This window comes from Mastigoproctus giganteus, chromosome 4, assembly GCF_048544385.1.
Source record: "Mastigoproctus giganteus isolate SK-2022 chromosome 4, ASM4854438v1, whole genome shotgun sequence".
Classification (NCBI taxonomy): Eukaryota; Metazoa; Arthropoda; class Arachnida; order Uropygi; family Thelyphonidae; genus Mastigoproctus; species Mastigoproctus giganteus.
Window position 1 is genome coordinate 26,254,504 of NC_143578.1, and position 144,179 is coordinate 26,398,682.

The 144,179-nt window shown below is 37.3% G+C and overlaps 2 protein-coding genes across 5 annotated transcripts in view; both read left to right on the forward strand.

Annotated features, from left to right (window-relative positions):
• Window positions 1-6,441: 6,441 nt before the first annotated feature.
• Window positions 6,442-79,806, forward strand: LOC150086485 (uncharacterized). Of its 2 annotated transcripts, XR_016546854.1 has the most exons (6): window positions 6,442-6,544; window positions 17,040-17,147; window positions 34,532-34,669; window positions 34,805-34,919; window positions 55,935-56,113; window positions 79,640-79,806. XR_016546854.1 is itself a non-coding variant. In XM_090371428.1 (5 exons), exons 1-5 carry the CDS (start codon window positions 6,508-6,510, stop codon window positions 79,665-79,667), a joined length of 426 nt encoding a protein of 141 aa, XP_090227554.1. In that variant the 5' UTR covers window positions 6,442-6,507; the 3' UTR covers window positions 79,668-79,806. The 2 variants fall into 2 exon arrangements, 1 of the variants encoding a protein (XP_090227554.1); XM_090371428.1 differs by lacking the exon at window positions 55,935-56,113.
• Window positions 79,807-103,410: 23,604 nt separating this feature from the next.
• Window positions 103,411-144,179, forward strand: part of Atg18a (Autophagy-related 18a) — a 541,369-nt gene continuing 500,600 nt past the window's right edge. For all 3 annotated transcript variants that reach the window (XM_090372601.1, XM_090372603.1, XM_090372602.1), the window contains exons 1-2: window positions 103,411-103,590; window positions 139,372-139,454. In XM_090372601.1, the coding sequence (XP_090228727.1) occupies window positions 103,520-103,590; window positions 139,372-139,454 (154 nt within the window). In that variant the 5' untranslated portion in view covers window positions 103,411-103,519. The remainder of the gene's footprint in view (window positions 103,591-139,371; window positions 139,455-144,179) is intronic.

The window sequence follows — 144,179 nt, forward strand, 5'->3', positions numbered from 1 at the left end:
AGTTTGGTTGATGAAACAAAATAGAATATGATTTTTAAATTAAAAACACATTTATAACACTCAGAAATGCAGCAATTTTAATGTGATATAAGAGTTTATCACACTGTTTAATTTATTCTTTGAGAAAATACAAATTAAAAACACTATTCTGTTATCATGACAATTTGCTATGCTGTAGAAGTGACTGGAGGCATCTGACAGTTCAAGATTACTGCAATTTTATTTAGTGAATTGAATGTGCCTTCGTATATGAAACCTTTTTCCATTCTTGTTATCAGTGAACTGTTTAATTTTGCAAATATACTTGGAGTCCCATGTTTAATTATCAATCCCTTTCACACAACAGAATAGAGTTTACTTAAAAATGCTGGATTGCTCTGAAAATAAATTCCTATTTCAGAATTAGCTAATTGTGTGAAACTCTTTTCTGCATGAAACATGAAAAGCAAGAATCAGTCATATCGGTGCCCATCTTAACGATGCCATCAAGTCAGTTTGTTCTAATTATGCACCTAGTTTATAATCTTGTTGATAATGTTCAGTGTCTAATTGTGTGGGTTCAAAATGAAATTAAGTGCTTTAAGTTTTTAAATCCTTCAAACTTTTTCCTTGCCAGTACTACTAAAATGTACTGCTATTGAAAATCAAACTTCTTAAAAAATCTGCTTAAAAGCAATAAATCATTTCAATTTATTATATAGGAAAATCTTTTTAATAAATAACCTAATCATTTGAAGTTCATTTAATGATTTTTGCTTTGAAAATTACATATATTTTTAAGCATTGATTACAGGATGATAAAAATGACTGATATATATATATATATATATACATATATACAGTAAGTGCCATTTATAGTGATCACTGGTTATTAGAATCAACCACCTTATAGAATCAAATTTCAAAGATCTGATTCAAATCAGTAAAATTCACTACACTTTCATCGTTTATTAGAATCACATCTTCGGTTATAAGAATCAATTTTGAAAACACCTCTGTGATATTTTTGTAAAGCACATTTCTAGAGGTCACAACCATAAAACAATAAAAACAATTTGCAGTTTTTGGTGTACAGTCTGTTATAAACGAGAAGTAACTCAACCTGATTACATTTACGATAATAACGATCGCTGAAATTCTGTGTTTTTTTTTTTTACATTATTATGGTGAAATGTTTCCCCTTCACTGAAATCTTCAATCATATAAAAAACATAAATAAATTTTCAGAATCTGCTCTTCGTGTTAGGTGGGTTGGAAAACTGCTAACTTGGGGGGGGGGTACAAGGACTAATAGATTAACAGTAGCCGCTGGTAGAGGTGAAAGTGATTCTTGCACTGCTTCAATTGGAATGAGCAGCAGCCTGGAAAACAAGATGCAGGGTATTTCAGAGACTGCTGGGAGTCATTGTGGTACAAGTAAACACATGGGTTGTGTTAGGGTAGCTAAGAATAGGAACAAGTGCATGTATACTTGCATATGCACCAATGCTAGGAGTTTGGTAAATAAATTTGATGAATTTGAGGTGTTGGTCAAAACATCAAATGCAGATATTGTTGGGATATCAGAGGCATGGTGTCACACAGATATAAGGAATGCAGAACTGGAATTTGGGGAGTACAATGTGTACAGGAATGATAGACAGGATAGGAAGGGAGGAGAGGTTATGCTATTAGCATTAGTTAAGAAACATAAAATCCAAGGAAGTGCAGCCAGTCGACATTGCTGGACAGTGCAGTGTCGAGTCAGTTCGATGTGACATAAGCATTGGGAGATCACAATTGAGAGTAGGAGTGTGTTATAGGCCTAATGACTCGGATGAGTATAACAAGAAACTGTACAGGGAAATAGAGTGGGCCAATAAATCAGAGAGCCTTATAATGGGGGATTTTAATTTCCCGGATATTGACTGGAATTTGTGGGTCGGTCACTCACACACTAGCAAGGCTTTTATGGATTTATTGGATGATTGTTTTCTACATCAGCATGTTCAGGAGGCAACTAGAGGGAGTAATACTCTTGATCTGATTATCAGTAGTGAGTCTTCATGCATTAAGAATCTGCAGATAAAGGAACCACTAGGTGGTAGTGATCACAGTGTGCTGAAGTGGGATTTACTCAAAGAGGAAACTACCATCAGGAGTAAAGGGAAGGGTTTTTGCTTTCATAAAGGCAACTACGGTGGTCTGAGACAGTATTTAAATTCTGTATGGTGGGACCAACTGATGTTACCAACAGCAAATTCAAAATGGGAGGCATTCAAAGAATTAATCTTGGAAGCTACTAGGCTTTACATACCAACTAAGAAATATTGTTCAAGGTTTAGGCCTAAATGGATGTCAGATGAACTAATGAGACGTGTGGCAGAGAAGAAAAATGCATGGGATACATATAAATTAATGGGTGACATGGAAGCCTGTGATAGATATAAGCTGATCTGTAACTAAATCACAAAGGAGATTAGGCAGACAAAGGCAGATTATGATATATCTTTGGCAAAGGATGTAAAGAAAAACAGCAAAAAGTTCATTACCTATTAAACTCTAGAAGGAAAGGGATGAATCAGATTGGTCCACTTGATATCGATTGTTCAACTGTTGATGATCCTGCTCAGGTAGCTAACAAACTAAATGAATATTTTGCATCGACATTCACACGTGAGGAGTTATTCGGGGAGAGGAATGCCAGAGGTGAGTTAAACTCTGTCAGTAAGCTAGATAATCTTGTAATAACTGAGAGTAAAGTGGAGGAGAAATTGTTGAAGATAAACACAAGAAAGGCACCTGGGGTGGATGGAAACTCTCCAGTTATATTAAAGGAGGCGGCAAAGGAAGTAAGCAAACCCTTAGCCATAATTACGAGAGCTTCCCTGGTCTCAGGGGAGGTACACATAGACTGGAGATGTGCAAATGTGACCTCAATCCACAAAGAAGGATCAAAAGGTAATGCAAGTAATTATAGACCTGTTAAGTTTAACTTCTATTCCAGGGAAATTAATGGAGGCACTGGTTAAAGAAGCATTTCAGGATCATCTAGACAAGACTTCAGTTATAGCTTGGACACAACATGGATTTGTTAAGGGGAAGTGTTGTCTGACTAATTTGATTGGATACTATGATGTAGTCACAAAGGGAATGCAAAGAATAACTTTGATATCATATATTTGGATCTTAGAAAGGCGTTTGATACTGTTGCACATGGAAGACTGCTGCACAAATTGGAGTAGTGTGGCATTGGTGGCAAATTGCTGCTATGGATAAAGGGATGGTTGGGTGGGAGAAGACAGAGAGTGGTAATCAACGGACACTGCTCTTCGTGGACTAATGTTATTAGTGGAGTCCCTAAGGGTTCAGTGTTGGGTCCATTGTTGTTTTCTGTATTTATAAATGATATTGATGGTAATATATCAGGCTTAATGTCCAAGTTTGCAGACGATATGAAGGTTGGCAGGGTTGTTAAGGGCACTAAAGACAGTATGCTGCTGCAACTGGATCTAGAAAAGTTGAGCAGATGGGATGAGAGGTGGCAAATGAAGTTTAACATTGACAAATGTAAAGTACTACTTATGGGAAACAGTAACCCCAGAGTAATATATCAACTCTGTGGTACTACACTGACAGTGGTAGAGAATGAAAAGGACCTGGGTGTAATTGTGCAGGCAGATATGAAGTTTTCTGACAGTGCAGATGGTCTGCAAGTGCAGCTTGTGGTGTCTTTTCAGTGATATACAGGTATTTTTCTAGCATGAATAAGGAGGTGATTATCCCCTTGTATAAGGCAATGGTCAGGCCACACCTTAAGTACTGTATACAGGTCTGGAGGCCTCATTTTAAGAAGGATGTAGAGCTGTTGAAACGAGTACAGAAAAGGGCAACAAGATTAGTGAATGGAACGAAAGGTTGCTCTTACAAAGAAAGGCTTAAGTTTTGCAGATTAGTGTCTGGAGACTAGGCACCTTCGAGGTGACCTGATTGAGGTGTATAAATCCTTGAATGGTTTGCACATGCTTAATGCTGATGGGATTCTTCCTCTTTCTCAGAATAATCACCTGAGAGGGCATAAATTCAAATTGAGGAAAGACAGTTGTAGGATAGATGTGCGGAAGTTTTCCTTTAGCCAGCAGGTAGTTGATTGGTGGAACAGACTTCCATCTTTTGTTGTGGAAATTGATAGCCTAAATAAATTTAAGGCTGAACTGGACAGGTATTTGGAACAAACGGAGGGGTAAAATGGGAGTGTGTTTTTTTTTTTTTTTGTGATGCTGCATAAGCTTGCTTTCTTGCATCATATGCCTCTACTAATGCTAATATCTTAACTTTGTAAACTTTTTACTCCGTATTCCACTTTCTCATGTCGTATTAGTTCCAATTTGTGTGTGTGCTATGAGCTTTGTTATTGATTGACACTTATCTTTTTTACTGTGTTTTAAATTTTACTACTCCCAAAAAAAAGTCAGTGAACAGAAAGAGAGGGAATTTGAGTGTAAAAGATAAGTTACAAATTATAGAAACATGTGACAACTAAGTCACGATACTGATCACGTAGAAAAGCCAGAAGATGTGGGTAAACAGCAGTTTAATGGTTGGGTTGACCTAGTCTGTTACTGATAATTTCATCAAGGAGGAAGAAAATGAAGATGAATCCCAACAAATTTCAGTTACAAAACAACAAACTCTTGGTGCTATAGCTGTCCTGAGGTTTAGGCCTTAAATGGATGTCATTGGAAGAAACTGGTGCAAGTGAATATAGATTGTTATACAATATTGAAAAATCTGTAAATAGACTTTGTAGAACTAATTTAAAGAAATCTAAAATAAGTGACTAGTTTAAATTATAATCATATTACAAAGTGTTATGTGTAATTAATATGTATATTAATTAAGCTATGTATGTAAGTATAAATTTATTTTTATTTTGGTAACCTGTAGGTAATATTCTTCCAATTTTCACATATCATTTAATTGGTAATGAACTTTTGGTAATAAAGTCTGAATTTGTGCTTTATATCTTTATATTTATAGATATAAACCTGTGGATAATATTTGTCGATTTTCGCTTATTAGAATCACTGTTTATTATAATCAAAATTCAATTTGCTATTGTATATATATATATATATATATATGTACACAGTACAGTAAGCACTGGTTACAGTGATCACGTTTGCAAATTAAATTTTGATTATAATAAATGGTGATCTCACACATACACGCACTGACATATAAAACTAAAATTATGTGAATGGTAATGAAAATGTAAACAAATGAAGGAAGAAAATACAAAAGGACAGTAAAGCAAAAAACACTGTTTTTTTTTTTTTATTATTTTCATTTTCTTATTTAACTTTGCTCTCTGCTGGCAGTTCGACATTGCCTTGTCAGTGCTCTTAGCTGTATATTTTAATTTCTTACTGCATATATGCAAATCTGTTTCATTGATTAGTTTATCATCCAGGTTGCTGATGCATTGATTTGTTTAATGTTTTAAATGCAGCTGATTCCCCAGCCATTGTTGCTGTTGGAGCCTTATGATGAGGCGTGAGGCTCAGCGGTCTGTCTATTTTAGTTTATTTTTTATTGGTATGGTCACATTGTTTTGGTAGATTTTTTTTATCCCTCTGTATAATATTTTACATAATTTGGTACCATCAAGGGGGCACTCCTTATATAGCATTGGCATTTTTCTAAATTATGTTGTTGTTATTTGGTTTTTAGGAGCATTAGCAACTAAGGCCATATTGCTCCGGGAATATGCAGTGGTCATTCCCTGACCTTTCCGCATCCTCCGTATTTGGTGGTGACGGGCTCGAACCCCGGTCTAATCAAGAAGCGTGTGCTACGCACTGCTGCTCCTTCCCACCTGGCTACGGAGGCGCCCTTTCTAAATTATATTAGGAACATACTTTTACAACACCCTTACCTTTGATTACTCCCCCCCATTGCTATAGTTGTGCTACTGGTTTTCTTTGTACTTGCTTCTTAATTGGCTTATTCTGCTATACTTATTCTTAATTTATATATTTCAATTTGTGTATTTTGCTTATCTTTCGTTTTCTCTCTCTCTCTCTCTCTCTCTCTCTCTCTCACTCACTCTCAGTGGTATCCTTTTTTATCTTCTTAAAAATATACTTAGGGAACCAAGCACTAGCCACAAAAGCTGTACAGAACTGTAATAGAGAATCATTGCACTTATTTATATGGTTTTTAGTTCAGAATTATTAAAAAATAAATAAGAATAAAGACTAGTTTTTGAGAATGAGATATGATATTCTTAAATACATAGTCATTATATTGTACATCTACTATTATTTTGTTCATCTACATTATCTGTAGATGAACAAAAAATTAAAAATATTTAAACTAATATATTAATAAGCCATTTTTACTCTGCTTTCAAAACTTTGTTTAGATTAGATTTACATAATTTTATTCTCTTAGCCATCTGTCAGAAAAACACACTGTAATGGAAGAAAGCATAAAGACAATGTCAAATTTTATTATCAGAAGTGGATGGAAGAACAAGCTCAGAAACTCATCGATGCTACAAGTAAGAACCTTTATTATCATTATATAATTTTTTTTTACGATAAAGAATGAGATCTGCAGTTGAGTGCAAGGAGTTTTGCAGTATACTTTGCATTGTTCACTAATTGAATTTAAGCTTTTGTGAATAAATGTAAATGCTGAGAAGTTCATCTAAATTCTGTATATAAACTAATTTTGAATATACTGTTTATACCCCACCCCCCACAAAAAAAGAAACAAAATTTTTTCATTAAGATATAAATCTGTCCAGCTGCCGTGAAAGTTGATAGCTTAAATAAATTCAAGGAAGAACTGGGCAAACTTTTGGATCGAATGGATGGATGAAATGGGAAGTTATTTGTTATTTTTTTGGCTGATGGTGTGTAAGTTCACTTTGTTGCATTATATGCCTAATTAATCACTAATTCAAAAATCCAGGCAGAGAATTTCCTACTATAAAATTTCAGTTTCTGTCTTTGTTTCCTGTATGCTAGGCATTTTTCTTCCTTTCTTTCATTATGTTTTCAATCTAGTAATTCACATTTTGTTTACTGAATCTTTTGTTTCCTGCTCCACTATCCTTACTTTTGTGAAAACAAAAAAAAAAAAAAAATGTTTCTTTTAATGTCATGTTTGTACATTGTCATCAATACCAGTATACAAATTTTGATTTGTCTATAAAAAAAATTCAACTATGTAGTAATGATGCAAATGCACTAACTAATGTCTTAGTTTGAATTTTACATAGTTTGAGGCTTTCTGCCCTAAAATATTATTAGTCTAAGAAGCTTACCTTTTAGCATCCCTCATATTTTGTAAATAAGTCACAACTGGGTTGTGTCACCCCCTTATATACCTGCCCACTCACTGTTGAGAAGTCAGTTGAGTAGTACTCAACTGAAAATAAGTAACAGTAGTCTTCCCTAATGGGGAAGTATTACTTTTTGAAGTATGAGGAGGGCAGTTCATTGGGAAGGATTTCACAATACAAGATGTAACAATAATGATGCCAATGTACAAACTTCAATTTGTCTATAAAACAATTTGCCTATGCTATGTAGTAATGATGCAAATTCACTAACTGATTTATAGGTCGAATTTTGCATAGTCTGAGGCATTCTGAAAATCCCAGCATATATGAAAACATTATACATATTATAATTTCTTGCTTGCACCAACCAAGAGAAAAGAACTTTAAATAAAGTGAGATTCAAGATCTGCTGTTGGTTAGAATCGGCACACATCACCGCCACTGAAACTACACTCAACAGAGACTGCAGCACTTGCATACATCCCATCTTTAAGCTTCTCATACTCCGTGAGGTTAGCCATCGCTGGCCACTTACCTCAACCCTCTCCCTCCCCCCCTCTCTAGAACGCTCTCTGCCACTTCCTCGTCACCCTTCTGCACATCCCCCCTCCTCTGTGACCTCATGTGCTTACGCCCTTGAAGGTCATCCACCCACATAAAACCACTGCAGTCCAGTGCTCAGTCAGTCGATAAAGGCTACATACAGTAGCCGAAAGCAACTACTTCTGTGTTCTATGTTTCTGTTAAATTAAATGTGTTATATCTCAAATGTTTGTGCCTGTGTCAGTTTACATGCTTTGTTTAACTGTTTGTACTCTCTCACTTTATTTAAAGTTCTTTTCTCTTGGTCGGTGCATGCAAGAAATTATAATATGTATCCAACCTCTGACCTCATAGGGTTCTTCAGCTGCCATGAAAACATGGTTATAAGACATGATAAATGAATCCAAGAGCAGAAATAAGAATGCAAAAAAAAAAAAAACTGAATGAAAAATGGCTGTGAAAATCTCATCCTTTAGGACTAAAGTTCACAGGTTCTAAGTTGGTCTGGAAAGCACAGCATCTACATTCAAAAGGTAATTGGGCCTTTGGATTTGTGTTTCTGTAGTGCGAACAATTTCCTACAGGGGTGATCCAGTTCACAAGTGTGCTCAGTCAACTACATAAACTATAAATCTGAGTGCAACTATAGTTACTAATCTTGTTCCAAATCAATTCAAAAAATGGAAAACGTGCTGACCACTTGATTGAAAATCATAACCAGCAAAATATGCCTTTGTCTGTGGCAGATACAGAAGGCAGTAACATATGTAAATTTGATTAAATATGCAAAGAAACTGATGCCTTTTTCTGCAAATTGGAATGGCTTAACTGTCACACATTCCATAATATTTCAGAATGGCAAGTGAACTAGCAATCACAGATCATATTACAGTTAAGGAATTTCTTAGTGTTTTCAAACAAATTGTTATTGAAGAAGGTATTAGTTTAGATGAAACAGACCTGTGTGTGGAAGTGTATGCACAGCCACATACACATTTCCATTGAAGAAAAGATACTGCCTGGCTTTAAAGATACTAAGGACTGCTGCACTCTTCTGGCGATTACAAATTTAAGGCATCTTATGGTGTATCATCTGAAAATCCAATACAAAATTGCTCAATTTTTACTAAATATTATTTGAGGGGCTGCAAGAGAAATCAAAGACATGTTGGGAAAAAGAGAAGATTCCATTCAAAATTGTTATTGTTCTGGACAGTACTTCTGATCATCCACTGAATATTTAGGTGTTGTTCTTTCCTCTGAACACTAAATCACTAATTCAACACATGGGTCAAGGGATAATAGCAGTTTTTAAAGCCTGCCACCTGCATCAAATCTCTATCATTGTAAAACAATCCAGTGCAGATGAAATTGACATCATGAATTTTGGCATGAAGCCACCTTCGCAGAGTATGAATGGCATAAATAATGAGTGTGCAGTTTTTTCTACACTAAAGTTTTTGCTCTGTTACCTTTTTAAGTTGATTAAATGAAACTTTTAATCTAATGAATGCAGAATTTGTTTTTACTCTTTTTCTCTAACAGGTTTCTCTAACATTTGAAAAGCAGAGCATAATAATACTATAGCAAATCTGGAAAGTTTGTATTATTATTACATGTTATATGCATTCTCTTTTTTATGTGATTTCCAGGAACATAATTCCCCCCCCCCCATGTAATGAGAGTCAACCATATGTCATTGGTGGTACTTCTCTAGGTGCTGTCCTATCAGCCTTATTAGTGTTTGAAAAACTTCAGTTTTGGATTGTATTCCAACTAACAGATTTGTTTTCATCTTCCTCTTTGTCAAGTGTGACTCACTCAACACTGTTGAAGATAAACTGTACAAGGGCTCTAGTGCAGAGCCCCAAAGGATCCGCTCATATTACTACACCATTTGGAGAATTTTTGCCCATTTATATAATCACTTTTTATTTTGTACTAATTAACATTCCTCTATCCACTGTAGCAAATGACTAGTTGGTCATTTGCTACAGTGGATAGAGTCCTATGGCCACACTTCGCCATCTTATACAACAGTTCACATAGGACTGTGTCAAAATTCCTAATCGTGATTGTAAACTAGTTGGTACCTTCACAGGTTAATTCCATTAAGATATAACTACAATTAAAAAACACTGTTACCGATATTTATCTGTATGATGAGCATCACACTCCAGGACCTATACCAATTCATTGATCATATGCAAACTCCTCTCAGTGGTCAGGATTGTCTAGGCAAGTAACAAAAGGGAGAAGACATCACAAGAGAGTAATTTACCCCAGATTGGTCAAAGAGAGAGAGACCTATCCTTTAAAGATCAGTTCCCTTATATTAATGTACTTGGGTTTTATAGCCTCAGTTAAAAAAAAAAAAAGATGAAAAACAAATACAAAACAAAAACAACAAATGAAATAAAAAATTAATAAGGCCAAAAAAAAAAATATTTTTTACATTAAAAATTTATATTATATTGTCAAAAAGTTACATCCATAATGTATCAGTATTCCTTCCACATAGATATGTTTATTGTTGTCTTTAAATTTTCTTATGTACATAGTTTCTTAAATATTTCTTTTAATAAAAAAATTCTCCCCCCCTATTATTTCAAAATTGTTTACATTAAAAGCATAAGGAACCACCAACATATTCAGCCTTTTCCATGGTACAATTAAGGATCTATTTATAGCATGGACTTTGGTACTTTTCATAGCTCTATAACTTTCCTATGCTTTTTTTAATTTTTTTATTTTTGGCTGTATTAGACTTACCAGCGTGGTATTCATTCATCTTGGCATCTTCCTCGTACTATATATTCTTAATAGTATATAAGCATTCGTGACATCTATGACTATTGCTTTTAAGGTATTTCATAAGTCTGTTGTATTCACCTTCCCTCTGTAATCTGCCCAACTGATAGATGCCATGTAGCATTTTAAACTCGTAGACCCTTTCTTGAAATTAAAACCCATGCCTTTACCTTTAACAACTACAACAACATCTTCCAACTACCTGCCAGAGCAGATCATGGAGTCTTGTCAATGATACATAGGAATTTTGCTAGTAGGAATAAGGAGGTGATTATCCCATTGTATAAGGCAATGGTCAGGCCACACCTTGAGTACTGCATACAGGTCTAGAGGCCTCATTTTAGCAAGGATGTAGAGTTGCTAGAACGAGTACAGAGAAGGGCAACAAGATTGGCGAGAGGAATAAAGGGGTGCTGTTACAAAGAAAGGCTTAAGTTCTGCAAATTGCATCATTTGGAGACTAGGCACGGAGCTGATTGAATGGTTTGAGCAGGCTCAATGCTGATGGGATTCTTCTGCTTGCTCAGATTAAGAACCTGAGGAAGCATAGATTCAAATTGAGGAAAGACAGTTGTAGAATAAATAAATAAATAAATTTTCTGTTTATACTCCGGGACGACCAAACGGTCAGAGGAGTTCACAAGATAGACAGAATACAAGAAACAGCACCGTATTCAGTAGTCACGGGCTTGAACCCCGGTCACTCAAGGCACGTGTACTTATGCACCCGCGCGCCTGACCACTAGGCTACGGCGGCCCCATAGAGAGGAATAAAGGGGTGCAGTATAGTGTTGCACTCGTTATTCCTGCTAGCAAAGTCATGCACCCGCGCGCCTGACCACTAGGCTATGGCGGCCCCGTAGAGAGGAATAGATGTGTGAAAGTTTGCATTTAGCTAGCGGGTAGTTGATTGCTGGAACAGACTTCCATCTGTTGTTATGGAAGTTGAAAGCTTAAATAAATTTAAGGTTGAACTAGACAAACATTTGGAGTGACCAGATAGGTGAAATGGGAAGGTGTGTTTTTTTTTTTTGGCTGATGCTGTATAAGCTTGCTTTCTTGCATCATATGCCTCAACTAATAGTAGTAGTAGTAGTAGTGGCATGTGATGTAAGAAAGCAAGTGTATGAGCTTATGCAGCATCAGCCAAAAAAAAAAATCACACCATTCCCTCCAAATGCCTGTCCAGCTCCTCCTTAAATTTATTCAACCTATCAACTTCCACAATGACAGATGGAAGTTTGTTCCAGCAATTAACCACCCGCTGGCTAAAGGCAAATTTCCGCACATCTATTCTACATCTGTCTTTTCTTAATTTGAATTTATGCCCCCTTAGGCATAAATTCAAATTAAGAAAAGACAGATGTAGACTAGATGTGTAGACTAATGCTAACTAATGATTGCATGATCATTTCATCAAGAAGTAATCATCTATTTTATTTAAAAATTTTGATCCTTATGGTGAGTTTCCCTCTTACCTACTCTATTCAGTTAGAGGCAAATTGAAGTCACCCATAATAAGATGCCTAAACATGCTCAGCCATTTCATCTGTATGTAGAGACTCTCATCATACTCTACACAGTCTTCTAGTGTGTAACTTACTCCTACTCTCATTATACCTTTGCTTCTAACTAACTTGTGCAACAGCTTCTTTGCTAGCATGCATAACTTCTGAATTTGCAAAGCTCTTTTTGTACTCGGGGTGCTTTTGATAAGAAGCATGACCTCACCACCACTTCTGTCTTCCATAACTTTCCTAAATACATTGTACACACCATACTTAAACTCATCATCTCCTATTGTCAGCATTTATTATTGCCCTAACCAGAGTTCGAATTCACTCATTTTATTGACAACACTCATGATATTACTGTAGACACAGTTAAGACTAAGCACTCTTAGTACTTGGGGTGGCCAGTTGCAGAAGGTAATGGCAGACTTTGTAATGAAAATGAGGCAGAGCGCTATCCTGCTGGAAAATGTAATCATCTGAGTCTTCCTCTAACTGAGAGAAAAGCCAGTTTATCAGCATATCTTGATAGATAATCCTGGTGGCCGTGTTTTTCATGAAAAAAAAAAAATGGACATAGATCATCCATTTGAAAATGGCACAAAAGATGTTCACTTTTGGCAAATTGTTTATACTCTACAATGTCTTCTTCAAATTGCTACATCAATGGTAAATATATTTTTGGTTGGTGGATCTATTTCAAAACATGTACAGAACATCTGTTGCACACACTGTCACACAGTTCATCTTCACAGAGCATTTTTTTTGTGGAGTCAGAATTTTTGTAACAAGATCATCCCTGGTGGCAAAAGAGGGAAACATCTGCATCAATTTTACTCAAACTTGGAGGTTTTTCTAATGATTTGCACATATTACATGATTATAGGCTCACTGGTTATTTCACAATAAACAAACAAAAGTATATCACTCTTGTCGAATTTGCCCTATACATTTCAGTCACTTTTAAATGTACAACCATTACTGACATTATTTCTCCATTTTGGACACAATGCTAATATGGACGTATTGTTTGGATTGGAATATACCATATCATATGATAATTATTTATAATATTCTCTTTCTTCTTGACTGTTGTATAGATACACAGTTTGACTGTGGTAGCCTTTATGTTAACTCGGGAGGTATTTCTGGATGATGATGTTGATATCATCCAGTATTTCTGGATGATGTCAACATCATTATCCAGAAATACTCACTGTTATCACTAGACATAAGGCCCTATCAAAATGTTTGAAACCATGCAAGCTCATAGATTAGGGTTTGTAAAAAATGGTTTAACTCTAATGGAATTGTCTAATAAATTTAAAGAGAGAAGACACAAAACTGCAGATTAACGTCTGTAGTCTAGAACCACTTTCCTGTAAAAATTATGGAGGGGGAAAAAATTTCTTTGGTAACATAACACTTACACAATAACAAACCTTGTAAAAGTTGAACCAGTTCAGTTTCATAGTGCGTCAGTCTCAAGAATAACAGTCATCTTTATATATTTAAGTATTAAAAGCAGGAGAAATAAGCCAGCCAAGTTGTAATATAAATATGACACTTTGCTGAAAAAAAATTTTTGGCCAAAAAACTTTTAAGAAGAAAACATGAAATAACAGTTATCTTTATATTCACTCTCATTTTAAACATTTTTCCAAAACAAATGTTATTGTTTTAAGATAATAAAATAAATGTAATTATTAATAAACAGCAATTCTCTTTACTCATGAACTTCAGAAAAATGTTTTTTTAAAGCGGTTGTCAAACCAGCAAACATTCTTCAATTTTTCTTCCATTTAAGGAGTTTTTTCTCTCTATTTTGTTGCAGAAATTCTAACACACTTCTGCATTTTAAATAAGCCATTGCACAGCTTTTGTGGTGATTTGCACTCATATGCTCAATCCTACCCAGCCATAATGTTCTGGAAGAACGGTGAATTAATTTGAAAAATTACAGTGAAGTTTTTGAAGCCTCAATTAATTATAGTGAAATGAAATGCATGCATTTATCAGCATTGAAAAAATACTGACATAGCACAAACAGTGTCAAACTGCTGTAGTCAGCAGTGACATAAGCACTGATTATAGCCACTTATTTTACCAGTGGTGTGAATATTGAAGTTTACTATTAAATTTCATTTCTGTATGTAATTCCTAAATAATATCTGTATAACTTCAGTGTAGTATTAGTGAGGAATGATGCAAGGAAGTAAACTTTTTCTGCACAGCCAAAAATAAATAAATAAAACAATAAAAATTTAATTAAAACAGAATATTCATATTATCCCCATTCTCGAAAGTCAGAATCCTTTCACCATGTTGGGCAACTTATTCCAATGTTCAACAATCCACTCCCCATAGCTAAACTTCTTGAAATTCAATCTTCTGTTTTTCCCTGAGCTTTTATGTGTCACCTGGTTCATGTCTCACCTATGAAGGAGAACAGCCCTTCCTCTATCATTTTACTCAATCCCTTCAGTGCCTTATATACTTCACTTAGATCCCCCCCCCACAAGATGGCTTGTTTTTAAACTTTACAGTCCACATCGTCTAAGCTATTCTTTATATGCGCATCATTTTTCACTCATTATCAAATTCAGAAAAAATTCAGAGGATTCTCTGAATCCTCTCCAGAAGTTCTGTGTCTTTTTTTTTTTTAGGTGTGATCTTCAGATCCTAATGCAATATTTCAAATGTGTTCTAATCACCTTGTAAAGAAGGATAATGACATTCTTATTCTTCCTACTAGCAAAGTCCCTATAAATCATAGACAGGACACCATGTGCCTTCCTGTTTACATTATATGGAAAATTTCATGTTAGACCAAATCATAACACCTAAATCTTTTTTATCTTGAACCACTTTGAGCTCCTCTCCCCTAGCTTATAAGTGACTCCAGCATTTCCATTCCCCAAATCTTACATTTAGAAGAATCAAACTTTAGTTGCCATTTTTCTGAACAATGCAACTAATTCAATTCTTTTTGAAGCAACATGACGTAGCTTGAATTGTTAACCACCCATCGCACTTTTAAATCATCAGCAAGTTTGATAATTTACCTTGGATACCCTCATCAGTGTCTTCAGATATAATGAATAGTGAGAACAGCTATGAACAGAATTTGAAGATTGCTTCTTCCACTTCTACTGATCTGCATTGTGTTGTACAAATACTACAGCAGCATATTTCATTTCCTTGTGCAGCTATTTCTTGTTTTCATATACCATTAATGCATTTTTAAATGCAAGAATTAATTGCCATATCTGCTAAAGTAACATGTAAACATCAAACAGGTTTTCTGGAATTTGGGACAGAATCGTTTGAACAAAAATTTGGGACAGAATAGTTGACAAATGATTATTATTGGGATTACCAATAGCTTGTCAAATGCACATGGTGACTGTAGCTCTGAATGTGGCAGAACTGACATTTCAACTAAGATGACCAGCATTCTAAGTGACTCAGTTTCTTAGTCAAGATTATGCAGCCGTCCTCTTTACTTTTGTCTTTATTTCTTATCCCATAATTTCCTGTGTCTTTCCTCCCAACGGTATTTGACTTAAGCCATTCAGTCTCAGCATTGTTTAGTCAGCCAGTTATTAGTTTCAGCTACATGATGTGAATTTGCATGTTGGCAGGTACAACTATGTAGTTACAGTGCAATAAACAATGACATCCACATTGATAAACTGTTCAGATAGAACCTGGTGGTTGCCAATTCTGTGAAAAATTAAGTGAATAAGATATTATTTACTGCCCCTCCACATCAAAGAATATCTCCTTTGATATTCTTGTCATCTGACACCTGAATTACATTTGCTTAAGACGCCACAAAGCTTTAAGTTCAATTTTGAGCAGCTTCATGTGTGCATCAGATTTTAGTTTCTTGTCATAAAGAACTTCTGTGGCCAATTTTTTTTTTTTTTTACTTTGAAAATTTTACTTTGCAGGAATGATAGCAAAATAGATTTATTTTATTAAATATTGCATACAGATTTAGTTGCTGTATCTTACCATTCATGATTCATAAGTCAAATTATTTCTGACATTAGTTAATGCATTTGCATCGTTACTACATAATTGAATTTTTAGACAAACTGAAGTGTGTACATTGGCATCATTATTGTAACATCTCATAATGTGAAATCCTTCACAAGTTGCTCTCCTTATATTTCAAATAAGTAACGCTTCTCCATTAGACAAGATTACTATTACTTATTTTCATTTCAGTACCACCATTCATGACAGTACTGTTTTGAAACTATCTGGCTTCTCGTGAGTAGGGACTACCCGCTCACTGATGAGAAGCCAGATAGCTTCAAAACGGTGCTACTCAACTAAATAATAGTGGTACTCAACTGAAAATAAGTAGCAGTACACTTCTCTAATGGGGAAGTGTTACTTATTTGAAATATAAAGAGAGCAACTTGTTGTGAAGGATTTCACATTATGAGATGTTACAATAATGATGCCAATGTACACACTTCAGAGTGTCTAAAAATTCAACTATGTAGTCATGATGTAAATGCATTAACTAAAGTCATAGTTTGAAATTTACATAGTTTCAGGCTTTCTGCCCTAAAATATTATTAGTCATATGATTTATTTGCTTACTGTAAACCATTTATTTTCCAAAGTAAAATATATTCTCATTATGCAACATGTTTGGCATTATATGGACGTAGTTATCTAATATGTTCTGTTTTTTGGATTTAATGACATGACATGACATATTAAACCTCAGGATAGGCCAGATGTCAACTGCAGATATTTTTAAATAGCCAGTTGAAATTATTTATTTATTTATTAATTATTTATTTTGTTTTTAATTTTAGCTGCTGCCTTTCAGGCTGGTAAAATTCAAGGTGGCCAATTTGGACAACCTCCTGTAATGCCACCAGCTTCTACTGGGGCAATGATACCACCTCCACCAAGTTTGCAAGGTAAACAAAGAAAGAGGAAAAAAGTGTGTGTGCATGCTTGTGCATTTTTTTAATGTTGATTTGAATCTGTGTAAAAGCATCACTCTCCTCTCCTCTCTGTGTTTAATATTTATAAGAGTTATGTTAAAAAAAAAAAAAGTATCTAGACACTATGATATAGGGACACTATGCATACTTTACAGGGTAAATGACTTAATTGCCATAAAATATTGTCCTTCTGAGGTAGCCCAATGATAATCAAGGGTTCCTGGGCTTGAGAAATTTTGTGTTTGGCCAAAGAACTTTATGCAAGTAGTGGCAATTACAACAGTGCATTACTGGGTTAAGCAACTAGTCTTTAGAGTTTCACTTTTGTGGGCTTTTTCTTCAAACCACATCACCAAAGTATCTTAGAACTTCAACACAGAACTTGATCATTTAGTACCAAAGTTCACACTTGAGACAATTTCATTATTTGTTGAAGTTGGGAATGAACAGATTGCCAATCACTTTTGACAGACTCCTTATCCTCTTTGAAACAATGGTGCTGGTCAGAAACTTGTATACAGCCCATTTTAGAGTCCAATTTTAAATCAGATGTTTCACTTGCAGTTTTTCGAGTTTTAAAACAAAATTTAACACATAATCAGCATACTCTGATATTTCAAAATATGACAAGATATGAAAACATACACTGTGCTGCCACTTTATTTATTAGGTACACCTACCTAGTAGCATGTTGAGCCTCCTTTAGCCTTCAAAACACCCTGAATTCGTCTAGGCATGAATTGAACAAGATGCTGAAAACGTTGTGCAGGAATGGAGTACCATGCAGACATGAGTGTGTCACGCAGTTCCTTGAGATTCGACGGAGGTGTAGGCCTACAGCGAACAGCCCTTTCCAGCTCATCCCAAAGATGTTTAATAGGATTGAGATCCTGGGACTGAGCGGGCCACTGCAGCAAAGAAAAGTCATTGTCATGTTCTTGGAACCATTCCATAGTGATTCAGGCTTTGTGCACCGATGCATTATCCTGCTGGAAGTAACCATCTGACTGAGGATAAACTGTCAACACGAACGGATGCACTTGGTCAGCAATGTTTAGGTACAATGTGGCATTCAGACATGAATCTATGGGTATCAATGGACCCAATGTGTGCCAAGAAAACATTCCCCACACCATAACATTGCCCCCACAACCGTTCACAGTAGTCATCAGACATGAAGGGTCCATGGATTCATGTTGTTTTTGCCAAATTCTGAGCCTTCCATCAACATGATGCACCAGGAACTTTGACTCGTCAGACCAAGCAACTGTTTTCTAATCCTTGATAGTCCAGTGCTGGTGTTGCTGTACCCACAGGAGGCATGCTCTCTTGTTCTTCATTGATAACAAAGGATGCAATGTGGCCGTCGGCTGTTGTAGCCCATTTATGACAAAGTGCAATTAGTGGTCTGTTGCAATATTTTGTTCTGAGCACCAAGGTTGTATTCTGACGTGATGTGTGACATTGTGGCCCGTCTGTTTGCTTGAACAATTCTAGCCATCCTCCTCTGACCTCTCTCATCAACAAGTGATTTTCTTCCCCAGGAGTACCATTGAGAGGATGTTTTCTGTTCATTGCACCATTCTTGATATGCCCTTAAAACTGTGGTGCATGAAAAGTTCAGAACTGCCATTTCAGAGATGCTTTGTCCAGCACATCTTGCACCTACTACCATGCCATGTTTGAAGTCCATTAGATCACTCCTTTTCCCCATTCTTGCTACGGTTTATATGCTTAACTGATACTAGAAAGGTTGTTCTGCTGCATTTATATCTACAACTGTGGTCATGTGACTTGCAACGTTGTAGGACAAACCATTTGTCTGCACAGCAGGGGTGCACCGAATAAAGTGGCAGCACAGTGTATCTTTATTATCAGCTGATAATAACAGACTTCCCGCCGACCGGGCTAGCCGAGTGGGTAAAGTACCTGCCTGGCAACCCAAAGGTCGCGGGTTCGATTCCCGCCTCGGGCTTGGATCAAAGTAGCTGCAAAAACTTTGGGAGGTGCAATATGGCCACAGAAGCCGATGCGCCAACAACTACCAAATCAAAAAAAAAAAAAAAAAAAACAGACTTCCCTAAGCAAGTGAACAGCTTACATGGAGGTAAGGATAAGATATTTTTTTTTAAGATAGATATTTTTTAGGATAAGATAGCTTTTTTAAACAGGCCTATGTTCTGATTTCTGTCTATGTTAAGCTTATTGTTACAAGGGTTTGTTCAGAAAGTTTGACGAATGATCTTATAATTCTTGAATGCACTGAGGTAGCTAAATTCTTGAATTGTGCTTACATTGCATCTTTTGAGTATGCATATATCATGTTTTATTAATTTTTATTAATAATTTATTAAAACATGTTTTTACATGCCAGTCTACCAGAAAGCTGTTTTGAGTGAACACATGTTTTTCTCATTTGTTGCATGTACTGAAAATGATGATATTTGAACATACAATTTTTGACTGACAAAAAAAATTCCTGTCATTCCCCACCCACCTAATTTTCTGATTTGGTTCCATGAGACTTTTGGCTATTCCCAAAATTAAAATAGGACATGAAAGGAAAATTATTTGAATTAATTCAAGGAATCCATTAAAATTACTGTAACTAATTGAACATGTTAGTGTATAGCATCATGTTAGTTCTTAGTAAATCATCGAAGTAGGTGAAATGGTATCATTTTTGTTATATCTCATATTGTGAATGCTTTCACAATGGGGTGCCTCCGTAGCCAGGTGGGCAGGAGCAGCAGTGCATAGCACACGCTTCTTGATTAGACCAGGGTTCGAGCTCGTGACCACCAAATACGGAGGATGCGGAAAGGTGAGGGAATGACCACCGCATATCCCCGGAGCAATATGGCCTCAGTTGCTAAGGCTCATAAAAAAAAAAAAAAAAAAAACCAAATAACCAAAACCTTCACAACGAGTTGCCCTGATATTGCACTGCCTCGAATAAGCAACACTTCACCAGTGGAGAAGACTAATGTTACTTATTCTTGGTGGATACCACCACCCAGACAACACCATTTCAAGGCTTTTTGGCCTCTCATTGGTGGGCAGGCAGGTACCCTGGTGCCACAATCCAGTTATGAAGTATAACTCCTCGATATGAGAAATGCCAGATGGCATGCAAGATCTTCAGGCAATTCTCCAGTGGGGCGAAGATAACTTAGTTGATTTCAACCCTTCTAAAACTCAGTCTTTCTTATATCTCGCAAAAAGGATTCTTCTGCTCCTATGCTTATCTTCAGTGACACTCCGATTTCTAGGCAAAATGATATATCTCTTTTGGGGATTACCATGACTTTTAATCTCTCTTGGCACAAGCACATTACAAATATTGCTTCTTCTGCATCTAAAAAACTTTGTTTTCTCTTTCGCTCTAGGCGTTACTTTTCTTCAAAGCAGCTGCTCACTCTGTATAAATCGCAAATCCGCCCTGCCATGGAATATTGTTCCCACATCTGAGGTGGTGCCCCCAAAACCTCTCTCAGGCTGCTTGATTCCATTCAGAAGAGGGCAGTTAGGTTAATTAATGATTCATCTCTAACAGAGTCTCTCCACTCGCTGTCTCATAGACGTACTGTTTCTGCTGCATGCCTCTTCTACAGATACTTCCACGGGCACTGTTCTTCTGAATTGGCTTCTATAATTCCCGCTCTCTTCAAAACAGTCCGAACACGTGTCGCCACCAGCCAACATCCATTTACTGTCCAACTTCAAACTCACAGAACCAACTTTTCATCTTCCTCGTTTATTCCTTCAACTGCCGTTTTCTGGAACAACCTTCCTTCATACGTATTTCCTGAAAATTACAGTCTACAGAAGTTCAAGTCCAATGTCAACAAATATCTTCTTTCGTCTTCTCAACTTCCAACCCAAGCACGGTACTAAGTACTATAGGTTCTAATACCTCTCGTGTTTGGGGTTTACATAAAAAAACAAAGAAAAAAAAAGGTTTTAGGGCTAAAAGCCTCAGACTACAGAAAATTCACTAATTGAACAAGTTAGTGCATAGCATTGTTAGTTCATAGTAAATCACCGAAGTAGATGAAATGCCATTGAGGCTTTTAGCCCTAAAACCTTTTTAGCCTATACCATTGCACACCATCTGGTAGCTCTCATATTGTGGCACCATGGTACCCACCCACTAATTAGAGGCCAAAAGACCTTGAAACAGTGCTGTCTGGGTGGTGGTATCTGCCGAGAATAAGTAACGTTAGCCTTCTCCACTGGTGAAGCATTGCTTATTCAAGGTAGTGTAATATTGGGGCAACTCATTGCGAAGGAATTTATAATATGAGATATAACAAAAACGATGCCATTTCACCTACTTTAGTGATTTGCTACGAGCTAACATGATGCTATGCACTAACTTGTTTGATTAATAAATTTTCCATAGTCTGAAGCTTTTAGCCCTAAAACCTTTTTATATTACTGCAACAAGAACACCAAGGAAGTCCCAATAGCTAAGCAAAATTAAAACATCAAACTTCTTAATGAAAATAAATAAGAAACAACCAAGGGTCTACACTCGTCCAAGGAATGAACAATAGCCGAATATCTTGCATATGGTATGGTGCAATAGCAACCGCTGCCTGAAGACCTGCAAAGATCTCGCCCGCTGCATTATAGCAAAACTAATACAGAAATCCACTAAAGAAAAAGACACACAAAAAAGAAAGTTTCTAGGGGAACCACAATGACTACATTGTTAAGGAGGCATTGGTCCTGTGAATCTTGTTTCTTCAATTTAAATACTGTCTCGAACCACCGTAGTCACCTTTACAAAAGCAAAAAACCCTTCCCTTTACCCTTGATGATAGTTACCTCTTTGAGTAAATCCCACTTCAGCACACTGTGATCACTGCCACCTAGTGGTTCCTTTATCTGCAGATTCTTGATGCATGAAGAATCACTACTGGTAATCTGATCAAGAGTATTACGCTCTCTAGTTGCCTGCCGAACATGCTGCTGTAGAAAACAATCATCCAATAAATCCACAAAAGCCTTGCTAGTGTGTGAGTGACCAACCCACAAATTCCAGTCAATATCCAAGAAATTAAAATCCCCCATTATAAGACACTCTAATTTACTGGCCCACTCTATTTCTCTGCACGATTGCTCATTATACTCATCAGATTCATTAGGCCTATAACACACACCTACTCTCATTTTTCCTTTCCCAGTGCTTATATCACACCAAACAGACTCAACATTGCTTTACCCACCCACATCAACTGGATGCACTTCCTTAGATTTTGTGTGTTTCTTAACTATGTTTCTTATTTATCTTAGATTTTATGTGTTTCTTAACTGTGTTTCTTATTTATTTTCATTATCAACCTTGATTTTTGTTGTTCCTTTCCTTGTTGCTGTTTGCAGCAATCATACCATGGTACAGTATCATCTTAGTTATGTTAAATCATTAATTGATTATGCGTGCTTAAATTTTCATATCTTATATTGTAATGTATTCCAATAGGGCAGCATGCAGTCCTTTTACATGTTTTATCTTCATTTGCCCTTCCCCTTCCTAATATACTCTTTGTTCTTTGATATGATTGCTTACCCCTACTATATGCAAATCCAAGAGAGTTGACTTCATTTGTTTATTCAGGTGGAACTTACTAAATGACCTGATTTGAGACTTAAATCTTTCTAAAGGTCAACCTGAACTCTTGGGTTCCAGATTCAGGGATGGAACTTGCTTGCAAACTAATTATATCTTGATATCACAGCCAAAAATGATTCAAAAAGGATTTAATATAATCGTTCCTCTCTGACCAAAAGATCTCACTTGATGACTTAATGGATGTTCTAGGTCACAAGAATAACCCAGAACACTGTAGACTTTTATATAGATTCAGAAAAACATAGTTTAAAGGCCATGCTGTTGGATAATGGAAATACATGTCTATCCATTCATACCAATTGGACATGCTGTCCTATTGAAGGGAACCTACAAAAATATGGGGTCCTCCTAAAAAAAATTAATTAAACAAGATTATCTGGAAAATTTTTATGGTACAAAAGTTATTGCTTTTACTAGATTTGCAAATTGGTTTCACAAAATTTTGTTGTTTCTTGTGTGGATGGAAGTAGCATTCTTATTATATTGTCAAGAATTGAACATCTCAAACAGTGAATATTCCTAGAAAGAACTCCCCAACCACTAGTTGATAGGAAAAATATTTTATTGCCTCTTGTCATAACACATTAGACTTAATAAAACACTTGTAAAAGTTGGATAAAGAAGGATGTAGTTTCTGATACTTGAAATAAATATTTCATGGACTTAGCAGTGTGAAGATAAAAAGAAAGGATATCCATTGGAAAGATAGCAAGAAAACAACATGGAATACTTTCTGCCCATTTCGCCAAAATATTTTTTGGAAATTAAAGATCACCAAACTGTGATGAGCTTATTGACCATCTATGGATGTACAAAGAGCAGATTGTAATAAGAGCTTAAGAATTCATTTTATACATTTTGCATCTTAATATCCTCCATGCTAAACTTTGGTGATGCCAGTAATGGATATAGGGAAAAATTTTACAAAGACATTTCCTTGCATAGAAAAACAGTATGAAGGCAAGTGCAGTATTAAACATGCTTGTCATTTAGTTAAATGACTAAATGACAAGGAAGCCCAAGGCTTTTGCTGCACTAGCCAAAAATGCAAAAAAAATAAATAATAATAATAAAAAAATGAAATAAAATAAACTACCTATTTGATTTCCTCCCTCCTGAAGTAGGGAGGAATCCAGCACCTCAATCACCCAAGGAGGCAACTTATTCCAGTAATTAACAACTAAAAGGAAAGAAAAGGCTAAAGGAAAACTTCCTGCAATCTGGTTTAAATCTTTCCCCCATAATTTGAATTTGTGGGTCCTAGTTCAGGAATCATTTATAACAGTGAAAATTTTGCCCATTCTCATTCTCTACAGCCATCCTGAAATCCATATAAGGATTTTCCTTGCAGTTCCACACATTTCAGGTTATACAGTAACTGTTCATGTAGCACTGAGTCAAATGCATTGTTGAAGTCCAAATAAAAAATGTCCAAATTATATACTACATTTGGATTTGGTTCCTGAGTGACTCTCAAAATAGCTAACCTGGTTGGTTAACCATGATTTTACCTTTACATAAACATACTGTGGTTCCTTCAAAATTCCATTTCTATCTAAACAAACCTATTGCCCACTTGCTAATTTCCTCCATGGTATACCTTACCATTGAATTCAGACTGGCTGGTCAGTAATTACCCACATCACTCTTACAACTGCCTTTATGTATTGGCAGTATATTGATACTTCTCCAATCCAGGAAGGGAAATCTGTCCTAACTCCATGGATGCCCTCATAATGAACTTTAATGGTTCAAAATACTCTCTTGTTGCCACCATCATATATATAGTACATTTTAAGCTTATAAAAATTCACATTTTTTTACAGCTTGTTAAATGAGTTGTTAATAAACTAGTAAAACAAATATAAATTTTCTTTAAAATTTTATCTGGTATGATAGCGATATTTTAAGGTCATATTGTATTCAGCACTTCAAAATGCATATGGATAACATTTTTTTTTTTTTTTTTTATGTGAACCCCAAACACGAGAGGTATTAGAACCTATAATACTTAGTACCGTGCTTGGGTTGGAGGTTGAGAAGATGAAAGAAGATATTTGTTGACATTGGACTTGAACTTCTGTAGATTGTAATTTTCAGGAAATACGTATGAAGGAAGGTTGTTCCAGAAAACGGCAGTTGAATGAATAAATGAGGAAGATGAAAAGTTAGTTCTGTGGGTTTGAAGTTGGACAGTAAATAGATGTTGGCTGGTGGCGGCATGTGTTTGGACTGTTTTGAAAGAGAGAGCGGGAATTATAGAAGCCAATTCAGAAGAACAGTGCCCATGGAAGTATCTGTAGAAGAGGCATGCAGCAGAAACAGTACGGCTATGAGAAAGCGAGTGGAGAAACTCTGTTAGAGATGAATCATTAATTAACCTAACTGCCCTCTTCTGAATGGAATCAAGAAGCCTCAGAGAGGTTTTGGGGACACCACCCCAGATGTGGGAACAATATTCCATGGCAAGTCGGATTTGCGATTTATACAGAGTGAGCAGCTGTTTGGAAGAAAAGTAACGCCGAGAGTGAAAGAGAAAACCAAGTTTTTTAGATGCAGAGGAAGCAATATTTGTAATGTGCTTGTGCCAAGAGAGATTAGAAGTCAGGGTAATCATTTTGCCTAGAAATTGGAGTGTCACTGAAGATAAGCATAGGAGCAGAAGAATCCTTTTTGCGAGATATAAGACAAGACTGAGTTTTAGAAGGATTGAAATCAACTAAGTTGTCCTTGCCCCACTGGAGAAATACCTGAAGATCGGCATTTAAGGAATTGGTAGCAGATTTCGAGAAGTTGAAGCTGATTGAGCAGGACAAGGTTTCTCAAAATGGAAAGTGGGATGCAATGTGCTATCATTGGCAAAACTATGGATAGGATTTCCAGTCAATGGAAGAAGGTCATTAATATACAAGAGGAAAAGAGTGGGGGAAAGAACTGAACCTTGCGGTACACCAGCAGTAGTGGAGAAGTTAGAAGACAGAGAGCCATCTACCATCACCCTCAGTGAGCGATCAGAGAGAAAACTGGATAACCAATTACTAAAAACAGTTGGCAAACCATAAGATGGAAGCTTGCTTAGAAGATCTTTACCAAACACGATCGAAAGCCTTTGAGATGTCTAGAGCAACTACTTGTGTTTCACCGAACCTTTCCGTTGAATTAGTCCATAAATGGGTAACATAAGCCAGAATATCACCAGTGGATCGACACTGACGGCATCCATACTGGCGATCGTTGATACAACGGCAGGTTTCTAGGTAGTTTAAGAGTCGGCGGTTAATTGATTTCTCAATTACTTTAGAAAGAGTAGAAGTAATTGCAATGGGACGATAATTGGATGCGAGGGATTTGTCACCCTTTTTAGGAACTGGCTGGATATGAGCAAATTTCCAAGCAGAAGGAAAAACACCTTTCCTTTTCTGGAATCATTTATAACAGTGAAAATTTTGCCCATTCTCATTCTCTACAGCCATCCTGAAATCCCTATAAGGATTTTCCTTGCAGTTCCACACATTTCAGGTTATATAGTAACTGTTCATGTAGCACTGAGTCAAATGCATTGTTGAAGTCCAAATAAACAATGTCCAAATTATATACTACATTTGGTTCCTGAGTGACTCTCAAAATAGCTAACCTGGTTGGTTAACCATGATTTTACCTTTACATAAACATACTGTGGTTCCTTCAAAATTCCATTTCTATCTAAACAAACCTATTGCCCACTTGATAATTTCCTCCATGGTATACCTTACCATTGAATTCAGACTGGCTGGTCAGTAATTACCCACATCACTCTTACAACTGCCTTTATGTATTGACAGTATATTGGTACTTCTCCAATCCAGGAAGGGAAATCTGTCCTAACTCCATGGATGCTCTCATAATGAACTTTAATGGTTCAAAACACTCTCTTGTTGCCACCATCATATATATAGTACATTTTAAGCTTATAAAAATTCACATTTTTTTTACAGCTTGTTAAATGAGTTGTTAATAAACTAGTAAAACAAACATAAATTTTCTCTAAAATTTTATCTGGTGTGATAGCGATATTTTAAGGTCATATTGTATTCAGCACTTCAAAATGCATATGGATAACATATTTTATTATGAGAAAAAACAAAAAAGTAAATTTGTTTTCCAGTGTTTTTTATTAACAATTGCAATTTAGTGATTTGGAACAAAAGAACTGAATAACTACAATAATTATCATAAAAAATAATTACTATATTTCAGTATTACTGGGGGCTCTGAAATAGTGTTACCTAATACAGCTGCACTTTTAAAATTTGATTGAATTAAAATGTTTGTTGCATTGTTCCCAACAATAGCAATTAATGCTGCAGCATTTGTAAGGGGCCTGGCATGTTTCTCTCTTAAAAATAACTGTTGTACATTAATTGTAGTTTAATGCCAAATGGCTAACGTTCAGTACCTTCCTAAATATAGTCAAACTTATTTGAGGTGTTTTGCAAGTGAACAATTATTATTTACTTTTAATTATATATGAAAAGGAACTTTCAGGTACTGTGTGACTATTTACTATATTTTCTTTCCACTTCAATGTGCTAATTTTGGTTTCAGTGTCACGTAAACAATATAATGCTGAAACTGAAGAATGCATAGGTTTGAATTTTTGTGCTCTCAGTGGTGTTCTTTGTACTGAACTGGAAACTGGAAGTGACTATTTGTTTTATGCTTATATTTTATAACTGTATCACAAGTATTACAAACCATTAGTAAAAGATCAATCCTTGATGTTCTTCAAACCAACTTTATATAATAAAATACAAAATTAGGTCCCTCTCAAGTGCTGCCATCTTTGTTATGGTCAGAGCACTGCTGGATTAACAGAGGACGTTTTTCAGTAACTCCATAACCTTATTAATTATTATCCAGTTTCTTGATAAGGATTAAGCTAATATCTGTTTTATTTATTTATTTTAATGTATTTTAGCCATTAAAATATCGTTAGGCAGAGCTTCCCTTTATAAATATTATCAGCCAATATAAAATTACATAATTAATTCAGGGCAGAAGCCTCAAGCTCTGAAAAATATAAAAAAATTATTGTCCATGTCTTTCTGTACATAGTTTTGAGGTTTCTAGTAGGTGCACTTGATCTCATATTGTGGAGGCACTTCATCTCAAATTAGTAGTAGTGGAAAATGGTGAAAGAAAGCAAACTTATACAGCATAGCCAAAAAAAAAAAAAAAAAGAATGAGGAGAAAAGAAACACATCCCATGTCACCAGTCCCCACCCTCTAATAATTTTTCTAGTTTTTCTTTAATTTATTGAAACTACTCACTTACACAGCACCAGATGGAAATTTGTTTCAGCAATCAACTACCAGCTGGCTGAAAGCAGATTTCTGCACATCTATTTTAAATCAGTTTAAATTCATCTTCAATTTAAATTTATGTTCCCTCATGTATTGTCTGAGCAAGAGGAAGGATGCCATCAACATTTAGCTTACTCAATCCATTCAAAACCTTAGATACCTCAGTAAGATCTCCTTGCAGGTGCTTAGTTTCCAGACCCTGCAATTTCCAGAACTCATCTTTTGTGGTAAAGGTACACTTTTCTTCCTCACTAATCTTATTGCTTTTTTTCTGGACCTGTTCCAGTAGATCCACATCCTTCAAAATGATCTTCCGAGTCCCGTGTGCAGTACTTGAGATGTTACCTAACCATTACCTTATGCAATGGGATAATCACCTCCTTATCCCTACTGGTATAAGGAGAACCTGTTTGGTATATTATTTTGGGTTTATTGCTGCTTATATGCAATATCTTGCATTTATTGATGTTAAACTTCAATTTCCACTTTTCAGCTCATTTGTCCAATTTTTCTTCTGGGTCTTATTACAGTATGCCCCGATTTCTGTCATTAGCCTGACCTTAGTATCATCTGCAAAATTAGACAATAAGCTTGCTAATTCTTCATCACTATCATTAGCTTTGTTGCTTTGGTATTGCACTACTCTAAATAAATAGCACCACTCCAGTGGTAGCTTTTATTTTAAAGTAGCATAATCTTTAAATAAAAAGAAAAATACTTCTGTTTGCAGCAGTGCTTTTTATGTAAAGTACTGCAGTACCACAGAAAGTTATGGTAATATGCCTCCAGAATATGAGAATAATGCACAAAGTATTAAACTTATCTTGCTCAATGCAGCGTACAGAAAGAGGCTGTGCCCAACATGTACAATGACTTATTATAAAATTTACAATAAGTATATGTTAATGTTGCATCATTGTACACTTACTCACATTACTGATCATGGACTTTCATTAAGCCAAGAGGTAAATTTATTAAGATGTGCTTGTATGTTTTTCAAATAAATTCGCTCATATAAAAAAGATATATATATATATATATGGACATTCAATGATAATTTATACAGTTTACAAAATGGCTTTAATCAGTGGGGGAAAGTGTACTGTGACTCTTAATTTAATTTAAAGAACTACAGAAAAGGCATTTATAACTAAATTTGTGCAAAATTTACCAATCAGTGCCACCTTCTACAAACACAGACCCAGCTATCTTAGTAAGCTATGATTTTTTAATTTTCTAGTGTGATTGTGGCAAGCAAATAATGAATCTTTAGAAAAACAAGGTAGAGTGTATTGTATTTTCTACAGAAGTATTTTTTACATATTTACCATGCATGAGTATGATACAAAAAGCCAGTTCTATCTAAAATTAAAATACTTACCTAAAATCTTTTGATGGCTACCTGTTTAAAACTTATTTTGTAGAAATGCTAGAAGTATAGTCAATAAATTTCATGAATTTGAAATTTATTAACTACACACCTATATTAGTAACAGCCCTCAAATCTTTCAAGGTCAGGTCTGATGGCATGATTCAGTAGGAGATTCAGAAACGTCACCAGTTATTCGGCAGTTCCATTGTGTATGAGTTTAACTGGCATATTGCAATACTTTACACAGTAAAATTCACGTAATGATAACAATTTGTATGGTTTAATTAGTGCTATTCACATTTCAAATTAATTCTTTGAAAATTTCAGGTCATTCGCTCCTTTATCGTACATCCAAATCACTAGCAAAGATGTTCTAGTTACATTTTCAAATGAGCACTGGTGAGTTTAAAATTACCTGCCATAGTTATATAATTTGCAGCAAGGGCTTGGAATACTGTTGATTATTCATCAATTACTAGCAAAAGTGGAGGTAAAGGACTAACTACATCAAATTAAATAACATGTCCTGAGGAAGAAGTGCACCACTTCCCCTCCCCCATCTATCAGGCACCTCCGTAGCCAGGTGGGCAGGAGCGGCAGTGCGTAGCACACGCTTCTTGATTAGACAGGGGTTCGAGCCCATGACCACCAAATACGGAGGATGCGGAAAGGTCAGGGAATGACCACTGCATATCCCTGGAGCAATATGGCTTTAGTTGCTAATGCTCCTAAAAACCAAATAACAACAACAACCCCCATCCATCCTAGACAACAACCAGGAGAAAAAGCAGTGCACTTCTTCCTCAGGGCATGTTCTTATTCCATTTAATGCAGTTAGTCCTTTACCTCCACTTTTGCTTTTATGAATTTTAAACCTTAAACACAGAATTTAGAGGTAAGTACTGCAATAATAAGCTTTTGCTAGTAATTAATGATTCACCTACCATATTACTGCAAATCAATAAGGTTAGCTGATCTTTATCAGCTTCAAATCCAGCCAGGCATAAAAGTTCTTTTGGACATTTTTCCAAAAGATTTCTATTTTGTCAACATTAAATGTTTGTTAAGAACTAAGAGTTCCATCCTTCACAATTTCAGCAAATGTCTTGGCAAATTCTGCTGTTGCTTTTTTCATTGGCTGCTTTGTTCATTTTTTGTTATACAAGCCCTGGTTTAAAGCCACATTAACCACCCACAACTTGCTTTCAAAGCTAATACATCCTGTCTGAATTCATTTGCTTTTAACCTGGTGATGGTGCCCCCTCTTTGTTTCAGACACAGTGGCAGGACACCTGACAGGTGCCAACTTACTTTATGATGTTTGGAAAACCTTTTTGTGTTTTATAAATTTTGCTTGGACATTATCAGTATTTCATCTTTTGTTAATGGATTGCAGTACTTATTGCATAACATTCTATTTTCTAATAAAAAAATAATATTTAAAAAAATGTTGTGTTGCTTTGTTTTTTACACTTTTTATTTTCCAAATAATTAAAAACATTTTAGACAAAATATAAACAGATGTATTAGTCTCTTCCTTTTTTCAGTTTAAAAGACCTTTATAAGCCTGAAATTTCAAACATGTGCATATGCATATATATTTGCATATTATGTATATAAATATTTTTTAAAAATATTAAAAAAAAACATATATATTTGATACTGACTGTTAGTTACTTCCATTTTCAGATTTATTTCACATTTTATTTTAATTTGGAATGTTTCACAGTATGCAAAACTTGAAATTATGTACATTGCTACCAGTAGAGTAGCATCCATATTGAGATAATTTGAGTTTTGGGTTCTTATCTTTATTATGCAAAAACAGTAACAAACCTTACATAAACAACTGTGAGACCAGGATGCTTATAGAACTAGTGGGAGAGAAAATAAAGTAACTTTGAGTTATAAACAAATCTGTAATGTGAAACTGTGGCAGTGTTGGTGTTTCGTGTCGACTGCTACCATTATGCAAATAATTGCAAAGTTGGTGGCAGGGAATTTGACAGGCTCTCACTCACAGTTACTCTGGAAAAACTATAAAAAAATCACTTCAGGAACTACTGCAATAAAAAGCTGATGACTATTTAGGAAGCTAGAACACATTTCAGGTTTTTAACCATTGATTAACTGTTAATGTGGGGTTGTTATTTCGGAAAGGCACCTGTCATTGCCTCTGGGTTAAATGTTTATATTGGCTATTGGCTCATAGTTTTCTCTTGAATGAAACTTAGGTTTAGAAGAATGTATCCAAATTCTGATCCTTGATCCACATTACCAACAGTTTCCATTTTTTCAACAGCAGCACGTTTTGTAATTATTGTGTACTGTATTGGTGTGGATGCTTTTATATGTTCCACTATTTTCTCTTTGTCTTTAATAATGGTTCCCACATTGGGATGATTAAGGCCAAGAGCATTGCCAATGTAAGATGACGTTTCACCTTTTTTTTTTTTTTTTGCATCTTTTCTCTGATATATACTTTCATTTCAAAACTTATTGACTTTCTTTTTTTATTTGATACATATTTGTCACTTTTTTTTCTTGGCCAATTTTATGAGTTGTAGGCACAACTCAGTATAGCACGATAGTTGTGTTCCTAGAAACCCTTGTGCAATGCAAAATCATGCAATATAAACAACAGGCCCTATGGGAAAAATAGGGTTAGGTGCTGACCACCCAAGATTGAACACACATTTGTAACCAAATCATTACCAAACACAATAAATAATGGTAATAAAATACTTGTGTATTTTATTACGACTATTACGTAATAAAATATTGCTGATGCTTTTGCTTCTATCGTAAGCAAACTTGTTTTTTGTTTGATTTTCTATCGAAACAGATGACAGTCGTTCCATCTCTTCCAATTCTTTGTGTCTTAATCTAATGGATTTTAATTACACTTTGAGTTGTTCCTGCTATGAAAGTTTTTTTATGCATCTTTCTAATTCTCGGCGTTGCCTCATTTAGGCCTGTAGCATGTGCAATATCACACAGTCTCTCATTTCGCTCAAAGTGTTTCACAATTTCATATTTTTTCTCTATCGACAGAGGCGGACTGGCCATTAGCCTTACTGGGGAAACCCCGATGGGCCGAAGGCCGGTGTGATTTTGGCCATAAACCATAGTATGAGGCCACTATAAATTTTCCCGGGTAAGAATTTTTGACCCAGTCCGCCTCTGTTTATCGATATTGCTTTTCTTTTTCTCTCTGCAGTGTCTTCACCAGAACGCTTCCTTTTCACACCTTTTAAGTATTTTACTCATTTTTAGGGAATAAAGCACAATTACAAAACGAGGAACGCTTAATACACATAAACAAAGCTGCGCGCGTGTAGCAACTGAATAAACAACACCGTAAAGGCAGAGATACACTATTAACACCTCACATTTTACTAAAGCACATTTCTGGGGGTTACTACCATAAAACAATAAAAATAATTTCCAGTTGCGTTTCTGCTAGTGGAATCTGTTATAAACTGGTAGTAAACTCGATCTAATTGCATTTGCGATAATACCGATAGCTGTAATTGTGTTGGTTTTTACGTTATTATGGTGAAATGTGTTTCCCCTTCACTGATATAAAAAACATAAATACATTTTCAGAATCTTCTCTTCATTCCTATCGTGTTGCGTTCGGTTGGGGTGATTCTGCGTTCGACTGCCATTTCTTGTAAACACAAAGGCGAATCGTGCATAAGCGAATTTGGTTCGTGTTATATAAGATATCGTTCCCCTATTTATAAATCGTGTATGATCAAATTCGTGTAGTGTAAACACGTGTTATACGAGGACTGACTGTATATAGTAAAATGTGAAAAGTTTGATTTTAATGTAAACAAAAGCCATACATGAATTGAGTGAAAGAATCTCTGTACACCGAATATTAAGAGTTGCTTGCCTCTGCATTCAGTACTTACAAGTGTATGTGTATCTTCAGAGCATATCTCTTATCACACCATGAAAAATTATAAATTGATTCTTATGTATGTATAAATGTTCAGTAACTGCATATTAACATATTGTAATTAAAGGACTGGTTTTACTGTGTGGAGGCTTTCAAAATGAATTGCAGAGCCAATAAGATATAGTCTTACATACCTAGAACTTGTTCTGCTGAATGATGCCAAGTGTCATCCTACCTCTGAGAGCACTATAGGGGGAGCTGGATGGTCCTCACATGCAGTGGGGAAAGTTTCTAGCATGGATGATCAATTGAAAAATGCCCGACAATTGATACCCTTAGTGACCACAATCCATTTGCTTCTAGTCTTGGTGCCTTGTGGGCTCAGCTTATGTGGAAGAGACAAATGCATAATTCTAGCCTTTCTCAGTTCTGTGTCCTCAGTTGTCTGGACAAAAGATTAAGAAAGGACAGAAAACACATATATATGGACTTCCAAAATCACTATGAGAGAAGATAAGAAAAATATAAGCTCAAATCAGAGAGTATCTCCAAAATAATCTGCATGATTTGAGTGGGGATTCCTATGCAAATTAGAAACAAATAAGACCAAGAAGAGGGCAGATGTATTCACTCATATTGTAGAAAACTTACTCCTGAGAAAGAGTTAAACAATTGAGATAAATCATTAAATTATGACATTTCAAAGTAGTTTTTTTGAATTTTAGGGTATTAACATATATATAGTAATAATTCTATTAAAAAAAAAAACTATGATAATTAAAAATTTAGAGAAATAAAAAGTAGTTATTAAAATAAAAGCTAGAAATGAAATCAAGAAAAACATAATAAACACAAGATGAACATAAACAACAGATTGATTTAGTAAAAATGAAATACGTCAAAAAAATTTGTTTTTATCTTTGTATTAGTATATTAGCTTTGTTTTTATTTTTGTATGTTAGTATATTAGCTTTGTTTTTATTTTTGTATTAGTATATTAGCTTTGTTTTTATTTGTGTATGTTAGTATATAGCTTTATTTTTGTATGTTAGTATATAGCTTTATTTTTGCAAATTTGTATTTTCTTTTAATAGCTCCAAGCAGACCAGCAGCACCTCCACACAGAATGCCATTAGGACCCCCGCCCATTGGACCTCTTCCCGGTCGTATTCCAGGTCCAGTGCCAATTATGGGTCCTCCTGGGCCACTGCCTCCAAACATGATGATGCCAGGTATCTTGGTGTGTGCATGTGTGTGCGCATGCATGCGCGCGCATTCTGCTTAACATTGCAATCTTAAAAATTTTTTAATAGCATATCATTTGACTTTTCTTTACTCACTAATTTGAATGTTACAATATGTTGTAGGATTGAGGCCACCTGTAGGACCTATAGGACCTATGATGCCAATGGGTCATGTTCCAGGCCACATGAGGCCTCCATTAATGTCTACCCCTGTACAGCAGCCACCAGGAGTCAAAAAGTAATGTATATCATGTCGGTACCATTTGTTGTGAACCCATTATTTATTCAGTCCTACAGGTAAGACTGAATACATAATGTTAAATGTAAATAAAATTACAGATGTACATAATTTATATAAGTAATTTGTCTTTATTAGTTTTAACCAGAGTTACCAGATGTTTCATAATTAAAAGGCAGACATAAGATCCACAATTGCATATCATATCCTCTGATCTTCTGATTCCTACCTGGTTGAGTGTGTGAAAAGATGCTGCTGTTTTGGTACAGATTTCAAGTGCTGCAAAATGCTATTGAATTATTCATAGACAGGTGACAGCTGAACAAATTATTACTATACAAAATAGTAATAATTAGTACTGAGTACCTTGACATTTTCATGAATATTTTAAATTGAATTCAGGAAAGGGGGGAATTGTTTGAGGCAATCCAGATATCTGATAAACTTGGTTTCATTGAAATCTGACCTTAACCTAGTCCATAAAAATTTTATATGTAGCTAGTTGCATCCAATAGTTGAAATTCCCAAATAATTAAAAAAGAAAAAAAAAGAGAGAAGCTTTTTAGAATTTTTCCTATTTATTTTGAAATGGTAGAATCATAAGTAGCTTACAGAATATTACAGAATTTCAACATGTGAACAAGAGATACAGCCACTTTCTTATGTTAAATGTCCAACCCCTCCACCAAAAAAAAAATAAATAAATAAATCTGAATGATGTAGCAGTCTTATAACTATTGCAACTTTCAGTGGCCATCACAGTTGATAATGCTTTTGCTTGCCTTTCATATGTCTTTCAGTCAATTTTACTGACTAGCAAAGCACTTCAAGTATCACAGAGTCATTTACATGGTCAGGCAATTAAGTTTCAAGAATATTTTGTGCCAGATGATGTGGCAACACTGCCATTTGCACCATTTGATGGTGACATAATACTGAACTTTCTAGGAAAGTTTTAATGTGCTATAGCAGTATTCACTGAACAGCAACTCATTAAAATGGAATATGTGTTTGTTTTTCAGTTTAAAATGCAGCACATGATTGAACAAAGAGTGAATGTGAAATTTGCATGAAACTTCAATGTTTCTCTGATCACATTGAAGCAGGAAACACAGATGTTAAAGTCAATATCATTTTATCAATTTTAATTATGGAAATTATACATTCTGATCACAGATTAACCTGTCAAATGATAGTACAGGAGCATGTGATTAACAAAGAAACATTTGAAAAATTTTGGCGGAGGTTATTGGTATAAGAAAAATAGCAGCTAAGCTTACTTACTGTGACTTTTGACAAATGAGCAGAAAGTGTGGTCAAATGTGTGCAAGGATTTTTTGGAATGAATTGAAGAGGACAATTTTTTGATACAAGTGATCATGGGAATGAAACCTGGTGCTACCAATACAACCCTGAAACAAAACATCAGTTGTTGGAGTGGGGAATAGTGCACTCATCCAGACAGAAGAAGCCACCAATGGAAAAGTCAAAAATCAAAGCAAAGCTAAGACATTAGCATTGTTCATGTAGGTGCTGGAGGGCTACTATGAATCAGACATTCCACATGGAAGTTTTAAAAAGCTAGACAGTGCCATGAAAAGGAAACAGTATGATCTGTGGAGAAATCATTTCTGAATTTCTCCATCACATCAATGCATCCACTCATGCTTTGACTTGTGTAACTACATTTTTAGCAAAGAAACATATTGCCACAATGGACTACTCGCCTTCTTCCCCCGATCTAGCCTTGTCTGACTTCTGAACATTCCCTAAATTGAAAACTTTTTTCAAAGGGAGGTTTTTTGCAGATATTGAAGACTAAAATTAATGTGATAAAACTTTGAAAGACATTGAAGTTACAGGTTTCCAGAGCTATTATGGATAATGGCAGAGGTGTTGGACCAAGTGTGTACAATCTAGAGGAAAGTGCTTTGAAACTTACTGATCTGTAACTTTTTTTCATATTAAAAATTCATTTTTTGAATTGTTGCCTTGAAACTTAATTGCCCAACCTTGTGTACTTGGAGTATAAGGATTTCTCATTTGCACTTAAGATTCATGAGATTTTCAAATCTCAAAACTGGGTCACAGCTGAACTTCAGAAAGTATTCTGGAATGACCAAGCCAGTGTCATCATATGAATATTGTATACTGGGAAACATGAATAATAAGAATAACTGGGTTTTTTTCTGCATTGTTTTTATACAAAATCTATTTCAAAATAGTAGAATTTTTTAAAAATTTTACTTTGTTTAACATTCCACAGTTTTTTTTAATGCCTCTGTTTTCTCTAATTAAATTCATGATACCCTTGTAATTCAATTCATTTAAATTAAAATATCAGTTTCTTAAGGATCTTATTATTATCTAACCAGGAAGAAATCTCCTGCATCTCTTAAATTAGGCTTGGTGGGAATTAACTGGACAATCAAGACTTGTACCACCTGGTGCATTGCCCAGGTCAAAAAGGTTCCCGCTGTGCTTTTAAAAGACCCAGGACACACACACACACACCATGTGACATCAGAATTGCAGGTAATACAGAAACTATGAAGATGAATTTTGGGAAAACTGCAGCTAAACAATAAATATGAATGAATTTATTTTGGAAGTAAAATACCATGCAAGGAATGCGTAGTAATAGTTTAGAAGAAAGTTTAAATGGCTGAGAAGTATTAACCAGTAGAGTTATTTCAGCAAAATTTAAGATTGGGTAAGATAATTTGTCTGTGCAGGCTCAATTGTGAAGGCTCAAATAAAAATGATGAAATGGAAGAGTTCTTTAATATCTTAAATTTATTTAGAAAGACCAGTTGAAACTAATGACAAAGAAAGAATAGTACTGGTTGGAGATTTGAATAGCAGAGTAAGAAATTGACAAAATGCATCTGCATTGATATTTTAGGAAAATTAGCTGAGAAAGGTTAAACTGAATAATAATGGTAGAAAGCTACTAGAATTTTATTCAAGCTATGCAGTGTTAATTACAAATACAATATTTCAGCATAAAGATAGCTGAAATTTATATGGAGGGAACATAACAAAATCAAGCATAATTGACTATATCATTATAGAGTTCCAACATACCTCTGTTATAAAAGGATCTTGAACAACTAGTTGAAGATACAAGAGTATATAAAGGAATAGAGATTGGAAACAATCAACATCTTATTTTGAGTGAATTAAAACAATAATTAAAAAATGAGAGGTATATAAAAGACAAAAATCAAAATGCTCTCATATTAACCAAAAAACGTTAAATATAGAAACTGTGCTCAGAAGTCGATTGGCATTCCTGATACTAATATGACTATAGATGAAAAATGGGAAAATTGAAGAGAACATTATTGGAAACTACAAAAGAGGTATTTGTCAAAAGTCCCACATACTTCTATTGATATTAATATTTCAAAGCATTTATGCACATGATCATTTTTATAAAACTTCAAAAACCCGCTCCACAGAACCTGCCACCATTGGTAACTCACTACTGTGAGTCTACACACATTCCAAGAAATGTTCCACCATAGGCTCATATGTCTGGGAACTCACATGCAAAATGGTTAATAGCCGATCTTAAATGTAGTTTAAACAGATTAAAACCAGAGATTGAGGTAAAGCTAGGTTAGCATTAAAAAAAAATCCAAAAACTGGAGCTTTTGTTTCATTTCTTTAAACTCTTGGTACCTTTAGCTAGATAAATATGATAGGATTTTTATCCACACAAACTGTCATTGAAATTATTTATAACAAATATAAAAAATTAAGTAAATATTGTGGTCATCTCTCATAATGTGACTACCTGCCGTATTAAAGTACAGTGGATAGTACAATTCCTTAATTTTACCCACCTTATGAGTCATGGCAGCTACCAGAAAGTGGCCCAGTATGTTTATGGATATACTATGCTTATTTTGTTTAAGTACTCACCTGTACCATGTTTCTTTGTTATAACCTCACTTACAGCCTTTCATCATGGCCTTTAAGAAAACTTGTGAAAAGGAAAAGCATGTGCATCATTGTTGTGCAGAAATTAAGCTGTTAGCATTAGCATTAGCAGAGGCATTTGATGCAAGAAAGCAAGCTTATGCAGCATCAGCCAAAAAAAAAAAAAAAAAAAACCCACTTCCACTTCACCCCTCTGTTCGTTCCAAATACCTGTCCAGCTGAGCCTTAAACTTATTTAGGCTATCAACCTCCACCACAAGGGATGGAAGTCTCTTCCACCAACCAACCACCTGCTGGCTAAAGGCAAATTTCCTCACGTCTATCCTACATCTGTCTTTCCTCAATTTGAATTTATGCCCTCTCAGGTGATTTTTCTGAGCTAGAGGAAGAATCCCATCAGCATTGAGCATGCTTAAACCATTCAAGGCTTTATACACCTCTATCAGATCACCTCGCTGGTGCCTAGTCTCCAGACACTGTAATTTTGCAAAACTTAAGCCTTTCTTCGTAAGAGCACCCCTTTGTTCCATTCACTAATCTTGTTGCCCTTCTCTGTACTCGTTCCAGCAGCTCTACTTCCTTCTTGAAATGAGGCCTCCAGACCTGTATACAGTACTCTAGGTGTGGCCTGACCATTGCCTTATACAATGGAATAATCACCTCCTTATCCCTGCTGGAAAAATTCCTGTATATCATTGACAATAAATACTCCATGAGCTACTCTTGCAGCCTGTCTGCACTGCTCAGAGAACTTCATATCTGCCTGCACAACCACCCCCAAGTCCCTTTCATTCTCTACCACTGTCAGTGTAGTACCACAGAGTTGATACGTTGCTCTGGGGTTGCTGTTTCCCATGTGTAGTACTTTACATTTGTCAATGTTAAACTTCATTTGCCACCTCTCAGCCCATCTGCTCAACCTTTCCAGATCCTGTTGCAGCAGCATAGTGTCAGTAGTGTCCTTGACAATCCTGCCAACCTTTGTATCATCTGCAAACTTGGACATTAAGCTTGATATACCATCATCAATATCATTTATAAATACAGAAAACAATAATGGACCCAACACAATGGACCCTCCATTAATTTTCCTGGAACAGAAGTTAAGCTCACAGGTCTATAATTACTTGTGTCAGCCTTTGATCCTCCTTTGTGAATTGGGGTCACATTTGCACATTTCCAGTCTATGGGTACCTCCCCTGAGTCCAAGGAAGCTCTCATAATTATGGCTAAGGGTTTGCTTACTTCCTTTGCTGCCTCCTTTAATATAACTGGATAGATCCCATCCACCCCGGGTGCCTTTCTTGTGTTTATCTTCAACAGTTTCTCCTCCACTTTACTCCCAGTTATTTCAAGATTCTGTAGCTTACTGCTAGAGTTGAATACACCTCTGGCATTCCCCTTGCTGAATAACTCCTCATGTGTGAATGTCGATGCAAAATATTCATTTATTTGTTAGCTACCTGAGCAGGATCATCAACAGTTGACCCATCAATATCAAGTGGACCAATCTGATTCATCCCCTTCCTTCTAGAGTTAACATAAGTAAAGAACTCTTTGCTGTTTTTCTTTGCATCCCTTGCCAAGGATTTCTCGTAATCTGCCTTTGCCTGCCTAACCTCCTTTGTAACTTGGTTGCATATCAACTTGTATCTATCATAGGCTTCTGTGTCATGTGTTAATTTGTAAGTATCCCATGCATTTTTCTTCTCTGCCATATGCCTCATTAGTTCATCTGACATCCATTTTGGCCTAAACCTTGAACAATATTTCTTAGTTGGTATGTAAAGCCTAGTAGCTTCCAAGATTAGTTCTTTGAATGCTTCCCATTTTGAATTTGCTGTTGGTAACATCATCATATAGAATTTAAATACTGTCTCAGTCCATCGTAGTCGCCTTTACGGAAGCAATAACCCTTCCCTTTACCCCTAATGGTAGTTACCTCTTTGAGTAAATCCCACTTCAGCACACTGTGATCACTGCCACCTAGTGGTTCGTTTATCTGCAGATTCTTAATGCATGAAGAATCACTGCTGATAATCAAATCAAGAGTTTTACTCCCTCTAGTTGCCTCCCGAACATGCTGATGTAGAAAACAATCATCCAATAAATCCACAAAAGCCCTGCTAGTGTGTGAGTAACCAGCCCCCAAATTCCAGTCAATATCTGGGAAATTAAAATCTCCCATTATAAGACTCTCTGATTTACTGGCCCACTCTATTTCCCTGTACAGTTCCTTATTATACTCATCAGAGTCATTAGGCCTATAGCACACTCCTACTCTCAATTTTGATCTCCCAATGCTTGTCACACCAAACTGACTCAACACTGCACTGTCCGGCGATGTCGACTGGCTTCACTTACTTTGTTTTTATGTGTTTCTTAACTAATAGCATAACCCCTCCCCCCTTCCTATCCTGCCTATCCTTTCTGTAGACGTTGTACTCCCCAAATTGCAGTTCTGCATCCCTTATATCTGTGTGACACCACGTCTCTGATATCCCAACAATATCTGTCTTTGATGTTTTGAGCAATACCTCAAATTCATCAAATTTATTTACTAAACTCCTAGCATTGGTGTACACGCAAGTATACCTGCACCTGTTTCTATTCTTAGCTACCCTAACACAACCCATGTGTTTACTTGTACCGCAATGGCTCCCAGCAGTCTCTGAAATACCATGCATCTTGTTTTCCAGGCTTCTGCTCATTCTAATAGAAGCAGTGCAAGAATCTCTTTCACCTCTGCCAGTGGCTACTGTCAATCTATTGGTCTTTGTCTCCCCCCAAGCTAGCAGTTTTCCGACCCACCTAACACTGCCTCGATAGCATCAGCAAATATTCTTGCACCCTTTCTATTTAAGTGTATCCCATCCCTGTAGAAGCAATCTCTCCTGTTAACAAGTACAGTCCAGGCTGAAAAAAATTCTACCCCTTGAGCCTTGCACAATCTTTCCAGGGCCGAATTGATCGACAAGGCTCTCATCATATACTCCCTCCTATCGTGTCTGGGCAGAATTGCAGACACTTTCAAATTCAACCCTAATTCTCGGCTTTTGTTCAACAGTGACCTGTACTTGTTAAGTAATTCTGCCGGTCTCCTACTCTTAATATTATTAGTGCCAACGTGTACAACTATATCACCTTTTGTGCCCTTAAAAGATGATATTCGCTCTACAACATCATCAACCTTTGCCCCTGGCAGACATACCCTGGTCCTGTTCCACCTATCTTTTTTACAAAGCATGTTCCCCGTTTCCCTGACAATAGAGTGACCAACAACTACTAGTTCCTTCGGGACCAGCGCATTCTGCCTTGGGGGTTGTCTCTGTGTCACACGATGCCCAAGTGCAAGCTCTGGCGTTGATGTGGGCAGCTGAGAGCTTGATGGGCCCCTCAATTTAGTTTCTTCGAGGGCATCCACCCTGTCCTTCAAGCTCTCATATAGGCCCACAAGAACGCCGAGTTGTTGCTTGATATCGATACACTCCTTGCATCGCGCACACACAAAGACATCCCCCTTGGCAGTATCATGTCCCGTACCCGATTGCTCTGCAAACATCAAGCAAACAGTGCATTTTATAAGGCTGTGAGTCAGAGGACAACTGCCCCCCTCAGTTCTGCTCTGAGCCACAGCATTTCCATTAGCTTGAGCCTTTTGCTTTGCCGCTCTGGTCTGAGTCATGATTCTATTAATTTATTAATTAATTATAATTAATTATGTTATATTATTAATTATGTTAAATATAATTAATTATATTACGTTTGTAATCTAAGTCGTTATATGTATTTATTTAAACGTACAATTTAACTGCAAACGAAGTTCAACTAATGCTATCTAGTACGGTATATAACTATCGTATCACAAAGGCGGGAAAATTACGAACGGTACCGGAGTTGAAACACGTGGAAACCTTTACCGATACTTTTATGCAATTACAAGGCCGAGTAAAGAATAAATACACCAAATTAATCATAAAATCACAAAATAATGTTATACTACTAAATTTAAATCAAAAGTTTTAGAAAAACAATTTCAAATCAATAAATAAGAAAAATCCACTTAGCGGCTTTGAACACGACCGTCTCTAGTAGCCTCGTCAGCAGACCTCCTGTTAGAGAAGTTAGATTCTAATAATTGTTTTCCTACATGTTTAAAGAATATGGTGTGAAAAACCAAAATGTGTCAGATACTGTAAAAAAAGCAAGGCTAAGCTTAAGTGGTTTTTGCTGATGTGTGGTGTTTGAGCAATTGCTGATAGAGAGCATGTGAAAGTAGTAACTAGTATTATCTTTGGAGAGGCAGTTTATAAATGGCTTGTAACAGTAGCACTCAACTAAAATCAAAATAGATAAAAGCTTGGTTTTTTTTTTCTTTAACTTTATTTCATTGTTTCTGTTATGTACATATACAAAGTGATTGTTTAAAATTGCCAATTATATGGAGTACAAATTGTCCTGAAAAAAAAAAAAAAAATTTTGATTTTAAAGGACATTTGGCAGTAATAGACACTTCTGTTTTTCCCCTTTTTAGTCCATAAAACCAAGGTGCGTTTCTGTATTTTTGTCTTGTGCTTTTATCACTATTTAATGCCTGGATTTTAACCTATCTTGTTCAAGGTGATTGTTTCACTTCTGATAATTTAAATGCTTGCACCACAGCCATTTATCAGTAGTTTTCATTCTTTTTTTTTCTTACTGATCACCAATACTGCATAGACTCCAGTAACAAATTATCACCCTTGATATTTCTGATAGCTGTTTTTCAAAAATACAGTTTGTTTTGTAACCAAAAGTGTTTTTTTTTTTAAGTGATTTTTTTACACAAATATTCTGTAGCAATTTATGAAATTTTAAAATATAAGGTTTTTAAATAACATTTATAAAGTTTAACAGTGCTTTTTTTGAGACGGTACACAACGGTACAGCGTACCAGACCCTTCATTAACAGTGGCATTTGGATGCAGTACACTTCGAAATTTGTAATATTCCGTAAATTTTTTCGCATGTTTACCTACTTTTCAAATAAGTTTAAAGTTATTTAACTAAATTTGCATCTCACTGTCTATTGTTAAGATATCTACTATATAAAACTTTATAACCATTTTTAGAATTCTAAATTACTCAATCGGACCTCTGTTTAACGAACTTCTTTTAGAGCATTTTTTTTTAATCCCCTTGGAAATTACATTTAAAATAGTTTCAGTTGAGCAAAGAAAATTTTAATATAACGAACGGCTTAGGAGAGACTTAACTGCACTGTTCGCACTTTTGGCCTTCGGGCAATTTAGGAAATTAGTGCTGCTGCTAAGCAAGAATTGAGAGAGCTAAAGGGATTACCATTCTACAACTTAGTGGTACCTGGTAACTTAGTAAAACCTATCCAACCACCTGTCCCATATACGGAGAAGTCATGCTGGTCAACAGTGAGCAGATCAAGGGGTATTCCCAATGAGCCCTGGTTCACCTTCTACTGCAGTGGTGTCCAACCATTTCTGGTACAAGGGGCATATTCAAAGTTAGAATTCTTTCAGGGGCTGCACTGAGTGATTCGAGAAAAATTAGTGTGTTACATTTTTTTCCATATCTTGTTACATGTAAAAGGAAGTTTCTCTTTTCTTGTTACCGTTTTTTATTTTCAGGCTATATATAAAAAATGCAAATTCCCAATACTTTTATGTGTAACAAATCTATGTCACTAATTTATTTTTTAGATTTTATTAAAATTATAAAAACATGACTTTTGTTTTTCACAAAAACACCTTACTTTTGCCTTTAAATGCTCACTTAATGAGAATTTTTTGATAATTAGCAAAATTTAAAATGCTGTTTTAATTCACTTTCTGTGCGGGCCGTAGGTTGGACACTGCTGGGAATCAACTGTAAGTGCCCCGTTCGAGAATTAGGAGGGAGTGATTTTCTTTTACCCCGACAAATAATCATCTGTTGTTTTGTGGAAGTGCATTATCCACATTTTTCCTTTAATTTTCCCTGCCTATGTTTACATGGTCACAGTAGCTGAATATCCAAATGACACCGAAATTTTGGACAATTTCATAAAAAAAAGAAAAATTTAAGATCTAGTGACAATATCGATGATGAGAGAAGGAATATGAGGACAGCGAAGGTATTAAACCTTCTAAACATGAAATGTTGGAATTTGGTGAGAATGAATTTAGAAAATTGTCAATTAGGCTTAAGTTAAATGAAAAAGATACAATTCGTCCATTTCGGGAATACCTAATCGAAAAGACGGTTTTTGGGAAAATTGAAGAGCATTTGATGAACGCTCATCAATATCGAGTACGATACGAATTTCATCGAGTGAATGTGAATTAGGATTTTCAGAAATGAATCTGATCGTCAGCCCAACCAGAGCTTTGTTGATGACAAAAACAGTTTCTTCACTACTGTTTCTTAAAATTGTGGCCCACCGCTGACCTGCTTCGATCGAGCAAAATATGTTGATTCGTGGCTGCTTCGGAAACGTCATTCAGCAACACGACACAAACAGTAAGAAGTCGGCATAGTTTGTTGGATGAGAACTCAATAAAAACTCTATTATGACATTATTGTTACTTATTTTTTTTACTAATTTTTACTTATTACTTATTTTTTATATACTTGAATAATAAATTTATGCTTAATAAACTGTGTGTTAATATACTTAATTTGTTGTTCTGATTCCAAAAACATTACTACTAAGTAACAATTTCAGGAAATAATTTTTTATAGTACTGTACTTTTCATGTCCTTTTAATTATCAATTTTTCCTGATAGCAAAGAATGAGTACCGGCACCTATTTTTTTACAAAAAAAAAACACTGAAGTTTGATATTTATTCTTTGATATGGAATTTCATCTTATGGTGTTTATATACTGTAGTATCTATTTTTTTGTTTCACTTTTGAAATTGCCAACAATACAGTTCCCATTGCAGATATAAACTTTCAAATTAATGGTTTGGTTTTGGTTTTTATGGTGCATAGGCGAGTAAGGCACCAAGTCCAGTCCTTGAAGTTAATGACTACAGTATTTATCTTTTAAGTAAGTTTTTTTATAAACTCATCCCATTATACATTTTATTATAGACAATCACCACAACTTGGTGATTGTCTCTTCTCCAGTGGAGCCTTTATCTCGTGGCTGTTCCCAACCTTGTATTGTTTATCATTACAAGAATGCCAAATGGGATGACCCGCGAGATTTCTTTTCTTCTTTTCCGTGATTGGATTACTGTTTCAAAACTTCTGATGTCAACGTTTGCTCAGATCGTGTCAGTGAAATTATTCTTGTAGGAATGGAATCCTTTATTCCACACTCCACTTTAAAATCTCATCCTTTATCTAAACCTTGGTTTTCCAATAAATGTACTAAGGCTGTTCAAGAGAAGAATGTTGCATATTGTAATTGGCTTGTTTCCAATTCTTCAGTTTCATTTTCTGCCAACACCAAACAATTGTAAAGCTCGCAACAATTGTAAAGCAGTTATTAATCAGTCCAAACTAGATTTTGAACAGGCTAAGAGTAGAAAACAGGCTTTTTACCCTAATGGTAGCTGAGTATTCTGGTCTCTTGCCTATTGGCTGCAACTTTTGCCCATATCTGCTCCCACCTCTGTCAAAATCAAATGGGTCTGTTGTCACTTCAGCCAAGGATAAAGTTTACCTGCTAGCATCCCATTTGGCACCGGGTGCCAAGCAAATTTGAGGTCAAGTGATTTTTCTGCGATCTGTAGAGTGCTCATCAAAAGCGATTAAAGTTAATTCTAATTTCGTACGTTTCTCTTAGCAGTCTTATTTTTATATCGTTCTACACTTAAAAGCCACAAGTTAGAACACAGAAAGGAAACTCACCTTTATTTATCCATATATTTCTATTTCCACTAACCGACTAACACTTCAACTGCTTGGCCTCCTAGCGGCACTGCTCCTGCCTCCCCGTGGCGGGGCCGGAAATCTTGGCAGATAAGTCCTCTTACCAAGGGCTAAAAGGAGCAACTATGACAAATACAAACCATATAGACATGGAAAATGATAATCCAAAAAGACAGAATACTGATAGGATGGTGCAACCCAGCCCATCTTTCTTAACCAGCCTATGAGTAAATTGTCTCCTTTTGTGATACAGATCTGGAGGGTATTGCAGGATCTCCCAAGATGGTGAAGAGACTGCAATCAGGAGACTTACTAATAGAAACCATGAACCAAAGACATTCTGAAAAGCTCTTACAATTAACAAGCTTAGCTGTCATTCCTGTTAAAATATCTCCTCATGCAACCCTAAATTCATATCGAGTTGGGATTTATTAAATGTCACCGAGGAAGAAATTACCCAAGAACTGCAAGGACAGAATGTAATTGAAGCAAAAAGAATAATGATTAAAAAAGATAATCAACTGACACCTACCAGAAATATTCGTACCTTCAATGCGCCCAACTTACCTTCTGCTGTAAAAGCAGGTTATTTATTTTGCTGCATTCGCCCCTACATTCCCAACCCTTTAAGATGCTATAAAGGCCAAAAGTACGGCCATTCTCAAACTGTATGTAGAGGAATTCCTGTTTTCCCCAACTGTGGATCGTCAGACCACACACAAAGTGACTGTACATCTACAAAAATGACATGTCCAAATTGCAAGGGCGATCATCCTGCATATTCCAAGACATGCGAAAAATGGAAAGCCAAGAAAAAAATAGTAAAGTACAAGATTGAGAACAAAGTCAGTTATCAGGAAGCCAGAAAACTAGTTGCACCAACTATAAACCAAAAATAATACTCCTCTAACAATTCCAAAAACTCCTTCAGTGATTGCAACCACATTTGGTATTACAAACTCAAATGCTATGAAAAATATTCAGGACAAGACCATGGACACAGATTGAACACCTATACAGGAAGATCCTATTTTAGAAATCCATGCCAAAGAAGAAGAAATGGTCACTGGTCGGCCAGTTTTCCTAAAAAAAGACAAACAGAAATTGGAACACTATAAACCTTCAACAAGCAGTCAAAATCAGCTCCATCAACTAAAAACAAATAATGTCCTGTATTTTGCAATGGAACTGCAGAGGCTTCCATTGCAACACATGATATCCAAGATCTAATTAGCCGTTATTCTCCAGTGGTCATTTGTCTTTAGGAAACGTACCTAACCTCGCCAATTTCTCCTTCGATAAAGAACTATTGCCTTTATCGAAGAGATCAAAACACAGCTAATGCCACCCATGGTGGTGTGGCAATCCTAATAAATTAAAATATCCCAACTAAACATATTCATCTTCAAATGGAAATAGAAGCTGTTGCTATTTGTATAACTCTTCATATTGCAATAACACTAGTCTCCATCTACCTACCGCCAAACCATGCTTACTCTTTAAAAGACCTTGAAGACCTCTTCATACCGATACCTCCACCTCTCTGTATATTAGGGAATTTTAATGGGCACCACCTCTTATGGAGCGCTACTAAATTAGATAGACAGGGTCGAATCATTGAAAGCTTATTAGAGGCACTAAATCTCACCATACTCAACACTGGTGCACCAATGCACATACAGCTCCCAACTGGACAAACCTCAGAAATAGATCTCTCAATTTGTTCTCCAGTACTGGTCCCGAACATAGTGGTTGTAATAAATGATCCCTTGGGCAGTGACCACTTTCCAATAGTATGCAACCTTTTGATAGCATTGACTCCTTCAACTCAACCATGCAGAAAATGGAAATTTGTCTGTGCAAATTGGGCAAAATTTCAGTCATCAATCGCCCTAGATGAGGAAAAATTCCGCCTCCAGCCCATTGATAATGTGACAAATTACATCATGTCGCATCTTCTAAATGTGGCTAAAGACACAATACCACTATCAAATCCCCCAGGCCGAAAGCATTATAATTACTGGTGGAATGAGGATTGCACCAAAGCAAAGAAAGCCAAAAATAAAGCCTGGAATTTATTTCGGCAATATCCAACCACACCCAATCTCATTAATTTTAAGAAATTAAAGGCAAAAGCACGTTTTATACAAAGGCAAACCAAGAAAGAATTCTGCATCCGTTTTGCATCAAGCATTAACAAAAACACTGACACCAAAATAATATGGAAAAAAATTAGACAGCATTCTGGTAAGTTTCCTACTGTACCTTTTCCAATCCTGTCCTGTAATGGGTGAGATCTATCTAGTCCTTTAGATATTGCAAATGCTTTGGGCAACACATTTGCTGAAATCTCAGCGTCAACAGCTTATACTCCAACATTCCAGAGAATTAAAAACACTGCAGAACAGCACTCTATTAACTTCCAAACTACCTCCTCCTCCTTCCATATAACAGACCTCTACAATATTCAGAACTCCTGCAAGCCATTGGAACATCCCACAATGGTGCTGCCGAACCAGATGGAATCTATTACATCATGTTACAACATCTCGATGACAAAGCTTTGCATCTCCTGGTATTTTACAACTATTTTTCTAGAAAATGTTTATCCAGCCTCTTGGCATCATTCTACTGTTTTGGCGTTCTTAAAACCTGGAAAAGATTCAACCAATCCCCATAGCTATAGCAATGCGTAGCACACGCTTCTTGATTAGACCGGGGTTCGAGCCCGTCACCACCAAATACGGAGGATGCGGAAAGGTCAGGGAATGACCACCGCATGTCCCCGGAGCAATATGGCCTTAGTTGCTAATGCTCCTAAAAACCAAATAACAATAACAATAACCATAGCTATAGACCAATATCCCTCTCAAGCTGCCTCAGCAAAATCCTAGAAAAAATTGTCCACTGTAGACTTGTCTGGATCATTGAGTCAGAGCAGTTAATGAGCAATAGTCAGTATGGCTTTCATCAAAGCAGGTCATGCTTGGACCTTGTGGTTAAGGCTGAATTTGGCATTCGTAATGCCTTTGTTAAGCATGAACATCTAGTAATGGTTTCCATAGATATAGAGAAGGCTTTTGATACCACCTGGCGGCATGGCATACTAAGAGATCTTTACTCTATTGGTCTGCGGGGCAACCTTCCTATATTTGTAAAGAATTTTCTACACACTAGATTGTTTCAAGTTCAATACCAACATGTCCTTTCTGGAACTTTCATTCAGGAAGAAGGTGTTCCACAGGGATCAGTACTGAGTGCCACTCTTTTTGCTCTTAGAATAGATTCTATCACTAAACTTTCAAATACCGTAGAGACTTACCTTTATGCAGATGACCTTTCATTTTCATCCTGTCATTCCCAAAATATGAGATCTGTTGAACGACAGCTTCAAATATCACTAAATAAAATACAGAAGTGGGCCAGCCTTAACGGCTATAGGCTTTCACAGCAGAAAACAGTTGCTATCCATTTTTGTAGACAACGCAAGTTTCATCTGGATCCTGAACTTCACATCTCTAATATCTCCATCCCAGTTACTAGTAACATCAGATTTCTAGGATTAATCATGGACAACAAGCTAAATTTCTTAGAGCACATTAAAAAAGTATGTACTGCCTGCCTAAAAAAGATAAACATACTCAGAGCTTTATCTGCTCAAACATGGGGTGCAGATCATACCTCCCTTCTTCGATTATACAGGGCATTAATCAGATCCTGTCTTGATTATGGAGCTCCCATTTATGACTCTGCCAGAAAGATCGCATTACACTGGCTTGATCCAATTCAACACAGTACACTGAGGATTGCACTTGGGTCATTCAGAACATCGCCAGCACATAGCCTTTATGACACAGAATGACTGAAGTATTCTGTCAAGATACAAAGTTGTGCCTCGCATCCCATTCAGTCATACCTTTTCAATCCACAATTAGAAAATCTGTACAGAAATAAACCTAGCATAATAAAACCAGCTGGTCATCACCTTCTTGAACTAATGCAGGTTTGGAATGTTTCCATCCATTCCATACAACAGGTAGCAACTTGTGCTCAACCACCATGGGTTCCACCTCCTATACCAACCTGCGACACACCTCTATCAGTGGGGAAAGAATATTTTGCATGCATCAAACATCAGACAAGTCCATGCAGTTCACACTCAAAGATATATTGATTTTTTACCAATATACACAGATGGCTCTAAATCCAATTCAAAAGTGGGAGCAGCTGCAGTGTTTCCGAATACAATTGTATCAGCAGCCCTACCATCTGAATTCAGTATCTTTTCAGCTGAATTATTCGCAATTAAACTAGCTTTAAAAAACCTCTCTCCTGACTGCTCTTTAAAATCAGTAATTTACACCAATTCCCTCAGCTCAATCAATTCATTGTCTAATTCCTCAGATAAATTTCACCCTGTTATAAATGAAATTAGAAAATTATTACTGAAGATTGAGGAATGCGACCATCTAGTCACCTTCTGTTCGATACCAGTACATTCTGGTATTTTAGGCAATGAACTGGCTGATAATGCTGCAAAAAACCCAACAAACTTAGATTTAACCAATATCCCTGTTCCAGCATCAGACTATGCACTAATGATTCATGCTGCATGCCTATCAGAATGGACAGCACTATGGTATTCCCAAACAAATAATAAACTCTTTCAGATTAAACCGGTTCTGAAAATCTGGCTCTCCAGTGTCCGGCCATCAAGATAAGAAGAAGTAATCCTTTCAAGAGCAAGGATAGGTCATACTCACCTGACCCACCTTCATTTACTCACAGGAGATGACCCACTACTGTGTCCACATTGCTATATAAATATGACTGTTAAACACATTCTCATTGACTGCCCCTATTATAAACAAGACAGAATTTCAGCCCTACAATCACTAGTTACCATTCAACAACCAATTTTTTAATCTTTTCTGGTTAAGGACTTTTCAGATGGTACAATACTTTCTCATTTCCTTTTTATTATAAATGAATAGGTGCATTACAGCCAAAGTCACTTATGCACCATGAAACCCCCAGAACAACAACAACAGCAGCATCCTATTTTTCTTCCAACTCATGTATTAATGATCTTGGTAAAACACCTCCCACCATTCCCAACACGCTCCATTCAATGCCTCCTGTGGTCTTCCGTCAAAAGGATGTCAGAAGGATTTTGATGAATCTTGATGCTAAGAAAGCTCCAGGTCCCGATCGTATTTCTCCACTTGTTCTCAAAACTTGTGCTCCTGAACTTACTCCTGTTCTTTGCTGCCTTTTTTCACTTTTTATTCCAAAGGCGTTTTTCCTTCTGCTTGGAAATTTGCTCATATCCAGCCAGTTCCTAAAAAGGGTGACAAATCCCTCCCATCCAATTATCGTCCCATTGCAATTACTTCTACTCTTTCTAAAGTAATGGAGAAATCAATTAACCGCCAACTTTTAAACTACCTAGAAACCTTCCGTCTGATCAACGATCGCCAGTATGGCTTCTGTCAGTGTCGATCCACTGGTGATATTCTGGCTTATGTTACCCATTTATGGACCAATTCAATGGAAAAGTTCGGTGAAACAAAAGCAGTTGCTCTTGACATCTCAAAGGCTTTTGATCATGTTTGGCATAAAGGTCTTCTAAACAAGCTTCCATCTTATGGTTTGCCAACTGTTTTTTGTAATTGGTTATCCAGTTTTCTCTCTGATCACTCACTGAGGGTGATGATAGATGGCACTGTGTCTTCTAACTTTTCCACTAATGCTGGTGTCCCCCAAGGTTCAGTTCTTTCATCCACTCTTTTCCTCTTGTATATTAATGACCTCCTTCCATTGACTGGAAATCCTATCCATAGTTTTGCCGATGATAGCACATTGCATTCCACTTTCCATTTTGAGAAACCTTGCCCTGCTCAATCAGCTTCAACTTCTCGAATATCCACTACCAATTCCTTAAATGCCAACCACCAGGTAATTCTTCAGTGGGGCAAAAACAACTTAGTTGATTTCAATCCTTCTAAAACTCAGTTTTGTCTTATATCTTGCAAAAAGGATTCTTCTGCTCCTATGCTTATCTTTGGTGACATTCTGATTTCTAGGCAAAATGATATATTTCTTTTGGAGATTACTCTGACTTCTAATCTCTCTTGGCACAAGCACATTACAAATATTGCTTCCTCTGCATCTAAAAAACTTGGTTTTCTGTTTCGCTCTCAGTGTTACTTTTCTTCCAAGCAGATGTTCACTCTGTACAAATCGCAAATATGCCCTACCATGAAATATTGTTCCCACATCTAGGACGGTGCCCCACAACCTCTCTCAGGCTTCTAGATTCCATTCAGATGAGGGCAGTTAGGTTAATTAATGATTCATCTCTAACAGAGCCTCTCCACTCGCTGTCTCATAGACGTACTGTTTCTGCTGCATGCCTTTTCTACAGATACTTCCGTGGACACTGTTCTTCCACAGATACTTCCAATGTTGCCGCCACCAGCCAACATACATTTACTGTCCAACTTCAAACTCACAGAACCAACTTTTCATCTTCCTCTTTTATTCATTCAACTGCCATTTTCTGGAACAACCTTCCTTCATACGTATTTCCTGAAAATTACAGTCTGCAGAAGTTCAAGTCTAATGTCAACAGATATCTTCTTTCATCCTCTCAACCTCTAATCCAAGCATGGTACTAAGTAGTATAGGTTCTAATACCTCTCGTGTTTGGGGTTTTCATTAAAAAAAAAAAAATTAAAATTAACTTTGCACTCTTTTTCCATAAGGTTTTGAAGGGTGGACTATAACAACAAATAACTACAGCAATTCTTCAAGATAGTTGTTTTCAACAATTCTCAGCTATTCTTAAAGTGGTTGTTTGCAACAGCTGCATAAACAATTTACAAACAATAGACATAAAATTTGTTATAATTTTTAAAGTAATAATGTGTAACCCATCTAGCATGAATAAATTCATGTCAGTCTCATTGATAGGGATTTAACTTGACCCCTTAAATTTTTTTTTTTTTTTTTTTTATGAAAACCCCAAACACAAAAGGTATTAAAACCTATAGTACTTAGTACCGTCATGGGTTGAAGGAGAAGTATGGGGGGAGGGGGATGCCGGAAACTTTGCTCTAGAGACTAAACATGGGTTTCACCACTTCAAGCCTCCAATAAGCAAAGTGGTGGTATTTCACCGGTTGATGAATTAGAGCTATATGAGTATTAGATCATTCTGAAAACATTTGAGTGCATAATTCATTCAGGTTCTGCTGTTGTGTTTTCATTCTCTGTTCAAAATTTAAAAACTATAGAGAATATATGACTAGACCATATGTTCTCTATAGGATTTTTTAATCTGTGGGTATGGCTGGCCAATTTCAATGCCCTACCTTTTCCTTGCATTCCTTGTGCCAGTTTAAAACAATAGAGTCTGTGAACCGGACACCACCTGTCATCCTCAAATATGTGAGTATTCCTCAGATGTTCAGCAAAAGCTATGCCTTTTGCTGAACATCCAGAATATTTGTATAGCCAACTTGATTTATCTTGGATAGTATTTTAAGTAGGGGACTCACCTCATAATAGTTAAAATATTCCTGAAGCATCACTGATCTTATCTAGATCCAGTTTTTTTTTTTTTTTTTTTTATGAAAACCCCAAACACGAAAGGTATAAAAACCTATAGTACTTAGTACCGTGCATGGGTTGAAGGAGAAGTATGGGGGGAGGGGGGATGCCGGAAACTTTGCTCTAGAGACTAAACATGGGTTTCACCACTTCAAGCCTCCAATAAGCAAAGTGGTGGTATTTCACCGGTTGATGAAAGTCATAGCATACTGTCTTTACTGTCATTAACAACTCTGCCAACCTTTGTATCATCTGCAAACTTGGACATTAAACCTGATATACCTTCATCAATATCATTGATAAATATACAAAACAACATTGGGCCCGATACCGAACTCTGGGGAACTCCACTAATAACATTTATTCACGAAGAGCAGTGTCCATTGATTACCACTCTCTGTCGTCTCCCACTCAACCATCCCATTATCCACTGTAGCAACTTACCCTTAATGCCATATTTGTACAACAGTCTTCCATGTGCAACAGTATCAAAAGGTTTCCTGAAATCCAAGTATATGATATCAAAATTATTTTTGGCATTCAGTTCCTTCGTGACCACATCGTAGTATCCAATCAAATTGATCAGACATGACCTCCCTTTAACAAACCCATGCTGTATCTTAACTATTACTGCAGTCTTGTCTAGATGATCCTGCAATGTTTATTTCAGGAACTGAAGCTTATTGGCATCTCTTATTTGAGGTTAAGCATTACTTATTCAAGGTAGTGCAATGCCATGGCAGCTCATTGTGAAGGTATTCACAATATGATATATAGTTAAAACGATGCATTTAAACTACCTTGGTAATAGAAATGATGTGTGTGTGTGTGCATTACCCAGTCATAAATAAACTCCTTCATACTCTTAGGCATTTAGCCTAGAAATATCTTTTAAATTTAATCATATTGCCAAGTTTCATGGACATGGGCATTCACAGAAAATTTTCCAGGGGTGGGGCAAAGCTTGGAGACAAATAATTACATCAATAAATTTTTATTTAATTATTTAATTTTTTTTTTTTTTTTTTAACAAGTAGATTATAGAATACAGTATTGCATCAATACAAAGACACATACATAATGTATATAAATTTACAATATAAAGGAAACAAGAATTAATATATATATATATAATAATTTCAATAATCACGTATCGTATAAGAATTGAATTCTCCGTCTATCGCTTGTAAACCTATTGATGACATTTTCAATAAATTTCTTCTTTCCGCTTCCTCTTCTAGTTTCTTCCTGTGCACACTAATTATACATAAACCTGATAATTGAGTTTCTGAGATAGTGCACTTTAACCATGTTTTCACACGTTTCAAGGTGCTGAAACTTCTTTCAATGGTACAGGTCGTTAACAGGTAATGTCATACCAATAGTTATTGCCAAATTAATAGAAGGGAAATAGTTGCAATGTTCCAAAGCTTCTGGTAAAGTTTGGGGAATATCAGTCGAAGGAAAATATGTCCATTTTTCATACCACGTTATTGCCTCTATTTCTAAATATTAAATTGTATTTTTTGCTTACTCTTTTGACATTGTTTTGGAACTTTATTTTATCTATTTTTAGAATATTCTTGGGATGAAACTGAAATATGGAAAATGCTATTTCGTTATTCGAGGAAAATCTTGATTTTAAGGATGAAATTAAAGAATCTAAGTATGGGATAAATATTGGTTGCCAATAATAGTCTTCAGGTGTGATTCCAGGATAATTGCATCTATATTTCTGTATGGAACATCGTCTAGGTATTTCTATTTTTATTGTTAATTTTTCAGCCATATCTAGTGAAAGTTTATAAATCTCTTCAAATTTTTCTTCAGATTTTTCCCTATGAAATGCAAATATTTTAAGTAAGTCTTCAATATGTTGGTGAGCGGCTAGTAAATCTACATCTATGGCTTGTATGTAAAGTTTGGGTTATTGGTTCGAGAATAGCAGAATATTTTGATATTATATTTAAACAAATAATAAACATTGAAGTACTACATGGTGTTACTAAGTGATGCGCTTCTTGATGTGTTGATCCTGTCCAGTTCATAGAAATTTCTTCTGATTTTTGAAAATTAGTTGAAAATTCTTTGAAAAAACCGATATACTTTGATATTTCTAAATCCATCTAGTTTCTGAAAGTAAAGGAATTGTTGATATGATGGCACTTCATTTTGGACTTTCTCTAAAAAATTTTACTATAGATTTTATAATTCCTATTGTCTGGCGAATTTCTGGTACAATGTTTAGGTCATTCACAACTAGGTTTAATCTGTAAGAAACACAATGTACGTAAGTGGCTTTTGGATATATATTTTTTATCTGGGCTTGAACACCAGCTTCCTTTCCTGCCATAGTTGCACAGCCATCGTATCCTTGTCCAATTAATTTGTTCATGTCTAAACCATATTCAGTACATTTATTTAAAATAGCAGAACTAATATTTTTCGCATCCATATCATAGAGTTTTGTAAATCCTAAAAATTCTTCCCTTATATTTTTATTTTTGTCAACAAACCGAATGCCAAGTGAAAGCTGCTCTATCCCAGCAATATCTGCAGTTTTGTCAGCTAAGATTGAAAATCCAATAGATTTATTTGCAGCAGATACAATGCTTTCTCGTATTTCCATTTCACAAACTTCTATTAGTTGATGTTCAGTTCTTACAGAAGTGTACTGAGCATTTGCAGGAGCTTTCAAATGATCTTTTAAAATTAAGTCTCCCGCTTCGATCTGAAATTGAAATAAATCATGTAAATTTCCAAAATCACTCCTTTTCCCCCGTAACGGCAAATCACGTGTGGCACAAAATACAATGGCTGATAAAATAGAACCTAATTTAATTCTATTGGACTATAGTTTTTTGCATTGATTTATCAATTTGACAAATCATATCTTTTTCTGGATGTTTGTGGATTGTTATAAAATTCTATGCATCAATAGAAGCTTCTTTGTGCCATTGAGATGACTTGATTTGGCGCATTACGGCCACAGCTGCCAGTGAGCCATTAAAAACCAAATCATCATCATCAGCCATTGAGATGACATGTGATTTCTGGCGGTTTGGTTAAAATCTTTATATTTTATAAATGGAATTTTTATAAATGCACCTTGACAGCCCTGATGTACTTTTGGTACAAACAAAATGCAATATTTGCAAAACACACCTTTTTGTAGTTTTGAATAACACAACCATGGTGAGTATTCCTCTAACCAAACAAATCTAAACTGTCTGTTTCCAGAAGAATATTTTTTGATATCATAGTCCTTGTTGGGAACATAAGTATTAGAAAGGATTTCAAATTTTAAAGTTGGTGTTATAGCAGAAACTCCAACGTAAGAACCAATATCATATTCTAATAAATTATTTGATGAAATTGACTCGACAGAGTAATTTTGAATCGATGTTCCAGGTATCTGAAGGCATACATTTTTCCTGCCCAATTTCTATTTTACGTCTTTTTGCATTTTTTCTAGGGAATAAAAATAATTCCTTATCCATTCCAAAAGAGGGGAAACACAAATAAGAAAATATTTTTTTGAATAAAACTATAAATACATTATTTTCATTTTACATCGATTTTTAATGATCTTTAATTCTTGAAAAAAAAGTATTCGGAATTAATACAGTTTTTAGCACAATTTCATATATAAAAAAATTGACCGGCATATTTTATTAAAAATCAACTAATTAATTAATCCCAGAATCTTAAATTAAATTATTTCAGTTTAAAAGCAAAAAAATCATAAAACTAACTATTAAAATAATATTAAATTACACACACTTACCTTTTAAAAATGTATTTTTCTTTTTTAAATTTGTTTCACTATAAATTTACAATTCACATTTCACTCAGTTGACTCACTAGACACAGAGGGCAAACGAACTGGTTCACAACAGTAACGAACTTTTTTTTTCACAAATCAGAAAAAGATGAACCAAAAACAGGAACATGTGTTTTATTGCTGCAATAGATGAAAAACACACGTATTCTATGGTAAATAAAAAAACACGTGTTCTATGGTTACCCCGCCGAGGGCTGAAACCGGCCAACCCGTAATAAAATTTTAAGGCAGACAAAGCGTCCCATGGTCAAGGGTGTAAGGTTACATATCTCAATCACTTTTATGATTATAATTTGTTGAATTTTTTACTCAATCCCGGGGGGGGGGGGGGGCAAGTGCCCTGTTTGCCCCCTCCTCTGCGGGCACCCATGTTCGTGGATATTGTGCTACTCTCAAATAAATTATATTGCCAAGTAAGAGGTTATTCTACCGTTTGTTTAAAAGGTGACACAGCTTCTCTTCTTAAATAGAGATAAAAGGTAAGATAAAAAAAATTCCAACACATGAGTTTATTACAAAATACAATGGGATCTCAGTTGTCTGAGGTGAACAGGACTGAGATAATAAAAATATCAGATTATTATTATTGTTAAATTCTTTATTGTTCAAATTAAGAAAGTTACACCACAATAACATTCAACTAAATGAGCAAGTACCCCAGTAGTACTGAAGGGTTTACAGCAAATAAACAAATTTGTTTTCACATGCATTCAGGTTATAAAAATATCTGATAAAAAAAATCATATGATTTGTCTTTTTCAAATCCTTCAAAGCCTTTTACGTGCCATGGGTATATTTTCTTCCATGCGCCATTTAAACAAAATTTAGTAATTTCCGCCCAGGCCTTATTAATGTTTAACATGGCGTGGTAAATATTGTAAGATTTCCAAAAGTCTCTTAACGTAAAATTTTTCTCATTGTCTACTGCAGACAATGCCTGAGCAAATGTTGGGTGCAAATAGTATGCTTTTAAATTCAAAATAACACCCTGATCTGATCTGAGTTGGATGAGTGTACTCGTGTTTGGTGGTAGAAATATGACTCTCACGTTCAAATTGAAATCATCTAGATGCATAGGATGTCCAGGAGCATTATCTAACAGAAGCAAAATCTTGAAAGGGACGTCATTGTCTTTACAATATTTTTCAGCCTCGGGAATGAAGCAGCATTTAAACCAATCCTCAGAGAGAGATATTGTTATCCATGCTCCCTGGTTCGATCGGAAATGCACGGGTAGGGTGGCTTTATTGATGCCCTTAATAATATAGATGGAAAATCAGATTCAGAAACAAGTGCCCCTAAGTCTAACGACCATTCAAGCAAAAACAACAAGTTATTATAAAGATATTAAGGATAAGTATGGCGAACCCCAACCCAAGTTCGTGGCAAGCAATGGGTGGTTTAATAGGCGCAGGCATCACGCTAGTTTGCACAATGTTAAAGTATGCGATAAAGTTGCCAGTGCTGATTCTGCAGCTGCAGAGAAATTTTGTGATGTGTTGGAAAAAATTATTGATGAAGGCAGCTATTTGATGCAGCAAATTTTTAACATTGATGAGGCTGCTCTGTATTGGAAAAAAATGTCGGATCAAACATACATTACAAAAAAGGAAAATACAATGCCAGGTTTCAAGGCATCAAAAGATAGGGCCATGCCCTTGCTTGTGTACTATTCTGGAAATCCTCATGCATTTAACAGCTGTTCCATCTTCGATATAGCACCTGAACGCTGTTTTGTGATCACTGTTGATCTTAAGTGCATTGATCCTTTGACGTGTTTTTTATACGCACACTGTCCTTTAAAATAGTATTCACTGCTGAAGCAGTGAAGCCTAATTCCCTTGCAATAGATGACAAACTTTGTCCTGCTTTGTACTTCTTAATCATTTTCATCTTCATTTCTAAATCAACTTTGTTTCATTTCCTGGCACCGCCACCACTTGCACTTTTCATTGGTCACTTTCCCTTCACCATTGTAATAAGTAAATAGAAATGAAGAGAAGGTTCTGAAAATTTGTTTTTTATATGATTGAAGTTTTCTGTGAAGGGGAACACATTTCACCATAATACCATAACATAAAAACCCACATAATTCCAGTACAAATATCAAATGCAATAAGGTCAAGTTTACTACCCATTTATAATTAGATGCACTAACAGAAAAGCCCAATAAACCAGAAAGTGCAAAGATTACAAAGGCGTTCAAAATTGATTCTTATAATGGGAACATATGATAACGATGAAAGGGTAGTGCAATTTCCATTATAAATATGACCTTTTAGAGAAGTAAATAGCTTAGTAATATAGCAAAATTTTCAATTTCCAAGGACTTGGAACGAATTCCAAAAAAAAAAAAAAAAAAAACAATGTGTTATTGGGTTCACATTATGATATTTTCACATACCTCCATTTATTTCTGTGGGGGCGCCTCCGTAGCCAGGTGAGCAGGAGCAGCAGTGCATAGCACACGCTTCTTGATTAGACTGGGGTTCGAGCCTGTGACCACCAAATACGGAGGATGCGGAAAGGTCAGGGAATGGCCACCGCATATCCTCGGAGCAATATGGCCTTAGTTGCTAATGCTCCTAAAAACCAAATAACAAACAAACAAATAAATAACTTTATTCCTGTGGGATGCAAAATATGTTTCCACGATTTTTTTAAGTTTGCATACACCAGCCAGCAAAAACCTAAGTAAAGTCGAATTTCCGTAAGTCAAGAACCTCTTAGGTTCAGCCTGCACATGCACAAGTATTACATAAGTCGGGGAGTTCCCGTATTAACGAAATATCCAAGAGAATATCCAGTTACAAATTTGTAATTTTTATTGTAAGGTTAGGAATAGAGGCAAGCCCTAAGGCTAAGTTGTCAGGCATATGATTGATAATGTCTTTCAATTCAGCTTTATTTAACTTAGAGTACATAAATGGGAATTGAGCAGGTATTGGTGGCAAACTCAGTAGTTTTGGCATATTATCATTTACTATGTCATCTTATGTAGTCAGCCCATTCATGCCAATTAAACTTTTGAGGGGGAGACAGTTCTGATTTAGTGAAAGTTTAATGAAATTTACCACTGTTTTAACTTTATTAAAATTTGTTCTTAATCTGGCATAGTACTGTGATACATGAGTAAAGAAGATGAACTTCTTTATAGTTTATATGCATTTTGTTTTGCTTTAAATATCTGGTCACCAGAGCTTAGAATATGAAGAAACAACAATCTTGTCCATTATGAGTAATACTATAGTCTAGAGTCGTCTTTTTTTAACCAAAATAAATTTTATGATAGTTGAATTTCTAACAGCACACATCCTAAGGAAATGCATGAAATTACATTGTACCCAATCATGATTTTTTTTATGTACTATAGAACCTCTTAAGTTCAGCATGCACAGGACCCATAACATGCTAGAGTTTTGAAAATTCTGCTTTTTTTAAAAATTAGTGTACATAAGTATTCAGGGATAAGTCCTTATTTTAATTAGATAATAAAGTAGCTTTGATCCCTGTAATCTCTACAAAAGGATAGTCACTGGCAGTAACCCAGGCAGAAACCTGTACTGCCGGATTGGTCCAGTGGATAATATACTTGCCTAAGAAATAATGATTGCTGGTTTGAATGCTGCCTCCAGTATGAGTGTTATGATTGTCCAATATTTTTTAATATATAGTATAAATAGTGCTATGTGATTTGAGCAATTGAATTGCCTTAAAAACTAAATATTCGTATGTACTTTTGTACTGTTAAGTACAATACTGTGAACTAGTATTGAATATCACCCAAAATGAATGAATTTATGTAATTTTTTTAAGTCTGGCCAACCTGTTTTCTTCTGCCCATTTACATTCAACTATCCTCAGAGAAGTGCCAGATTTTTGATTCAGATATTTGATTCAGATGTGCCAGATTTTTGAGGTTCTACTGTATTTAGTGGAATGCATTTTTCTGAATTCTTCATTCTACCAAGGATGAGTGATTCATTGGGCTTGATGTGGTGGAAAACATCAGCCTGAATCAAAGAGAGGAGGGGGATCCAAATCAGTAATATCAGCATCTGTTTGACTGAAATGGTTAAGCCCCGTGTTTGTAAATATTCTGTCAAGCACATTAAAATTATGTGTAGATGGAGTGCCACTTATTGTACAACCAAAAAGTAATTGAGATTTAAGATGGTTAACCATAGAGCTATATCATTATGGTTAAAGTTTTCCAAAATAATAATATAATATGCTTACAACTGTAGATTAGATAAGATAGCCGAGTGGTCAGGAGAACGAGAATGAGAACAATCCGAGTACGAGAGTAGCCTGTGCGGATGTACATTTTTGCCGCTCCTGGAACAGAGAAGTTTTTTCTGATTTATTTTCTGTTTTATTAGCTTAAATTGGCATATTAACTTATTTTCTAGAGTAGCTTTATATTCCTATTTACAATACTTAGTTTAAAGTAACTTAGAGATTTTCTAGGTATTACTTAGTATCGGAAAGGGTATCAAATCCACGTGTTTACCGTTCGTAATTGCCGCCATTGTTACGCGATAATAGATAGCATAAGCTTAATATAGTATAGTATAGTACATAATATTGTCAATTAATCAGATAATTAATCTTGTTGAACTTCATTGTCAATTAAATTGTACTTTTAACTATACATATAACAACTTGGGTTACGTAACATAAATAATAGTAAAAAATAAATAATTAATACTTAACTTGATACGGAAGTTATATAAAGGGATTTCGTAGATAACACTCGATACTGAAACATAAATATAGCGTTATAACTGTGTTGGGATATAAGTTTAGGGTTTTAATTTCGTACTGAAATTGAAATTTTATTGAAATTAAATCGAAATCATGACTCTGACCAGAGCAGCAAAGCAAAAGTCTCAAGCTAATGGGAGTGCTGTGGCTCAGGGGAGAACTGAGGGGGGCAGTTGCCCTCTGAATCACAGCCTATTAATATGCACTACTTGCTTGATGTTTGTGGAGCAGTCAGGTACGGGACATGATACTGCCATGGGGGATGTCTTTGTGTGTTCGCGATGCAAGGAGTGTAAGGAAATCAGACGACAACTCAGCATTGTTGTGGGCCTATACGAGAGCTTGAAGGACAGGGTGGATGCCCTCGAAGGATTAAAAGTGAGGGCCCATCAAGCTCTCAGCTGCCCACACCAATTCCAGAGCTTGCACTTGGTCATCACGCAACACAGTGGCAGCCCCCAAGGCAGAATGCGCTGGTCCCAAAGGAACTAGTAGTTGATGGTGACTCTATTGTCAGGGAAACGGAAACATGCTTTGTAAAAAGGATAGGTGGAACAGGACCAGGGTATGTCTGCCAGGGGCAAAGGTTGATGACGTTGTAGAGCGGATATCATCTTTTAAGGGCACAAAAGGTGATATAGTTGTACATGTTGGCACTAATGATATTAAGAGTAGGAGACCGGCGGAATTACTTAACAAGTACAGGTCACTGTTGAAAAAAAGCCGTGAATTAGGGTTGAATTTGAAAGTTTCTGCAATTCTGCCCAGACACGATAGGAGGGAGTATATGATGAGAGCCCTGTCGATCAATTCGGCCCTGGAAAGATTGTGCAAGGCTCAAGGGGTAGAATTTTTTTCAGCCTGGTCTGTACTTGTTAACAGGAGAGACTGCTTCTACAGGGATGGGATACACTTAAATAGAAAGGGTGCAAGAATGTTTGCTGATGCTATCGAGGCAGTGTTAGGTGGGTCGGAAAACTGCTAGATTGGGGGGATACAAGGACTAATAGATTAACAGAAGCCACTGGCAGAGGTGAAAGTGATTCTTGCACTGCTTCTATTGGAATGAGCAGCAGCCTGGAAAACAAGATACAGGGTATTTCAGAGACTGCTGGGAGTCATTGCTGTACAAGTAAACACATGGGTTGTGTTAGGGTAGGTAAGAATAAGAACAGGTGCAGGTATACTTGCGTGTACACCAATGCTAGGAGTTTAGTAAATAAACTTGATGAATTTGAGGTATTGCTCAAAACATCAAAGGCAGATATTGTGCAGATTTCAGAGACGTGGTGTCACACAGATATAAGGAATGCAGAACTGGAATTTGGGGAGTACAATGTCTACAGAAGGGATAGGAAGGGAGGAGGGGGTTATGCTATTAGTTAAGAAATGCATAAAATCCAAGGAAGTGAAGCCAGTCGACATCGCTGGACAGTGCAGTGTCGAGTCAGTTTGGTGTGACATAAGCATTGGGAGATCAAAATTGAGAGTAGGAGTGTGCTATAGGCCTAATGACTCTGATGAGTATAATAAGAAATTGTACAGGGAAATAGAGTGGGCCAGTAAATCAGATAGTCTTATAATGGGGGATTTTAATTTCCCAGATATTGACTGGAATTTGCGGGCTGGTCACTCACACACTAGCAAGGCTTATGTGGATTTATTGGATGATTGTTTTCTACATCAGCATGTTCGGGAGGCAACTAGAGGGAGTAGTACTTTTGATTTGATTATCAGTAGTGTTTCTTCATGCATTAAGAATCTGCAGTTAAATGAACCACTAGGTGGCAGTGATCACAGTGTGCTGACGTGTGATTTACTCAAAGAGGTAACTACCATTAGGGATAAATGGAAGGGTTATTGCTTTCGTAAAGGCGACTACGATGGACTGAGACAGTATTTAAATTCTATACAGTGGGACCAACTGTTGATGTTACCAACAGCAAATTCAAAATGGGAAGCATTCAAAGAACTTATCTTGGAAGCTACTAGGCTTTACATACCAACTAAGAAATATTATTCAAGGTTTAGGCCTAAGTGTATGTCAGATGAACTAATGAGACATATGGCAGAGAAGAAAAATGCATATGATACATACAAATTAACACGTGACACAGAAGCCTACAATAGATACAAGTTGATCTGTAACCAAGTTACAAAGGAGGTTAGGCAAGCGAAGACAGATTACGAGAAATCTTTGGCAAGGGATGCAAAGAAAAACAGCAAAGAGTTCTTTACTTATGTAAACTCTAGAAAGAAGGGGATGAATCAGATTGGTCCACTTGATATTGTTGGGTCAACCGTTGATGATCCTGCTCAGGTAGCTAACAAACTAAATGAATATTTTGCATCGACACATGAGGAATTATTCAGCGAGGAGAATGCCAGAGGTGTAATCAACTCTGGCAGTAAGCTAGAGAATCTTGTAATAACTGAGAGTAAAGTGGAGGAGAAATTGTTGAAGATAAATACAAGAAAGGCACCTAGGGTGGATGGGATCTATCCAGTTATATTAAAGGAGGCAGCAAAGGAAGTAAGCAAACCCTTAGTGATAATTATGAGAGCTTCCTTTGACTCAGGGGAAGTACCCATTTACTGGAGATGTGCAGATGTGACCCCAATTCACAAAGGAGGATCAAAGGGCAACACAAGTAATTATAGACCTGTTAGTTTAACTTCTGTTCCTGGAAAATTAATGGAGGCACTGGTTAAAGAAGCAGTGCAGGATCATCTAGACAAGACTTCAGTTATAGCTCAGACACAGCATGGTTTTGTTAAGGGGAAGTCTTGCCTGACCAATTTGATTGGATACTATGATGCAGTCACAAAAGAACTGGATGCAGGGAATAACTTTGATATTATATACTTGGATCTTAGAAAGGCTTTTGATACTGTTGCACATGGAAGACTGCTGCACAAATTGGAGCAGTGTGGCATTGGAGGCAAATTGCTGCTATGGATAAAGGGGTGGTTGAGGGGGAGAAGACAGAGAGTGGTAATCAATGGACACTGCTCATCGTGGACTAATGTTATTAGTGGAGTCCCTCAGGGTTCAGTATTCGGTCCATTATTGTTTTCTGTATTTATAAATGATATTGATGATGGTATATCAAGCTTAATGTCCAAGTTTGCAGACGATACGAAGGTTGGCAGGGTTGTCAAGGACACTACTGACACTATGCTACTGCAACAGGATCTTGAAAGGTTGAGCAGATGGGCTGAGAGGTGGCAAATGAAGTTTAACATTGACAAATGTAAAGTACTACATATGGGAAACAGCAACCCCAGAGCAACGTATCAACTCTGTGGTACTACACTGACAGTGGTAGAGAATGAAAGGGACCTGGGGGTGGTTGTGCAGGCAGATATGAAGTTTTCTGAGCAGTGCAGACGGGCTGCAAGAGTAGCTCATGGTGTATTGTCGATGATATATAGGAATTTTTCTAGCAGGGATAAGGAGGTGATTATTCCCTTGTATAAGGCAATGGTCAGGCCACACCTATAGTACTGTATACAGGTCTGGAGGCCTCATTTCAAGAAGGATGTAGGGATGCTGGAACGAGTATAGAGAAGGGCAACAAGATTGGTGAATGGAACAAAGGGGTGCTCTTACGAAGAAAGGCTTACGTTTTGCAAATTACAGTGTCTGGAGACTAGGCACCAGCGAGGTGATCTGATTGAGGTGTATAAAGCCTTGAATAGTTTGAGCATGCTCAATGCTGATGGGATTCTTCCTCTTGCTCAGAAAAACTTTGAAAATTTTCCAAGTTACACTAAGGGTAACTTGGGTAATATTCATAATCATGGCATACAAATGTCAAAACAGTTGAAAACTAATGCATAACATTTGCATGTATTGCATAAATTTTCAAAAAATATACCTTTCTTTTTTGTTACCAGATATTAGTTCTTTTAATTAACAATTTGTTTAGTACTTCCCTCCTTGGTCTAGTTCTCTCCAAAAATCCAAGCAATATCAAAACAGTTCAGGAAGTGATTATGAAATATAAACTTCTTTTTATCCTTAGAAAGACATCAAGTCCAAAAAAAGTTTACAAATTCGCTGTGACTGCATATATATTAAATGGTATCACATCATTGAAGTAAGACAATTCATGGTATGATGGCTCAGTGCATGACAATTTGCTGTTTGCAACAGTTTGGTATATTACAAATTTCTTTATTTCAGTTCAGTGTTTGAGATAATATAATTATTGACATTTTTCTGTATGTGATAATTTCGTGAAAGACTTGCCGAGTACCACATTTTGTTATATCACCTAGAGACCAAGAATTAAGAAAATCAGTGATATAAATGGTTTGAGAAACCAAGAGAAATTTTAGCACTTAGAAAGGAGGAATGCAGAAATTTAGAAAATAACAGAAAAAGAAAAGAATGTGTGTTTTCTCAGTTCATTTTGTGTAAAAGTACTGAAACCAATCCTACTCATAGGCAGGTTGGAAAGTTTGTATGAACCTATTATCTTCAGCATGATTGTTTGTCCATATTGTGACAACTTTACAATATAGAAGGACAGTCATGCTGAAAATATAGGTGCATGCTCAAACAATCCATGCTGCTATACTAACAGCATTGTTTGGTTGAGGTTTGAGAAGCCAGAAGAAAATTACAGGCACAGAAACCGAGTGAAAGGAAAAGAATTATTTCTCCTGATAGTTCCTTCCCCATCCCGTGATGAGTACTGGTACCAAGTGCATGTGGTGGTTGTTATGTCCGGCTATCGTTATTGGTCGAGGAAATCTCCAACTATTTTAGATCTGTGTACTTCCTGGTCTTTTCCTTGTAGGTTTTTCTGCAGGTCAGCAGTGTTGTGCACTGCTATGTCGATCAGATAGGTAGCCGTTTCCTTCTTGTCAGTGAGGGTTTTGTTCAGTCTGTTGTGCTGGATTGTCCGTTATTTTGGCACTGTCCCAGTAGAGCTTGTGGGTTGGGGTCTCTAGTACAGCCTGGGGTTCATATTTGTAATATGCTACACTTTCTTTGATCAACTGTTATTTCCTCTCTAGCTTCTAATGTATTTTCTTAGTGACCTGGTCATGTCTTTGAGTGTACTTCATCTGGGTGATCACCCTGCATCCTACAGTGATGGATCATTTCTGAGGCCAGGTGGCATCGTTGATATGTTATCTGTCACTCTAAGGTCCTTTGCAATGTATTTTCTGTAGTTCCTGGTGTTGATTACCTGATCTTGGATGGCAAGCATAAATTCTTCAGTCTCTGGAAAGAGGGTGCCTCTGTAGCCAGGTGGGCAGGAGCAGCAGTGCGTAGCACACGCTTCTTGATTAGACCGGGGTTCGAGCCCATGACCACCAAATATGGAGGATGTGGAAAGGTCAGGGAATGACCACTGCATATCCCGGAGCAATATGGCCTTAGTTACTAATGCTCCTAAAAAAAACCAAATAATAACAATAACTCAGAAAAGGGCATCCCACTCGCAATCTGTGTGTTCAAAGCCTCCTTATCTATGCAGTCTTGATGGAGGCCATTGTAGTTTCTGCCATGGAGTGTCTTCTTTGCCCACATTGTATGAACTTTTGTGAGCAGGAGGGGGTTTCTGTACTTAGGTAGAGTGGGATATATATGCTTCCAGCTTATCTTCCTTAAAGCCTGATAGAGTCGTGGTGTGTTTTTCTGGAAGTAATCCTTCAGGTTTTCAGCTGATTTTGTCATTGTTGTTGTTATTATATTATTATTAAAAACATAAATACAGTATTAATAATGGGTTAAGTTTATAATTAATGCATGTAAAAAAAGAAACAATAATTTTCATATTATTTCTATTGGTCTGATTTTAATGAAATTTAAGAAATATGAACAGATAGCTCTAAAAGAGCTGTACTATGAACTTTCATAAAAACTCATATAGTGAGAATCAAGCTTATTACATGCGGATGGACATACAAAGAAATAATTGCTAGAAATAAATTGCTAGATTTCTATTAGTTCAATTTTAAAGAAATTCAGGATGGCTGTACAAATCTTTCTAAAAGAGATTACTATAAAATTTTATAAAAATTCATCCACTAGAAGTGGAGTTATTACTGTGGACAGATGGATGAATGTGGTGAAATAATAGCACTTTATATGCATATATGCTAATGCACCTAAAAATGAATAGTGGTAGTGCACTCTGTCAAAAATATAAATCATAAGATGACCACTAAATTAACCATGTGCTTTGTCATGCACTGAATTCTCATTTAGAATTCACTGAATTGTTGTACTTACCAATTTGTCATATCCACCAATTGTCATAGTCTTGTACAACAAACTGCCACACATTGAATTGTGTGGCCATGCCTTGAATTAATGTAGATCCATATTGAATTAATTATTAAGGGCAGCTAGGTTTTCAGTGCCATAGTTCACAATGGGTTGTCCATTTTTTTTGTGGCAGTGTTCGTGCTCAAGCCTGCAACCTCTTTACTTGTGACCATGCACAGTAACTACTGGACCACAGCCAACCGAATGTTAATGCCATAATGTCATAAAATGGGTAGCATCCAAAAGAATTAAAAACTGTTTAGGCAACTTGAATGGGCAAGCAAGAGCAAATGCATCATGTGGATGAGTTTAATTTTCCTGTTATAGAATGGAAATTGGTGACATGCTGTACTCAGAGTGGGAGTAATTTATTGAGTCATCTAGATCAGCGGTTCTCAACCTTTTTTAATACTTCTACCACCAAAACCAAAATTGAAACATGTCAGTACCACTCATTAAAATTGTGTCCGGTGTTTTTGCCGTAAGGCAATTTTGCTGTAAAAGATAAGATAACTGGTTGACAGTTTGGTTTCATTTCTCCATTGATGAAGTTCTTGCAGTACCTCCATTTTTATATTATTAAAATATTATTATTAATATTATTAATAATATTAATTATATTATTATTATTAAAATAAATTAAATAAAAGATAAAATAACAGTTGACAGTTTGGTTTCATTTCTCCATTGACGAAGTTCTCGCAGTACCCCCATTTTTATATTATATAAATCTTAACCCTATAATGGTCTATACAGTGAAGAGTAGATGCGGTGGTCTTAAAATAGTGGATGATAACAACTATGTATATCGACATGATAGAAAATATGGTGATAAAACTTACTGGAAGTGTGAAATAAGAGAATGTAAAGCCAAATTGCATACTATACTAGAAAATGATAACATATCAGCTTGCAAATCCTTCGGTGAGCACAGTCATCCCTCCCACCCATCAAAACCAAAAGTTCACCAAGCTGTGGCAAATATAAAAGAGGCAGCTACTAATTCACAACAGTCTCCGAGGGCATTAATTATCAATTCTTTAGCTAATTTAGATACAACAGTTTGTTCTATAATGCCATCTTTATCAACTTTATCATGCAATATTAGAAGTTGGAGGCAAAAGAAGAATCACGCTCCTCCTATCCCTAAAAAAAAGAAATGGTTACGTGATTCCTGATGAGTGTAAGTCTCTTGAAAATTTTTTTGTTATATGATAGTGGAGAACATGATATAGACAGAAATTTGGTATTTGGCACAGAATCTGGCTAAGATGATTTGGTGAAATATAAGGACTGGGCATGAGATGAAACATTTAAATATAGTCCAGATATTTACCAGCTATATACATTACATGTAATGATAAGAAATAAAAGCATCCCTCATCTGTTCGTTTTACTTCCAGAGAAATCTGAAGAGACTTAGCAGATTTTTTTATATCATAAAGAACTTATGTCCGACATTAGATCCTGAATCCTTAATGATTGACTTTGAGAAAGGAAGTATCATTGCTTTCTCTAACATAAACCCAAATACAATTATAACCAGCTGTTTGTTTCATATGGCAAAAAACATTTACCGCAAAATCATTGATACTGGACAAAAATTGCACTATCAAACAGATGCTGAATTTAACATGAAAATTAAATGCATTACAGCATTAGCATTCTTCCAGTTAGCGACGTTATTTATGGCTTCATCTAGCTGACAGATGACGATGATTTGCCCCAAGAGTTGGTTTCTTATTTTGAAACACACTACATTGGAGGAGAAAGATGCCAAGAGCCTCAAAGGCGCAGAGTTGAACCCACATTTCCCATAGAACTTTGGAATGTCTATCAACGGACATGTGACGATATGCCAAGTATAGAAGGCTTTCACAATGCAATACAAAGCTTGGTTACAAATATGCCTCCTAGTATTTGGAAACTGATACCTCTCTTAACGAAGAAAGAAATTTTTTGCGAAAAAGAAAAAGTGCGATGCTGAACAAGGCTGAACGACGAATCAGCAAACAAAAAAATGTATAATACTATGAACGAAAGACTTCGAAGGCAAGTGCTTAGGTACAATCCACAAAATAAAATCAGTTATTTACACAGTATTGCCAGGAATCTACACACACGTTTTAAATGTACTCAAATATTTTGTATTTTCATTTTTCACAATAAAGTCTTTTTAATTTTGTTATTAATTTTTCATGTTTCATTATGTTATTTTTAATGTCCCTTATTTTTCATTATTTTATCTTTTACGGCAAAAATGCTTGCAGCAAAGATGTTTACGGCAAAATTGCCTCGAACCCATTAAAATATGTATTTGTATTAAGAGGAAAAGTCAAGATCAAGAATATTAGCATATAAGGCTATGTTATAAATTTATACATATTTTTATTTCATTTTTAATACAAAATTTTAACAAACTAAATAACAAATATTAAGCAAAATAAATATTTTTTCTCCAAGAAAATTTTATAAAGTTGGTAGGAAACTTAAGACCTTTTTATTCAAGTCTTTGATGATTGACTCAAGTTTTTTTATTGTTGCATTTACTTTGTCACTAACAGTGAAAAGAAACACATTTGGTCCTTGTAAAGTTAAATTTAGATCATTGTCTTCCAAAAATATCAGCTAAATATGCTAATCTAGCCAACCATAATTCATCAAAGAAATAGTCTTTTAATTCACATTTTGTATTGCAAAGGAAAACTCGCACTTCTAATCAAAGTTCAAAAAGACAAAATTTTACCTCTGGACAACCAACTTCACAATGCAGTAGTGATTTTTTTTGATCACTCCCCATTTCTTGGTATAAAATTTTGAACATTCGCAAATTTAGTGCACGGGATTTAATGAAATTAACAGTCTTAACTGACTGATCTAAAAACAGTTTTCAGTTTTTTGGTTATTGCTTTTGCAACCAAGGCTTCATGGTGAATACTGCAGTGAGTGAACTTAGCTTCATGAGCAACTTACTTTATTGTAGCTACAACACTGCTATGCTTTCCTGTTAAAGCCCAAGCTCTATCAGTACACATGCCAATGCAGTTCTTTCAAAGAACATTATGTTCCATCATAAAATTGTCCAATTTTTTAAATATTTCATTTGCAGTTGTTTTGCTAAATCCTTACACAGACCTTTATACTAAATCCTCAATGCTGCACAGTAACTTAATAAAAAGAACAATGCATACTGACAGCAACACTGCTGTGTAAGAGAATTTTCCAGGAAGGAATAGAAAACAACGCAAGATAAGACTCAGTCATGATTTTAAGCTTTCCGAGAAATATATAGCTATCCACTCGGAGGTTGAACAAACAAAATATTTGAAAATCAACAAGATTTGTGAACTCCCGTTAGATTGAAAAAAGATAGCTAAAACATGTAATTTATTTACTTTTAGAGGGGGAAATTTTTAATGTTTTATTTTTCATAAATTTAAAAAATTCAACCATCCATTATTCACGTACCACCAAATCTTTTTCCACATACCACCAGTGGTACACTTACTTACTTATTGAGAAATGCTGATCTAGACGATTACTGTTTAAATCATCCATAGCTCACCTAGATGGTGGCATCTAAATGAGCCATGCATTCGTTCCGCTTGAGAAGTACCACAATGAAAGATGCCAAAATGGATGACAGAGAAGTGAGCAGAAATATTTAATTGAGCAAAAGAATGAGGAATGGAACAGTTAGAGGCTATCATATGAAGCAGTGCCTGTAACACTAGCACTGCTTCATATGATAACATGTGACAACTCTTCATAAAATAACTGTAAGCAAATATATAATAAAACCATTGAAGGAGTATGGCTTGCAAAGCCGAGTAAGAAAAACCACTGGTTGAAGAGAGCTAAGAACAGATAAAAGGAGTTCTACTCATATGAATGCAAAAAAGCAGGAAGTAAATTTGATAGGCCCCTTGCAAGACCAAAGTGGTGATATAATCAAAATGGCAGTTGAGTTGAACAGTATTTTCAGCTGTTTTACTATTGAAGCTACATTAGTGCCAAGGGGGGGGAGAATGGTGAAGTCAAGTTGAATGATTATAAGATAAGTGACATAATGGTATCAGAAGCATGCCCATTTCTCAGTATCTGAAAAGCTAAAGGTAGATGGTGTACATCTAACTAGATGTACACCATCTACCTATACCGAAGAAGGGAAGAGGTGAGTGCAGCGAACCATTAGTAATGTTAATGAGATCATCATTAGATTCAGGGATTTTCCAGTCCCTTAGACTGGAAAAGTGCCAGTGTGTTTAACTTTTGTAGTCTGTAAAATTTTGGAATCTATAGTTAAAGAAACAATTAGAACCATCTCAATACTGTTAAAGTGGTTTCTGATATGTAACTTCATTCTCCATGATTTATTTCATGCTTGTTTTTTTTTTTTTTAAACCTAAGACAAGTTAGTAAAGCAGTTTTATATTTATACAATTAAAATAAAATTATATTATTTAATTGTGATTAATATTTAATGCAGCGGCCATTATCAATCCACTGAAGGATGGAAGCCTCCTCAACAATTCTTGTTGAGGGAAATGGCCATAATCTGCTACGCTGGTCGATTGCAGGTTGGCAGCTTGACCATATTTAGCAGTCACGGGCTTTGAAACCTGGTCTACACAAAGAGTATATGTTACTGCACTCTTCCAATCACTCGGTTACGGAGGCTGTTAATATTTAATATTAATTTTATTTATTAATTTAAAATTTATCAATTATTTATTGATTTAATTTAAATTGTTATTCATTATTTATTGATTTAATTTTAATATTTACTATTAATTTTATTAATTAATCTTTATTAATTATTTATTAATTTAATTTTAATATTTAATAATTTTATTTGATATAATTAATTTTTATTTTTATTATTAAATTTTATTAAATTATTATTTTATTTAATTAAGCTTTGCTAATTGAACTTAGTCTAATTTTATTTATTAATTAAAATTTTTATTATTATTTATTAATTTAATTTTAATATTTAATATTAATCTTAATTAAATGAAAACTGTGTGACATGTGTCCCTCATGCCCTCCTAAAGTAGCCTGCTTACTATATACATATTTAATATCAGCCATAAAGAAAGATTCAAATTCTGAATTTTTTTGTGTGAGATTTCTAATAATTTTGGTGATCATTTCCTTGGATTCAGCTGAAAGGGTGAATCAAGGTTGATATCTAAGTGATTAATGGATTTTAGAATGAAGGGAAAATGTATGTCCACAAGCTAAAGATGATGTTTGACAGGAACCAAAGTTGGGCACTGCCTCATAGCTTCCTTGGACTTTGCCTTCCAGTTAAGGACCAACGATCAGGGAAATCCACTTGGACATATAGTTTGAAAGAAAGTCAGAATGAGTGCTTTTATGGCTGCTGTTTGAAAATGAGTAATTTAATGTGAAATTTTGCTTTTAAAATTCCATTTAAGAAACCAATTTCAAGAGTAGGTTTTTGAAATTAGTTTTAGAAACTCCAGTCCAAATAGATAAATATAATATGCTTTGGGAAGATCATAGTTGAAAAGTATTTGACTAAAGTATTTGGATTGTTTACATGGGCACCTCCATAGCCAGGTGGGCAGGAGCAGTAGTGCATAGCACACACTTCTTGATTAGACCGGGGTTCGAGCCCATAACCACCAAATACGGAGGATGCGGAAGGTCAGGGAATGACCACTGCATATCCCCAGCACGGATAAAGGGTGAGGGTTGGTGTCAGGAAGGGCACCTGGCCGTAAAATTTTCATGCCAAAACAATAAAAACACTGACCCCATATATATATATAATGGGAAAAGGCGAGGATAAAAAAAAAAAAAAATTTGGATTGTTTACATGAATTGATTCTTGTTTCACAGTCCAGAAGGCTTTGGCAGATTTTTAAAGAAGATATTCGGTAGGGTAGGGATAAGAGAAGTTCAGGAGAGTATTGCAAATGATGTTTTTTAGAAGTGGCAGATCCTTTTGCTGATTTTATGGACTAAAGTGTTTTAAGATCATCTGAAGAGGTTAACTGTTTGGGTGCTTTTGTGCTGCTTTGGGGTATTGTATTTCTGCATACATAGCATTTTGAGTACATTTCCCATTTATGGATGAGACAAGTATTTTCCGAGATAACATATTGGGAAAAAAAATGAAGGATATTGCTAGAAATTAAATTTATGACTCTAAGAGAGCAAGTAAAGATCTTTAATTCTCAGCATCAAAAATAGCTGTAATAATGTAAATTATGATCATATGTTTGTTTCTCACTGCACTGATAATGAGGCAATAATTGCTAATACAATTTGAAATGATCTAGAAGAGCAAATTTGTGCTGAAAGAAAAGGAAATATGTATTTTTCTATTGTTTTTAATACTGAGGAAGAGATAGATATACGTCTGAAGTTCATATTTTTTGATGATCTGCATTTGGAAATGGGTGCGAGAAATTAGTCCACTCTGTGTAGAAGAAATTTTTTGAAATGCATTATTTGAAAAGGTATATTTAAAAATCTGTGATATAAACACTAAGAGCTTGAATTTGAAAAATTGAGATACCCACAATGACTGGTAAAGAATTGATTATGTTGATTACTTTTTTTTTTTTTTTTTTTTAGTGATTATCATTATTGTAAAAGGACTAATTGTATCCATGTTTTCTTGAAAAATATTGAAGTATTAGCCATATAGTTTAAGGAAGCCACAGGCTTTTGCTGCACTATCCAATAAATAAAAAGTAAATAATAATAAGAAGAAGAAAAATTAAAATATATTTAAGAAAAATAAACTACCTGGTGCTTCCCTCCTCATATAGGTAACTATCCAGCTGACCTTTTAAATTTACTCATGCTATCAGCCTCAATTAACAAACAGAGGTAACATAATAATCTACTAGATAAAATAATCCACTCGCCCAAAGAAAACTTCCTAGAGTCCAGTCCAAATCTCTTATAAATGATTCCAGAATGAATCATTTATAATATTGAAAATTTTGCTGTTATTCATTTTATTATATCCCCCTCTAAGGTGCCTATGGCCAAGTTCTGTAGCACACATATTTGAAGTGTGCCCACATGAGGAAAGACTTCAATTTGCAGATCTCACCAAGCAGGCTGCACAACTTTAGACACAGTATTCCAAGTGCAACTTACATTTGTCTTAGATAATGGAATTATGACCTCCCTATCTCTACAACTATACGTTAGATAAATCATCAGTAGGACAATGAGCCTTCCTTGAACAATATCTCTTCCAAATTGAAAGATATTGTTCAAGGTTTAGACCAAAGTGTATGTCAGATGAACTGATAAGCTTAGTGGCACAGAAGGAAAATCCATGAGATTATTTTAAACTGTGGGATATCGAGTACAATACAATAAGTAAAAACTAATGTGTAATCGAGTTAGTCAAGTTTAGGTGGACTGAGGTGTATTATGAAAAATATTTGGCAAAGAATGCAAAGAAAAATAGTAAAGGAATTCTTTGAATATCTAGATAACTAAGCAGATTGGCTAAAAAAATGACAATTGAGGTTTAACATTGATAAATTCAAAGTATTTGGATATGGATAGCAGCAGTTCTATGGTCATTTGGACAGCAGAAGTCCTAGAATAACATTTGGGCAATAGCTAACTCAAAGTAATAGATTATTAAAAGGATGATTTTTGGTAGTTGTTGGCGCATCGGCTTCTGTGGCCATATTGCACCTCCCAAGGTTTTTGCAGTACTTTGATCCAAGCCCTAGGCGGGAATCGAACCCGCGACCTTTGGGTTGCCAGGCAGGTACTTTACCCACTCGGCTAGCCCGGTCGGCTTTAAAAGGATGTAGGATGATTGTATGTACAGTTTGACATGAAATTCTCTGAGCACAAACAGGCATCTAGAGTAGCTCAAAAGACTCCCCTGTCAATGTTATATAGAAATTTGACCAGTAGAGATAAAGAGGTGATTTATCCTGGTGTAAAGGCAATGGTTAGACCGCATTTGGAATACTACATATGTCCTTCCTAAAATGAAGGTTTGTAAATCTCATTTTGGCTTCTGTCTGTTGGAAAGAGTGCAAAGCATTAGCATTAGTAGAGGCATATGATGCAAGAAAGCAAGCTTATACTGTATATCATCACCCAATTGCAAAAAGATTAGTTAGAGGCACAAAAGGATGCCGACCAGGCTAGCCGAGTGGGTAAAGTGCCTGCCTAGCAACCCAAAGGTCGTGGTTTTGAATCCCGCCTCGGGCTTGGATCAAAGTACTGCAAAAATCTTGGGAGGTGCATTATGGCCACAGAAGCCGATGCGCCAACAACTACAAAAAAAAAAAAAAGCACAAAAGGATACTCTTATTAAAAAAGACTTGTAGTTCTGTAAGGCGCAGTCTCTGGAAACTAGCAATCTGTATGTTGGCCTAATTGAGTATATAAGGCTTTAAAGGGGGAAACTTTTAAAATGTGAAAACTTTTAAACATTTAAAAAGTAAGCAAAGTGCTGATGGCATCTTTACACAAAGGGACATATTTTAAAATTAAAAAAGGACGGAAGTGTGAAAATTTGCATTCCGCCAAAGAGTAATTGATTGGCAGAATAAACTTCCACCTATTATTGTGAAGCATGTGGTTTGAACTTCTTATTCCACCTTTCTTGCTCCTTTTTCTCTTAAAAATGCCAGTAGAAGCTCTAATGTTGAAAACATCAGCTTTGAGCCAAAAGGTTGGTTTAATAGCCAACAGGTGCAATTTTTCATGGGCAACAAAGTATACTGGTCATTGCGGTGTTACTAATCTCAGTAAACTAAGAAGTAAATTGTCCCAAACTGAGAGGTAGATATTGTTCAGCCACTTTAAACCAAAATTGCATAAATGAAAAAGTGCTTAAAAATGAGAAATGACTATAAGTAGACCTTTTTATTATTTGTATTAGTTACAGATAATGAATTTTGCTACAAAACACTAGAAAAATATTTTTGCTCACAGACCCCTTTTTGGCTTCGAAAAATAACCACAGATCCTAGCTCACTTAGACATGGGGGTGTCTGGACAATAGGTATCCAAAATTAAAAATTTATATCTCAGAATTGATTTATTATATGTTTGCAATCAACCTTTTTCAGACTGACACACAATATAACTGAATAATAAACTGTCACTATATGAGTATACAATCAATCGTACTTCATAAGTGTGAAGAATGGCGTTTTGTTTTTTTTTTTTCTGTTTTTTTTTTTTTTTTTTTTTTTCTCACAAAGTCAGGAGTGATTGTAGACAACTGATTTCTCATGTCAGGTGCAACATCCAGTCAGGTGGGCAGGAGCAGCAGTGCGTAGCACATGCTTCTTGATTAGACTGGGGTTCGGTATTTGGTTCGAGCCCATGACCACCAAATACGGAGGATGCAGAAAGGTCAGGGAATGACCGCCGCATATCCCCGGAGCAATATGCCTTTAGTTGCTAATGCTCCTAAAAAAAAAAAAAAAAAAGCAACATCCAGTCTGTAACGATATTTAGATTTTGTTTATAAAAATAATATTTAAAAATAACTAAATGCACAAGGCATAATACGTTAAGAGTTTAATATCTATATAATATTGGTGTAAATACACCATAGATAACTTAAGAAACTGCGATGGTAATGTGGGAAGCATCATTTGATCTATTTGAAGGAAGAGCACAATATGAGAAACAGAGCAAATGATGCTTCCCACACTACCATTGTAGTTTCTTAAGAGTTATCTATGGTGTGTTTACACCAATATTATATAAATATTAAAAAAATAAGTAAAATTTAAAGTAGCCAATTACAGAAATTATCCACGGAGCACTTTTGGAACCACTGCACTAGAATATATCTATTTGTACAACTCTAGTAGGTCCATAACTAAAATCTCAATTACTTCTTCATCTAGAGTAGGGATACGTAACTGCTTATTTTAAAGAGCTAGAAGCAGCTTACAGTATTTTCTGGTATATAACATACCTTGTGTTGCAGAATTTTTCAAAATATTACTGTATCCTTTACAATAAAAGTTCAAGACTTAGGAACTAGGTAAGTAGGGTAAATGGAGCTATTCCAGTTAAGTGAAAATTTTTAACTTTAAAACTTAATTTAGAAATTAAGTTTTGCTATAAATGTGTTCCCCCCCTGTTGAATATGATATAATAATTACGTTAAATAAAGGTCAACAAAGAAGAGACAGTAATAAAAATTACACTTTATAAATTTATAGTAGTCTTCACTGCTTAGTGTATGTTATCTGAAAATAGTCTTTTTAGGGTTACTTTTATGTACTGGAAAGTAGAGTAATGTTTTATACCAATTGCCATAACACTGTTTCAGCACTAGGTTGCCTGATGGTGTTAATCATTTAATGTTGTAATTTTTTACATCCTTTTCTAGAAACAGTTCCAGATACAGCCCTCTTTAGTGCTCCATCAATTTGGCATAAAGTATTCGAACCTGATAAATGTTCTTAAACATGCAAAAGACCGCAAAACTTCATAAGGAAACATGTATTGTGTTCTTATTGCTTACATTAACCAAATTTCTGATAATGTGTAGTCCTTTTCTGAAGAGATGTCATTGATACTTCAGAAGCTCACTCACTATTGAAATGTTTTATTGTTGCAAACAGAAAATGAAACATCACATTGTATGCTAAGCATATGTACCACCTACTCAACAGTTTTTGGTAGTAGGTTATGTCAAGCCAGCAAAAAGTACATAAAATGTCATTTAAAAAAGTTTGTACGGGCACCTCTGGTATACTCTTCTGTGGTATTTACCTCTGTGAAACCGTTATGGATGCACTTTAAAATGGCAGAGTTTGGAATGTAGCAGGACTTAGTTGATAGAGTTAGGTGATTGGAACAGGAAGGAAGTGACTTTATGGTTTTGGTTGGGGACTCATTGTTTCCTAGTTTGTTGCTTTTCTCTGTTATCCATTGGACTTAATGAGAAGTAGTAATTAGAAAATAGCTGAAGAGTATGGGAAGTCAGAAAATTTATTTGGCAATAAGCAAGGATATCAGAATATTCCCATGTGGCCTAGGTAGCATCCATCTGCAAGAACTATTAAAATCAAGTAGCAGTAACCAGCGAAGCCATTATACTAACATGAAACCATTTTTGATGTGATTAGCCAGAGAACTGTTGTTCTTTCTGTCTAGTAGATGCAATCAATACATTAACAGTAGAACATAAGTGAAAGCAGATAACAACGTGAAAACTCTCCAAACAGATCAGTTTGAGACCATAGGACAATGTGACCAGGAATGCCAGCAGTACCGACATATATGTAGATTACTAAATGTACCGACATATATGTAGATTACTAAATGTGGCAGTTATCCACCACAATAAACTCTAGTGACAAATGACTGAAATTGGATAACCTGTTGTTGGACAATAGTTTTGTGACTTATTTCAGTAGTAGCATGTGACCAGTGAAAGAATATTTTGTGTTCTCAAATGACAATTTGATTTTTGATCATGGGACATATGGATGTAGTAAGAGGTGCTAAAAAAAGTTTGGTGCACTGTAGGTTACATTATTACATGTACTTTTGATTAATTTTATTTTAATTTGGAGTAAAAATTACAGTTAATTGGAATAGTGAAAATTTGTCTAATGTGTAAATAATTCTGAGTGTAACGTTCACCTTCATGGCATCATATATTTATTTGAATTAACCTTGCATGTCAGTCTTGAATTTGTGTATTTTGTGTGAAAGTGTTTGCAGCACTAGGTATTGTGTGTTATTTTGCACTTAACTGTTAGAAATATGTTGAGAAACTGTAGTGAAGAAAGAATAAAAGAAAATGCTATTAAGGGAAGAATATGAAAAATGTGTGGTTAATGATATCAAGGAGCTAAAGTTATTTATTGTATAAATTCAACATAAACAAATTGACATGGTGATGCGAATGACAATGAACCAGTATACATTGTAGCATGGATGAAATCTTCATGTTGAAATGCCGTTAAAGGTTCTGTGATTGATATTTGACTTCCTTTAACTAAACCTGTAATTTACATCTTTACATGTGTCACGTTAGCTTATGTTTTTCTGTTATATTAAGCTGGACTTCAGCAGGTTCCAGTGATTAGTGTTGCGTTCCTAATAAAGAGTGTTTTGTAAAATAGCTTTCTTGTTTGTGTTATATGGACAGAGTTTCATTTGTATTACTGTTACCAGGGTGAATAAAAATTATAGTAATTTTATTTATCACAGTAATTATAGCCTGCTACTTGTTGCATTATTGCATCCAACTCCTTTAGCCATTCTAAAACCATTCTATAGGATGTTTTGTGATTACATGACACAATAAAGAGGTGTTATCAAAAATAGGCAGAAAAGTTGGCATGAATGTGAGCCGATACAGCCATTTTGTGTAACTGTTAAGCAAATCACTAAATTGAATTTTGTATGGACAAACCTTGCCACATTAATACCTAGTTAACTAATTACCATTATGTACATTGCATATTGAACTTGTTTTGCCTCTTTGGTAATGCAGTGGATATGATTCCTTGCCACCCATTTGGGAAGTCTGAAGCTTGATTCCTGTACTTGTGGCTATCATTAACTGTTCTAAGGTGGAATGATATATAGTGCCTCCTCCAAGGAACTTGGGTTTTGTCTCTTATGCAATATGCATATCAGACTAAATTGCATGCGTGTGGTAGAGTCAAAATTTTAGAACTTGAAAACAGCACATATAAGGATATTTATGGATATATACTACCATCACAAGAAGTGTCCATGTATATGTTTCACATTGACATCACTGCTACACTTCAGTAGTGTATCTGCTATGACACACTCTACCCTCCTGGGCAGGCATTCCGCCATTGAATGATAGGCTGCACTGGATATAGCCCTGTATTTCTCCTGCAGAAGTGACCATTTGAGCTGCTGATGTTCAGCATGTTAGTCTGGTCAACCCCCAACATTCCAGTTCATGTCACAGGTGTTTCAATGGATTCAGATTGGAATTCTGTGCCAGCCATTACAACTTTTGGCCATTTGTGCCCGTGAACCATTCTCAAACAGCACTGGCAGTTTGGCATAAGACATTGCTGCTGAAACAAACATGGGTCTGTACCAAAGGACCACCATTTCTAGAAAGAGTGGAACTGTCCAAAATATTAAGGTACAAGGGACATTGTATGTATTATATTAAAGTATAAGGGGAAAAAATAATGGAAACACCTGATATGAAAGTAGTGGTTTTTGTAATGGGTGTGCAGTGCATTTATGAATATACAGTGATGTTTATTGCAGGTAGTACTGTGAAGGAAAGAATAAAGGCTGATATTTATTTAGATAAAAAGGTGTACGAAGAAATTACCAATCTGTCTGAATTCCAAAGAGCTCGAATTGTTGGTGCACATTTAGCAGAGGAATCAGTGACTAACGTGATGTTGGCGAGATCAAGACCACCTCCAAGAGCTACAATGGAACAGGTCTTAGAAGACCTAAGACGGACCAAGTTCACGACGATGATGATCAGTGACTAAATTAACCCCAGGGGCTTACATCAGGTGAGTATGGGCTTGGCACACCCAGGGTTCTGAGCTGGATATCATTATTCTTCTCTTTCTTGGTGATTCCCTTCTACTTCTCTCTCTCTCTCAGGGTAACTCAGAATTGTTTTTTGGCAGCATAAACCTCAGGCTTCCTTGCACCATATAGCTAATAATAATAATAATAAACTGCTGATTTGTTTATTGTATTTAGAGCAAATGTATCAAAAATAGTTGTGTTCACCAAGTATGGAAAGAAAGCTGATAGAATGAATTGTGGTAGAAAATCAAATCTGACTGAAAGGGACCACTAGATATTGAAAAGGATTTTAGCCTGAAAACATAGAATTACTACGTGAAAAATAACTAAAGAGCTTAATGCAAGTCTGGGCAGTCCTGTTTCTAGCAAAACAGTTTAGCGAGAACTACATAAAGATAAAATTTTTAGGTGCACTATAGCCACGGCAGCTTATGCGCACCTAAACCCCCATAACACACACATACACAAAATTTATGGGGCTTCAATTTGCCAAGCCACTCTACTGGTGGTAATGCTCGAAGGAGGATGCAGTAGTGTAAGGAGAGCACAAAAACTTGATACTTGGTGATTGGAAATGTCATATTTTCAGACAAATCATCATTGACAATTTTTTCAATATCAGGGAGAGTTTGTTTGGTGAATACCAAAGGAGGTGTGTCATCCTGACTGTCTTGCAAACTGTCAAACATAAAGGAGGAGGAGGAGGATCAATAATGGTTTGGGCAGCAATACCATGTATTCTTCATGGAAGAACTATCAACCCAACAGGAGAATTACTGCCATTGATTACCTTGAAATTCTGAGTGACTGGATTTGTCTTTTCTGCAAACACTGTTTCCCACAAATGATGCTGTCTCAAGATGTTAATACTCCAATATATAGCCAGACATTTTTTTTCTCTGTCATAAGTCTTATTAGTCCATCTGACATCCATTTAGGCCTAAACCTTGAACAGTATTTCTTAGTTGGTATGATGAACTGAGACTCATGGCAGAGAAAAAAATGCATGAGACGAATATAAATTATCAGTAGAGACAGATGCCTATGGTAGAAAAGAGATAGTCTGTAATCAAGTCACATAGGAGCTGAGGCAAGCAAGGCAGATTGTGAGAAATCTTTGGCAAAGGATGCAAAGAAAAACAGTAAAGACTTTACTTATGTAAACTCTAGAAGGAAGGGGACGAATCAGGATGGTTTGATTGTTGATGATTCTGCTCAGAGAGCTGAAAAACTCAATGAGTATACTTTGGATCTACATTCACACATGAGGAATTCTGTAGGGAAATGGTGGTTAGAAGCTTATCAAACTAACAGGGAGTTAAATGATTTTGTAATAACAGAGCAAAGTGGAGGAGAAATAAGCTGAAGTTAAACATAAGGAAGGCACTTGGGGTGCATGGGATCTATCTAGTTATATTAAAGGAAGTAAGGAGGCCCTTAGCAATGATAATGAGGGCATCCTTGGACTCAGGGGAGATCCCATGGACAGGAGATGTGCACATGTATCACCAGTTCACAAAGAGAGATTGAAAGGTGAATAATTACAGACCTGTTAGTTTAACTTCTAGTTTAACTTCTGTTCCAGGAAAAATAATCGAGTCACTGATTAAAGAAGCACTGCAGGATCATCTAAACAAGTCTACAGTTATAGTTCAGACACAGCATGGATTTGTTAAGGGTAAGTTTGTCTTACTAATTTGATTCGATACTATGATATGGCCACAAAGGAACTGGATGCAAAAAATGATTTTGATATCATAAACTTGGATTTTAGGAAAGCTTTTGATACCATTGCACATGGAAGACTACTGTACAAGGTGGAGCAGTATGGTGTTGAGGGCAAGTTGCTACAATGGATAGAAGGATGGTTGAATGGGAGAAAACAATGGTAATCAATGGACACTGCTCTTCGTGGACTAATGTTAGTGGAGTTCCTCAGTGGTCAATGCTAGGCCCATTGTTTTCTGTATTTGTCAATGATATTGATGAAGGCATATCAGGCTTGATGTCCAAATTTGCAGACAACACAAAGGGTAGGAGTGTTATTAGCATTAGCATTAGTTTTTTTTAGCATTAGTAGAGGCATTTGATGCAAGAAAGCAAGCTTATGCAGCATCAGCCAAAAAAAAAAAAAAAAAAACCACTTCCACTTCACCCCTCTGTTCGTTCAAAATACCTGTCCAGCTGAGCCTTAAACTTATTTAGGCTATCAACCTCCACCACAAGGGATGGCAGTCTGTTCCACCAACCAACCACCCGCTGGCTAAAGGCAAATTTCCGCACGTCTATCCTACATCTGTCTTTCCTCAATTTGAATTTATGCCCTCTCAGGTGATTTTTCTGAGCTAGAGGAAGAATCCCATCAGCATTGAGCATGCTTAAACCATTCAAGGCTTTATACACCTCTATCAGATCACCTCGCTGGTGCCTAGTCTCCAGACACTGTAATTTGCAAAACTTAAGCCTTTCTTCGTAAGAGCACCCCTTTGTTCCATTCACTAATCTTGTTGCCCTTCTCTGTACTCGTTCCAGCAGCTCTACATCCTTCTTGAAATGAGGCCTCCAGACCTGTATACAGTACTCTAGGTGTGGGTTGACCATTGCCTTATACAATGGAATAATCACCTCCTTATCCCTGCTGGAAAAATTCCTGTATATCATTGACAATACTCCATGAGCTACTCTTGCAGCCCGTCTGCACTGCTCAGAGAACTTCATATCTGCCTGTACAATCACCCCCAAGTCCCTTTCATTCTCTACCACTGTCAGTGTAGTACCACAGAGTTGATACGTTGCTCTGGGGTTGCTGTTTCCCATGTGTAGTACTTTACATTTGTCAATGTTAAACTTCATTTGCCACCTCTCAGCCCATCTGCTCAACCTTTCCAGATCCTGTTGCAGCAGCATAGTGTCAGTAGTGTCCTTGACAACCCTGCCAACCTTTGTATCGTCTGCAAACTTGGACATTAAGCTTGATATACCATCATCAATATCATTTATAAATACAGAAAACAATAATGGACCCAACACTGAGCCCTGAGGGACTCCACTAATAACATTAGTCCACGATGAGCAGTGTCCATTGATTACCACTCTCTGTCTTCTCCCCCTCAACCACCCCTTTATCCATAGCAGCAATTTGCCTCCAATGTCACACTGCTCCAATTTGTGTAGCAGTCTTCCATGTGCAACAGTATCAAAAGCCTTTCTAAGATCCAAGTATATAATATCAAAGTTATTCCCTGCATCCAGTTCTTTTGTGACTGCATCATAGTATCCAATCAAGTTGGTCAGGCAAGACTTCCCCTTAACAAAACCATGCTGTGTCTGAGCTATAACTGAAGTCTTGTCTAAATGATCCTGCAGTGCTTCTTTAACCAGTGCCTCCATTAATTTTCCTGGAACAGAAGTTAAGCTCACAGGTCTATAATTACTTGTGTCAGCCTTTGATCCTCCTTTGTGAATTGGGATCACATTTGCACATTTCCAGTCTATGGGTACCTCCCCTGAGTCCAAGGAAGCTCTCATAATTATGGCTAAGGGTTTGCTTACTTCCTTTGCTGCCTCCTTTAATATAACTGGATAGATCCCATCCACCCCGGGTGCCTTTCTTGTGTTTATCTTCAACAGTTTCTCCTCCACTTTACTCCCAGTTATTTCAAGATTCTGTAGCTTACTGCTAGAGTTGAATACACCTCTGGCATTCCCCTCGCTGAATAACTCCTCATGTGTGAATGTCGATGTAAAATATTCATTTAGTTTGTTAGCTACGTGAGCAGGATCATCAACAGTTGACCCATCAATATCAAGTGGACCAATCTGATTCATCCCCTTCCTTCTAGAGTTTACATAAGTAAAAAACTCTTTGCTGTTTTTCTTTGCATCCCTTGCCAAGGATTTCTCGTAATCTGCCTTCGCCTGCCTAACCTCCTTTGTAACTTGGTTGCATATCAACTTGTATCTATCATAGGCTTCTGTGTCATGTGTTAATTTGTAGGTATCCCATGCATTTTTCTTCTCTGCCATATGCTTCATTAGTTCATCTGACATCCATTTTGGCCTAAACCTTGAACAATATTTCTTAGTTGGTATGTAAAGCCTAGTAGCTTCCAAGATAAGTTCTTTGAATGCTTCCCATTTTGAATTTGCTGTTGCTAACATCATCAGTTGGTCCCACTGTATAGAATTTAAATACTGTCTCAGTCCATCGTAGTCGCCTTTACGGAAGCAGTAACCCTTCCCTTTACCCCTAATGGTAGTTACCTCTTTCAGTAAATCCCACTTCAGCACACTGTGATCACTGCCACCTAGTGGTTCATTTATCTGCAGATTCTTAATGCATGAAGAATCACTGCTGATAATCAAATCAAGAGTATTACTCCCTCTAATTGCCTCCCGAACATGCTGATGTAGAAAACAATCATCCAATAAATCCACAAAAGCCCTGCTAGTGTGTGAGTAACCAGCCCCCAAATTCCAGTCAATATCTGGGAAATTAAAATCTCCCATTATAAGACTCTCTGATTTACTGGCCCACTCTATTTCCCTGTACAGTTCCTTATTATACTCATCAGAGGCATTAGGCCTATAGCACACTCCTACTCTCAATTTTGATCTCCCAATGTTTATGTCACACCAAACTGACTCAACACTGCACTGTCCAGCGATGTCGATTGGCTTCACTTCCTTGGTTTTTATGTGTTTCTTAACTAATAGCATAACCCCTCCCCCCTTCCTATCCTGTCTATCCTTTCTGTAGACGTTGTACTCCCCAAATTGCAGTTCTGCATCCCTTATATCTGTGTGACACCACGTCTCTGATATCCCAACAATATCTGCCTTTGATGTTTTGAGCAATACCTCAAATTCATCAAATTTATTTACTAAACTCCTAGCATTGGTGTACACACAAGTATACCTGCACCTGTTTCTATTCTTAGCTACCCTAACACAACCCATGTGTTTACTTGTACCACAATGGCTCCCAGCAGTCTCTGAAATACCATGCATCTTGTTTTTCAGGCTTCTGCTCATTCTAATAGAAGCAGTGCAAGAATCTCTTTCACCTCTGCCAGTGGCTACTGTCAATCTATTGGTCTTTGTCTCCCCCCAAGCTAGTAGTTTTCCGACCCACCTAACACTGCCTCGATAGCATCAGCAAATATTCTTGCACCCTTTCTATTTAAGTGTATCCCATCCCTGTAGAAGCAATCTCTCCTGTTAACAAGTACAGTCCAGGCTGAAAAAAATTCTACCCCTTGAGCCTTGCACAATCTTTCCAGGACCGAATTGATCAACAAGGCTCTCATCATATACTCCCTCCTATCGTGTCTGGGCAGAATTGCAGACACTTTCAAATTCAACCCTAATTCTCGGCTTTTGTTCAACAGTGACCTGTACTTGTTAAGTAATTCTGCCGGTCTCCTACTCTTAATATTATTAGTGCCAACGTGTACAACTATATCAGCTTTTGTGCCCTTAAAAGATGATATTCGCTCTACAACGTCATCAACCTTTGCCCCTGGCAGACATACCCTGGTCCTGTTCCATCTATCTTTTTTACAAAGCATGTTCCCCGTTTCCCTGACAATAGAGTCACCAACAACTACTAGTTCCTTCGGGACCAGCGCATTCTGCCTTGGGGGTTGTCTCTGTGTCACGCGATGCCCAAGTGCAAGCTCTGGCGTTGATGTGGGCAGCTGAGAGCTTGATGGGCCCCTCAATTTAGTTTCTTCGAGGGCATCCACCCTGTCCTTCAAGCTCTCATATAGGCCCACAAGAACGCCGAGTTGTTGCCTGATATCGATACACTCCTTGCATCGCGCACACACAAGGACATCCCCCTTGGCAGTATCATGTCCCGTACCCGATTGCTCTGCAAACATCAAGCAAACAGTGCATTTTATAAGGCTGTGAGTCAGAGGACAACTGCACCCCTCAGTTCTCCCCTGAGCCACAGCACTTCCATTAGCTTGAGCCTTTTGCTTTGCTGCTCTGGTCTTAGTCATGATTCTATTAATTAATTAATTAATTAATTAATTAATGACAGTAAGGACAGCATGCTACTGCAAGAGGATATAGAAAAGTTGAGGAAATGGGCTGCCAGGTGGCAGCTGAAGTTTAACTTTGACAAATGCAAAGTACTGAGGGGTGGTTGAGGGGGAGAAGACAGAGAGTGCTAATCAATGGACACTGCTCATCGTGGACTGATGTTATTAGTGGAGTCCCTCAGGGCTCAGTGTTGGGTCCATTATTGTTTTCTGTATTTATAAATGATATTGATGATGGTATATCGGGCTTAATGTCCAAGTTTGCAGACGATACAAAGGTTGGCAGGGTGGTCAAGGACACTACTGACACTATGCTGCTGCAACAGGATCTGGAAAGGTTGAGCAGATGGGCTGAGAGGTGGCAAATGAAGTTTAACATTGACAAATGTAAAGTACTACACATGGGAAACAGCAACCCCAGAGCAACGTATCAACTCTGTGGTACTACACTGACAGTGGTAGAGAATGAAAGGGACTTGGGGGTGGTTGTGCAGGCAGATATGAAGTTCTCTGAGCAGTGCAGACGGGCTGCAAGAGTAGCTCATGGAGTATTGTCAATGATATACAGGAATTTTTCCAGCAGGGATAAGGAGGTGATTATTCCATTGTATAAGGCGATGGTCAGGCCACACCTAGAGTACTGTATACAGGTCTGGAGGCCTCATTTCAAGAAGGATGTAGAGCTGTTGGAACGAGTACAGAGAAGGGCAACAAGATTAGTGAAGGGAACAAAGGGGTGCTCTTACGAAGAAAGGCTTAAGTTTTGCAAATTACAGTGTCTGGAGACTAGGCACCAGCGAGGTGATCTGATAGAGGTGTATAAAGCCTTGAATGGTTTAAGCATGCTCAATGCTGATGGGATTCTTCCTCTAGCTCAGAAAAATCACCTGAGAGGGCATAAATTCAAATTGAGGAAAGACAGATGTAGGATAGACGTGCGGAAATTTGCCTTTAGCCAGCGGGTGGTTGGTTGGTGGAATAGACTTCCATCCCTTGTGGTGGAGGTTGATAGCCTAAATAAGTTTAAGGCTCAGCTGGACAGGTATTTTGAACGAACAGAGGGGTGAAGTGGAAGTGGGTTTTTTTTTTTTTTTTTTTCGGCTGATGCTGCATAAGCTTGCTTTCTTGCATCAAATGCCTCTACTAATGTTAATGCTAATACTGCAGTGTGGGTAGCTGTAATCTCAGAGTAACATACCAACTGTGTGGTACTACACACAGGTTAGTGGAGATTGAAAAATACCTGGGGGTAATTGTGGTCATATACTGGGTAGTTATAAAATAAGTTTCCCTGTTTAGGAGACCATCAAAACAATTTAACTCTGTGATAATCGAGTGTCATTTAGAGTATGGGGAAGCGATTTGTAGAAGGAAAAAAAAATCAGTTTAAATTTTTGCCACCAGGCGAAAATTGGCGCTGCACATGTGTAAGAGTTTCATTTACTTCAAGACATGCTGCTTATGCAAATGACATCCTGTTAAATAAAAGAAGACCAATACCACCATCACCAAGGTCAGATACCTACCAAGAGGACTTGAACAACACCTGGACACCAAAGATGAGTACCTAGCTTTCACTGATTTTGCCCAGAAACTGCCATCTATGCCATTGCCCACAACTGACAACACTCCCAGGATAAATTCAATGCTGACTGAAGCAACTGGATCAGGATAAATCTAAGTTCCAAGGCACTGTTTAAAAATATGGACAGTAACCAATGAGAAAAGCCTGGAACTAATCGGGTGAAATGAAAAGGAAATGACAGTGTCCTATCACAGACGAGATCCAAAATGAGGACAAATGTCAATTCACAAAGCAGGTGAACAGCCTACTACTATAAACAACAAAAGAACAGATAAACACTCGGGGATTGCCAGCAAGGATGAGACCCTGACTAAAAACAAACTGAACTGAAGCATAAGTGCATCGACTGTGACAGTGAAGGAGGAACAAAAAGTGAACTTAATAATGAATGCCGAGGTACATGACTAGTCGCCAACAACCACAAGCAGAACCTGAGGACATCCACATAGCTTGAACAAAGGGATCCTTGCTCCTGTTCCAGGACAAATACTGGACTGACAACTCGGCCGGCGTTATCGTGTGTGACATGCAGCCCAGCTGTCGACGCCACATGGCGATCTGAGCTGAGCAACTTAGCCTAACTCTTTAAATCCTGGGGTGGGAGGGCCCCACCCCTCCTTTCCTTCTGGTGAGGCATGTGCATGCCTCACTGATCTACCGGGGTCGTCTACTCTGTTGTCTCCATACTGCTGCCTTATTCCCCCCAGTCTACAGTCTCCTCCCCCTCTATCTTTATGCAAGCATACGTCCCCACACCAAAACTTTAAACAACTCCAAATTAACTACGCCCACTTTCGGCCTTACATCTCAGTAATATTTTCCTGCACAATTGAAGACACACGCATATGTACACATTACACACGCATATATTTTTTATATGTGCATGTGTATATGTATACTCACATACAGGGTGATTTACTACCAGTGCGACAAACTTGCAGGAGGTGTAGGGGGCACAAAGACGAATCGGAATCACCTAGCATGGCAGGGTCTGAAATGCCTTCGTCATGCTGTAGAGGACGTTGAACGGGAGGTCGCGTGAACAGCGATCCCGCTGGAAGTCAGCATTTGCGAACCGGTTCCCGAGGCAGTAGGATGGATGAGTATTCAAACATTGAACTGGCTGACATGCACCTCGCGTATGGAGCTGCGGACTGTAACGGGCGCGTCGCTCTGCGCTTGAACCAGGAGCGTTTCCCGCACAGGCATGCTCCTCATACGATTTTCGCACGTGTGCACAGAAGGTTACATGAGACTGGTTGTTTCATGAGAAGTACCATGAATCGAGAGCGAATGACGAGGATGCCAGACAATGAGAATGTCCTACATCTTGCAGAAGGCAATCCGAGTGCGAGTACTCGAGCGATAGGCCAACGAGTGGGTATTTCCCAATCCACTGTATGGAGGATACTGTTAACAAACCAAATGAGTTCATACCATCTGCAACGCGTCCAATCATTGGAGCCTGCAGATGATCCACCCCGGAGGACTTTTGCTACTTGGTTTCTTCAACAGAAACGGTTTGCAAATGCTGACTTCCAGCGGGACCGCTGTTCACGCGACCTCCCGTTCAACGTTCACAAAAGAACTGGATGCAGGGAATAACTTTGATATTATATACTTGGATCTTAGAAAGGCTTTTGATACTGTTGCGCATGGAAGATTGCTGCACAAATTGGAGCAGTGTGGCATTGGAGGCAAATTGCTGCTATGGATAAAGGGGTGGTTGAGGGGGAGAAGACAGAGTGGTAATCAATGGACACTGCTCATCGTGGACTAATGTTATTAGTGGAGTCCCTCAGGGTTCAGTATTGGGTCCATTGTATTTATAAATGATATTGATGATGGTATATCAAGCTTAATGTCCAAGTTTGCAGACGATATGAAGGTTGGCAGGGTTGTCAAGGACACTACTGACACTATGCTGCTGCAACAGGATCTGGAAAGGTTGAGCAGATGGGCTGAGAGGTGGCAAATGAAGTTTAACATTGACAAATGTAAAGTACTACATATGGGAAACAGCAACCCCAGAGTGACGTATCAACTCTGTGGTACTACACTGACAGTAGTAGAGAATAAGAGGGATCTGGGGGTGGTTGTGCAGGCAGATATGAAGTTCTCTGAGCAGTGCAGACGGGCTGCAAGAGTAGCTCATGCTGTATTGTCAATGATATACAGAAATTTTTCTAGCAGGGATAAGGAGGTGATTATTCTCTAGTATAAGGCAATGGTTAGGCCACACCTAGAGTACTGTATACAGGCCTGGCGGCCTCATTTCAAGAAGGATGTAGAGCTGCTGGAAAGAGTACAGAGAAGGGCAACAAGATTAGTGAATAGAACAAAGGAGTGCTCTTGCGAAGAAAGGCTTAAGTTTTGAAAATTACAGTGTGGAGACTAGGCACCAGCGAGGTGATCTGATAGAGGTGTATAAAGCCTTGAATGGTTTGAGCATGCTCAATGCTGATGAGATTCTTCCTCTTGCTCAGAATAATCACCTGAGAGGGAATAATTCAAATTGAGGAAAGACAGATGTAGGATAGACGTGCTGAAATTTGCCTTTAGCCAGCGAGTGGTTGGTTGGTGGAACAGGCTTCTATCCTTTGTCGTGGAAGTTGATAGCCTAAATAAGTTTAAGGCTCAGCTGGACAGGTATTTCGAACGAACAGAGGGGTGAAGTGGAAGTAGTTATTTTTTATTTATTTATTATTATTATTTTTTTGTCTGATGCTGCATAAGCTTGCTTTCTTGCATCAAATGCCTCTACTAATGCTAATGCTAATGCCCTCTACCGCATGACGAAGGCATTTCGGACCCTGCAATGCTATGTGATTCCGATTCGTCTTTGTGCCCACGTTTGTAGCACTGGTGGTGAATCACCCTGTATATGGGTTTGAATTCCATAAATTTGGCTTCTTTCAAAACGTGGCTGAGTTAGTCGGGTTCATATTAGTGGTGAATGAGTTTTTCCTCCAAGAAATACTGGACATTTTGTCTAGAGAAAGAGCAAATCAACCACAGAATACACTTATTTTTGAGGCACGTTTTGAGTATAGCCTTAGTTCTTTTGGCTTTTGACATAGAGTTATATTGCTTCACTCCTTCTCGGCTACCAATGCGTATAGTATTAATATTACTAGAGGCAAATGATGCAAGAAGGTAGACTTACGTATTAAGCATCAGCAAAAATTTCCCACATCACCTATCCATCCTCTCTAACAGTTTCTTCAATTCTTTGAATTTATTTTAGAATGGCATCAATGATGAAAAGAATTTTTATGGGTCATTTTCACAATGTAGCTGAGTAATCAGTCTCATGCAAGGTTAACATGTTTTTCATGCAGCAATACGGCAAATCGAAAACATATGCAGTTTAGAGACATTATATATGGTACATTATAGCCGAAGTTGCCAATTCACCGACAAACCCTACAGCAACCTTGAATCTATTCAAACTACCTATTTCTAAAACTAAATATCATCTACTTGTTGGATGAAGACAAATTTCTGCACTTCCGTCCTGCAATCAACCTTCCTAAATTTGAATCACACCCCTCATATGCATAGTCTGAGCAAGAAAAGATTCCATTGGTATTGAGTTGCAAGACGGTAGTCATAATGTTTTGTCTCATCGGTGTATATATGGCGCAATATTGTCTCCGTGACTGATGCACCTGAATCATAGAACAAAAACATGTCTTCACATTAAATGCTAAAAGCCTTTTTTGGAAAAATCTGTGAATGTTAATTGTGTGATACGTCAATGAAATGCACGCAGCGATCATGGAATTGTGACCATCCCGTCCGTAATGGATTAGCATTAGCATTAGCATTAGCAGAGGCATATGATGCAAGAAAGCAAGCTTATTCAGCATCAGCCAAAAAAAAAAAAAAAAAAAACCCACTCCCATTTCACCCCTCCGTTCGTTCGAAATACCTGTCCAGTTGAGCTTTAAATTTGTTTAGGCTATCAACTTCAACAACAAGTGATGGAAGTCGGTTCCACCAACCAACCACCCGCTGGCCAAAGGCAAATTTCCACACATCTATCCGACATCCGTCCTTCCTCAATTTGAATTTATGCCCTCTGAGGTGATTATTCTGAGAAAGATGAAGAATCCCATTGGCATTGAACATGCTCAAACCATTCAAAGCCTTATACACCTCTATCAGATCACCTCGCCGGTGCCTAGTCTCCAAACTCTGTAATTTGCAAAACTTAAGCCTTTCTTCGTAAGAGCAACCCTTTGTTCCATTTACTAATCTTGTTGCCCTTCTCTGTACCCGTTCCAGCAGCTCTACATCCTTCTTGAAATGAGGCCTCCAGACCTGTATACAGTACTCAAGATGTGGCCTTACCATTGCCTTATACAAGGGAATAATCACCTCCTTATCCCTGCTAGAAACATTCCTCTATATCATTGACAAGACACCATGAGCTACTCTTGCAGCTCGTCTGCACTGCTCAGAGAACTTCATATCTGCCTGCACAATTACCCCCAGGTCCTTTTCATTCTCCACCACTGTCAGTGTAGTACCGCAGAGTTGATACGTTGCTCTGGGGTTACTGTTTCCCATATGCAGCACTTTACATTTGTCGATGTTAAACCTCATTTGCCACCTCTCAGCCCATCTGTTCAACCTTTCCAGATCCTGTTGCAGCAGCATAGCGTCAGTATTGTCCTTAACGACCCTGCCAACCTTTGTATCATCTGCAAACTTGGACATTAAACTTGATATCCCATCATCAATATCATTCATAAACACCGAAAACAACAACGGACCCAACACTGAACCTTGAGGAACTCCACTAATAACATTAGTCCACGTTGAGCAGTGTCCATTGATTACCACTCTCTGTCTTCTGCCACTCAACCATCCCCTTATCCATAGCAGCAATTTGCCTCCAATGCCACACTGCTCCAATTTGTGCAGCAGTCTTCCATGTGCAACAGTATCAAAAGCCTTTCTAAGATCCAAATATATAATATCAAAGTTATTCCCTGCATCCAGTTCTTTTGTGACTACATCATAGTATCCAATCAAATTGGTCAGGCAAGACCTGCCCTTAACAAAACCATGCTGCGTCTGAGCTATAACTGAATTCTTGTCTAGATGATCCTGCAGTGCTTCTTTAACCAGTACCTCCATTAATGTACCTGGAACAGAAGTTAAACTAACAGGTCTATAATTACTTGTGTCAGCCTTTGATCCTACTTTGTGAATTGGGGTTACATTTGCACATCTCCAGTCTATGGGTACCTCCCCTGAGTCCAAAGAAGCTCTCATAATTATGGCTAGGGGTTTGCATACTTCCTTTGCTGCCTCCTTTAATAAAACTGGATAGATCCCATCCACCCCAGGTGCCTTTTTTATGTTTATCCTCAACAATCTCTCCTCCACTTTCCTCTCAGTTATTACAAAATCATCCAGCTCACTGCCAATGTTTACTTTACCTACATCATTCTCCTTCCTGAATAACTCCTCATGCGTGAATGTAGATGCAAAATACTCGTTTAGATTGTTAGCCACCTGAGCAGGATCCTCAACTGTTGAACCATCAATATCCAGTGGACCAATCTGATTCATCCCTTTCCTTTTCGAGTTCAAGTATGTAAAGAACTCTTTTCTGTTTTTCTTTGCATCCTTTGCCAAGGATTTTTCATAGTCTGCCTTTGCCTGCCTAATCTCCTTTGTGACTTGGTTACAGACCAACTTATATCTATCATAGGCTTCCATGTCACCCATTAATTTGTATGTATCCCATGCATTTTTCTTCTCTGCCACATGTCTCATTAGTTCATCTGACAACCATTTAGGCCTAAACCTTGAACAATATTTCTTAGTTGGTATGTAAAGCCTGGTAGCCTCCAAGATTACTTCCTTGAATGCTTCCCATTTTGAGTTTGCTGTTGGTAACATCATCAGTTGGTCCCACTGTATAGAATTTAAATACTGTCTCAGACCATCATAGTCGCCTTTACGAAAACAAAAACCCTTCTCTTTACCTCTGATGGTAGTTACCTCCTTGAGTAAATCCCACTTCAACACACTGTGATCACTGCCACCTAGTGGTTCATTTATCTGCAGGTTCTTAATGCATGAAGAATCACTACTGATAATCAGATCAAGAGTATTGCTCCCTCTTGTTGCCTCACGAACATGCTGATGTAGAAAACAATCATCCAATAAATCCACAAAAGCCTTGCTAGTGTGCGAGTGACCAATCCACAAATTCCAGTCAATATCTGGGAAATTAAAGTCCCCCATTATAAGACTCTCTGATTTACTGGCCCACTCTATTTCCCTGTACAATATCTTATTATACTCATCAGAGTCATTAGGCCTATAGCACACTCCTACTCTCAATTTTGATTTCCCTATGCTTATGTCACACCAAACTGACTCGACACTGCCCTGTCCATCGATGTCGACTGGCTTCAGTTCCTTGGACTTTATGTGTTTCTTAATTAATAGCATAACCCCGCCTCCCCTCCTGTCCTGTCTATCCTTTCTATACACATTGTATTCCCCAAATTCCAGTTCCGCATTACTTATATCTGTGTGACACCACGTCTCTGATATCCCAACAATATCTGGCTTAGCCTGCAGTATAAAATACCGAACAGCAATCCTACGCTATAGCAGTACTAATTTGCATCCTGTCGTTCAGTCAAAGTGATAAAGGAGCAGTTATGGAACATAGTAATGATATCACTGAGTTTCAAAAGGGTATGACTGCGGGAGCTCGTGCGTCGGGTGCTTCCGTATCGGTAGCGGCATGTCTTGTCGTTTGCACACGGCCCATTGTAGTTAAGGTGTACAAAGGAACCGGTAAAACCACCTTCCACCGATAGAACTGTAAAAGATTACACAACCTATATATATTAGGATTACCTGTAAAGTTATTTCATCTACCCATGTGTATTGTGTCTATAAATTTTCTCTGGTCGATTTGCCTATTTTGCTGGACAGGCCCATAAAAGTTCCTAGCGTCATCGACGGAATTCGAACCCGGGCTTTTCCAGCTGGTGTGGGGAGGAGGTAACAATACCACTGCGCTATGCGCGCAGACGAAAGGATTACACAAGATGGATGTTTTTGGTAAACGAAAGGTACAGCGCGTTTTGTCCAACGAAACAGGCCCTCGTAGTAGCACAGTCGGTAAGATCGCCGTCCTCCCCACACCAAGTGGAAAAGACCTGAGTTCGAATCTTTATGAGCCTTTTTCACAACTTGGCTGAGTTAGTCGTTCTCATCAGGCGAGAGTAACATGGTTTTATCCCCCTGGAACTCTGGTTTTTCCTCCAACAAAACAGAAAATCGACATCAGAATACACGCAATTTACAGACAATACACACGGGGAAATATGGCTTTAGTCGCTCCTAAAACCCAATGACAACAACAACAACAACAACAACAACCTACAAAACAGGCAAACTAACCAAAGAACACATTCAATTTCTGGACATAATAGAAATGGTTGGATGAATTTATTCTCGTGTACCCTATCCTAGTGCACCAAAATGGTGCTCCTACCCAACCCTGAGTGTGCTTAAACTGCTCCTGATTTTAAGTACATTACGGATTAAATAGCTACTCTAAGGAACTAAACACTATTTATAACTCATTTTCCATAAGAAAATTCTTCTTGGACCACAGATTAGTCGAGAACGGACAGTTTACTTCTGTAGATTACCGTTGCAGTAAAAAAAAAAAAAAAAAAAATCTCAGGGCCTTACAAGTATCAATTATAAATAGGCTATTTATATATAGACCATTAACGAAACAATTTCTAACAAATAGATATTTATTTACAGTATACCCAGTATAAAATAAAATAAAATAAAATATTTCAGTAGCTTTCGGAACTCGTGTCCCTTTATCAACTGACAAATTTGAATACATTACAAGCAAAGTGTGGCACGTTACTCATTCGTCATTGTTGTAGCACGGACGTGTGCTGCCTTGCGCCAGTGATCATCCATCAATAAAACGGTTGTCTCCAGGATTGGATGTATACGCATGCCTTTCTGGCGATTTAATGCCTTAGGGTTGTTCATTATGTTTAGTGATTCTAGCCATAGGCGGTGGCGAAAGTGTCGCGCGTGGTCCACTATCTCAAAGTCGCGCTTGGGGTCAAGATCGTGGTTGGTAGCCCAAAAATGTTCTGCAAGCGCGGACTGGTCAGTTTCGGCAAGCCGGATTGCTCTGTCGTGTTCCGTGAGGCGATCCTGGAGACGTCTCGATGTCTCACCTACATAGCAACTGTTACAGGCCCTACAGGTGATACGGTACACTACATTGCTGCGTAAGACAGGTGTGACAGGGCTCTTCACACTGGAGACAAGTGAACGTAGGTTCCTACCTGGTAATTGTACACATTTGATGTTGTAACTTCTCAGGATCTTCGAGATACGTCCTGACACTCCTGGATAGTACGGAATGTAGGCGGATGATATGCCGACTTGCTTCGGAGGTCTTGGGTTGGAAATAAGTTCTTGTGCCTGTAACAAGCATCTGTTTAGTACATGGGATGGATAACCGCATCTGGTTAGGTCCGCCTTCACACGGGAGATCTCGTTACGTCTAATTGTGTCGGTGCTGGAATGGCTCCAGGCCCTGGAGAACAGGGTGCGGGCAGTGCTATTGAGATGGCTTGGAGCGTGGCCGGACCCGTAGTTGGTGAATTGACCGCACCACATGGGTTTGCGGTATACTGAGGTCTCTAGATGTGGGCCTACGCGATGCACTAGCACTTCCAGAAACGGGAGCGAACCGTCCACCTCTGATTCTACGGTAAACTTGATGAAATTGGATAGAGAGTTGAGGTATTCTAGTAGTACCGTTTCAGAACCACGTGGTATTATGGTAAAAATATCGTCGACTTATCTACACCACGTTGTAATAGGTGTAGGTGGGTTCTGGTGTATCTGCTTCTCCAGATCTTCCATGGCGATGTTAGCTACTACGGAACTGACAGGGGCACCCATAGCAGTGCCATGTACTTGTTTGTAGAGTGAGTCTTCAAAGGTGAAGATGCTGCTAGAGAGGCATAGGTTGAGGGCGGTACAGATGTCATCAGTGGATAGTGACGTCCTGTATTGGAGGCTTAAATCGCTCTCAAGGAGCCTTCTGGCGCAGTGCACGGCCTGTTGGACGGGAATCGAGGTGAATAAAGAAACCACGTCAAATGATGCCATGACAGAGTTATCAGGGATTGAAATGTCCTTAATGGTGTTAATGAATTCACTGCTGTTTTTAACGGTGTGAGATGTATTACCTATAAGAGGCGAGAGGAGGCTCGCGATGTGTTTGGACAGTTCATACGTTGGGGCACTGCAGCAAGACACTATAGGTCTGAGAGGAATACCCGGTTTATGGATCTTTGGTAATCCGTAGAATTGCGGTAGTTGGCAGCCAGTAGCACGCGGAAGATGGTGAGTCGCGGTCGGGATCTTCTTATCTTTAAGCCATGCGTGGACAAGTTTATTAACATTTGCTTCCAGAAACAATTTCTATTTCACCAGATGGCACTTCCCTCCCACCTTGAAAAGCAGCCAACTGTTCCATTCCCTTGATTTGAAAGGACTCTATATGATTTACTGATATTTGCAATATGAAATTTTAATAGATGTGGACTTCATTTTCTAAATTTAAACGAATATTTTGGTTTGTACTACATGATCGTCACATCAGATCAGAGAAGTTTACAAGATAGGGAATACACTAATATTATAACATTATTGGTAATCAAATACGTACGCGCCATGGACTCTTTACTCTCTTAAATAATTTTAGGAAGTAATGTACTGTATTATTACAGAGATTTATATAATAGCTCTTCCAAAAATTGTTTGGTGCAATATCCTTAATGGTTATTTCAAGAAATTATTTCTGAGTTGTTTTTGCATAACGAAAGATAAGGCGAAGGGCTATAATAATAAAATTCGGTATGTGAAATTTTTCTAATAAATAATACAATTCGCATAATAGCATAATGCAAATTTATTTATAAACTTATGATCCTTCAGAATCGCAAAATATGCATCATTACATTTAACATTTTTTTTTTTTTTTTTTTACAATAGGCAGAACCGAACTTATTTAAGTCACACAAAAAAATGCAAAACTAAATATACACAATAATCTTTAAGTATCTGAAGTTTTAACTCTATATAATAAATGTTACTTGAAATTAATATTTTGCTAATGGTCTTTCATTAAGAAAGTAGGCTTTCACAGTTGTTGTTATGAGGTTTTAGGAGCTTTAGCGACTAAGACCATGTTGCTCTGTATACACTGTCTGTAAATTTCTTGTGTTCTGTGATCGATTTTCTGTTTCTGGACGATAAACAAGAGTTTCCGGGAGAAAAAATCATGCCACCTCGCCTGAGACCACTAACTCAGCCACGTTGTGAAAAAGGCCCATAAACGCCCATAAATGAAAAAGGGCCAGGATTTTAACTCAGGTCTTAGTCTATTTGGTGTAAGGAGGACGGCGATCCTACCAACTGTGCCAGGATTTTAAAACACAAGGTCTTTTAAACTACTGTATAATATTATAGTAATCTTGTACTGTAATATTACAATAACAAACTATTATATTTAGGCCGCCCGAATAATTAAATTCATCTGCCATGCTGTATCTTGTATCTGTTAATTGCGTGTGTTAATAGTATTAGTAATGGCCGCATTGTGCAAGAAAGCCATAACACTGCCCCGCCACCATGCACAGTAGTGGTCAGACATGACGGGTCCATGTACCCGTCATGTTGTTTTCGCCATATTCTGAGCCTTCCATCAACATGGTGCACCAGGCACTTCAACTTGTCAGACCAAGCAACTGTTTCCAATCCTCGATAGTCCAGTGCTGGTGTTGCTGTGCCCACAGGAGGCGTGCTCTCTTGTTCTTAATCGATAACAAAGGTACGCGATGTGGCCGTCGGCTATTGTAGCCCATTCGGGACAAAGTGCGATTAGTGGTCCGTTGCGATATTTTGTTCTGCACACCGTGGTTGTATTCTGACGTGATGTGCGACATTGTGGCCAGTCTGTTTGCTTGCATAATTCTAGCGATCCTCCTCTGACCACTCTCATCAACATGCGATTTTCTTCCATAGGAGTGCCGTTGAGAGGATGTTTTCTGTTCGGTGCACCATTCTCGATACATCCTTGAAACTGTGGTGCGAGAAAAGTTCACGAGAACTGCCGTTTCAGAGATGCTTTGTCCAGTACGTCTTGCACCTATTACCATGCCACGTTCGAAGTCCGTTAGATCACTCTTTTTCCCCATTCTTGCTACGGTTTGTACCCTTAACTGATAGTAGAAAGGTTGTTCTGCTGCATTTATATCCACAACTGTGGTTATGTGAACTGCAACGTTGTGGTACAAACCTTTTTGTGCACAGCTGGGGTGTACCTTATAAAGTGGCAGCACAGTGTATATACTATTAGTTAGTTCACAAAAATCACATTAAAGACAATAATCACAGTTTAATGATATGAAAAGCACAGATTAAAATTCGCAAAATAATCATACAAATTATAATCAAATATGCAAGTATTATAATAATCTTATTATTCTTTGCATGCGTATCAATCACTTCATTTATTAATTTTTCCGATAACTCATTCGGTCGTTCTATGCTTACCTTCGTGTAATCTTGCAATATTATAGTACAGATACATATACTGTATATTAAAAAGGTTATAAAATGTATTGTTGATAGGCTTCGACTGCGGTATACAAACGAAGAATTAGCCTCAAGTAGACCCTTGCTGTGAAAAAAAAAATAATAATAAATAAATAAATAAAGGGAATATGAAAACCATAAAGCGAAACTGCCGACTATAGAAACCGTGGCTGCAGTAGGCTCCTCTCTCTGCCCAGCCATTGTTTAGCCCTACCCCTGAAAGCCGTTGGACACTAATTGCAAGTAGCATCCGTCCTTGGGGAACCAATTGAGACGAATCTATTCATGGCCTGAGATCTAGTCGTTGTCTTGTTTGCGATACGCATACAAACAGTTAGATGCAAGTAGACTGTCCGATCGGGCTAACCAGGTAGGTAAAGTGCCTGCCTGGGAACCCAAAGGTCGCGGGTTCGAATCCCGCCTCGGGCTTGGATCAGAGTAAAATGCAAAAACTTAGGGAGGTGCAATATGGCCACAGAAGCCGATGCACCAACAACTAACAAAAAAAAAAAAAAAAAAACAAACAAGTAGACTGTCTGTGTGAAACACTATCAAGAGATGGTTTGTGCGAAAATAAAGTGAACCTGAAAACCATAAAACGAAAATGATGACACTTGAAATAGTGGCTTTTAGTTTCAATTTACGCAGCCAGCAATATTGCCCATTTAATTATTTTGAAATATTGAGATTTTTTGTGTTGTGTTTATTTAGCATAAATTTATTAAATTCGTATTTCATAATTGCAACGTATTTGTAAACTGATAATATGGCCCCAAAAGAGCACAATAAAAAGAACAATTCAATTAAATTTTAACAAAAACCGCGGCGAAAATTTCAACGTCCGAGGTCTTGCAACCAATATTAAAATAAAAAATACTATTTTTCGCCGGGGGGGGGATTTTATTCCACCGGGAGTCAAACTCATCCCCGGTCATCCTCCTCCCGGATTAAACATGCCCCCCCCACACACACACTTTTGATCCCTCTTAGTCGACCGTCTAAAGTACGTACCCCAAACAATATCCCTGTGCCCTACCCTAGTTCTGTCAATATTCTATTATTTTTACAATTGTTTTAAATATTGTAAAATAACTGTTTTATAGTAAATTAAAAAGGACTGATATTATATTGGTATTTTTATCTGATCTCTGAAAAAAAGGTTTCTGTAAAATATTATTTGATACCTTAGAGTACTACTTCTGTAATTTGACGATAGAGGTCACGGATTATGTTTTCGGTGGTGGTTTGTTTTATATAAACGCTTTGCTTGTCTAGTAAACAAAAATTGTAAAATTAACATGTTATGGGTGTTCGAGTATAGACAGTTTATAATAATTTATTTCACCAAGCGGTTGAGCATCACACTTATACTGTAGAAATAATGAACCTAGCAAGTGAAGGAGGGGATCCTTCTAGTGGCGTTTTTTTCGTTAATTTTAATCAGGATTGCACGTATGTAATTTATACTATTTTCATACATTTTTATTTGATTCAGTTTACTAATTTATTATGAATTTTCTTAATATTAACAGTATCATAATATTACTTTCTGGTAAGAATTTGAAATGGGCGTTCATAAAATCAGCTGATGAAATGTTGGCTCTGGTTATAGTAACAAAAGATATTCTGGAGTATAAGTCGCCTTTGAAGCGCTGAAAAGTCAATATTTTAAGGTTGACTTTTAGGCAGAGTATAAAATCCTAACGTTGAATTAAAGGCAGTTGCTTAGGGTTAGAAATTTATTAATTAATACCAATAAATTTACGATTTAGGACATATATTTTGAAACAAATAAACTTTGTTCATTACATTGTTAAAACCAAAAATAATTTTTTTTTTTTGCATTAGTAGATGCATATTATGCAAGGAAGCAAGCTTATGTAGCATCAGCCAAAAAAAAACCATTTCACACATCTCTTCCCTCTAAACCTCTGCCCACTTCCTCCTTGACTTTATTTAAGCTATCAATTTCCACAATGACAGATGGAAGTTTGTTCCAGCAATGAACAACCCGATGGCTAAAGGCCAATTTCTGCATGGCTATTTAAGAAATGTCTTTGCTCAATTTGAATTTATGCCCACTCAGGTTTGTAATCTGAGCAAGAAGAAGAATCCGATCACAATTGATCCCGCTCAACCCATTCAGGGCTTTATACACCTCAATCAGATCACCTCGTAGGTGCTTAGTCTCCAGACACTGCAATTTGCAGAACTTAAGTCTTTCTTGGTAAGACCGCCCCTTTGTTCCCCCTCACCAATCTTGTTCCCCTTCTCTGAACTCACCCAAGTAACTCTACATATTTTCTAAAATGAGGCCTCCATACCTGTATGCAGTACTCAAGGTGGGGCCTGAACATTGCCTTATACAAAAGGATAATCACCTCCTTTTCCCTACTAGCAAAATTCCTGTAATCAGTGACCATACCCCAGGTCCTGCTCTGGCAACCTGTCTGCACTGTTCAGAAAACTTCATATCTGATTGCACAATTACTCCCAGGTCTTTTTCATTTTCTACCACCCTAAGAGTAATGTACCACACAGTTGGTACGTTACTCTGGGGTTACTTCTATCCATATGCAGTACTTTGCATTTGTCAATGTTAAACTTCAGTTGCCACTTCTCAGCCCATCTGTCCAACTTTTCTAGATCCTGTTATAGTAGCACACTGGCATTACTGTCATTAACAATCCAGTCAACCTTTGTATCATCTGCAAACTTCGACATTAAGCCTGATATACCTTTATCAATATCATTGATAAATATACAAACAATAGTGGGCCCAACACCGAACCCTGGGGGACTCCACGAATAACATTAATCCATGAAGAGAAGCATCCATTGATTACCACTCTGTCTTCTTCCACTCAACTACCCTTTTATCTATTGTAGCAACTTGCCCTTAATACCATACTGCTCCAATTTGTACTGTAGTCTTCCATGTATGACATTGTCAAAAGCTTTCCTGAAATCCAAGCATATGAAATCAAAATTAGTTTTTGAATCCGATTCATTTGTGACCACATTGTAGTATCCAATCAAATTTGTCAGACAAGAGTTTCTCTTAAAAAACCCATACTGTGGCTGAATTATTACTGCAGTCATGTCTAGGTGATCCTGCAATGCATCTTTAAACAGTGACTCCATTATTTTCCTCGGAACAGAAGTTAAACTAACTGGTCTGTAATTACTTGTTACTCTTAGATCCCCCCTTTGTGAATTGGTGATACATTTGCACATCTCCATCTCTTGATCTGGTTATCAGCAGTGATCATTCATGTATTAGGAATTTGCAGATAAAAGAACCACTAGGTGGCAATGATCACAGTGTACTGACGTGAGATTTACTTAAAGATTTAATTACCATCAGGGGTAAAGGAAAGGGTTTTTGCTTCCGTAAAGGCGAGTACAGTGGTCTCCGACGGTTCTTAAATTCTGTACAGTGGGATCAACTGACGATGTTACCAACAGTGAATTCTAAGTGGGAAGCATTCAAGGAATTAATCTTGGAAGCTACTAAAAGGTTCATACCTATTAAGAAATATTGTTCAGGGTTTAGGCCTAAATGGTTGTCAAATGAACTAATGAGACTCGTAACAGAGAAGAAAAATGCATGGGATGTATATAAATTATCAAGCGACTCAGAAGCCTATGGCAGATATAAGTTAATCTGTAATCAGGTCACAAAGGAGGTTCGGCAGGCAAAGGCAGATTACGAGAAATCCTTGGCAAAAGATGCTAAGAAAAACAGCAAGGATTTCTTTACTTATATAAACTCTAAAAGGAAGGGGATGAATCTGATTGGTCCACTTGACATCGATGGTTCGACTGTTGATGATCCTGCTCAGATAGCAAACAAACTGATTGAGTATTTTGCATCTACATTCACATGTGAGGAATTATTAAGGTTTGAAATTGGCAGAAGGTTATCAAATTGTAGCAGGATACTTAATGATTTTGTAATAGCTGAAAGCAAAGTGGAGGAGAAATTGTTGAAGTTAAACAAAAGAAAAGCACCTGGGGTGGATGGGATCTATCCAGTTATATTAAAGGAGGCGGCAAAGCAACTAAGCAAACCCTTAGCCATAATTATGAGAGCGTCCTTGGACTCAGGGGAGGTTCCCACGGACTGGAGATGTGCAAATGTATCCCCAATTCACAAAGGGGGATCGAAGGGTGACACGAGTAATTACAGACCAGTTAGTTTAACTTCTGTTCCTGGTAAAATAACGGAGTCACTTGTTAAAGATGCATTACAGGATCATCTAGACAAGACTGCAGCAATAATTCAGACACAGCATGGGTTTGTTAAGGGAAAGTCTTGTCTGACAAATTTGATAGGATATTATGATGTGGTTACAAAGGAACTGGATGCAAAAAATAATTTTGATATCATATATTTGGATTTCAGGAAAGCTTTTGACACTGTTGTGCATGGAAGACTATTGTACAAATTGGAGCAGAATGGTATTAAGGGTAAGTTGCTACAATGGATAAAAGGATGGTTAAGTGGGAGAAGACAGAGGGTGGTAATCATTGGGTGCTGCTCTTCTTGGAATAATGTTATTAGTGGGGTCCCACAGGGTTCGTTGTTAGGTCCACTGTTGTTTTGTATATTTATCAATGATATTGATGAAGGTATATCAGGCTTAATGTCGAAGTTTGCAGATGATACAAAGGTTGGCAGGGTTGTTAATGACAGTAATGGCAGTGTGCTACTGCAACAGGATCTGGATAATTTGGGCAGATGGGCTAAGAAGTGGCAACTGAAGTTTAACCTTGACAAATGCAAAGTACTGCATATGGGTAGAAGTAACCCCAGAGAAACATACCAACTGTGTGGTACTACACTTAAGGTGGTAGAAAATGAAAAAACCTGGGAGTAATTGTGCAGGCAGATATGAAGTTTTCTGAGCAATGCAGACAGGCTGCCAGGGCAGGTCATAGGGTTTTGTCAATGATATATAGGAATTTTACTAGCAGGGAAAAGGAGGTGATTATCCCTGTGTATAAGGCAATGGTCAGGCCACGCCTTGAGTATTGCGTACAGGTCTGGAGGCCTCATTTTAGGAAGGATGTAGATTTACTTGAGCGTGTACAGAGAAGGGCAACGAGATTGGTGAGGGGAATGAAGGGATCCTCTTATCAAGAGAGGCTTAAGTTCTGCAAATTGCAGTGGCTGGAGACTAGGCACCTGCACGGGGTGATCTGATTGAGGTATATAAGGCTTTGAATGGGTTGAGCACGCTGAATTCTGATGGGATCCTTCCACTTGTTCAGATTACGAACCTAAGGGGGGCATAAATTCAAATTAAGAAAGGACAGATGTAGAATAGATGTGCGGAAATTTGCCTTTAGAGAGCGGGTGGTTAATGGAACAAACTTCCATCTATCGTTGTGAAGTTGATAGGTTGAATAAATTTAAGGAGGAACTGGACAGGCATTTTGAGGGAATGGTGTGATTTTTTTTTTTTTTTTTTTTGCTGATGCTGTATAAGCTCATACACTTGCTTTCTTGCATCACATGCCACCACCACTACTACTACTATGGGTCTGCTTACTATCATTGCCACATCCTTTAATATAACAGATGCCTTTCTTATGTTTAACGTCAACAATTTCTCCTCCACTTAAGCACCCTGTTACAGTTTGATAAACTTCTGGCATTCTCCTCCCTTAATAACTCGTCCTGTGTGAATGTAGATGCAAAATACTCATTAAGTTTGTTTGCTATCTGAGCAGGATCATCAACAGTTGAACCATCGATATCAAGTGCACCAATCTGATTTACCCCCTTCCTTCTAGAGTTTATATAACTAAAGAAGTTCTTGCTGTTTTCCTTAGCATCCTTTGCCAAAGATTTCTTGTAATATGCCTTCGCTTTTGTAACCTCCTTTTTGACTTGATTACAGACTTTCTTATATCTATCATAGGCTTCTGTTTCGCGTGTTAATTTATATGGATCACATGCATTTTTCTTCTCTGCCTCAAGTCTCATTAGTTCATCTGATTTGTCATCAAAGATAGAATATCTTTGTCTGATGATAAACAGGCAAAGATATATCATATGAAGTTCTATGATACATATTAACAAAATATGATATATATTCCTAACAGAAAATGGAAGGAAGGGAAACCAAGGAAAACACCCAGCTAAGTTTGAGTGTATATGTAAACATGCATACATCTCCCAATTCATTGGGAATGCGTTGAGGTTTACATCCAAGCTCTGACTTTCTAAATTTTAATTTCCCATAGCAAATGCATTTCCATATTGAATTGTGTCCAGACACACCAGTTTTTAGCATAGTACTAAATAGGCAGCATAGATAGCTCGATTACATAATCAAAGCCTTTATTGTTGTCACCTTTGACGAGGTTTTGGTTTTGTGACCTTCAAAAGGAAATATTATATGTTGTTATGATTGCTTTCTTTACAATTTATTGTGTAGTGTAATAAAATGTGAGGCAAAGTTATAGTATCGAGTACTGGGTGAACCCTCCTGCTACTGTGACTTCACAACCTTCTATGTAGTAGTAGTAGTGGCATGTGATGCAAGAAAGCAAGTGTATGAGCTTATGCAGCATCAGCCAAAAAAAAAAATCGCACCATTCCCTCCAAATGCCTGTCCAGTTCCTCCTTAAATTTATTCAACCTATCAACTTCCATAACGACAGATGGAAGTTTGTTCCAGCAATTAACCACCCGCTGGCTAAAGGCAAATTTCCGTACATCTATTCTACAACTGTCTTTTCTTAATTTGAATTTATGTCCCCTTAGGTTCGTAATCTGAACAAGTGGAAGGATCCCATTAGAATTCAGCGTGCTCAACCCATTCAAGGCCTTATACACTTCAATTAGAACACCGTGCAGGTGCCTAGTCTCCAGCCACTGCAATTTGCAGAACTTAAGCCTCTCTTGGTAAGAGGATCCCTTCATTCCCCTCACCAATCTTGTTGCCCTTCTCTGTACACGCTCAAGTAAATCTACATCCTTCCTAAAATGAGGTCTCCAGACCTGTACGCAATACTCAAGGCGTGGCCTCACCATTGCCTTATACAGAGGGATAATCACCTCCTTTTCCCTGCTAGCAAAATTCCTATATATCATTGACAAAACCCCATGACCTGCCCTGGCAGCCTGTCTGCATTGCTCAGAAAACTTCATATCTGACTGCACAATTACTCCCAGGTCTTTTTCATTTTCTACCACCTTAAATGTAGTACCACACAGTTGGTACATTTCTCTGGGGTTACTTCTACCCATATGCAGTACTTTGCATTTGTCAAGGTTAAACTTCAGTTGCCATTTCTTAGCCCATCTGCCCAAATTATCTAGATCCTGTTGCAGTAGCACACTGCCATTACTGTCATTAACAACCGTGATGTGTTGTTAACTGGCAGCTGATTAGACACCAAGATTGTTGTGTCACATGTTTTACCGCTTTCTGATTGGAAGATATCACTGAAGATGGTATAGCCACTGGATCAACACTACTACCACATCCTGTTGTAGTGGCGAACATGTAGAAGATCATTCTTTTCTACGACTTCTTGTGGTGGAGGGGGACAAAAAGTGCCCTGGCCATGAGAATTAAAGATTTAATTCTAATATTGATTTTAATGTGGAAGAATTAAAAATTTGAATGTAATACTGATTACTATAATTGTTCACATCAATATCATTAGTCTATAAAAGTTCTGGTTTTCAAAATAAAATCATACATTAATAAAAGAATACTGACTGACATATTCAGAAACTATGACTGTCTTTATTTTAATGTAATCATTGCAGAAAAATTTAAAATAAAAGAGTAATATAACAATAATGACAAAAAATGGATTTGAAAGTTGTAACATAATGATAAAAAAACAAGGATTCTTTTTGCATATGTGAAGAATGAGGTTTCAAAATGCTTCTTCAGATGTTTCTCCCACTGCATAAATTCATCCAGATAACAGGCAACCATTTTTCAATGTCCCATTCATTTTTTAAAAACTCTTGGCTTTTTTCCATTAGTTTTTTATATGGTTGGTGTGAATCCCTGTATTTGGATCTTTAAAATTTCTACTGTGATTTACAGTCACAAAGATATAATTGTAATCCAGCAAATATTGGATATTTTGGTATGCTTTCCACTTGTTGGTTAGACCAGGGTTTGAGCCCGTCACCACCAAATACGGAGGATGCGGAAAGGTCAGGGAAAGACCACCGCATATCCCGGAGCAATATGGCCTTAGTTGCTAATGCTCCTAAAAACCAAATAACAAACAAACAATCCACTTGTTGGATACAATTATTGATCTGCCAGGTAATCCTAGGTGCTCACATCTGGTGAGTATGAGCTTGGCACATCCAGGGTCCTGAGCTGGATATTATCATTCTTCTCTTTCTTTGTGATTCCCTTCTACTTCTCTCTCTCTCTCTGCGTAATTCAGAAAATTTTTTTGGCTGGTGCAGCATTAGCCTCAGGCTTCCTTGCACCATATGGCTAATAATAATATAACATCGTTTATTGTAGGGAGCAAGGCGACACAGTCTCTTTTTTTCAACAAAGGCAGTGTACCCGTGTTTTAATTTAACTTTCAACATCATAGATTCCAAATATCCACCTTGGCTTCCCTGGATTTCTTTCCCAATTGTAGTTTGCCTTCACTAATAAGCAATTCATCGATCTGGTTTTTGTTAGTTGTTGGCGCATCGGCTTCTGTAGCCATATTGCACCTTCCAAGGTTTTTGCATTTTCTACTCTGATTCAAGCCTGAGGCGGGATTCGAACCCGCGACCTTTGGGTTGCCAGGCAGTCACTTTATCCACCCGGTCGGCATCGATCTGGTCCATGTGACCCAGGCCTCCTAATTTAATCAGTTCTTTCAGAAGCTTCCATGAACAAATGTCTAAAAAATTGATAATAGTCAACACCTGTCTACTTTACCAAGGACAAGTGCACTATTGTTATCGTGAGTGAAATTCTAGTTGCCCAAAAATACATTAAATATAGAATTTTGATTAATGAAATTTTCACACCTGTAAAATAACTATTTTTCAGAACTGATTGCTTCATCTGGCACTTTGAGCAATTGCCAGTTGAGACCACACAGCTCAGTTTTTGCTTGTAGTAAACTATATGGCCGATTACAAGGCAAGCATACTTCTTGTGAAATTAGATGGTGCTCTTAAAAATAACCAAGTATACTTGGTTATCTTTACAAATTTCATTTACCATAAAAAGATCCATATGAAATACTAAAAGTGAAATGAATAATGAATTACTGAAAAAACATGAGAAAGCACGCAAGAAAAAAAAAGAATACAACAATAAAGAACAGAAAGAAAAAAAATCACATGGCATCTTCAAATCGGAAAGTAGTAAAGTATATGGCAAAACAGGATGTATTCCAATGGCAGACAGCTCTGCCCTGTACTCAATAATAGAACTTTGCTAAGTGTGACGGTGAACTTTTAAAAGAAAGCAGAAATAATTGAATTGAAGAGTACACAGTGATTCTTAATATATAGTTTTCTTCACATCTAGTGTAATGGCACCAATACACAAGATGTGAAAGATGACTATAAAAAAGGTAGAGGCGTCAGCTTATACAGCAGAAAATTTTGAGGCAAAAACTAAAGGTTGAGTTATATTATACACAGAGTTGATTTATATGCTGGAATGTATAGCATCTTGTTTGCCAGCTGCTTTTGATTTCACTGATTTTTTTTTTTTTTTTTTTTTATTCTCCCATGAAATTAATATTCACAGGATTATCTTATAAAGAAAAAAAAAAAAAAGTGCCCAAACTGTACTTCAAATAAATATTCCATGGCAGTGCCTATGGAATATTTATTTGAATCCCACAAAAGAGGATAAAGAAAATATGTGAAGAGATCATGCAAATAGAATAGATGGGCTTCAGTTGGCAAATCTAGCTTGCAACAGAAGTGGAGACAGAGACTTGTATTGGTGCATTATAGACTAAAAACAAGCATTGGACTCTGTTAATTGAAGCTAATTTATACTTTAGCAGATAATGGATTTAATCTGGCATGCTAAATTTTTTAAATGAATATTACACTCACTACCATTCAATGTGATGAAATCCCCATCATGCGGGGCTGCTCCTTCTCTACCAACCTTTCAACATCTAGGAAATATCACAAAATATGGAATAGAGGGTCTGTTACAAATAGTTTTATCAGTGGAACCAACATATACCGAATCCATCTAACAGTCAATAAACAAAATTAATGTCTACACAAGTATGTAGCTTTACTACTAGTAATCCTAATAATGTAAAATATTTATTATACAAAGTCAGTCAATGGCAGAATATAGTAAGACTAATTGGCAAAAAACTCAGACCAGCTCTACAGATCAGTTGTGCAGGCCACCATACATTGTGGATCAGAATATTAGATAAAAAAATAAAAATAAAAAACAAAATCAGAGCCTTGAAGAGGAAATGTAGAATGTTGTAATAAACAGAACCAGCTGGACATAGAAGAGAACGTCGTGGGTAAAGTGCCTGCCTGGCAACCTAAAGGTCGCGGGTTTGAATCCCGCCTCGGGCTTGGATCAAAGTACTGCAAAAACCTTGGGAGGTGCATTATGGCCACAGAAGCTGATGCGCCAACAACTACCAAAACAAAAACAAAAAAAAAAAAGAGAGAGAACTGTCCTACAAAGAATCGGCCATTGAATTCATAAAGAACAACCAGTGAGCAGTTTCGTCATGGAATGATATATATGTGTGGAGTGATCTAGGACAGACAATGATACATATTCCTAACAGAGAGAACAGAAGGAAAGGAAACCAGGAAAGCAACCTAGCTAGAAAATATATAGAGTTTTGTCAGCCTCACAACTTTCTGAAATTTATTTTGCCTGGCAAATAACAGAGTATTGAAGGAGACATGTTCAAGAGCGATTTCTATTGGAATGAGCAGAAGCCTGGAAAACAAGATGCAGGATATTTCAGAGACTGCTGGGAGTCATTGCGGTACAAGTAAACACATGGGTTGTGTTAGGGTAGCTAAGAAAAAGAACAGGTGCATGTATACTTGTGTGAACACCAATGCTAGGAGTTTGGTATATAAATTTGATGAATTTGAGATATTGCTCAAAGCATCAAAGGCGGATATTGTTGGGATATCAGAGACGTGGTGTCACACAGATATAAGGAATGCAGAACTGGAATTTGGGGAGTACAACGTCTACAGACAGGATAGGAAGGGAGGAGGGGTTATGCTATTAGTTAAGAAACACATAAAATCCAAGGATATGAAGCCAGTCGACATCGCTGGACAGTGCAGTGTCGAGTCAGTTTGGTGTGACATAAGTATTGGGAGATCAAAATTGAGAGTTGGAGTGTGCTATAGCCCTAATGATTCTGATGAGTATAATAAGAAACTGTACAGGGAAATAGAGTGGGCCAGTAAATCAGAGAATCTTATAATGGGGGATTTTAATTTCCCAGATATTGACTGGAATTTGTGGGCTGGTCACTCACACACTAGCAAGGCTTTTGTGGATTTATTGGATGATTATTTTCTACATCAGCATGTTCGGGAGGCAACTAGAGAGAATAATACTCTTGATTTGATTATCAGTAGTGATTCTTCGTGCATTAAGAATCTGCAGATAGAGGAACCACTAGATGGCAGTGATCACTGTGTGCTGAAGTGGGATTTACTCAAAGAGGTAACTACCATCAGGGAAAAAGGGAAGGGTTATTGCTTTCGTAAAGGCAACTACGATGGTCTGAGACAGTAGCATTAGCATTAGTAGAGGCATATGATGCAAGAAAGCAAGCTTATTCAGCATCAGCAAAAAAAAACAAAAAAAAACACACCACTCCCATTTCACCCCTCCGTTCGTTCGAAATACCTGTCCAGTTGAGCCTTAAATTTGTTTAGGCTATCAACTTCAACAACAAGTGATGGAAGTCGGTTCCACCAACCAACCACCCGCTGGGCAAAGGCAAATTTCCGCACATCTATCCGACATCCGTCCTTCCTCAATTTGAATTTATGCCCTCTGAGCTGATTATTCTGAGCAAGATGAAGAATCCCATTGGCATTGAGCATGCTCAAACCATTCAAAGCCTTATACACCTCTATCAGATCACCTCGCCGGTGCCTAGTCTCCAGACTCTGTAATTTGCAAAACTTAAGCCTTTCTTCGTAAGAGCAACCCTTTGTTCCATTCACTAATCTTGTTGCCCTTCTCTGTACCCGTTCCAGCAGCTCTACATCCTTCTTGAAATGAGGCCTCCAGACCTGTATACAGTACTCAAGATGTGGCCTAACCATTGCCTTATACAAGGGAATAATCACCTCCTTATCTCTGCTAGAAAAATTCCTGTATATCATTGACAAGACACCATGAGCTACTCTTGCAGCTCGTCTGCACTGCTCAGAGAACTTCATATCTGCCTGCACAATTACCCCCAGGTCCTTTTCATTCTCCACCACTGTCAGTATAGTACCGCAGAGTTGATACGTTGCTCTGGGGTTATTGTTTCCCATATGTAGTACTTTACATTTGTCAATGTTAAACTTCATTTGCCACCTCTCAGCCCATCTGTTCAACCTTTCCAGATCCTGTTGCAGCAGCATAGCGTCAGTGGTGTCCTTAACAACCCTGCCGACCTTTGTATCATCTGCAAATTTGGACATTAAACTTGATATCCCATCATCAATATCATTCATAAACACCGAAAACAACAACGGACCCAACACTGAACCCTGAGGAACTCCACTAATAACATTAGTCCATGTTGAGCAGTGTCCATTGATTACCACTCTCTGTCTTCTGCCACTCAACCATCCCCTTATCCATAGCAGCAATTTGCCTCCAATGCCACACTGCTCCAATTTGTGCAGCAGTCTTCCATGTGCAACAGTATCAAATCCTTTCTAAGATCCAAATATATAATATCAAAGTTATTCCCTGCATCCAGTTCTTTTGTGACTACATCATAGTATCCAATCAAATTGGTCAGGCAAGACCTGCCCTTCACAAAACCATGCTGCGTCTGAGCTATAACTGAATTCTTGTCTAGATGATCCTGCAGTGCTTCTTTAACTAGTGCCTCCATTAATTTTCCTGGAACAGAAGTTAAACTCACAGGTCTATAATTACTTGTGTCAGCCTTTGATCCTACTTTGTGAATTGGGGTTACATTTGCACATCTCCAGTCTATGGGTACCTCCCCTGAGTCCAAAGAAGCTCTCATAATTATGGCTAGGGGTTTGCTTACCTCCTTTGCTGCCTCCTTTAATATAACTGGATAGATCCCATCCACCCCAGGTGCCTTTTTTATGTTTATCCTCAACAATCTCTCCTCCACTTTCCTCTCAGTTATTACAAAATCATCCAGCTCACTTTTTATGTTTATCCTCAACAATCTCTCCTCCACTTTCCTCTCAGTTATTACAAAATTATCCAGCTCACATATTGTTAAAGGTTTAGGCCTAAATGGATGTCAGATGAACTAATGAGGCATATAACAGAGAAGAAAAATGCTTGGGATACATATAAATTAACACGTGACACAGAAGCCTATGATAGATATAAGTTGATCTGTAACCAACTTACAAAGGAGGTTAGGCAGGCGAAGGCAGATTATGATAAATCTTTGGCAAAGGATGCAAAGAAAAACGGAAAAGAGTTCTTTTCTTATGTAAACTCTAGAAGGAAAGGGATGAATCAGATTGGTCCACTTGATATCGATGGTTCAACTGTTGATGATCCTGCCCAGGTAGCTAACAAACTAAATGAATATTTTGCATCAACATTCACACATGAGGATTTATTCAGCGAGGGGAATGCCAGAGGTGTATTCAACTCTGGCAGTAAGCTAGAGAATCTTGTAATAACTGAGAGTAAAGTGGAGGAGAAATTGTTGAAGATAAACACAAGAAAGGCACCTGGGGTGGATGGGATCTATCCAGTTATATTAAAGGAGGCAGCAAAGGAAGTAAGTAAACCCTTAGCCATAATTATGAGAGCTTCCTTGGACTCAGGGGAAGTACCCATGGACTGGATATGTGGAAATGTGACCCCAATTCACAAAGGAGGATCAAAGGCTGACACATGTAATTATAGACCTGTGAGTTTAACTTCTGTTCCAGGAAAATTAATGGAGGCACTGGTTAAAGAAGCATTGCAGGATCATCTAGACAAAACTTCAGTTATAGCTCGGACACAGCATGGTATTGTTAAGGGGAAGTTTTGCCTGGCCAATTTGATTGGATACTATGATGCAATCACAAAAGAACTGGATGCAGGGAATAACTTTGATATTATATACTTGGATCTTAGAAAGGCTTTTGATACTGTTGCACATGGAAGGCTGCTGCACAAATTGGAGCAGTGTGGCATTTGAGGCAAATTGCTGCTGTGGGTAAAGGAGTGGTTGAGGGGGAGAAGACAGAGAGTGGTAATCAATGGACACTGCTCATTGTTGACTAATGTTATTAGTGGAATCCCTCAGGGTTCAGTGTTGGGTCCATTATTGTTTTCTGTATTTATAAATAATATTGATGATGGTATATCAAGCTTAATGTCCAAGTTTTCAGACGATACAAAAGTTTTCAGTGTTGTTAAGTACACTACTAACGCTATGCTGCTGCAACAGGATCTGGAAAGGTTGAGCAGATGGGCTGAGAGGTGGCAAATGAAGTTTAACATTGACAAATGTAAAGTACTACATATGGGAAACAGCAACCCCAGAGCAATGTATCAACTCTGTGGTAATACACTGACGGTGGTAGAGAATGAAAATGACCTGGGGGTAATTGTTCAGGCAGATATAAGTTCTCTGAACAGTGCAGACGGGCTACAAGAGTAGCTCATGGTTTCTTATCAATGATATACAGGAATATTTCTATCAGGGATAAGGAGGTGATTATTCCCTTGCATAAGGCTATGGTCAGGCCACACGTTGAGTACTGTATATAGGTCTGGAGGCCTCATTTCAAGAAGGATGTAGAGCTACTGGAACGAGTACAGAGAAGGGCAACAAGGTTATGAATGGAACAAAGGGTTGCTCTTACGAAGAAAGGCTTAAGTTTTGCAAATTACAGTGTCTGGAGACTAGGCACCGGCGAGGTGATCTGATAGAGGTGTATAAAGCCTTGAATGGTTTGAGCGTGCTCAGAATAATCACCTGAGAGGGCATAAATTCAAATCGAGGAAAGACAGATGTAGGATAGATGTTCAGAAATTTGTCTTTAGCCAGCGGGTAGTTGGTTGGTGGAACAGACTTCCATCCCTTGTTATGGAAGTTTATAACCTAAATAAATTTAAGGCTCAGCTGGACAGGTATTTCGAACGAATGGAGGGGTGAAGTGGAAGTTTATTTATTTTTTTTTCTGACTGATGCAGCATAAGCTTGCTTTCTTGCATCATATGCCTCTACTAATGCTAATGCTAAATTCCACTACCTTAGGATGAATGAGAAGAAGAAGAATCACAAGTTCATATTCAAAACATACCCACTGCCTTATATAATAATTGAGCTTGAAAGAGGCAGGAGAACGGCATCCAAAATGCCTACTAATGCAGTGGTCAGTAACTTTTGTTTTTTTATGGGCTAGTCTATGGTTTCTGCAACATGTGATATGTACGAGGTTGTGAATAAAGTTTCTGGAATGATGCAATAAAAAGAACAAAAAGTTGGAGCTCAAAAATTGTTTTATTTTTATTCAAAGTAATCGCAACCTGATTGAATACACTTATTCCATGATTCTAAAAGTGTCTGAAAAAGAGTCAGTGAAGGCATCCAAAGAGATGCTCAGTTTGGCAGTTACATTTTTCTTTATGCTCTCAACATCTTGAAATCTCTGTCCTTTGAGGATGGTTTCCACCTTGGGAAAGATGAAGAGGTTCACTGGTGTTAGTCAGAATAGCAGTTTGGATGGTTGAATTACGTGCCATGTTTCATCAGAAATGTCTTCACAGGTGCAGAATGGGCAGAGGCGTTATTGTGCAACTCACTACCATTCAATGTGATGAAATCCCCATCATGCGGGGGTGCTCCTTCTCTACCAACCTTTCTCTACCAAGCTGCCTTTCTCTTGAATTGTGCTTTACCCACAAAATGCTCTTCAGTAGTCTGAAGCACCTGTACTTAGGGTGCAGCATTGACTCAATTCACACTGAATTTCATAAGGTGGCAAAACAGGGTGGAATTTGCAATGAATTTGTACCCTTTGGGTACAAGTTCATTGCAAATTCTACCCTGTTTGTCAAAAAACATCTTGATCCTGGACATTCTGTAAACAAAATGTTTTGGGAATGATTTTGAAGTCCTCTGAATGCTCTGACACTTCATCCCTGGATCGTACTGAAATACCCAACACTCATCTATAATGACAATACAGTCAAAGATATTATGATTGTCTTGATAAGTCTGGATGAAGTCTTAGTGTGATGATACTCTTTGTTGCTTCTGCTCATCCATGAGGCTGTATGGCACAAATATTTCACAGATCTTTTCTTTTCTCTAAATCTTCATGCAGAATTTTAAGAATCATCTCCTCATCAGCCATCATTCGGAGGGTCAAATTATGATCTCTTGCCACATTTTGCAAACCTTTGCGTCTCTGTCTTCATTTTGAGAGGTTGGCAGATGTCCACTTCTTGGTTCTCCACAAACGTCATCACATCTGTCTGCTTATTCCATTCAAGCACACTGGTTGGTGTGACTTAATGTTTCATCACCATAAAAAGTTTTTAACATTTCATATATTTCTGTTTTACATTTTCCCAGTTTAAAACAAAATTTGATATTAATTCTTTGCTTCATTGAAAAATTGTGACACAAAACATTAATGCTATTAAAGAAACTGGTTGCTACTTGCGTCTATCAACCTACTGGACAATCTCTGTATCATAATGTTTTGAAGGGAGTGTGAACTACAACATACCACTTCCATTTATTTTCAAGCTCATTGAACAGGAACTTTATCCACACCAAATTTTGAATAAAAATTTAAAAAAAAAAATGCAAGCAATCTAGTGAGTCATTCGTATAATTTTTTTTTTTTTTTTTTTGTGAAACCCCCAAACACAAAAGGTATTAAAACCAGTAGCACTTACTATTGTGTGTGGGTTGAAAGATGGGAAGACAGAAGAAGATACTTGTTGGCATTAGACTTGAATTATTGTAGATTTCAATTTTCAGGAAATACATATGAAGGAAGGTTATTGCAGAAAGCTGAAGTTGAAAAAAATGAGAAAGGAGAAAAGTTGGTTCTGTGAGTTAAAAGTTGAAGAGTAATGTTGACTGTTGTGGCATGTGTTTGGAAGAAAGAGGGGGAATTACAGAAGCCAGTTCAAAAGAACAGTGCCCATGGAAGTATCTATAGAAAAGGCATGAGATAGAGAGTGGAGAGACTTTGTAAGAGTTGGGTCATTAATTAACCTGACTGTATTCTTTTGAATCGAGTCTATAAACATGAGAGAGATTTTGGGGACTCCACTCCTGATGGGAAAACAATATTTCATGGTAGGGTGAATTTCAGATCTGTACAGAGTCAGTAGTTGTGTAGAAGAAATGTAATGCTGAGAGCAAAAGAGAAAACCCAGTTTTTAGATTCAGTGGAAACAATATATGTGATGTGCTTATGGGAAGAGGATTAGAAATCAGGGTAATCCCTAATATAGATATGTGAACTTGTCCGAAAATCTGAACATCATCAAAGATATCCATAGGGACTGTATACTCCTTTTTGCAAGATATATGGCAGGACTGAGTTTTAGAAGAATTGAAATTAACTAAGTTATCTTTGCTCCACTGAAGAATTACCAGGAAATCAGCATTAAGGAATTGGTGGTGGATATTCAAGGAGTTGACCCTGTTTGCGCAGGACGATATATCAAACTGGAAGGATGGAGTGCAATGTGCTATCATCAGCAAAATTATGCATAGGATTTCCAGTCTGTGGAAGAAGGTCATTGATATTTAAGAGGAAAAGAGAGGGAGAAAGAACTGAACTTTGGAGAATACAACATTAGTACAGAAGTTAGAGGACAGAGAGCCATCTACCTCTTTTTCTCTCTGATCACTAACAGAGTGGTCAGAGAGAAAACCGGTTACTAGTTTGCAAGAAGCAGTCAGCAGTCCACAAGACAGAAGCATATTAAGAAGACCTTTATGCCAAACACAATTCAATGGCTTAGAAATGTCAAGAGCAGCTGCTTGAATATCACCAAACTTTTCCATTGAATTTATCCAAAGATGGGTAACATAAGCCAACATGTCACAAGTGGATCAATACTGATGGAATCCATATTGGTGATCATTGATCAGATGGGAAGGTTTTGAGATAGTTTTGGAAAGAATAGAGGTAAATGCAATGGGACGATCATTGGGTAGGAGGGATTTGTCACCCTTTTTAGGAATAAGATATGAACTGGCTAGATATGAACAAATTTCCAAACAGAAGGGAAAGTGTAAAAAGGCAATAACAAAACAGGAATAAGTTCAGAAGAATAGGTTTTGAGAACAAGTTAGGGAAATACCATAAGGAGCTGGAGTTTTCTTGGCATAAGATTATTCAAAATTCTTCTAACATCATTGGAGGTGGGAGTATAGATGAAAAACGTTACAGCCAAATAGCTTTGGTAAGAGACCAGAATGCTTAACTACCACTTGAACAAGAAGTAAGCTTTCTACTTTTAGTCTGTTCAAAATCTAGTTTTGACTGATTAAAAGCTTTACAATTGTAGCGAGCTTTAACATAGGCAGAAAATGAATCTGGAGATTTGGTTGTGAGCCAATTGCGATATGCAACATTCTTATCTTGAACAGCCTTAGCACATTTATTGGAAAACCAAGGTTTAGGTAATGGATGTGATTTTAAAATGGAGAGGGAAATAAAGGATTTCATCCCTACAAGAATAATTTCACTGACATGAGCTTTGCAAACATTGACATCAGACTTAAAACAGTAATCCAATGATGGAAAAGACAGTAATCCAACAATGGAATGATTTGTGAAATTTCCATTTTGCAGATCATTCCATTTTACATTCTTGTTATGTCAGACAAGATGAAGCTGAGAATGGCCATGAGAAAAAGACTCCATTGAAGAAAAGACAATTGCCATTTTGTGATTTTATGTACTTATAGACCACACACATTTTGACCATGTACTTGGAAGGGTTGTTTGTGAGAAAAAGATCAAGAGCGTTCAGTGTGTGGTTAGGATTGTGTAATATTCTGGTAGGTAAATGAACAATTTGTGCAAGATAATTAGCAGTTGCAAAAGCCTCAGCCTCTCGACCAGGTGCCTCCGTAGCCAGGTGGGCAGGAGCAGCAGTGCGTAGCACATGCTTCTTGATTAGACTGGGGTTCGAGCCTGTGCCCACCAAATATGGAGAATGCGGAAAGGTCAGAAAATGACCACCGCATACCCCCAGAGCAATATGGCCTTAGTTGCTAATGCTCCTAAAAACCAAAAAAAAACCTCTCGACCAGCTGGGTCCTTGTGACTAGATAATGGAAGCCAGCTAGAGTTATGTGCATTGAAATCGCTAAAGAAAGTTACCTCACTGTTAGAAAAGTTCGACTGGAGAAAGTCAAGGTTCAAAGAAAGGAAGTCAAATAGTTCTAAGTAATTAATGGAGTTGGGAGAACAGTAGAGGCAGCAGATATATTTGACAGAATAGGGCGGAGAAATTTAAGCCAGAGAATAATGAAAAGAGTAGATTCCATGTTGCTAAGTCTCTCACAAGGAATATCAAGATATATGCACGAGTACCACCTTTGAAGCAAAAGGAATCGTACAGCGAATAATTCAGACAACTGAGATGAGCACTAGTTGGCAACTGTGGGATTCTGTCAAACAAAAAAAAAGTTGGGAAATTCCACAAGTGTGGCAGTGGACATCATTGAGATTGGAACTGAAACCACAAATATTTGTTAAATGAATTAGGAAGTTTTTGGAAGGTTGAGATCTTTTTGCAGTTAAGTTTGTTGTATTAGTTTTGCTGCTCATGATGTATTCAGTAGTAAAGTAAATGTGGGTTGACATGATGCGTGAAGTAATGAAATTTTTGGATATGAAACAAGAATATACCTAGTTCCTTGACATAGCATGTTTTCAACAATGCTACTGCATACACTTTACTTAAGTTTCTTCTAGTCACTGTCTAGTAGAATAAATGTAGCAAAATTATACAGTAGCTGATCTGGATTCCTCCTAGAAAGTTATCTAGGAGGAATCCAGTGGGTTTAGTTCAGTGAGCTATCTAATGGTCAACTTATGAAAACTATTTTAGAGCCGTACAGCTGAAATGTAAGGAAGATCGCATCTCATCATGATGCTTATCATAACCTCAAAAGACATCACTCATATGGAAGAGATGTGGGTTGTTGGAGCTTTGCTCTGGAGGCAAAATATGGGTTTCACTACTTTGAGCTCCTCATAAGCAAAGTGGTGATATTGCACCGTTTGATGAGAGTCATCTACCATCGGGTATTGCATGGTAACTCAAAGGGGGTGATATTCCTCTGTGTGGTGTGGACACCACACCTTGACTCCTGCATATGTTGGTTCACACCTTGGTGGTCACCTCCTGTATATTAGATGCAGTATTTCAGGACTTTCACAACAGGGTTATATACAAGGTTACTAATAGTCCCACTGTTGTGTGAAGGTGCAAGCAGAGGATTTGGTTGTCGTAGAATAACCAGACTTCACTGAAATTCTGCCCACTTTACTCATAAGTGTCACCTGAACATCAGTTTCATCAGCATTTTAGACTCCTAGGTAGCAAACCCTAGCTTGTTAGACCTGAGAATGTTTGTGACAAACCTCTAGGACCTAATATACTATACTTGGTGTTCTATGTTTAGTAAATAATTTTTTTTTTTATATTCATTGCAGCTCTCTGCAGCCAGAAGAGTTTGATTTCATGGTACCTGCTAATGGCAGCCATATATCAATGCTGCAGTTAAGAATGGACAGTATTTTTTGTAGTGGCACATGGAGTTGAGCTTGCAACATGTTTACCAGTAGGGTGGCCTCTATAGCCAAATGGTCAGGAGTGGGAGTGCAGTAGCACACGCTCTGAGTAGACCGGAGCTCAAACCCCTAACTGCTAAATACTGTATCTGCCAAACCACACTTGACCAGCGTGGCAGATTATGGTCCATTCCCCTCAACATGAATCGTTGAGGTGGCTTCCATATTGCAGTGGGTTGATAATTTCAGCTTACTCAGTTGATAATTTCACTTACAGCATTCAGCTTACTCAACCCATTCAAGGCCTGATTGAGGTGGTGTATAAGGCCTTGAATTGGTTGAGTAAGCTGACTCTTGCTCAGATTAAGAACCTGAGGGGTCACAGATTCAAATTGAGGAAAGACAGTTGTAGAATAGAAGTGTGGAAATTTTCCCTTAGCCAGGGGGTAGTTGATTAGTGGATCAGACTTCCATCTTTTGTTGTGGAAGTTGATAGCCTAAATAAATTTAAGGGTGAGCTGGACAGGCATTTGGAACAAATGGAGGGGTGAAATGGGAAGGTTTTTTTTTTTTTTTTTTTTTTTTTGGCTGATGCTGTATAAGCTTGCTTTCTTGCATCATATGCCTCTACTAATGCTAATGGCTGCAGTTTACCTTTACCTATGAGAGCATCCTTGGACTCAGGGGAGGTTCCCACGGACTGGAGATGTGCAAATGTATCCCCAATTCACAAAGGGGGATCGAAGGGTGACACGAGTAATTACAGACCAGTTAGTTTAACTTCTGTTCCGGGTAAAATAATGGAGTCGCTGGTTAAGGATGCATTGCAGGATCATCTAGACAAGACTGCAGCAATAATTCAGACACAGCATGGGTTTGTTAAGGGAAAGTCTTGTCTGACAAATTTGATAGGATATTATGATGTGGTTACAAAGGAACTGGATGCGAAAAATAATTTTGATATCATATATTTGGATTTCAGGAAAGCTTTTGACACTGTTGCGCATGGAAGACTATTGTACAAATTGGAGCAGAATGGTATTAAGGGTAAGTTGCTACAATGGATAAAAGGATGGTTAAGTGCTAGAACACAGAGGGTGGTAATCAATGGGTGCTGCTCTTCTTGGACTAATGTTGTTAGTGGAGTCCCACAGGGTTCGGTGTTAGGTCCACTGTTGTTTTGTATATTTATCAATGATATTGATGAAGGTATATCAGGCTTAATGTCGAAGTTTGCAGATGATACAAAGGTTGGCAGGGTTGTTAATGACAGTAATGGCAGTGTGCTACTGCAACAGGATCTAGATAATTTGGGCAGATGGGCTAAGAAGTGGCAACTGAAGTTTAACCTTGACAAATGCAAAGTACTACATATGGGTAGAAGTAACCCCAGAGAAACGTACCAACTGTGTGGTACTACACTTAAGGTGGTAGAAAATGAAAAAGACCTGGGAGTAATTGTGCAGGCAGATATGAAGTTTTCTGAGCAATGCAGACAGGCTGCCAGGGCAGGTCATGGGGTTTTGTCAATGATATATAGGAATTTTGCTAGCAGGGAAAAGGAGGTGATTATCCCTCTGTATAAGGCAATGGTCAGGCCATGCCTTGAGTACTGCGTACAGGTCTGGAGGCCTCATTTTAGGAAGGATGTAGATTTACTTGAGCGTGTACAGAGAAGGGCAACAAGATTGGTGAGGGGAATGAAGGGATCCCCTTACCAAGAGAGGCTTAAGTTCTGCAAATTGCAGTGGCTGGAGACTAGGCACCTGCGCGGTGATCTGATTGAGGTATATAAGGTCTTGAATGGATTGAGCACGCTGAATTCTGATGGGATCCTTCCACTTGTTCAGATTACGAATCTAAGGGGGCATAAATTCAAATTAAGAAAAGACAGATGTAGAATAGATGTGCGGAAATTTTCCTTTAGCCAGCAGGTGGTTAATTGCTGGAACAAACTTCCATCTGTCGTTGTGGAAGTTGATAGGTTGAATAAATTTAAAGAGGAACTGGACAGGCATTTGGAGGGAATGGTGTGTTTTTTTTTTTTTTTTTTTTTTCTTTTGGCTGATGCTGCATAAGCTCATACATTTGCTTTCTTGCATCACATCCCACTACTACTACTACTACCACCACTACCTTTTTTATGTACTCTACACCAGTGCATACCTCTTGGCTGTAGTACTCTTGTAGGTATGGTGCAATTTGTTTATTTATATTTCCGAACATTAACTTTCTCATCAGCTTATTGAGACTTTCAAGTGATCATGACTTTTCTCTACACTCAGGGGTGGACCATCCCGAGGGTGCCAGGGGTGAACTACACCTGAGTACCAACATTCAAGGGGTGCCTGAAAACCTGAAATTTACATAAACATATGAATAAAATTTTAAAGTGGGTGCCAAATTGCTATTTGTACCCGAGCGCCATATTCCCTGGGAACTCCCCTGACTACAGTCATTGTGGGAGCTGTAAGAATAGCCCCTGATATATCTCTCTGTACGTTAAAATGTGGCGCCTCCGTAGCTAGGTGGGAAGGAGCAGCAGTGCGTAGCACACGCTTCTTGATTAGACCGGGGTTTGAGCCCGTCACTACCAAATATGGAGGCTGAGGAAAGTTCAGGGAATGACCACCGCATTTCCCGAAGCAATATGGCCTTAGTTGCTAATGCTCCTAAAAACCAAACAACAAACAACGTTAAAATGTTTTCCTTGTAGTGATATTTGAGCCAATGGGAGAAGAGGGTGTGGCAATTATGTCACTACAAATGTGCAGGCAAATAATTACATTGTTGCCTTCCATTTATTTATTTCGTATGCTGTGATCAATACACGAAGGAACCAGTTTTTTCTTGCTTCCTTTGTGTATTGTGGCCAGGATATCGAACCAACTAGATTGTTCGGCACCATCGTAATATCCAGCCCGAGGCGGGAATCAAACTCGCAACCTTTGGGTTGCCCGGCTAGCCCGGTCGGCATCGTCTTCCATTGAAAGACACAACTACTGCCTCCATAATGTTCACCAACCTCATGCACGTGCTTCACTCTGTAATACATGACCATGTATGGCATCATTTGATGTTCCACTGTAATGCCAGCTGATGAAGGGACCTGATATAGTTTGTATATTTGTAAATAGTTTAGTATTTTATAAATATTTTAAATATTTGTTTTGTTTGTAAATATTTTAGTCCTGCTCTTTTGGATGCAACAGTATTCCTTGTGCATTATGGAACCCAAAGCAAAAAGACCTTTTCCTAAGTGACCTATGTAAATGCAGGTAAATAATTACATAGTGATAGTTATTCCACCTTGAGAATGCCATGTGGTGAAGTAGTCAATGGGAGAAGAGGGATGTGGGTCATGTGGTACAAGTGGGTGGGCAATTACGTAACTACAAATTTTGTTTGTTTTGTTTGTTATTTGGGTTTTAGGAGCATTAGCAACTAAGGCCATATTGCTCCAGGGATATGCAGTGGTCATTCCCTGACCTTTCTGCACCCTCCGTATTTGGTGGTTACGGGCTCGAACCCCGGTCTAATCAAGAAGAGTGTGCTATGCACTGCTGCTCCTACCCATCTGGCTACGGAGGCGCCATAACTACAAATGCACAGGTAAATAATTAAATAGGTCCTTTCTTGATTAGTTATCGATCATAGTGGCATAGTGTTTGCGTAAGGTGCCACCTATGGTTTCTCAAATCAGCGCCATCAGTACTCTTGTGATGAATACAGAACCTCTGTAAAAGCTAGAAAAGTGTTTTGTGTTGCATGTGTAGTTTAGTGTTGGGTTCTGTTGTTTGTGCTGGCTTCTTGGCCGCAGAGCCCCTAGTGGGACTCCACATTGACCACCATGACTGGGAGGGTAGCCAGGCTGTCCACAGTACTCTGACTGCTCTCCATCAGGGGTTGCCTGAGCTTCCTGACAGAGAAAGAAGAAGAAAAAAAAAAAAAAAAGCATGAGTGAGGGAGATAGCTGAAGGATGAGAGTAAAAAGGTGGAGGAAGAACATCAGTGCGTTTCGACAGGTGGTCTTTTACATAAAAAAGATTTCTACTCCATCATACCTCTACATTTTACGTAGAAAAGCACGCACAGGGGTTTGCGAACAAAGTAACAAAGTGAGCAGGGGACAAAGCCCCCTAGTTATTATTATGATTATTATTGGTGGTAGTAGTAGTGCTGACATATGATGCAAAAAAGCAAGCTTATAAAACATTTAAAAAAAAAAAAAAAAAAAACTCTGCTACATCTCCAGTCCATCCTTTACAATAATTAGCATTAGAATTAGTAGAGACATATGATGCAAGAAAGCAGCTTATACAGCATCAGTCAAAAAAATAAAAAATCTTCCCATTTCACCTATCCATTCACTCCAAAGTTTTGGTCCACTTCTTCCTTGATGTTATTTATGCTATTAACTTCCACAACAGATGGAAGTTTGTTCCAACCATCTGCTGGCTGAAGGCAAACCTCCACACATCAATCCTGCAACCATCCATCTGAATTTATGCCTCCTCATATGTGTAGCCTCAGCAAGAGGAAGAATGCCACCAGCATTGAGCTTGCTCAGTCCATTCAAAGCCTTAAGCACCTCATACAGTTCTTGCAGGTGCTTATTATTTTCATATTTTCAGTTTCCTACTGTTTAAATTTGATTTGGCATTATTTATCTTATTGCTATTACAGGTGGGATCTTGTTATAATAATAGTAACAGCCATAGGCTTCTTTGCACTATAGTGCTAGCAAGCTAGAGGCTTTTGCTGTGCTGGCAAAAACAAACAAACAAACAAAAAAGAATTGATAAGAAAATACAAATGACTTGTTTCCCTCCTCACACAGATAACTATCCATTTACATATGAGTCTAACAGTTGGAATTTATTCAAACTGTTAGCCTCAACTACCTGTGAAGGCAACTTCTTCCAGCAATCAGCGACACGATGGCTAAAAGAAAGTTTCCTACAATCTAGTTTAAATCTCTTTCCCTGTAATTTGAATTTATGCACCCTAGTTCTGGAATTCTTTATAACAGTGAAAATTTTGCCTTCATTTATTTAGCCTTATAAACCTCAACAGGTCACCTGTGAGGTGTTTGGTTGCCATTGGTAAATCTCACCAGTGATTACTTTTCTTTGGGCTCTTTCAAAGAAGCTCAATGTCTTTTTTCAAATGAAGTCTCTATACTTGAACACAGTATTTCAAATGTGGTCTTACAATTGCCTTATACAGTGGGATTATGACCTTCCTATCTACAGATATTGTTTGATAAATCACTGATAGGACACCATGGGCTTTTCTGGCTGCCTGTTGGCACTGTTCAGAAAGTATTACCCACCAAGTGTATACTTTATTTTGAGATTGCTCTTCCCCAAGTGTAAGACCTTGCATTTGCTGCATTAAAACATAGCTGCCACTTCTCTGACCATCTTTGAAGTCTGTTCAAGTCATCTTGAAGGAGCACTGCTTGGTACTTTTCATTAACTACTTTACCAATCTTTACACCATCCACAAATTTTGATGTCATGCCTTCTATTCCTTCATCGATTTTGTTTATGAAAATTGGAAACAACAGTGGTCAGAAGCATCAGTTCTTGGAGGACTTCATTTTTGACTTTGCACCAATCTGAAGAATATCCATTAATCACAGCTCTTTGCCTTCTGTCCTACAGCCACCAAATCCAAGGAATCTCTCCTGAGTTCAAACATGCCCTCATAATTAATTTCAGTAGTTGAATACACTCGCTGGCAGCCTTCCTAAGAATTAGTGGGTATATGCTATCAACTCCTGGAGCCTATTTTGCCTTTATGCTGAAAAGTTTTTTAATAAACAGTCATCTGTAATTTCAAAATTGCTAATTTCATGTGACTGAGCTGCATTCGCACAGCCTCTTCTCAGCATGAAGTGTTTCTCTTCGGTAAAGACACATGCAAAGTACCTGTTCAGTTCATCTTCAACATCAGCTGGGTTGTCTAAGACTTTCCCATACCCAATACACAAGGGGCTGATCTGATTCACTTTTTTCTTCCTTGTATTCACATACATGAAAAATTCCTTGTCCCCGTTCTTTGTTCTCTTAGCCAATTCTTTCTCATACGCAGCCTTGGCCTCTCTAAACTTATCTGTGGTACTATTATAGATCAATTTGTAGCTGTTTCAGCTGCAGTACTTTTCATCACTCTGTAACTAACCCAAGCTGTCTTTTTCTGCTCTATTTGACTAGTCAGCTCCTCATTCATCCATTTTAGTGTATTCCTCCTGCATCGATTTTTTTTTTTTTTTTTTTTTTTTTTTTTAATGGTATGTATGCATTCATAATTTCTGTGATTTTTGGTTTTAAAGGTATCCCATAATTCAAGTGTATCTGTCCTCACTCTGCAATCTGCCAATTAATAGATGCTATATAGCACCTTAAACCATCAAAGTCCCGTCTTCTGAAATTAAAGCCCATACCATTACCTTTAACTACTCCAACATCTTTCTTCATCTTCCAGCTGATGACTGCATTTCTTTTTTAATGAAAACCCCAAACATGAGAGGTATTAGAACCTATAGTACTTAATACCATGCATGGGTTGGAGGTTGAGAAGATGAAAGAAGATATTTGTTGACATTAGATTTTGAACTTCTGTAGATTGTAATTTTCAAGAAATAAGTGTGAAGGAAAGTTGTTCTAGAAAATGGAAGTTGAATGAATAAATGAGGAAGAAGGAAAGTTGGTTCTGTGAGTTTGAAGTTGGATGTTAAAAGATGTTGACTGGTTTTGGCACGTGTTCGGAATGCTTTGAAAAAGACAGCTGGAATTATAGAAGCCAATTCAGAAGAACAGTGTCCATGTAAGTATCTATAGAAAAGGCATGCAGCAGAAACAGAACGTCTGTGAGACAGAGTGTGTAGAGACTCTATTAGAGATGAGTCATTAATTATCTTAACTGTCCTCTTTTGAATAGAATCTAGAAGCCTGAGAGAGATTTTGGGGGCACTGCCCCAGATGTGGGAAAAATATTCCATGGTAGGGCAGATTTGCGATTTGTGCAAAGTGAACAGCTGCTTGGAAGAAAAGTAACATCAAGAGCAAAAGAGAAAGCCCAGTGTTTTTTTAGATGTAGAGGAAACATTTGTGATGTGCTTACCAAGAGAGATTAAAGGTCAGAGAATCTCTGATTTCTAATCTCTCACACTCGGATTTCTAGAAGGGTTGAAATCAACTAAGTTTTCTTTGCCCAGCTGGAGAATTACATGGAGATCATCATTTATGGAATTGGTAGTGGATATTTGAGAAGTCAAAGCTGTTTGTGCAGGACAAGGTTTCTCAAACTGGAAGGTGGAATGTCAGTAGCAAAACTGTGGATGGGATTTTTGTTCAATGGAAGAACGAATATACTAGAGCAGGGTTTTCCAAAGTGTGGTCTGCAGCCTGGTACCAGTTCACAAACAACTTATTTGAAATATACCTACATAAAACTATAAGAAAATTTCCTAAAAAAATGAAAATGTAATAAAATACCAAATACCCAGTTATGCTAAAAATTAATTTAATGCTTTTATAATTAATTAAATTTATATCTATAAAGCCTCCAGACGACTCTGCTCTTAACAAAAAAAAAAAAAAAAAAAACAGTGGCTGATGCACTCATCAATTTTATTATGCCATGTAATTAGCATGTATGCACGTGCACATCTTGTGTATGAGGTGACGGACTACCTGTACCATCTCCAACTTACAAACCACACTGCAGTCACCAGCAGTCAGTGAGAACCCAACAAGCAGAGTGTGTGCCTATTGTTGTGCCATTCTTTTTTGTTGCTGTCACCTTTGAAGTGATAAATTTAATACATAATATTACACATTTCTTTTTTAAAATAAGTATTTATATAAACATCCTGTCTTTTTTTAATATGGATAAGTGGCTGAAGAAATGTCCACCTAACAAGTCGAGTGATGTGCAGCCTAGTACAAGTAGAGATAATAGAAATAATATTAATAAACATCCTTGCAATGGGCAGACCGACAGCATGGAAAAGAAATCCAAAACCTGTTTGGACAAGGCAGTATTATGAAGATTATGTAAAATTTGGTTTTATCTGCAATAACCACATGCCATTGTATGTTTTGTATTGTATTTGTTTTGAAACATTGTCAAATGAATGCATGAAACTGTCGAAACTGAAACAGCACTTAGATTGTGTGCATCCAGAATACCCAAATAAGCCAAAGGAATTTTTCATTAATAAGAAAAATGAATATATTTCATCTAGAAAAAGTTTTGTAAAGACTGTTTCCATGAGATGTTGCAATGAACACTTGATTATGGCTTCATATGAAGTTGCAAAACTAATAGCCGAGACAGGATACCCTCATACCATTGGTGAAAAGTTAATACTTCCTGCACTAAAAGTAATTACATCTCACCTTTATAAAAAGAAAGAAAATCAGCTGCATTTACTTTCCTTATCAAATAATACAGTGAAGCATAGAATTATGGAAATGACGAATAATATTGAAGAAACTCATAAAGCACATTCAAAGCTGTACGATTTTTTTCTTTACAAGTGGATGAAAGTACAGACATAGAAGATAATGCCAATGTAATGTGCTTTGTAAGGTACAATTTTAAGGACACAGTCAGTGAAGATTTTTTGTTTTGTAAACCCCCACCAATGAGAAGAACGGCTGAAGAACTTTTTAAATTAATCAATAATTATATAACTCAAAATGGATTCGATTGGAACAAATGTGTCAGATTGAGTTGCAATAGCGCCCGGTCAGTGGCAGGTTCCCGTACGGGACTTTTTCCAAGGGTGCGAGAGGTGGCTTCAGATTGTGAATGGGTGCATTGTAGTATTCACAGAGAAGCGTAAGCTGTAAAAAAACATGCCTTCGCTTTTGAACACGGCTGTTCAAGAATGTGTCAAATTTGCTAACTGTATAAAAGCCTGTTCCTTTAATTCTAGAATCTTGACTGCTTTATGCAAAGAATTATAAAGCGATTATGAACATCTTTTACATAGTGAAATTCAATGGTTATCAAGAGGAAATGTATTGAAACGACTAATCGAAATGAAGAATGAAGACTTATTGTTTTTTGAGAAACATCCTCCATCAGCAAAGGATGCAATATTCAAATTTAAAGACAGGTTTAATGATTTTAATTGGTTAATTAAGGTGTCCTACTTATGTGATATTTTTGGTTTTTTAAATGCCTTAAATTTAAATTTAGAAGGTATTGATATAAATATTTTTGAAGTTCAGGAAAAGTAGAAACAGCTACGAAAAAAATTCATCTGTGGGTACTTCAAGTTGAAAAGGGGAATTATAATTTTCTTCCTAGTTTAACAAAATTACAAAAAGAGTATGTTCAAAGCCACATTCCGACTGAAATTTCTACAGCGATTAAAGAACACCTCTTGGAATTGAAATCAAACTTTCAAGAATATTTTCCTCCAATTGAAAGCAGTAAAATGTGGATTCAAAACCTATTTACTTTTAATGTGGAGCATGTGGAAGAATTCTGTCTCAATGAACAAAATTGATTCTGTTATTGAATGAATTGTGATGTGGTACAGCATTTAAAGATCGCTTCAGTCTGGTCTCATTGATAAATTTTTGGCTAAGATGCCGTGAAGAATATAAGCATTTATCAGAAAAAGCACTGAAATTTCTTATGCCATTTGTAACAACTTACAAATGTGAAACTAGATTCTCAACATTAGTTTTTTTGAAAAACAAATGCTGCAACAGATTGGACGTCGAGCCGGATTTGAGAATCAAGTTGACATCTTTTCCCCCCTGATTAAAAATTACTATGTAACGGCCTCCGTAGCCAAGTGGTCAGAAGCGGGAGTGCAGTAGCACACGCTCTTTGAGTAGACCGGGGTTCAAGCCCCTGACTGCTGAATACGGTCGATCTGCCAACCCACACTGGACCAGCATGGCAGATTATGGTCCGATGGTCCGTTTCCCTCAGCATGAATTGTTGAGGAGGCTTCCATCCTGCAGTGGGTTGATAATGGCTACGCTTTACCTTTTTTACGTTTTATTTGATGGAAAATAGCATCGCCCTACTCATTAAATAAATATTTATTTGCCCAAAAACATACTCAAAAATATGTCAATTTTATGTAAACTTTTGATAATAAATAAAGAAACGAATTACCCATCTTTTATTTATATTTACTGATGTTAATGAATACCTAATTGCCTTATTACTGGTTAGTGTTATTATTTCCTCAACCTATGAGTATAATTATTGAAAAAAAAAATGATTATTGTGAAGGAAAAAAAAAAAAATCTACAAACACTGGTCCACACTTTGAAAAGTTTGGGAAACTCTGTACTAGAGGAAAAGAGTGGGAGAAAGAACTGAACCTTGGGGAACACCCACATTAGTGGGGAAGTTAGGAGAAAGAGCCATTTACCATCACCTGCAGTGAGTGATCAGAGAGAAAACTGGATACCCAGTTACAAAAAACAGTTGGCAAGCCATAAGATGAAAGCTTATTTAATGCTTTGTGTCAAAAGACATGATCAATAGCCTCTAATATGTCAAGAGCAACTGCTTGAGTTTCACCAGACTTTTCCATTGAATTTGTCCATATGTTTATGGGTAATATAAATCAGCATAACACCAGTGGATCGATACTAATTGAATCCATACTGCCAATCATTTATCAGATGTAAGGTTTCTAGATAGTGTAGGAGTTGGCAGTTAATAGATTCTCCCTTACTATAGAAAGAGTAGAAGTAAGTGCAATGGGATGTTAATTGGATTTAAGGGATTTGTGATATAGTACAAGAGTAGGCTTAGGAGCACAGGTTTTGAGAACAAGTGGAGAAATACCATAAGGAACTGGTGCTCTTTTGGCTTTGTCATTATCAGCTTTATCTTTGGCTGAAGTGGCAATAGAACCATCCAGTTTTCGACAGAGGTTGTATTAAAGATGGGCAAAAGATGTGGCCAATAGCTTTGACAAGAGATCAGTATATTCGGCTACAATTTGGACAAGAAACAAGTTTTCTACTCATCCTGCTCAAAATCTAGTTTGGGCCGATTAATAACTGCTTTGCAATTGTTGCGAGCTTTCGTGTACGGCAGAAAATGAATCTGCAGATTAGGTGCAAGCCAATTGGAATATGCAATATTTTTATCTTGAGCAGTCTTAGCACATTTATGAAAAACCAAGGTTTAGATAAAGGACGAGATTTTAAGATGCAGTGTGTAATAGAGGATTTCATCCCTACAAATAAGAAGTCAAAATAATTTTTTTTTAAATAAAAAGAAAATAAACAACCTGTATGTTTTCTCCCTCATGTAGGTAACTATCTAGCTGACCTTGGAAGTTTCACAAGCTGTCAATCTCGGTTATCTCTAGAAGTAACTTTCCAGTAATATTAACCCTGTCTTGGTACTCCTAATTTTTACTAATATTGTGATGCTACACCCGACAAGCGCAAACTTTCTTCTTAATTTTGGAAAAACTTATGGATTTTTTGAATTATGCTTGGAATGTAGCAATATTTCATTTCTTAATGGATTGCAGTACTTGCTTGCATTTTTATTAGTTTTTAATAAAAAAATTAAATATTTAAAAGGAATTCTGTTTTTGCACCTTTTTTTTATAAAAAAACAAACAAAAAATTCAGTTGTAAATTAAATGTTATAGGGATAAAATATAAAGATAAGCTATTAGTCCCTTTCATTTTATGGTTTAAAAACCTTAATGTGTAAAAAGATTTTTCAAAATTTATTTCAGATTTAGTGTACCATGAAGTGCATGAAATTTGAATATTATTCATGTTAACTGTCTGTTCTAAGTGATTATTGCTTTCTGTGTTTGTTATTTAAAAATAATAAATATTTTAAATGAATCTTTCAAAAAGCATACTTTACAACCATTAGAAACTGTTAATAATTGTTAGATCACATGGGAGAATTATCCATATCACAAACTCTATATCCCTAGTAATTATTGCTTTCCATGTTTCTGTGTATTATTATTCAAAAATAATAATGCATATTTCAAATTAATCTTAAAAAAAATGTATTTTGTGTATGTTAAAAACTGTAATAAATTTTAGATCAAGTGGGAGACTTTTATAAAAATTTGAACTAGAAACAAACACAATTATAAGCTTTGAAATCTTATATTTGAAATCATTCTCATATGAGGGTCTTTCTCATTGAAATCTTTCTCATATTCTTGCACCCTTTCTCAATAGAAAGGGTGCAAGAATAGTTGCTAATGCTATCGAGGCAGTGTTAGGTGGGTCAGAAAACTGCTAGCTTGGGGGGGAGACAAAGACAAATAGATTAACAGTAGCCACTGGCAGAGGTGAAAGAGATTCTTGCACTGCTTCTATTGGAATGAGCAGAAGCCTGAAAAACAAGATGCAGGATATTTCAAAGACTGCTGGGAGTCACTGCGGTACAAGTAAACACATGGGTTGTGTTAGGGTAGCTAAGAATAGAAATAGGTGCGTGTATACTTGCGCGTACACCAATGCTAGGAGCTTAGTAAATGAATTTGAGGTATTGCTCAAAACATCAAAGGCAGATATTGTTGGGATATCAGAGACGTGGTGTCACACAGATATAAGGAATGCAGAACTGGAATTTGGGGAGTACAACGTCTACAGAAAGGATAGACTGGATAGGAAGGGAGGAGGGGTTATGCTGTTAGTTAAGAAATACATAAAATCCAAGGAAGTGAAGCCAGTGGACATTGCTGGACAGTGCAGCAGTGTCAAGTCAGTTTGGTGTGACATAAGCATTGGGAGATCAAAATTGAGAGTAGGAGTGTGCTATAGGCCTAATGACTCTGATGAGTATAATAAGAAACTGTATAGGGAAATAGAGTGGGCCAGTAAATCAGAGAGTCTTATAATGGGAGATTTTAATTTCCCAGATATTGACTGGAATTTGGGGGCTGGTCACTCACACACTAGCAAGGCTTTTGTGGATTTATTGGATGATTGTTTTCTACATCAGCATGTTCGGGAGGCAACTAGAGGGAGGAATACTCTTGATTTGATTATCAGCAGTGATTCTTCATGCATTAAGAATCTGCAGATAAATGAACCACTAGGTGGCAGTGATCACAGTGTGCTGAAGTGGGATCTACTCAAAGAGGTAACTACCATTAGGGGTAAAGGGAAGGGTTATTGCTTTCGTAAAGGCAACAACGATGGACTTAGACAGTATTTAAATTCTATACAGTGGGACCAACTGATGATGTTACCAACAGCAAATGCAAAATGGGAAGCATTCAAAGAACTTATCTTGGAAGCTACTAGGCTTTACATACCAACTAAGAAATATTGTTCAAGGTTTAGGCCTAAGTGGATGTCAGATGAACTAATGAGGCATATGGCAGAGAAGAAACATGCATGGAATACATACAAATTAATACATGACACAGAAGCCTATGATAGATACAAATTGATCTGTAACCAAGTTTCAAAGGAGGTTAGGCAGGCGAAGGCAGATTACGAGAAATCTTTGGCAAGGGATGCAAAAAAAACAGCAAAGAGTTCTTTACTTATGTAAACTCTAGAAGGAAGGGGATGAATCAGGTTGGTCCACTTGATATTGATGGGTCAACTGTTGATGATCCTGCTCAGGTAGCTAACAAACTAAATGAATATTTTGCATCGACATTCACACATTAGGAGTTATTCAGCGAGGAGAATGCCAGAGGTGTATTCAACTCTAGCAGTAAGCTAGAGAATCTTGTAATAACTGAGAGTAAAGTAGAGGAGAAATTGTTGAAGATAAACACAAGAAAGGCACCCGGGGTGGATGGGATCTATCCAGTTATATTAAAGGAGGCAGCAGAGGAAGTAAGCAGACCCTTAGCCATAATTATGAGAGCTTCCTTGGACCCGGGGGAGGTACCCACAGACTGGAGATGTGCAAATGTGACCCCAATTCACAAACGAGGATCAAAGGCTGACACAAGTAATTATAGACCTGTGAGTTTAACTTCTGTTCCAGGAAAATTAATGGAGGCACTAGTTAAAGAAGCACTGCAGGATCATTTAGACAAGACTTCAGTTATAGCTCAGACACAGCATGATTTTGTTAAGGGGAAGTCTTGCCTGACCAATTTGATTGGATACTATGATGCAGTCACAAAGGAACTGGATGCAGGGAATAACTTTGATATTATATACTTGGATCTTAGAAAGGCTTTTGATACTGTTGCACATGGAAGACTGCTGCACAAATTGGAGCAGTGTGACATTGGAGGCAAATTGCTGCTGTGGATAAAGGGGTGGCTGAGGGGGAGAAGACGGAGAGTGGTAATCAATGGACACTGCTCAACGTGGACTAATGTTATTAGTGGAGTCCCTCAGGGCTCAGTGTTGGGTCAATTATTGTTTTCTGTATTTATAAATGATATTGATGATGGTATATCAAGCTTAATGTCAAAATTTGCAGATGATACAAAGGTAGGCAGGGTTGTCAAGGACACTACTGACACTATGCTGCTGCAACAGGATCTGGAAAGGTTGAGCAAATGGGCTGAGAGGTGGCAAATGAAGTTTAACATTGACAAATGTATAGTACTACACATGGGAAACAGTAACCCCACAGCAATGTATCAACTCTGTGGTACTACACTGACAGTGGTAGAGAATGAAAGGGACCTGGGGGTGGTTGTGCAGGCAGATATGAAGTTCTCTGAGCAGTGCAGATGGGCTGCAAGAGTAGCTCATGGTGTATTGTCAATGATATATAGGAATGTTTCTAGCAGGGATAAGGAGGTGATTATTCCCTTGTATAAGGCAATGGTCAGGCCACACCTAGAGTACTGTATACAGGTCTGGAGGCCTCATTTCAAGAAGGATGTAGAGCTGCTGGATCGAGTACAGAGAAGGGCAACAAGATTAGTGAATGAAACAAAGGGGTGCTCTTACAAAGAAAGGCTTAAGTTTTGCAAATTACAGTGTCTGGAGACTAGGCACCAGCGAGGTGATGTGATAGAGGTGTATAAAGCCTTGAATGGTTTGAGCATGCTCAATGCTGATGGGATTCTTCCTCTTGCTCAGAATAATCACCTGAGAGGGCATAAATTCAAATTGAGGAAAGACAGATGTAGGATAGATGTGCGGAAATTTGCCTTTAGCCAGCGGGTGGTTGGTTGGTGGATCAGACTTCCATCCCTTGTCGTGGAAGTTGATAGCCTAAATAAGTTTAAGGCTCAGCTGGACAGGTATTTCGAACGAACAGAGGGGTGAAGTGGTTTTTTTTTTTTTTTTTTCGCTATGCTGCATAAGCTTGCTTTCTTGCATCAAATGCCTCTACTAATGCTAATGAGAGCCCTTTTGTAGATTTCACCAAGCAGGTTGCCTTCTTTGTGCTATTTCAGGAAGCTCCAAGTAGAGACTTAGTTGTTTTATAGAACCTTAATCTGTTGACTGTTTGTAGGGAGTAGCTGCATTACCTTGAGTTCATTGGAAGGGCTGTTGTGTGAAATATGAAACTCTGAATATGAAGCTGTGTTTTAAGTGGTGTCATTTCAATTGTTTGTGGACTCTAGGACAGTGGCAGAGGGCTGCTATGGAGTGACAAATATTGCTATACGATGTGTCATTTGATGGAAATGTTGGTGTGTGGAGATTTCCAACAAGTGCTTCTTGTCAAAGTATGTATTCTTAGCCATGAAGTTAGGTGGACAAGTTTAATAGTATTTGGCTATTTTAATTGGTTTGGACCTGGCCTGTTGATGGTAGTGCCTGAAACCACAAAGTCCATGACCTATTCAGATAGTTTTGAAAGTTATGAGTTGTCTTCACCGTGGCAGTCATTATATTGTCCAGTAATGACTGGAACTGTCATTATTGGCATGGCAATGCCACCATATAGTGAGGGCTGTACTGGCCTGGTTTTTGGATGATATCAAAAAGTTGAACTGGCCAGCTCAAAATGGAGCACCAGATTAGGCTGTGGCAGAAACAACATTCTTCCAAAGTGGTTCAGTCAACTATTTTACAGGAGCATGCTATTTGGACACACACCACACTGTCTGTTTGTTGGTATACCTTTCATGTAGTTTGCCTAGTAATTATTTTAATATATATTTTATAGTTATCTAGTTTAATCACAAAGATTTAAATTTATATTAAATTCTTTTATCTAAATTAACTAAGTAGTGGCATTAAATGAGATTTCCACCTAACTTTTCTGTGGATATTGATTTTTTTTGGTTCTGCAGTTTATCCCTATCATTTATAGAATTTTTTTTTTTTTTTTTATAGATCTTTGGCTGTTGGAACCAGAACAGGATTCAAATTATTTTCTCTTGCTAGTGTTGATAAACTGGAACAGATATATGAAAATGGTGATTTTTAAAAAAATTTTGCACTATATACTTTTTTAAAATTTCAATTTTGTTGTTTGCCTTTTATTAGTGTTCTAGATAAGTCATCTTAAATTCTGTTAGATTTAGAATGGATACTTTGGCCAGGGTATCATGACTTGGATGGAAATAGACATGCAATTCCATGAGAGTCATGGCTTCATTGCTTGCATAGCCTGTACCATGTATTCAAAGGTTGATCTGCTTCCTAATCATATCTCAATTGACAGTTATTTTCTTTGTTCCAGATGTAAGGAGAGTACAGATCTCAAATTAAAACTTGGTGCATTACTAGAAGAATTTGAGTCACTGAAGAAATGGGTGCTTGCCCTAGAGACAAATGTATCTGAGAGTTGTGAAAGACTCAAAATTCTAGTAACCTCCCAAGTGATATACCCCCCAATTTAGGGCCCCAGAACAGAATAATCAAGTGCAAACTTATCTGGTTCAAAAAAATTTAGTTTTATTGGGGAAATTCTGTTTCCAGTGAAACAGGTAAAATTTTTTTTGATAAGGATAGATGGACTAGAACCAGGGTGTCTCCCAGGAGCAACAATTAATGTCATCAACAGATTATCAGATTTTAATGGAGATAATGAGAGCATTATTATTCTTGTGGGAACTACATTGGTGTGCAAAATTTAAGGACCAGTCAGTTTTCACCTGTAGCTTCTCATAGGAGTAGCCTTATATGGGAAAAGCATACCAAAGGAACCTTGTGAGGTAAATGACAAAGGAAACAAAATGGTACAGAGGGACTTTTGTTCAAAAATGGCAACATAGCACTGGCTACCATGATACAGATGCATCACTGCCAGTGATGGAACAAGGGAAGAGGTGGTCCTCAGTAGGAGATATGGCCACCCCTAATGTCGATGCAGGCTTTCCACCACGTGTCCATACTTGGAACAATGTTGATAAGTTCTTGCGGTAACGTTGTCCATTCCTCTGTCAACGGCATTTTCTGGTGGGTGTGGATGTGCCACTAGGCGTCTCCCCAGAGCATCCCATATGTGTTTGATGGGATTTAGATTGGGGAAAACAAGCAGGCCAATCCATATGAATAATGTCCTCACTTTCCAAAAGCATATCAACAGATGCAGTGCAATGGGGTCTGGCATTATCATCCATAAACACGAACTCGGAGCCAATGGCACCTCGGAACAGACACACACGGGGAAGGATTACCCTCAGTACAGTAGCATGTACCGGTTACAGTACCACCTTCCAGTATCTGGAGTTGTGAACATCCATCCAAAATAATGCCTTCCCAGATGAGAACACCTCAACTGCCATATCGATCCCTTTCAGTGATGTTTGCAGGGTGATACCGTGTGCCAACCTCTCGCCAGATTAGCTGACGTCCAGAATCGCTGCTGAGACTGAATCTACTCTCATCAGTAAAGAGTACCTTAAGTAAAGATTGTGGTTGTAACCTTTAAAAATAGTGTTGGTCCTTAAGTTTTGCACACCAGTATATGAAAATAAGCACACAAACTGATAATTTGTTGGTTAAATACAAAATCATGTTGAAAAAATGCCACAAGTTAGATCAGGATGTGTATTTGTCTTCAATTCTGTCCAGATAATAAGAGGGACTATATACTGAAAGCCTTGTGGATTAATTGAAGACTTGGAAGGACTCTGTAAGCCTTTTGGAAGAAAATTTTTATTTGCATAGCTTGCACTTGTAGGTAGAAAAGATATATTTTGTAGAGACAGGATTCATTTGGACAAAGAAGGGTTTTTGCAAGTGGCAACATATATTATATATGTTTTGTAATAATATTACCCTGTTGCATCATCCGTCTCTATTAAGCTCTCTTAGATGATGTGCCATACATATTGCATTGCCCTAGTGGCAGTATAAATACAGTACATATGCCACAAGCCCAGTATTCTGTGCTATTTCAATAGCTAAGTTTTCATAAATAACACCATGTAGGAAAAGTAGCTCCTTCATTGAATGCAGAGGACATTCTACACATGAAATAGCTAAAAAGATTCACTGTAATCAGTCTAAAGTGGAACATTTATTAAGAAAATTTTCAGAAACCGGCAGTCTGAACAAGAAGAAAGGAGGATGTGGACGTCCATGAATACCCTCTTCAGCACAGGACAGATTTCTGGTCCATCAGTGTGTCCAAAACAGAAGATAGTAGTAGTGGTGGCATGTGATGCAAGAAAGCAAGTGTATGAGCTTATGCAGCATCAGCCAAAAAAAAAAAAAAAAAATCACACCATTTCCTCCAATCCGAATGCCTGTCCAGTCCCTCCTTAAATTTATTCAACCTATCAACCTCCACAATGACAGATGGAAGTTTGTTCTAGCAATTAACCACCTGCTGGCTAAAGGCAAATTTCCGCACATCTATTCTACATCTGTCCTTTCTTAATTTGAATTTGTGCCTCCTTAGATTCGTAATCTGAACAAGTGGAAGGATCCCATCAGAATTCAGCGTGCTCAACCCATTCAAGGCCTTATACCCCTCAATCAGATCACCGCGCAGGTGCCTAGTCTCCAGCCACTGCAATTTGCAGAACTTAAGCCTCTCTTGGTAAGAGGATCCCTTCATTCCCCTCACTAATCTTGTTGCCCTTCTCTGTACACGCTCAAGTAAATCTACATCCTTCCTAAAATGAGACCTCCAGACCTGTACACAACAACAAGATCCTCAACAACAGATCTCAAAACAGAGTGGGAGGAAGATAGAGGGGTAAAGGCAAGAACTGCTACAGTATGTTGATGCCTTTACTCATTAGAATTAGTAGCACATTGTCCAAGAAAAAAAAACCACTTTTGGTGCAAAATATGAAAGCCCAGCATCTAATGTGGGCAAAAGAGCATGCCAGTTGGTCTGAGGATCAGTGGAAATGCTTTATTTTCTCTGATGAATCAAAATTCAACTTGCATGGTTCAACTGGCCAGCATGGCCAGTTGAACCATGCAAGTTGAAGACGAAGAAGAGAAGAATTTCACCTTGACTCCACAGTGAAACATTCTGGATAGACGACCAACTCCTCTATTTGCATAGAGGAGTTGGTTGTCTTGAGTTTATGAAGGGTGCAAGTTAATGCTGATGTGTACAAAGACATTCTTGAGACAAAATTACTTTCCACAATTAGAGATCACTATGGGGAAGTTGCCAATTGCGTTTTTCAGGATGACTGCTCCATGTCATAGTGCCAGAACTGTAATTACTGCTTCATAAATTTAGCAAAAGTTTTAAATTTATGAAACATCACACTCTCGCTTAAATAAATGTAATTTATTTTATTGTCTTTATTTATTTGTTTTTTATTTCATTGTAAGTGGAAGGTACACTCGCATATGAATATTGATGCAAAAGGATTGTGTTCTCTGTTTAGGTTCACCAATGATAAGATTATTCTGTAGTGGCCCTATTGGTTGAGTTTGAGGCCTTTTGTTATGGCATTTGCACAATGTAAAGAACTCTCTCTACTGATAATGCCATTTAATTCTAGATTTTCCTGATTCATTAATTCAATAACATTTTGATTATTATGGAATCCAAAAGTGACCATAGCACAGGTTTGAGAAGGGAAAGTTTTACCTGACAAATGTGGGTTATTACTATGAAGTCACTTAGATTCAGAAAACTGTTTCAGTATTTTACATCTAGATTTTAATGAAGCATTTGATTTCCTCTCTCATTAGAGGTTACTGGAATTACCAGAAGATTCTTAGTGAGTTAGGGACTGCCCAAAAAAAGGAGATGGAGCTGTTAATAAGTGTACAGAGTAATAAGTTCTTCAGGGCAAACTAGTGTAGTAAGTGTGTTCCCTCAAGTTTCAGTGCTGGGGATTCCCCCTCCTCCCCTCTTGTTTATGATCTTCAGTGATAATGATGAGGGTATACAAGGAAAACTGGCAGCATTTAAGGTAGATGAGATGGCAAATAATAGGGACCAGGGACTGCTTCAGAATAACTTACATTGGTTACAGATGTGGTCAGAAAAATGTCAACTGAAGTTTAATCCAACTTAGTAGTTTGGGATATGATAGATATAGTTGGTTATGATGAAAACAAGCATTAAGTTTTCCTTATATTGTAAGCAGGCATCCAGAAGTTCTTAGGGTGTACTATCAATGATCTATGGGACCTTCACTAGCAAGGAGAATGATGTTATTATTCCTTCTTATGAAATGGATGACACCACATTTGGAATATTGTATTCAGGTCTGAAGGCTTTTCTTAAAAAATAATAAAATTAAATAATAAAAAAAAAGACAACCTCTAGAGGGGATCCAAAGAAGGGCAACTAGATTAGTTAACACCTAAGGGTTGTCCCAGATATTATACGAGCAGATGAAACTGTGTCATCTGGAGGAGGGTACAGAAAAGTTTGGAAAGCAACAGATTATTGGACCTCACCAAGTTCATCTTCATGCAGAGTGTTGTTGATCATTGCAATAAGTTGCCTTCCAGAGTAAAGTGTTGAGTTAGATTCTGACAAAGTTCAAAATGGAATTGGATAGTTACTTTTTTACCAATGGCAAGTGATTGATTGAAGATTTTTTGGTTATGCAGAATAAGTTTGCTTCTTTGCATTGTTTCTGCTCTTTTATTACTAAACAAACTGAAATAATACTCTCATGATGTAAATTATGATCAAATTCCTGCCCGTTGTGTATAGTTTCTTGTTGATAAATCATGACCATGTATGATGTATTGGAACATCATAA

Bases quoted from the DNA above. Each gene is read 5' to 3' on its own strand.
- LOC150086485 (XM_090371428.1), top strand. From the start codon at position 6,508: ATGGAAGAACAAGCTCAGAAACTCATCGATGCTACAA. The intron at 17,148-34,531 runs GTAAACAAAGAA...TTCTTTTAATAG, and splicing joins ACCTCCACCAAGTTTGCAAG to CTCCAAGCAGACCAGCAGCA. The intron at 34,920-79,639 runs GTAATGTATATC...ATCCTTTTCTAG, and splicing joins CAGCCACCAGGAGTCAAAAA to AAACAGTTCCAGATACAGCC.